Source organism: Thalia democratica, chromosome 3, assembly GCF_965202585.1.
Source record: "Thalia democratica chromosome 3, ktThaDemo2.hap1.1, whole genome shotgun sequence".
Taxonomy (NCBI): domain Eukaryota; kingdom Metazoa; phylum Chordata; class Thaliacea; order Salpida; family Salpidae; genus Thalia; species Thalia democratica.
In genome coordinates, this window is record NC_139167.1 from 3888317 (window position 1) to 4032495 (window position 144179).

A 144179-nucleotide genomic window follows, 5' to 3' on the forward strand; every position below is an offset into this window, starting at 1 on the left:
CAATCTTTCAATTTAGAATTAAATTCCTATTTCTTTTCAACAAAACAAAGTACTATTAAAAATTAAGCAACACATATTGAGACGATTTAGTAAATTATTTCAACGATTTAGTGCAGCAATCAACAAAATAGTCTGAACTACGCATTTCTTCATTAAAAGAAGTTACATAGAGACTTTTATAAAATTATTTTAGAACATACTAGAATGTCAGAATTCAAACAAGTTACAAAAGTTCATGAATAAAATTTATTCTTGTTTAAATATCAATCGGATATACACATCCTGACTTTTAGAGTTAGGTTCTGTACATTTGTGCAACCGTTTGGTATTTCATTAATTTTTTATCAATTGTTTTTGTCGCTTTGCCAAAGCATATTTGATCCAATTTAAATAAACATTATTGGAATTAAGGTAACAATTGTAAAAAAAATAAAAAAATTAAGTGCATTGACTAACCACTAAATTTAAAGTCCAAAGCACATTAGGAATACAAACTAAATAAATATCTATCAAAAATATTGAAAATTTTTTTATTATTTAAAGATGAAAGCCGCTGCTAATAAAATCAAATTATAAAATGAACCAAAATCTACATATTATATCAATGGTTTATAATGGTTTGTTTACGTGGTAATAATTATTTTAAAAAAGTTTAAAAATGGAGCACTAATTAAGTGCAGTTAATTAGTTTTTAAAAAGAATTAGGAAAAATATAAGTCTACTGTATTCTAAGGATTAAATATTACGTTTTGATAGCTGCAATGTAAGAAATATAATGAGTATTGCAGCGGTTAAAGACTATTATCTACTTTTTTTAAGATATTCTATAATTTCTACAATTAATATACATTTTTTTAAGTATAGAGACCAGTTTGGCTAATTTAGGGCGAATTTATATAAAATACAACTTTTTAAGAATAATAATATCAGTATCTATGAAACTTGAAATAATACACTTAATAAAATTTAGTTATCGTATTTAGTATGGTCGTTTCATTTAAAATTATCATTATAAAATCTTAAGTTCTTAAAACGAAAATGTATACAGTACAATAAGTGAAAAGTAGAGGTAGATGTTTTTAAACATTTTGAACCCGTCATTAACTAGAACTTAAATCTAATTTTCTTTCTTTTAGCTAATGGTAAATTATATTTAGAGATTAAATAAGACATATTATATAATTAACTTAAGTATAAAAGTTAAGTGCCGAAAACTTATTAGTTTGCTTTTTTTTTTCAAAATATGATGTATATAGAGTAAAACAAATTTACATTTATCATGAAAATTTAAAAGTTTTCAAAATTTAAAATTGCTAAAGCGGTTTCTCACGATTAATAATAGATGCTTTTTTAAAAGTTTCTTGATATCTTTTTAAAGTTATTGTTTTACAGGTTTCCAAAATTACAAATACTTAAGATTATTTAGCGATAATTAAATATGAAACATAAGCATAAGTTACTTGATAAATTTATCTATTTTTAAAACTTTTAATAAAATTGCTTTGTCTTGTAAAACTGTAGTATAGGTTTTAATTTATAATGAAGAAAAAACTCATGACTTTTATAGAAATTTAGAGGTGCAAAAAAACACTGAGAATAAAGTCAATAGACTTCAAGCTGGCTTTACTGTAATGAATAAAAAGTAAATATGTTGCGTATAATAATTGTCTGAATAAATAGTTGATTAAAGGAAACAAAAAAACTTGATGTAGTTTTTATAAACTTCTGCTCCTAGTTATATTTAATTTAATTATAATTAATTTATTACTCTATTTAAAGATATTTTTTCAGTACTTATTTTGTTTTTACTTACGTTATTTCAACTGTTCATAACAAAGTAAATTTAAATAAAAATTTTTTAAACTAAAGTACTAACTTAAGTCGCAATTAAAACATTTTGTATATTATGTATATTTAATTGAAGGGTGTAAAGAAGATTACCTGGGCGAGATTTAATTGACCTCGGACTTGTTATACAAATAAACATGTCTGTTTAATTGTTAGTTACTTTTTTGCTCTAGGACTAAGTAGGAATTTATTAATGATGTGAAATCAATAAGTTCAATCGACGTAAAATACTTTTGCTGTTTGTTATATGACATAACGGTTTTAATTTCTAGGTTATACCTATAAATCAGGCTTTTTTACTTAAAATAACAAAAGTATTTAATTTCTCCTAGTGCTTGTTTGAATTCCATTATCTTAATAGGCCTATGCAAGTTGTATAACAATTTGTAAAAGTTAGTAAAATGAAACTTAAATCTAACCTACTATAAATGTTAATACACTAGTCTGCAATAATACAACATTTACAACAGACTTACAATGCAGTTTTCTGACCGTAATATAAAAGTTTTTGTATCTGAATACTATTGTAAAGGTTTACTTTTTTAAATTTGCTTATGTTAAAATTATTTTAGTCACGTGAATATATTATAAGATCCAACTTAGATATAGTTATAAGTGCTTACTTTAAAATCATACGAAAAATAGTTCAAAATATTATAAAGTAAACAATTTAGTGAATTGTATATTATTAACGAAAAACGTCTGTTAAAGTAGAATGAAAGAACAAAAATATATGAAATAATAAAAATAAAATTAAATTAATTGTAGAATGAAATATCAGAAAGTAAGGTGATAAAAATAAATTAAACCTATGTTATGCTAATACTAAAATAAAAGATTATATCATAAATGTTTTTTACGTAACACAATGAAATCATAATGTAATTAAAAAACTAATAAAAAAAACTTTAAGAATTTTATTAAGACTAGTTTGTTTTAGAATGAAATCTAGATTAAAAAATAAAATAAACAAGTAAAATGGGTTAGAAATGATCAGGTTAGAAGTGATCGGGTTAGAAATGATCGGATTAGAAATGATCAGGTTAAGTCGGGTTAGAAATAATCGGGTTAGAAATGATCTTGCTTGAAATGATCGGGTTAGAAGTGATCGAGTTAGAAGTGATTGAGTTAGAAGTGATCGGGTTATAAGTGATCGGGTTAGAAGTGTTCGGGTTAGAAGTGATCGGGTTAGAAGTGATCGGGTTAGAAGTGATCGGGTTAGAAGTGATCGGGTTAGAAATGATCGGGTTAGAAGTGATCGGGTTAGAAGTGATCGGGTTAGAAGTGATCGGGTTAAAAGTGATCGGGTTAGAAGTGATCGGGTTAGAAGTGAACGGGTTAGAAATGATCGCGGGTTAGAAATGATCGGCTCCCATTTTTACTAACTTCAGTATTATTCGAAAATGTGGTTTAAAATTGAGCATCTCTGTATATTGATGTGCGTAGAAATAAATTTAAAACACACAGAAAACATATAAAAAAGTTATGTCAAACAAAAAACATTTGTGCTATTTTAACTCTTAGAAAGAATGTAAACAGCTTCAGGGCTGCCAAAGGTTTTTAAAAAGCTTTTTCCAGGTTTTCTAAATTTATTCCATGTTTTTAAAAGTGCAAGTTTTTTAGTCTATTTTTAGTATAGAATTAAGTTTAAAGTAAAAAAACTGTCTAAAATAGTATAGCAAATTAAAAAGATACTGTTAGGCGACTTTAAAAGTGTTTTTTAATAAATAAAATTGTTGAGAACAAAAAAACGTATTATATGATGGATCTTTTGTGTACAGTCGAAGTTTTATTACTTTACATGTAAAAATTGTTTAAAACTTAAAGTTTTTTCCAAAAATTCTCAAGCTCCAGATTTTTTAGCCTAAATTGTCAAACTTGAAGTTTTTCCAAATTCAAGGTTTTTCGGCAACAATGATTGTTCACATTTATATGTAAAAAATACTTAAAATTATTTTTCCAATTATAGCAGCTGCAAGACTTAAAACTTAACATATATCATAATTAAAACCTAAGCTGTGAATTGAACGAAACATACATCATAAGTTTACTTTGCCACTTTTCAAAGCAAAAAATCCTGCCTGACTTATCAAAAAATTATCGTTACATTTAAAACAGTTTAAGTCAAAAACTGAAAAATGGCCAAACTTGCCTGATATTCGAAAGGTTTATAAACTATCCTGACTTATTCTGAGTGTGTGACAATATTAAGATGTTTATTTGCTTAAATTTAAACAATTTTGATTAATAATACACAGACTCAAAAAATTCATCGTTCCTAAATCTAGTTTGTATTCAATAGGTATTTCAAAAAAAGATCACCTGTGTAAATAAGTGCGCAATGAAATGCAAAGAAACTACAATTATTTTATTTTATAATGTATAATGTTTTTAATTTTTTAGTATAAATAGCACGTTTTGAACCATTGCTTTTGAATAATTTAAGTAATAATTTTTGGTTTTGTTAAGTTTTAGTTTTTTTACACAATACTTTTTATTACTGTTAATCATAATCTTTCTTGATTTTAAACAAGTACTGACGAGGTCTTTAACCAAAACTTAGTTTATTTAAAGAAGTATTGAAAATTAAATTGTTTTTTAGTTAAGTGGTGAGTATAAAAAAACATTTGATCTTGTTTTTGTATATCTAAGATACGAAATAGAAATTATTATTTAAAATTAATTTAAAATAAAACTTAAACGTTTATGTATTTTAAAACATTATTTTTTTTCATTCTACAAATCTTGGTTGAGATCATAGAACAAAACTTAAAAACAACATAAACAATTAAAACTTGAAAAATCATCGTTAAATTTTTATTTATGAAATATTAGAACACCTCACAATATTTACATAATATTTTTTTTTTAATAATTATTTACAAAGAAATATTTAAGTTTCATTTAAGTGTTTTGAGTTCAGCATTTAATCTTCAAACACAGAATACTTAATAAGCGTCCGTATGTTTTAAATGTAATATATTTGGTTGTAGTTTTGTTGATAAAAAAGTCAATTTGGAACTTGTAATCTCTCAATTCATAATTTTTTTAAACTTTGTAGTAGTTTAGATATTAAAAGCTCATAAACCAAAAACCAATTTTTTATACTACAGTAACCTCTCGGATCTTTACGCACTCGTGACGTTACGCACTCTCGTTTAGTTACGCATTTCAGAATTCTATAAAAATCAAAAAATAAAAATTTTAATTTTTTTTAATATTACACAAATTAGGTTTAATGTATATTTTTAAATTAAAGTATGTTTTTGAATGCTAACACACCTCTCTATATCTTAAGACTTTGTAAATTTATGTTCCTTGACTAATTGATAAACATTTAGTTATACCTCAGTATATCAGAAATTTCGTAACAATAAGAGATTAAATCAAAATTTTGAAATAAACATGACTGTGTTTAATAATGAAAGTATAATGAAATAATGAGAGTTTAAAACACAAAGAAATTGTAAAGCAGTCTTGCTCTATATATTAAAAAACACCATTTTATAATTGTAAAGAAATGCTTAATTATAAATTGAATTTGCTAAGTAGAAAAGAATATAAATGTCATATATAAATAAAGATAATTTCTACTTATTATTAAAATAGTAAAACTATTTCTACTCGTATTATTATTTTATAGAAATTCAAATCCTTTTTTTTTAATATATGTATAGTTTTATCTGTTGTTTTCATATTTAAAACTAAAGTAAACAAATAGTTAAAAGTGGGAACGTGCCCAGTCTGCTTTTAAATAGAAGCAATATTAAAAAACAGCCATTATAGTTAGTATATTTGACACCTCTCGTTTCTTTACGATCTCTCATATCTTTACGCACTTTTTCTGTGGACACAATGTGCGTAAATAAGCGAGAGGTTACTGTAAATACTTTTATATTTGTCGTCATTTTTCTGCGTGTAAAATTTTTTTTAAGGTAAACTTAGCTATAAATCTCATTTTCGTAAAATTAATAAAAGTTTAATATGTAAACAAAGTAATTTCTTGTAATAAAGTAATTTTTTAAGCGAACAAACGTTATTTTATTTTTAGTGTTTATTTAATTTTTTAGTAAAATACAGCAAGCTTTGAACCATTCCTTTTGATTATTTTAAGTAGTTATTTTTTTTCTGTTTAAGTTCTTAGTTTTTTTTACATACTGCTTTTCACCACTATTAATCATAATCTTTCTAGATTTTAAACAAGTACTGACGAGGTCTTTGATCAAAGCTTAGTTTATATATAAAAGTCTTGAAAATTAAATTATATTTTAGGTAAGTTAAACTTGTGTGGTAATTATGGAAGAAATATTTGCTTTGTTTTGAATTTATTAAATCGCGAAATAGAAATAATAGAAATTACTTATTTATAAGTAAATTTTAATAAAATTAAAACGTTTATGTATTTTAAAATATATATTTTTTTCTCATTATACAAACCTTGGTTGAGGTTACAAAGAACAAAACTTAAAAGAAATATAAACAAGGAAAACTTGAAAAATAATTGATAAATCTTTATTTACAAAATATTAGAACCTTATAGAAAAACAATATTTACCTAATAATTTTTATTATTCATTCCATACCAAAAAATCTTTAAGTAAAATTAAATTTATTTAAAATTGAAAGACTAAAAAATTAAATTGTTCTAAAGTTAGCAAAACATTATTAAGTATTTTTCCTTCAACTCTTTATTTATATTTTGTAAAATAAATTAAAAAAAAACCTTTGAGCCGAAGTCGAATCAGCGACCTATGGATTTCTAACGTCTGCAACAGTCAACCGCTTTACCAACTGAGCTATCGAAGGATCTGTTGATTATACTACTTATTGCGTTTATAAAGTAAACTGTTACATCATATTCAACAAAATAATAAAATGCCTTCTATGACATTTACAGCTCTGTCTTTTTGTTGTGATAAAATATTAAAAGTACAATAGTTTTATATTGTAGAATTACTGACTTATTATATTTCTTAAAATAATTTTAACGTATAAACTTTAAATAAAACTAGTTTTATTTATTAAAACAGTAATATTAGTAATATTAAAACATATTTATTACAATTTTTGCACATAATTTTAAGTACTTTGCACACTTTTTAGTTTATAACAAAAATAATTAAATCACAATGATAGAATGAAAACCATTAGTTTTTTAAAAACATATAGCTTTAGATAGTAAATTTAATTAAAATATGGTCAAAAAAGCCGTGATGTTATATTAGTTTATATACAATAATTTATAATTTTAAGGAAAAAGAATTTAATTTTCAAGACTTTTATGAAGTAATTTATATGCAAATTCGCTTGACTGTTTAGTGACGTTTTAATTAGTTATCTACTGGATCCAGTATCCGGCCGGATAATGCCTTTTATAATCAGACCCAGCTGTGTCCTAACTTTATGGATCACTAGTATTAGTAGTTTAAAAATAATTTTGTATAACCGTGTTGTAACGGTTTTTTAAAAATGGCTGTTTACTCGTTATCGTACTCCGGTGCATTTATACGTTCTTGGGCTGATTATATATACCCACATGGAACACTTTTTCACAAAATTTGTTTAGTGACGTCACTAAACACTTTTGGCGGCATCTTTGTTATAAGAGAGAGATTAAACTGTTTTTAAATAAAGCAGAAAAAACTGTATAATACACTAAAATGTTTTTGAAATGTTTTTATTTTTTATATTTATTAGATACAGACTACATTTCACTTTTTGAATAATAATGAAGTAAACCAATTGAACTTCGAACTTTGAATACTTGATAAAAGTTTGTAATTTTTAACTTAAATTTATTTAGCTGTAGTTTTGTTCTTAAAAAGGAAAATTAGAACTAGTAACCTCTTTAGTATTTTTATAATTTAAGCTTTAATTAAACTCTGTAGTAGTTTAGTTATTCAGGTCTTTATAAACCCGAAACTAATTCGTTTTTCGATAATAACTTTTATTTTTTGATATTATTTTTCGGCGCGTAATATTTTGTTAAAAAGATAAACTTAACTATAGAATTTTTTCTGAAAGATTAATGTAAATTTAATCTGTAATCAAACTAATATATTTTAATATTTTGTTTTGTTGAAACTAGATTTATTTTATTTTTAGTGTTTATTTTATTTTATTTAGTGTAATACAGCAAGCTTTGAACCATTGCTTTTAAATAATTTAAGTAACAATTTTTGTTTTTTTAAGTTTCTAGTTTTATTTAAATACTATTTCTATGACTGTTAATTATATCTCATAGATTTAACACAAGTACTGACAAGGTTTTTAACGGAAACTTAGTTTATTTATAAATGTATTAAAAATTAAACTACTTTTTAGGTGAGTGGTGAGCATAAAAAAATTGCTTTGTTTTGTTTATTTGAAATACGAAATAATTTTACTTATTTATAATTAAATTAAAATAGAATTTAAACGTTTATGTTTTTTTAAATATTTTTTTTTTCATTCTACAAATCTTGGTTGAGGTCACATCGCAAAAACTTAAAAACAACATAAACAATAAAAACTTGACAAATCATCGTTAAATTTTTATTTATAAAATATTAGAACTTCTCACAATATTTACATGAAATATTTTATTATTAATTCTTTACAAAGAAATATCTAAGTTTTATTTAAGTGTTTTAAGTTCACCAATTGAGTTTAAAACACTGAATACTTAGTAAGCGTCCATATTTTTTAACTGTAATATTTTTGGTTGTAGTTTTGTTGTTAAAAAGTAAAATGTGAACTTGTAATCTCTTAATTCATAATTTTTTTAAACTTTGTAATAGTTTAAATATTAAAGGTTCATAAACCAGAAACTAATTTTTTATACTAAATACTTTCATATTTGTCGTCATTTTTCTGCGTGTAAAATTTTTTTTAAGGTAAACTTAGCTATAAATCTTATTTTGGAAAAGTTCATAATAATTTTAAATATTTTCAAACTAATTTCTTGTAATAAAATGATGTTTTAAGCAAAATAATTATATATTAATTCTAGTACTTTGTAGTATAACACAGCAAGCTTTTGAATAGTTTAAGTCATGTTTGAAGGGTTAACATAAAAAAATATTGTCTTGTTTATATAAAATAAAAAACAGTAACTAGTTTTTTATTATTTAAGTAAATTTAAATTTAAACATGATTGCATGACCAAAATAAATTATTTATTTTCTATGTAGGAGGTTTTGTTTTCAGCTTTAGCTACTAAGATGTGAGTATAAATTTTAAGTAGTTATAATTTTACTAAAATATTAAATTTATTTTTTGTTTTACTAGTTTTTATTTTACATTTTAGTAAGAAGAAATTTTATCTGCAAGTACAAACTACATCTTAACTACCTCTAAAGATATTCATATACACTAAAAAACAGTTTGTAAACACTAAGCTAGACATCAATAAAAAAAGTCAACTTAGTGACAAAATCTCACTGAGAAACACTTTTAGCTCGCTAACAACTTTTGAAAAGCCATAAAAATACTGCGTTTTTATATCAAATATTCTTAAGTCTACTCTTAGTTTATTTTCAATACCCATAACAAACTGTTTTAATAAAATTTAGTGTTTTATGATCGAAATATTTATTTATAGTATTATTTATTTTATATTGTAATTATCTAAAATTTTGTAATAAAATAAAAATTCTTTATGCAAAGAACAGAATATTGACTCACAAAAATTGTTATTTATAGAGCTTAAGTTACTCATAAAAAGATGTATTTTATATCCACAATCAACTTTTAATGACTATGTTATCGAAACAATCACATCATGATTCTACAAACATGTTTCCTCTTGAGAGCGCTTTGGGTAAAACTTGGTAAGACAAGTTTGGAGTGACAAGCTTGTAAAAGGGTGATTTTTTTTTTATTCTGCGATTAAATAAATTAGTTTTGGAAATTTCCATCTGCAAGAAATAAAACTAAATAAGCAAAAACAATATGTACTTGGAATGATTATAAACGGTATCTTTGTATATTCTGTCAAAAAATCAGTTTAGTTCCGATACATTCAAAATCAAGGTATTTTGTCAATTTTTACCTAGTATCATAATTATAAATGCTACCATGTTAGTATTTTGTGTTTTATTTGAATACCTTTGCTATTCTTATGTATTTTAATATACTTGTCAAATGTTTTTTTAAATTTTTGAATTTTTTAAACATTATTCAATAATATTTTCGACGAACTTTTGTAATTTTATAAAAATATTATTTTAAGTAAAGATAACGATTGTGATTATCTGTAGTTTATCATGAATATTTTTTGTTTTAAATAGCAGCTTTATTATTACAAAATATAAACAATTTTTCCCATTGTGTTTTGTTAGGTTTATTTTTCCTTGTATATTTATAATTCCCACCCAAATTTATTTTATTTGATTATCATTTATTTTTTTTTACTTTATTTGAGTATTTTTTAATTATTTTTATTTATTTTATTTTGTTATACTATTTTCTTAAAACATTACTGTCAGTCAAGAAGACGTTCTAGGAAGTTTATTTTGAGCATAAAATTTTCTGCAAAAAACATTAGTATTTTTTTAAACGTTTATATTTTATTATATAACCTACATAGTTTGTAAAAGAGGAAGAGCATTTAAAACTTACTTTTTTTAATTATATTTGCTTGAATTTTTTGAAATGTTTCAATAGTACAACTGCTTAGATGATATATGATTTTTCATATTACAAAATAAAATATTTTTAAAAGTATAAAACTTAAAAGACACTTAAAATTCTTAAAAGAAATAAGGAAGCAATCTAATTAGAGAATAATATAAAATTAGTTATCTTATTCTTTTTAATAATATGTAAATAGTTTTCACTGATTTTGTTAAAGCTCAACCGATTTGCTTGAGTAGGTTTTTAACTTTTTAATATAAAATAGGGTAAGCATTACAGCAGTTCAATCAACAATCATAGAAACTGATTGAATATTCAAGTTATTTTATAAAACAAATATTTTTCTACGTTTATTTCAAAAAGTTTTATTAGAAAACGTCTTTACGACGAAAGAATTTTTTATATTGATTGTACTACATGATGCAATCTTTTATGTTTGTTAGACATAAATTATACATTTACTAATGATATGACGTCTTAATAAAAAAAGAAAGCTTTTAAATGTCATAACAGTTAGTTTTATTAAATATTAAAACAGCTATATTGTTTACATATCTATGAATAGAGAATGATAGTAAACAACGTTTACTAAATATTTCCACTAAAATGAAATATAAACTCAAGAACAAAATGAAAAAATTTAGCGAGATTATAATAATCATCTTTTTTTATTACAACAAGCTGTTCTATGTGACGCTTGAAGCTGTTACTGACGTCAGTGTGTTTTTCGCAGAATAAAAATTTCACGTAAATCAAATGTATCCCGACCAAGTTGTGCTGCTAACAACACCTTGAGTGCACCAGTTGATAAGTTGAAGTCGAATTTTGAAGCTGTCGTAAGACGGTTGTACAAAAACGTTGTCTGGTTTGTATACTAAGTAATTTAAAAAATAAAGTTCATCTGTAACAAAATATGCATTTTTGTTGTATTTTAAATGACCGCCAGGGGGCGTTAGACGATTTTTTATCAAATAACACTATAAAACTATAACAATGTTTGTTATAATGCTCATTAGGCACTACGCGCACTACGCGCAGCTCGATATGTTGTTCGTTGTTTTTGGCTCAGTTAGCCATAAGATTGTGCAAAAAAGAACACTAGTTTTAAGAACTTAAGACACTGATTGAATTTAAGAACTTTGTTATGATTGTCATTTTATAAGAACTTTATCTTTATTTGTATAACTGTATTTTAATGTGCTCAGTTAAGCCATAAGACCGTGCGAGAAGCACAAAATTGATTATAAGAACTTTTTATTAAATTTGTTTATAAGATCTTGATGTTTATTTGCAATATCGTATTATATTGTGCTTAGTTTAGCCATCGTTACGCATGAAGCACGATATATATTAAGACTGTATTATTAGTAGTATTTTTAGTAAGACTTATTTTGTGTTTAAGATTGTGTCATCCAGACACTTTAAGAACATTATTAAGACATTTTAATTTGTAGCATTTCGTGTTTACTTGTTATGTTTATGTTCGCAGTTTTATTCTACTGATAAATTGGCTGCTTTATTATTTCTACTTCCTAATTTTCACATTAACATCACGTTTTCAATAAACTCACTTCATTAAAGAAATTATATATATTAAGTTTACTACATACTTATTAATTACTAAGTTAAACCTAATGGGTAAGGTAAATTCAGTAAAAACCTTGAGAGCTAAACGCGCTAAGCGTTTAGCACAAAAAAGGGGACTTCCCCCAATTAAAGGTAGTTCCTACCTCAGCCCCTGGAGGACTACACACCATGAAAGTTTCCAAAAAAAATATTTTAAAAATGTTTAGACAGAATAGATGTTTAACTAAAAATAAAAAACAATAATGAAAATTAATTGTGTAAGGTTATTTTGTAAAGGTAGTATTAAAAACTAAAATAAAAGTTTCAGGATTTAAAGTTATCATCAAGTTGTACATTTATAAAAAATACAAACTATATATATTTTTTAACTAGCTGAATGTATAAACCTTTTTTTATTAACGCTTAAAAGTATTAATAATTGCTCTAATTTCAAGCATTTTTATATGAGGGCATAGAGTTTAAGCTTAAAAAAATTGTAAAACGTGAATAAATAAAACTTGAGTTTGAGTTAAAAAACTTTTGAGAACTATTTTATTATGACAAATAATGACATTTACTTTAGGATAAGCAATGTTTTTTTATACAATTTGCTCTTTAAAATAAAGGAAAAATTAAATTTTATGTAATGGTTTCATATAACCAAATGTACTTACTTCTTGAGATGGTTTTTTATTTCTTTTTCCTTTATTACTAACTGTTTTGTTTTTAACTTAAAAACATTTACACTTGATTTAGAATTTCAACTTATGAAAATATTAAGGTAACGGTTTATTAAGTCTACAAATAAGGATTAATATATCAATATTAATCATAAAGAATGACAAAATTTTCAGAGTGTATGACTTAAAAGCTATGGTAATATTTAGCGATTGTAAAACGTTAAAGCTTAAGCTAATTTGTAAATGATATGTAGGTTAAATATTAAGTTATTTTTGTTTAGTAAGCAAGAATTAGAGATGAATTTTAGAAGTTTGTATTATATCAAGATAGTTTGATAGGAATTCAACTTTATTATACAAATCTAATTTTCTTATTAAAATTATATACATATATAAACTTTATATACATACTTGAAAATAAGAGTTTTTTATCATATAACAAATGCAAGTAAATTTATAAAGTATACAATTGTAAGAAAAAAACTTTAAAAACTAATAAGTTTTTACTTACTTTTATAGTCAATTAATAATTTATTGACAAAATTGCAACCTTACTAACCCGGTTTCACCTATTGAACATAATAAGTTATTAATTAATTTCACTTAAAAATATCTATAAATTACTTAACTACTAATTTATGTCTGATTAGTACTGATTAGTCTAATTAGTGCCAATTAATTTGATTATTTTTTTCTATATATATCAGTGTGCTTCATTTTTATTGCTACCTAGACTTTGAAGATCCTTTTTTAGGTGAAACCGGGTTAGTAAGGTTAGAATTTTGTCAATAAATTGTTAATTAATTTGGCTCTCTATTTCAAGATTGAGTACTATTTCTCATTTGGTTTCCAAATTATACTTTTATAGTTATAGACTTATAAACTGTATAAAGTTAAAATCGTGCTTATTTCAAGTGTTTTTAAAATATTAGAAACTAAAAAAGATTTAATACACGCATATTGCAAAAATGAACAATTGAAATCTTCAACAAACCATTAATTGACCTCTAGATCAAAACAGTCAAACTAGATGCAGGTGTTTATGACGTCGTGATGATCAAAAGTTTTATAAACGCAATAAAGTTAGTCCTATAAGCGCCTTCGATAGCTCAGTTGGTAGAGCGGTGGACTGTAGCTCTATTTAGCAATCTATAAGTGGCTGGTTCGCCTCCGGCTCAAAGGACCTTTTATGAAAATTTTTCTTTATGAAAGTACAAAACCAAGTGTTTTAAACTGGATAAGTATTTGAAAAGCTTGAATAAATGGAAATCTACTGTAAACAAAAGAGTAAAACAAAGGATAGTCGACAGTTTAAGAAACCGAAGCTGATAAAGAACTGATAATCAAAATTAAAACAATTTTTATTTACTTTGGTTTTATTCATTGTCTTTTGTTTTATTTATCACAGTGTTTACAATTGTATAAGAAAAAAAAAATTAAAATATGGTTTTACTGAAGTTTTTCTGTACATAACTATTACTATTGTTTTTATATTTCTAGTCGCATTACGCATAGCTGATTTCTGTTCTATTGTAAAAGTCTAAAAACTTTAAAAGTATATTAACAATTTATTTCAATTTTTACAAAATTGCCTGGGAAATACTCAATATGTATAAGCTAAATGTTTAAATAACTGGTATTTGTTCTTATTTCATAATAAACAAGTATTTCCGCAATTAAGTATATTGTATTTTAGTTGTGGTCATTAAGTATTTCAATTACGTATTTACTTACACTCATTATGTTTAATTTTGGTTTAGTTTTAATTTCCTCATTTTATCTATAACGAAATTGATTTCATAAAGTTTGTAGTTATGCAGTTTAAAGCTGATTTTTTTTGCATATTTCTAAATACAAATTATTATATATGGTCGTTTTTTTTTTAGTTTTTAGTTGGTTTTTTTGTTAGTTGTTAGTTCAAGCTTTTATTTCATTAATTAAGCAAGTAGTTTTTAATATCGAATAAATGCAGCAAAAAATTGTGCTATTTAAATTCTAAAGTGTTTTGCTTAACTGAATTAAATTATGTTTTAATTTAATAGACGAAAAGCTTAATTTTATTAAACTTTATGGTTAAAAATATTACAATATTAAAATTTTATTTATTTTTAATATTTTTTTTTTTCATTTTATAAACTATCTTTATAGAAAATACTCAGAGTTACTAAAACAAAAAAACGTTTTTATAATGTATATATTTAAAAAAAACCCTAATTTTAGATAAGCTAATACTATCAAACTATCTACAAATCAGTCAAAGTTTTTAGAAAATAATTAAAGTCTTAATATATTTCTTGTAATTATATTGTTAGCTATCATTCATATACTTGAAAAACTTTTATGTCTGAATACTCTTTTATAAATGACACTAATTTTAAGTTTTTCAGAAACTTTAAATTAATTAAATTAAATGCTTGCGATCATTTTGTTGCAAGCTATTTGCTTACATGTAGCTCTGAGTCAACAAACAATTCATAAAATATCTCAAATAACCCAAAACATTTCCACTGTATTCAATATAGGTGAGGTTTTATTTTCAAAGGTTTATTTTAATATTTATTTACACCTTGTTATTCTATTTAGCAGTTAGTTTTGCTAGTTTTACTATAGGCCAGGGTTTACCCAGCTCATTTACATAAATAAACTACATTTGAAGTACAGTACACATTTTTAATATATCCGCCCTTTACTATTTAGTTACCTGTTTTGTTTTTGCTACCTTACAAGTTAATGCCCCCCTAGCGGCAAAGTCTATATAGGGGCAGTATTAGGCTAACGTTAAAAAAAATCAAACTTTAGCGATTTTAAAGTCTAAAAATTTGATATTAATTATAACTTTTACAACAATTTGGTTAAATTGGGAACAAAATAATTAAAATGATTTTTATTTAAAAAAATTCAATGCAATAAGTTATTGACGTCATTCTAACGATTTCAGATAACATTGCTACAACATTGTCGGAGGAAAATTCACAACATGTTGCGGTCGATTCACACATTTTGGTTATTGTTGGAGTAATTACGATTATTGTGATTGTCATCATTTGTGTTCTATGCTACTATTGCGGAGGGTTATTGTAACATCATAAAAACTATTTGAATACTCTGTTAAAATTTAGACGTATTTTAGTATTGAACACATATCTGTTGTTTTAACAAAAGTAATTTTGTTTCAATCTATAATAAAACTTGTTATAAACACATAAAATCTTTATGAAAATTAATCTAAAAATAAAGTCAAAACTTGATAGTCAAAAAAAATTTAGCCTTAGATAAAAATAGGTATATATAAAATATAAACATTTTCCAAATTTTACTTCGTAAGATAATTATAAAAAAATAAATTTTTACAGCCATTTAAGTAGGCAACGGGAGTATCGTAAGAAACCTAAAGATAAAGAGCCTTTTACTTTGGAAGGAAAATCTTTTATCAGGTCTGAAACAAATGCAAAGAGAAGTAACAACACAGAAAATCCAAACGAAGAAAATGCATACGAGATTGTAGACATCAGCTAAAAATAAATTGAAATAAGAAAAAACCTTGGAATATCTATTTTATATTAAAAGCTCAACATAAAGTTATAGAAGTTAAAAAAACTAAAAATTTGTTATGGCTTATTAACTTTACACTGTTAGTGATATTGTTAGCTTCTCCAAGTTATAAGAATTTCTCATATTTTTGTTAAGGCAAGTGTAAATTGAATATTTTACAATTTTTAAATTAATTAAATATTAAAAATTAGATAGTATATTCTAGTTTGCTACTTTTTCAAAGCTGTGCTGTTTCTAGTGTACAAACTTTAGTTTTGTACATGCTATTTATAATTAAATTTCCTTCAAAACATTTATGTTATAGCCTATCTTTCGTTTTTTAAATGTTGTATTTTATATATGAAATATATTAAAAACATTAATTGATTTTTATTCGTATAAAAAAGCTAATATTGCAACGTTATTTTTGTATACAAAAATTGAAAACTAACATTAAACTTGTTGGACCGATGGAGTTAAGTTTATTTTAAATAAAATGTTGATATGACTCATTAAAGATAATAAGACTAATTTTAAAATCAGATACTTACTTGTTTTTATTAAAGTGCACTATTTTAAATAATAGTTTTTATGGTATAGTCTTTAAATAATTTTTAAATTACAATCAAAATCTAGGATTTTAAAAATGTGTTAAGTTAGTTAATTACAACAGCTTAGTTGATTAGTTAAGTTGTCTGGTAGTTTTATTGTATAGAAACTAAAAACTTTATTATTTAAACATTTGCCTGAACTGTTTTAACTCAACTTTAATAGCACCACTGTTTTCGAAACAGCTGAAATTATTTTTTTATTATATGTAAATATAGATATCTTAACTAAAAATGTCCTTCGAGCCGGAGTCGAACCAGCGACCTATGGATTTCTAACATTCAGCTACAGTCCACCGCTCTACCAACTGAGCTATCGAAGGCGCTGAGAGAATGCTTATTATTGCGCTTATAAACTACTCAATATTTTATGACGTCATATTGGCTTTATGGCTTTCCTGTTTATATTCTCTAACTGTCTATAAAAATTAACTTACCTATATTATTTAAATTGCTATTTTTGTTTTATTTTGTAAACACTTAGCATATCTATATATACTGTAACATTAAAACACTTTTGTGGTTCAAATTAAAGATTAAATTAGTTTAAATATTTCATTTAAAAAGTGTTAAATAATTTGTTTTAGCTAAAATTAACTTTGTGAATTTATCATTTTTATAAAAAATTCAACTTATAGCTTAGATAAGTTTATAATCAATGGCTATTGTATAAAACAAAACTTTTTAGTAAAAAAAAATCTTCAATTAAATATAATTTTTTATTAATTTGTTTACGAAGTTTAATTACATTAGAAAAAAGTCGGCTTTAAAAAAAAAACTTGCATATTATTTCGTTATTTGTGTTTATTATAAACATAATACATAAAATATATTAATTAGCATTTAAGATAAAATTTGATTAGAAGCATTTATAAATAAAATACGTAGAATTTAAAGTATACAGTTGTTCAAATTACTGAAGTACTTAAGTTTTATATAAATTTGAGAAGTTTTAAATTTCTTCAACTGAAAAAAAATATTTGAGTTATGTTATTTATATACCTTTTTTAAGCAATCAATTAAATTTAACTTTTTAGTCTAGTATAATTTTCTGGTACTCATTTTGTTTAAAAAAAAATCAGAATAATTTTTTTTAAAGCTTATATTTATTAAACATCTTATATAGGGTTAAGCCTTAAACAAATAATTGATTACAGCTTAAAAAAAAACAGCATAAAGTTTATTTTAAGTTTGACTTGATTACAATCTAGTCGTAATGTATCAGTAAATGATTTTCAAATGAAAAGTATTGAAGTTTTATTAATGTATCATAAACTAGTTCAGACATTTAAATATTTATTTAAAAGTTGTAAATGTTTTGTTTAATTTTATGCATTTATTTAAATATATATGAAAGCACTTATCTATTGGATCCAGAATTTTATGTGATACTAAAAGAGTCTTTAAACTTCATTTAGTTACTTTTAAGCAGGCTAAAATTATACTTTAAAAAGTATTTAAATATTTAATCTTTAAGTTTTAAAGTAATCAAGAAAGTACTAAAAATAAAGTTATAAGAAGATACTACTACTTATATAATCATTGTAAAATTTTAAGTTATTTATTATTTCCCAAAAACTTGAATACAAAAGTTATTACACAACTAAGGTTTTGATTTTAGAAAGTTTTTTTGTCTAAAAATTAATATGTTTTAGGTTTTTTTCTTGTTTTTTAAATTTAGTTTTTAGTAAAATTTGTTGTATCTACTGTAAAAACAAAGGTAATATATAAACAAACTTGGATATTGTAAGTTATTAAAAACAGTTCATAAAAAAAAAAATAACAATAAAAAAACAAACAAATACTTTTTATTGTCTTTTATTTCAGATATTAAAAAGTTAAGCTAAAGCTATCTTTAGAGACCATAGATTCAAAAACTATTTCTAAAAACAGTTTAAATATAATTATTTAGATTTTTAATACAAACTTTAAAAAGATGTAATTCATACAAGCTTACAATATAGCAAAAATTACTTGTTTCCAAGAGAAAGCAATTTATTGATTTTCTAAATACAATAGATTACTTTAAACTAATTTTGAAATCCAACTACAAAACCTCGTAAATACTTATAAGTTCTTTTGAAAGGTTGTTCTACAAAACTTCAAATTTGAATGCACTGTTTTTTTTTTTTTTCAAAAAAAAAAATTAAAGTTATTTATATAAAATAAATTCAGACATACGAAAAACCTTTGAACTAGTGTTAAATTTTACGGAATAAAAAAATTCCTACAAAATAAAGGACACTGTACTATAAATAAAATGTTATATATGTTGATAAATTAAGACAGCCAAATTAAAGACAATTGCAAAATATTGTACGTATTTTACAAAAAAAATGTATGTATCAAAAGCTTACTTGTGTCCAAAACTTAAATAACTAGTTAGCTTTTTTTACAATTTAGTTATCATACATATGCTTGAACTAGTTTAAGATTTCATATAGCTCCTTAAAGTAAAATAAATAATCTCCTTATAACCATATGCTTTATTGAATTTGTTATTGTTCTCATTTGTATTGCTTAAAGGTTTGTATTACAAAAACATACTAAGACATTGATCAAATATTAGCATAAATGTAACAATTGTTTGCTTGAAACTAATAAAAACTAATTTAGCAAATATGGATTATTTTGAAGTATTGAAAACTTACTCAAAAATACAACAGTTTAAAGTTCGTATTATTTACTAATCTATCTATATGTAAAAATTTATAATTATAATATGATAAAGTAGTGTAGACAGATGAAGTCTGAAAAATTAAATCAAACACATTTAAAAATAATTTTATTTAAGCTATTTAAGCTACTTCTTAAATAAAACCCTTATGTTTGTACTGAACAAAAATATAATATTCTTTTTATCTCAACAGTTTATCAATAAATTTCTACTCGCTAAGTTTTTAAATTTAAATCAAAGTATAATAATAAGTACAACTTTAACTCATCTCTAATTGAAATCTTATTTAATATAAGTTTTATAAAGTTCATAGCTTGTAAATACTTTTAGTCTAGTAAAATTTAATGAAACAAACTAGTGATATTCATTTTTTTATAACGAGATAATTTGAGATTTTTATTTATTTTAAACTTTAATGTTTATCTTATTTGAAAAAATAAAATCAAATTTACAAACAAGACTTGATTTTGACTTTAAAAAACTAAAAATATTTTTCAAATAAAGGTTCTTAATTAAATTTAATGATTATTAAAAATGGTTGTTTCTAAAATTCATCTAGAAATTTAATCGTTGGCTTATAATAAAAAACCTTAAATCAGATTACGACTACAATATATAATAGTTTTAAACTTTGAAATATATCAAATTGTTTTGGTTTTTGATTAAACTAAACGATTAAGCTGAAATAAAACACACACTTTAAATTTTAAAACACAATACTAAATACACACAAACAACTTTCTGCTAAAAGTTTAAGTACAAATAGTTAATATATTAAGTGCTTAAATAGTAATAGTTTGTATTGTGTGTTTGTTATATATTTCTAAGCTAGTTTTTTAAGCAATATTTTGTGGTCAGAACAAATCAAATTGTTATTGTATGTTATAAAAAGGTCAACTATAGCTTTAATGTAAAGGTCATAAATAAATCTAAACAATGTGGATGAATTTATTTAAGTATTTACTATTAAAAAACAAAACAAACAATGCGTTTGGTATAAGTAGAATTTAAAATTTTCAAAAGTATAAAACAAATAAACTATTTATACTAAAACAAAAATACAGGATGATCAAAAATTTAAAAACTTCGATTAATATAAAATGTTTTATAACCGTTTTTCTTTAGTATTTAGCATAAAGTAATATGAGCTTAAACATGATAAAGAATGAGAAAAGAACATATGTAAAAACTCATTAATTTTTCATATTAAGCTTTAGTTAGATATAATACTTTTTAGGACCAATTTATCACAGAAAGCTTTACAATTTGTTAAACAAAGTATTAAAAGTAACTACTTATAACAAAGTAGTTTAGAAAAATAAGTTTATAGAATATAGAACTAAAGTACGTAACAATTTTTAAAATAAAGTTTGTAAAACTTCAATAAACAAGAAATTTTTAAAGCTCACTAATATTTAAAACTTATTGATTTAAAACATAAAACAGCAAAAAATATTTTGCGTAACCTAAAATATACTGAAAATAATTAAAAATTGTTTGATAAATCCGACTTTTAATACAAGTCAAAAACATGTGGAATGAAGGCTCATTAATATTTAAAGTTTATTGATTGGTTCAAAAACCTCGTCACGCTTTAGTACACACAAGCGTTTTTGACGACAACTTTTTTCTTCTCTCATATTTTTGGTGTGCTGCATAAATTTTATGTGGCTTTTTTGTTTGTTTTGCTATGAAATGCTTGTGCTAGTATGCTGTGTTTTGTTTCAAGTTTATTGAGGTTTGGCAGTTTTTTATTGCAGTTTATAGTGATTGCTTTTTTAATAAAAGGATAGTTTTGTTTCATTTTGAGGTCTTTAAAGTTTTTTTATTAGAAACAAATTTTGTTTTTAATTGATTATTTAAAAATTCAGTTGTTTTAGTTTTTTGTTTTGTTTGAGTTTAGTTTTGCAAATTTTCAAGTGTAGCTTGAATTTTTATGAAAATTTTTTTGCTAGCCAAATATTCTATCTAATCCAAATTTAACACACATTTTTTGTTTAAAAACTTTTGTTTACTACTATTTATGTATAATTTTTTCTGTGCTTGTTTTTTTTTGTTTTGAGTCCATTCAAATTTCAGCTTAAAAGTAGTTTAATTTTTTATTTCAAAAGCATTCAATCTAACAAAAGTATTTCATATTACTAAACATTTTCTGCACTTTTTTTATTTATTCATCATTCTTAATTTAAAAATTTATTGAAAATTAATAAGTGTTTATACTTCATGATTTAAATATAAGGTTTTGTTTCAAATGGATTATAGCTTTGTTGAACTAGTAGTTTTTAGTTTTGTCTTAAAAATTGTACAATGTAGTTTTTCAGTTTAAAAACATTTTACACATTTAACTTGAAATGTTTTAATTATGTATGGTGAAAAAAAAGCTCTCTTAGCTTGATTGAATTTGAATTGATTAAAACATTTATTTATAGGTACTCTAAACTTTCGTTTAAAAATTTTGTAAGTTACAAAGTTTTGTTTAAGATTTTTTTAAACTTTTTTATCCTACACCTGCTTAAGTAATTAATTTATTATAATCTATTTAGTATGCTATTATTAAATTATTACTAGTTTATGTGTTCTTAGCTTAAAATATATAAAGATAGGCTTTATTTTTTTTTTGTTGGTTGATGTTTATATTATATGTCGGAACTTTTAGTTTAAGTGTATAAATTTTCTTACTTATTCTTGAACTAAATCTAAATCTAAATTTCTTTTTTTTCTAATTTTTAGAAATTTGTAGCATTTACTTAACTTGAACTAAATTAATCATTGTTCCTATTAATCATAACTTGTTAAATACACTATAGTGCAAAATTTCATAGCTTTAAATAAAAATTTGTTTTGTAATATAATTAATTTGCATCCAACAACTTAAAGGTTTATGTATTTGATTAACTTTTTTTGTTTTGGTTGGTAATTTTTTGTATTAAAATAATTTTTTTGCACAAAACAAACTGTTTAAACCTTAAGTTTATATATTATTAGTAAATACTAAACTCAAAACCTAAGTTTGTTTACATTTTTACATTTGTTAGCAATTTTACATGTTTTTGACCTCATAATATTGAAGCTTAAAGTTTTGTGCATTTATTTTTTACTTAATAATTTATGTAGAAATTTATTACGTTCTATTACGTTGAATTACATGTTTTTAGTGTAATTTATTAGTAAGTTAATTTGTGTCAAGTCATAAAAGTATTAATAATTAAGTTATTTTTATTTTCATACTTTTGTTTTTATTGTAAAATACTATTTGTTAATGAAACTTTTGCATTGAATGATTTTTGTTAAGCATTATTATTTCATTGATAAAATAATAATGAATTAAATTTATATTGAGGTAATTTTTTAAATTGTATTTTTTAAAGATTTCTGTATAAATTTTTTGAACTGTAAATATACACTTAAAAAAATTACTTAAAAGCTTTTTAATTCTACTTAATTTGTTTTTATTAGCAATTAAATGATTTTTCATTATTACAGTGTTGCATTAAATTGTAGACTATAAGTTACTTTAAAGACTTTAGTTTTATTTTTATTCATCAGTAAACTAACTAATTCAGTGTAATCATTTATGTATAATTAATTTTTGCACTAATAGCGGGTAAAGTAAATCAAATTATATTTTCATTTGCACTTTTAAACCTTAAAAAATTATTCCAAAAACTGTTTTAATAGAAAACTGATGCTTTAAAAATTGACTTTGTTATTATTGTTATTAAGATTATTATGCAAGTTGTTTAGGAAAAATTCATTGAATCGTTTTTCACAGCTTTTTTAACTATTACGTCACAACATGAGTTTCTTCAACCGTTCAAATCGTCGTCTTTCGAGGGAAAGTACCCAAACGGGGATCATGGGGTCAATATACGGATCGGAAGCAGGGAACGGTAGTGATGCTGGTTCGATTATTTCATCAAGGACGCTGCCTCCACTGATGAGGGGGATAAGGAGCCCTCGACATAGCGTGAGTTTTTAGTATTGTTTTAGGGGAATTCTTTTGTTTTTATTTTAGGGTATTTTATATCGAGTAGGAAACTAGTATTTTTGATAAAGGGGGATAAACAGTCCTTGACATAGCGTGAGTTTGCTTTGTTTTAGTTTAGGGTACTTTATGTGTAGTAAGTTTTAGGAGAAGTGTGACTTTTAACTCAACATGAAATCTTAAGTTTAGTAGGATATTACCTCTGTAGAACAGCAGTTCTTAACCTTTTGTTTCATGATTTACCCAGTTTTGGAAAGTAGTTACCAGATTTACCTCCCATAAACAAAATACTTAACTTGTGAACTTTAAGAAGCTTATTCAGTATAAAAACCGTATAGTTTTAAGAGAAACAAAACAGTCAAATAATAACTTATATTTTAAAAAGGTAACTGATAAGGATAAATTTAAACAACTTGTAATAAAGTAAATTTACCCCCTAAAACAATGAAATTTACCCCATGTTAAGATTCGCTGCCATTAAAGGACATCGATTTTTAAAATTTTTTGGGTGCTTTATACTATATCCAGTAGGAAATTTCTTCAGTTGTTGAGGGATTTTAGTACTCAAAGAAATGTAATTTGCTTTAATTAAGAATATTTTATATTTGATAAGTTAAAGAGTCCTGCTAATTTTAGCTAGACAAATATTTTATGTTTGATGAGATTGATTAGAATTTTGGGTAGTTTTATGTACAGTAAGTATTTTTTAGCCTAAAGTATATTTGTTTTGTGCCTACATTAATAACTTATACTACCTCTGAACCTAAATTAGACCGGTAGTGCTGTGGTGACTTGAACGTTTTATGAAAAGTTATTTCATTTATGATAGAGTGGAAGACTACCACCTCTATCATTAAATATTCTTAAGGCGATTGTTTTTTATTGAATTTAGCGGGTTTTAGACTTGATAAGCAGTTAAACATCTCTGACAGAGAAGGAGTGTAGTTTTTTAAGTGGGTTTTATAAAGTATTGTTTTTTTGTTAGTATATGCAGTTAATTAAACTTTTAAGTTGTTAAACATACCTAACATTAAGTGCTTTAAAACAAAATTAAGTGCTAAAGTGATTTAAAACAAATTAAAAAAATCTTTTGTCATGAACAATGAAATTTAAACTAAAACAGAGTTTTTAAATGTCTGACTAAAATAAAATAACAAAATATCTTTTTTACTTGTTTAAGTAATCAACAACTTAAGTGTTAGTGTTAAATATAATAGTTTAAAATATTTTGAAATCCCTTTTTGTGAACACTAGCCTAAATTACTAATTAAAAATCTTTAATATATCCTAAATCATCTTTTTTTAATGAAAACGTTATCGTAATTTTGTGTTCAACATAATAAATGACAATTATCATTATTAGCAGATTAGCAGATCGGTTCTTGTGTTTAATATTTTTTTTACTAAAATAATTTAACTATCTTATGATTTTAAATAATTAATGATTTTTTACAGATTAGCAGATCGGTTCTTGGCGACCCTCGAATGGGTTCCGGAGTGACTTTGAGCCCTTTTTCTTTTAAAAGGTTTGTTTTTATTTGAAAATTCCTATTTCTTCATGTTTTAGTGTCATTTTTGCGCATTTTCCATAAAAATGTTTTTTATATAATTACTTTATATTGTTAGTTATTATGTTTTAGTGTGTATTAAAACCAATTAAATTTTATTTTTTTTTTTCTTTCATTTGATATATATGATATTGTTTTTGTTTTCAAACGTTTACTAACTATTTAACAAAAAAGATGTCATATAATTAACTTTGTGGTGTGACGTTTTACGGTGCAATTTTTCAATTGAAATGTTTGTTCGCATAATCATAACAAACTACTTTACTTGTTGTATTAGTACCAGTATAAATGTATTTGTAAAAATTTTTTAATTTTTTGTTTAAACATACTAATTGTTTTTTAAACCGTAGTAATTACTTGCTTCAAAAACTCAAACAAAAGCTTTTAAGTTTTACTTTATTGTGGTTTGAGATGAACTAAGTTTATTTTTAAAGTTTTTAATACTTTCTAATTATTCTTTTTGATTAATACTAATAACTTTTATTCTATCTTAAATGACATTTACTAAGTTTAGGTATGTAATACTTATTTTGTTGTTTTGCTATTTTATTTTAAGTAATGTGCATTTAAACGTTAATTTTAAAAATCTGTAACAATTATATAATTGCTCTTTAACATTTGTATCATGTTTCTACCAAAAAACGTGATTTCCATTTATCACTGTACTATTAAGCTTAACTGTTCTGTGCAGTGTAAAGGCTAAATTTATAAAGTTTAAAAATTTACAATTTAGTAATATATAACTGAAATTGAAACTAGATTGTCTTAAAATAGTTACTTATCAGTATACAAGAAATCATAAAAATTTAACGTATGTTTGTCATAAACATAACATTTTAAACATAACACTTTTAATATAACTAAGTTGCCCTATTTATTCATAAATAATGTTTTTACTTTAATACAAATAAACTTTTAAACCAAAAAGAGCAATGTTTAAACAGTTTTGTACAACTGAAAATTGTCTGATTTATATTTTTTTAATTTAACAAAGCCAAGATATTCTGCGTTTTAAAACAATATACTTTATATAAAAATATAAAGAGACTTTATTTGTAATCCATTATTTACATATGTTACTATTTGAGTAGTTTCAATGTAACATTTTTTCTACGTAGACATAATTTAGACTGCATATAGCTTACGTTTTATAGCTAAGTAAAGTTTAAAAATAATATTTATAATAAAATAATTGTTATACGTAAAAATATGATTTACCTTTTTACACACAAACTTCAGACTCTACAAAACTGTCTGTATACTTTTAGTATAGTGTTGACTACAGTTTGTTAAACAATTTAGCTCATTTTTTTACAGAAAAACTTTAAACTGTAAATAACTTATTTCTAAAACACTTAAACTTATAGTTCTAATTAGCTTTTAATAAATATTTATTTTTACATTTTACTTACAGACAAGTTAGCAGAGACAGCCTACACAACGAACATATAACAACAGGTTTAATTTAATTTTATTGTTTTATTTATCACTAAGTACTAAAGTACGCACTAACTTATATAATCGTTTAAACATTGAAGTTTTTAAAACAACTTTGTGTTTAATTTTATAAAACTTTCCATCACATGCTAAGTAAGTAAACTAGAATTTTTCTAAATATTTAATTTCAATATTAATGAGGTCTTCATTATTTTAATATATGAACTTTCAGACCACAAAGAAATTTAGGCAACTTTGCATTTATTTTCATAAAAAACCCATAACCTTTAGTTTCATACTTACTAAATTCTAAACAAATATACTAAAAATTTTTTTCAAATACTAGTAAGGTGTTTATTATTTTAAAAAATCTAGTAATGTTTACTGATATTATGATAAATTTATCAACCTCTAATTCAGACCACAAAGAAATAGATTTGGACTAGAGTTTTTCTAAATATTTAATTTAAATATTAGTAAGGTCTTCATTATTTAAACTTATAAACTTTCAGACCACAAAGAAATAGATTTGGACGAGCTGGACGGAGACTCCGATCTTTCCGACCTCTCCCCATCTGAAGATGAAGAACCACTAGGTGGAGTGAAAGATTCACCACTAGAGGGGAGCAGTGAGACGCCTGGTGATCGCATGCACGAGTGGCTGCAGCAGTCATCCAATAAGAAGTCTCCATTAAAGAAACCCGTCGTTCAGCCAATAAAACACAAGATCATTCAGATGAGGTACTTAAATTAGTTATTATATATTGTAATTTATTGTATGATGTATGTGTATTCATCCAAAAATAATCTTCCGCTGAAAAAGCCTGTTCAGCTTATAAAACAAAAAATCATACAGATATAGATTGATTTTGTTGTATTGGTGATTACAAAGTGTTGTTTTGTAAAAAAAGTAAAAAGTTTTCTGTTCACAGAAGAATGCATACAAAAACTAATCAATTAAATTAACTATTATCTATAAATGTTTCTTTTTATTTGCAATTTTCATGTACAGAAATTTAATCAACCAATAGGAAGTGTCAGTAAACCTATTCTACTTGTAAAAAAAACGATACAGACGAATTAGACATTAAAACTTTTTGAATTTATTCTTTTAAGACTTTATTTTACAAACTAAGTTTCGGTCAAAGATTTACATACGTAAATAAAATAAAAACTTTATTTTAAATTGTTTAATATGCTTTCAATATTTGTATTTGACTCTTTCATAAAATATACTTATATGTTCATGCACTTTAAAAACATCACAAGAAATATAAGAAAGCTAAAACAAGTTTTTGATCGAGCACAAGGCTACAAAAAAACAGTAATAAGTTCTTTAACTTTCTGAAAAGGCAAAAAAAAAGCTAGTTTTATTCTTAAAATTTTATTTTACCTTTGACATACATTATTTTAATCAGTACTAAATTAACAGTTTAAATACATTATTGTAAAACAACTAGTTTACTTGTTAAGTTTTAACAAATAAAATTCATTGACTAAACAAGTAAACTATTTTTTTAAATGTTTATTATAACACTAAGTTTAGTTTAAGTTTATGACTATTTTAAGTAATTTTATTATTAAGTTTTTGTTTTTTCTAATAAGGAATTGTTTTACCTAATTAAAATAAATCACAAATACCAAAGCTACTAAATTGAATTTTTTCTCGTTTTCATAGCTATTAAGTCATTTAATTCATGAAAACAAGTTAAATTTCTCAATCAAGTTTTTAACAGACATAACTTTTTTTATCAACACATAACTTATTACTTTTTTAATATTTTAAACCCCTGAATAGAAAACATTTCTGTTTTGTTTTGTTTTTTTGTTTTTATAACTTGAAGTTGATTTATTATAGACGTGTTATGTGAATTATTAAACTTCATAAATAAACATTGTGAAATTTAATAAGTCTCTATCATATGATCATTTATTTTCCATATAAAAACAAAGCTTTGTTTTCATTTTCATATATATATATATATATATATATATATGTGTGGGATGATATAAACTGAAAATATTTTGCTTGAGTTTTACATACAGCATTTAGAAAAACGTTTATTTTGTCATAAAAAAACAAATTAATGATTCATTTCATTTATTTTGTTTTTGCAGAAGCATTGTGTTAGAATAAATTGAGTTTGTTTAGACTTGATTAGTTTCAGTTGCTATTGATATAGTTATTCTTATTAATTTTATTTTCAAGGGTTTACTTTAAGTTTTTGAATTATCAAAGTTAAGTAAAGACTAAATTTATGTTTCAAATCAGTTTAGCTTAAAATTAAAGCTCTGTCAAACTTTTCTAAACATAAATTCTTTTAAACTGCTAATGAAGGTTATTTAAAATAAATTTTAAAATGTATACTTTTTTACTGCATTTTATTAAGCAGTCTTTTTTTATAGGAAAAATATCTTAATATTTAGTTAAGTATAAACTTTTAATTTCAATTATTTCAAGCTCTATAGATTATATAAAATGTTGGAATATATTATTTGTTATTCAGTAATATTTTTACTTGTTCGATTTCTCTTCGGTTTTGTTAAAACCTATCTCCAGTTAGTTTAGTCAGAGATGTGATTAAATGACATTATCATGTATGATACTTTAAAAATTTAAACATATTTGTTGAATAAAATAAAGATTAATTTTACTACAGCTTGAACCACATAATAAAAATTTTTGAATTTTTTTTTAGCATTGTTGTTATCTTTTTAATTACTAAATTACCTCAACTAAATATTACTTCCCAGAGTTTATTATGTTTTCAGTTAAATACTTTTTGCTAAAAGTAAACCTATTTGAACTAGCTCTTTCGTTATTTGTTTTTTATTTAATTTCAAAACTTTTTATTAGCAATTTTTGTTACACAGTTTAAGATACTTCGTACTTTTATTAACAAAGTCGTTTTTATTTTCTATACATTAAAAAAAGAAAAAAAAAAGTTTTAAGTTTGTATACTTTTCTAACCTTAACTTTAAACAGATCTGTATTAAATGACAATTTTTCAGAAATTTATACGAATTTTGAAGAAAAAATAATAAAATAAAAAAAACTTTTTTCAAATTTTTTAAACTTTATAGCCTACAAATCTTTTCCTAGCCTTATTTTATGAAAATATTCACTTTAATAAAACAAATAACTAGCATTAAGTATTTAAAGGAAACGTTTTTTCGAACTGTTGTTGTCATATTTAAGAGATGTTGTATAAACAACTATTTAATCATTTTGTTTTTTAGGAAAAGTCCAACAAAAAGAGGACCCATGCCAAAAGCTCCATTTACATTTGATGACATTAGAGATGTTGTAAAGCATGATGTTAGTTAATATAACAAATATATTTATTTGTTTGTATAAACTAAACAGATAATTTTAATTTCAACTTTTACGACATTAGAGATCTAGTTAAATATGAGGTGAGTTCAATAAAATTAATTAAAAAATTTTAAGGACAAAAATATGCATTAGTATAACTAAATTTAAAATAAATTTACTATTATTTGTTTTAAGTTGAATACATCGAAACACTTTTTACCATGATTAGATTATACTACAATTTATATAAAAAAATAACGCGTTAGTTTAAATTTGATTAAAGTAGAAAATAATAGTTATTTAATTATTGGAATATCTTTTAATAATATAGTTACAAAGTATAAGTATCTAAAGAATAATAAACATTTTTCTATTGCTAAAGTTAGTAGAAAAAATCTAAAGAGTATGTTAGTATAAATTTTAACCTCATAACGATATAAAAAGGCAATTTGTTAAACTTTTAAAAGAACATGACTTCAAATACAAAAGTTACGAAAGTATAAAGAATTAGCTTATTAATACAAGTTATTTTAATAAAGTTTGTTATTATTTTTTTACAGGAAGGTATGGAAGAAGTCTTGACACCTTTACCGACGCCTAACGGTAAGTTTTGTTTTCTGTAAATTTTTTTTTTATAAAAAGATAAAAAATAACTCTTTTAAGAAGTTTTCACATTTTAAAATTTTTCCGTCGACTCTTGTATTTTATTAGCTTATAATTCTAAATATTTATTTTGAATAATCTTTTATAAAAAAGTTTAAAAATAGACTTTTGTTCAGTTTAACAATTTATATAATTAGCTTTTTTTTACGACAAATTAAAAAAACTAATTGTAAACTCTTTTATGTAAAAAAGGTTTTTGTTCGGAATTTACCTAAAGCTTGTTTTTATTTAGACACAGAAGAAAAGCCTGTTGAAATAGAAGAAAAAAAAGAAACTGAAACTATTTTGCCTGGTGTAACTAATAAAGAAACTAGTTTGTTTATTGTTTTTTTTTTAACTTTTTTGTACTTTGTTTTAATATCATTTACTATTCGAAATACACACAAATCCTGCTTATTTAGTACAAGTACTTGATCTCTAATATTCACTTTTGAACGTTTAACAAAGCTTTTAATTTTTATTATTGTTTAATTTACTAATTTATTTGCTAGTACATAGTAAAATTACAAGCCACTAGACAGCTTACCTAAAGATCTAAAGTTTAAAACATAAAAACCCTTTATACTTATTTTTATTTGTATAAGTTATAGGTTGAATTATGCAATTATATAACCAAAAGAACAGCAAGTATATTTTACTAATAATTTTCTATATCAAAAGTTATAATATATTCATTTAGCATTATGCCCACATCTTAAAGTTTTTGGTTATAAATTATTAATATTCTTACTAAATTTCAGCTTTTGATGAATTAAACACAAACGAAAATCAGCAAAAAGAAAAAGAATCAAAAAAAGTTCAACTTGGAGTAAAAACTGTTCAATTCGACCATAATAACTCAGATTTTTTTGGTTTGTTTATTATATACAAATACATCTCATTTTTAATTATTTGTTTATCATATCATCTGTCAAACTTCATGTTTTGTGGTATATTAGAGCAAAGTTATTTCAGCAAAACAAAAGTACTTCAGTGTAGATATGTTTAATTAAGGTTTTAAATTCTTGTAGAACGAAATGCTAGATTAAAGTAAATGTATTTTGTTTTTAACTATAAGATACACCAGTTTTTGAAAAAAATAAACTTCAAAATACACTTTAAAAAAATTATCTGCAAAACTAATCATTAGTTTCGTATTTTCTGAATTTTTTTTTTGCAAAATGCATTTGACTTTGAAATTATTGATTAATTTTTTTTTACGTATTTTTGTCTTGTTCATTTTTTATTAAATTTATTTTACAAAATAGTGTTATGGAAAAGCGCAATTATAATTACATAGAATATAACTATATTAAATATAATTTTTTTTATACTATTTGACCAAAAGAAATTGTGCTTTGTTGTTTGTTATTCAAATTATAGTTTAAGTTGGTTTTTTTTTCCTTCAAATAATAAATAGAAGTCTTCAAAAGGACGAAAATAAAAAAATATACAAAACAGCTTAACTTAACTTTATATTTATTTTGTGTTTAAAAAGAAAAAAAAAGTTGATAAAATAGTTTAAAAACATTACAATAAAAAAAAAACATACAGTTTTTTATTTAACTAGAATTTAGATAATATTGGTAAAAATATTTACACTTAATTTTATTATCATTATTACTAATTTAGACGATAGCGAATCAGAACTACCACAATACCTGGATGAGCTAGAAAACAAATCTGAAGGTTTAGGAGAAAATAAATCTGAAAATATGTCTTCAGGAGAAAGTTATAAATCGGACGAATCAAGTACGTCAGACGTTTACGTCATTAACAAAACGTCATCAGCAGAGAAAGAAGCGGCTGATAAAACTCCGGGAAGTATGAAGTCAGGAGAAAGTGACAATTCAAATATATCATCAGCTGAGAAAGAAGTTCCTAAAAATTTACCAGAAGATCTGAGTTCAGGAAAGACTACTGAGAAAACTCCTGAAATTATCAGTTTATCTTCGGGAGAAAGTTGTAAGAGTGACGTTTCAAATACGTCATCAGTAAAAATTCATGAAAATAAGTCATCAGAAGAAATTCCTGAGAAAGTTCCTGAAGAAATGTCTTCAGGAGAAAGCTACAGATCAGATGAATCTAACACGTCAGAATGTTACGTCATAAACGTGGAAGATAAAATAGAAGAAGTCGACGAAAATGAAGGTTGGTTTTTTCAAGTTGTTTTTTTCGTTGCTACTAAATACCTAAATAACACGTTATGCTTTTTTGTATTGAAGATAAATAGACAATAAGTTAGACCAAGTTTACTTTTAATTTATTTACAATTTATAACTGTACTTTATAAGCTGTATAAATTATCTAGATCTTCAGGATTACACTTGGAATTTTCTTTAGGATATTTTTTTCTACAAATTTATTTTATCAGCTTAAAATCATCTTTAAGTATTACGTAAAAAATTAAGATTTATAGGTTAAACTTTTTCGGATTTTTTCACTAACGATAATTAATAAAACTTACTAGTAGTCATAGTATAAATATTATGAAATATCTCATCAATATAAATACTTCTGTATTAAGTTTAATTTTGGAAAATTACTAAAATTACGTTCAAATTTTAATCAGTAAACACATTTATAGAAGATAATAATGAAAACAACTTTGATTCAATTGAAAGCTATAAAAGCGACGAATCTGCAACTTCTGGCCACTATAGCGTGGTTGGCGCTAAAGAAACGGATGAAATTTCAATCAATTTGAACAGCGTGAAAGAAATTATAGTTGAAAATGCACCTTTTGAAATAAAAGAAGGTTAGATAATTAGGTGTTTATAATTTTTATTAGTATTAAAGTTTTAAAATGATTAGTTTTACAACAATAATTTTATTACCAAATAATATTTTTTTCCAGTTTCATAATTTTAAGAAAAACAAACACAAAATGTTCTAAAGAAACTTAAAGTAATATTAACTTCTAAATATAAACTTCTACAAGAACTATGACTAGTAGTTTAGTAACCTTTACTATCAAATTTGACGTAAGTTAGTAAAGTGGTAAGTTTTCCTACATAAACGAAGTTTAAACATTAAATTTTTCATAACTAATTAGTTTATGTGTTTTTTGTATTAAACCTTTTATAACTTCTACATTTTAAAAATTAAATTACTTGTTTAAAATCTCGATTTTAAACCTTAACTACAAGTTTATAAGACTAATCACTTTAGCAAAGTTCAATAGAATAGTTATTTTTGTTTCTAGCTACACGATTTTCAAGTAGCTCGTATAAGTTCGTGCTATTAAAACGTTTAACTTTTCATTAAATTATAAAAATTGCTGAATTAAAAAACTCAATTAAAAATTTCCAATTTTCTGTTTTTTTTTTTTTTTGTTGTAGTTATAGAAAACTAAACGGTGCAATAATAAAAGTGCGCAGTTTTCTTGTTTTTTGTTTTAAACTAACAAAACAATTTTTTTTAGCTAAAAAAAACAAGACAATATGTGTTGTTTATGAAAATATTTCTAACCATACACGTTTTTATGTATTATGGTATTTTTTTATATGGTATTTGTTATAAAATCTTAAATATTGTTTAACTTTTAATATTTTTATGTTTAGAACCAACTGAAGATAGTAATGGAGCCGTTCAAATTCATATTGAAAATGTTGAAGATGAAATAAAAGAACCAGAAATAATTCAAGCAGGTATAAGTTTGTATATTGAATTTTTTGATTATAAAAAGTTTCAACATTAGTTTAATCAAATTTTATTTCTAAGCTATCAAAAACTTGAAATTTTAAATATTTGTGATTGTTTTTAAAAAATATTTTTATATTAAATACTTCAAATTAGCATTAATAAGGTTGTAATAACAAATCAACTTTTAATTAAAAACTACGTATTTCTAAGAAAAAAAAATCTTATGAATTATTTTTTTTTATTCTGTTTTATAGTTTATGAAATATTGTTAAACACGAAAGAATTACATTTTATTAGCAAAACATTAACTTAGACTATTAAAAATATATAATAAATTTATGATATACAACGACTACTTAACAATTATATGTTTGATTACAATGAAAAATATATGAACTGTTAAAACCCACTGTAAAAATTTTGTTTTTAAATACTCAAGAAGTTTACCTTTTTGTTTAAAATTTATTTATATGTTTTCAACCACTACTAAACCAAAAAGAACTGCATGATGTAAAAAAATTTAGAAGAATTTGTTTTTTAACTTTTACATATATTTATACTACTTAAAAGTGTATGAACCACTATTATACACCAAGAAACTATTGATATTTAAAATAATACTTTATAAAATTTAATAATTATTGAATCATACAAAATCATATTGTTTTACAGTTTATGAACCACAACTACACACTAAAGAATTGCTTGATGTTGAAAAGAGATCAGAAGCTTGGTCTGTTGAAAATCACGTGGATGACCTTGAATCTGTTGACAACTTTACTGAGGAAACTGAAGGTACTTGATTATACATTTGAAAAGTTGCTGTTTGATGTATAGTACAAAATATTGTGTAAAATTATGTTGATAATTCAAACCTGTTGAAAATTTTGCTTATGAGAAATACTAAGAATATATTTTGAAATTAAATTAAGAATATGTTTGATTTATTTAAAGAAAATTAAGTAAAATAGGACATTGAAGTTTGACTTACTTTGGTAGTATTAGTTATATAGTCAAAATTTATGTAACTTGAGATTTGAATAGTTATAAATTATTAATAATAAATTTTTGGTTTTCGTAACGAAATTATTAATTCAATTGCAGCATTTTAACGTTCTTCTAACTAAATAAATTTAATTAGTTTTTCAGACTAGTTTATAAAACTTCCTCATACAATTTCAATTTGAATATTTTTAGATACTGATACAAGCACCAAAGATCAGCTCTCCGAGATGAAAGAAGATTTATCAGCTCAAGAAGAGGATATAAAAGACACATCAATTAGTAATTTATCAGTAGATAAAGACACATCAATTAGTACAAACTCCTCTGAAGCGAATGCAGAAATTTGCAACCAAATTGTCGAATCGATTGTTTCGGAAAGCGAACAAATTGTGAAAGAAAAATCTCTTCAACATGGTGATGGTAAGTTGATTAAACTGTTTTATTTATTTGAAAAAAATAAACTGTTTTACTTTGAGTCAGAGTTTATTAGCTTTATGTTTTATAATGTTTTAAAAATAAAATTTAGTAATTATAAAAACTTAATTACAACTGATGACTGTGAAAAATTGTACTATAAATTTATATAATTTTTTTTTAAATAGTGTATTTGGTTTTATCTCCCTAAACTAAAGTTAAGCTTAAGACCAAAAGTCAGCATGTTATTGTGATTATTAAACAAAAATTACAGACTTTACAATTCATTTGACAACATAAGGTGAATATAACAAAAAATTAAGTAAAACGGTTAAATGAAGCTGTTATAAGTTTTTGTTTTTTTATAAATGTTACAACTGTTTAAAATACTTCTCTACAACTTGTTTAAAATTATAACCCACTTTGCAAAATAAAAATAAAAATACATTGTAACATATAACAAAATAGTTTTAATTTACAACTCAGTAGTAACTCGAGCAGAAAAAATTTAAAACATATATAAAACTTCTTTTTTTTCATATGATCAAGTGCAGAATACAAAAAACTAATTAGTAGTCACAATAATGCTATACATTCATATCAATAAATTAATTTTCAACTAAGAGAGACAAATTTCCTTTTATAGAATTAAAAAATTTGAAAATTTTGATGTCCTAATAGTTTATATACGCAAAAGTCACTATTATTTTTTACTTATATAAATGATATTACATATAATTCTGTATACCTACTCCTCAAACTTTATTTTAATTGAGAAGTCCTATTTAATTCTAAATGTTTGTTCTTTAAAATTTTACAGTCAAAGAAGTAGAAGCGGTTTCAAAAGTTGGTAATCCAGAAGAAAACATTTCAGAGGTGCAGCAACCAGAAAAACCTGAAACAATCGCAGAGAATTTTGTAACGGAAGTTGAAGCAGAACCCGAGCAAAGTGAAATACCTCGAAGTTTCACCAATAGTTTTGTAAGCTCAGGAATCGAAAAACCTGAAACCAAGTCATCAGAGGCCAAAAAATCAGAAACATCTGAAGCCTCAGAAATTTCTCGGAAGTTTAAAAACAATTTCTCAGATAAAAACTTTACCGACAATTTCGCAAATTCAACGATGCGTGACGTTTCCGATGTGACGTCATATGTGACGTGTGATGACGTGTCGGCCATCAAAAGTGACGTCACAAACTTTAACTACTCTTCATCCACTGAAACCATCGTAAGTCCGTCAAAATGTAAAAATATATCTCAAAGTAGGGAAAGTCCCAGCGAGGAGAATTTTGTAACGAAAATTCCCGAAGTCGAGAGTCCGACTTCTGAATGTTCAGAGATTCAAAATTCGAATTCTGAAAGTTTCAAGACCGCATATAGTTCATGTTTGTTTATTTTTTACTTTTAATAATTTTTGCCAACAAATTAATATTAAAAATCGAGGAAGCTAAAATTTTTTTATACTTTATAAATCTATGTATTTACGTTTAAGTTTTAATATTTGTTTTGCATTTGGAAAAAGTTTTTTTTTTCAATTTTATTACTTACTTAACTTCATTGTAATGTTAACAAGCTCTTAAAAATAAAAGCAAACTAACTAAACATTACAACAGTTTCGAATAAAGACAATTCATTGGCTGCTGATCCATTAAATGAAAACGCTTTATCTTTAGAACAATCAAACGTAAATTCTTTAGCTTCAAATAGCAGTACACCTATTGCCCTGACTCCTGAAGGTGACTGTATTGTTTTCTTGTTACTTTAGTTGTGTAAGTAAACTTGTATTTTGTAGCTTTGTTTTGTTTTTTACTTTTTTTTTTGTTTGCTTAAAAAATTGTTTCATTGTTTGATATTTGTAATAATAACTCCATAAAATATCCTAATACCTAGGATCGGTATTTTCTTCTACTATATTTTATTACAAAAGTAATTAATCGGCTTTAATATTTTACAAAATCTACTTCAAATTGGTCAACTAGTTATTTTTCACTGTTAAATATCACTAAATTAACGACTAGTATATACAACGTTAGGAGTACTTTTGACATAAAATTTTTCTAAGCTTATTTACGATATGTAAAACAGTAGTTGAAAATAAATATTTATAAAGCTATTCATTTTGTTATCAGTTACAGGTTTATGATTTATATTTAAAATCTATTTATTTACAGAACCCTGTACAAGCAATTTTAATAAAGAAGATTCAGCAAATTCAATTATTTGTGACGACAATAGCACCTCGAACTTAATTCCAAAAACCAAAGGTTCGTTTCATATTGTTAGATTAGCCTATTGTAAGCAGTTAAGTTCTTTTTTTTGTAAAACTTAATAGTATAGAAAAAGTATATATACAAAAAAGAGAACTTTGGAATTTTTTAAAAGAATGTCGTTTTAAAGTTATCTAAAACTGAACTAATAGTTTTGAAAGAGACAGAAATAAAATCTAAACTGTGATTAAGTTAATATTATTTCATTTAGAAAAACCAAATGTAAAACACTTCTAAGCTTTTGAATTCTTTAATCGTTAGTTTTAGAATTATTCATATTATTTTATTGTAATTCTATGTCATCATTTATATTATGATTTTAACATCTTTTCCAAATTTATAAAATATTTTTAGATGAAGTAAAGAATACATCTGGTACAGTTCGATTAAGAATAAAAAGTTAGCTTGTTATCTTATTTTATTTGTGAAATGTTTAAAATATTTCTGTTTTTCTTATTGTATTTTTACTGTATTTTACTTATTGTATTGCCCATGTTAAAATATAAAATAGCTTGTTATTTTATTTTGTTTGTTTTATTCTTAAAAATTTCTGTTTCTTAAAGAATTTTCTGAAAGAAAAAAATTGACAGTTTTTGTCTAAGGCTAGTTGTTAGTTTACTATGCTAATTTTTTAGAATAAAGTAATATACTATTTTGTTTACTTAGTAACTTAAGTAACATTAAACACTGATAGTTTTAGATATGTTAACTTTTAATTAATTTATAAAATGAAACCAATATTAACTAATTTTGTAAATCGAAAGAGTCTAAAACTTAATAAAATACATAAAAAACTTGAATATTTTTTCAGAAGTTCTCTTATTTTTTTTACTAAATTAATTGTTAATTACAGTACCCAAACCGAATCACGCTGCCATCGATGAAAGTCCTATTTTAGAAAAAGAAAAAGTTTGTTTTTATTTTTATGAATTTTTTAACATTTTGTTTTTTTGTTGTATAATATTTTTATTTTAGTCTGCATGGTTTTTGTTTTTAATCTTTATATATTAAGTACAGTCAGTGCCACTAACATAACAATGTAAAAATGTACAAAAAATGTATTATTAAGTACATGTATTAATAATAAAACATTTTAAACTTTAGTTTAAAACAAAGTGTTATAATTCTTCTTTAATCATTTATTAGCATAAATGTACTAATTTGGATAAAATGTAGTTTACTTTTAATTTAGTTCTTTTAGCTGTAGAAATATTAATTTGTCATCTAAAATACTTTAAAGCATTTTAGCATAAAAGAAAGCAACTTTTGTCTAAAATAATATTTTTAGTAAAGACAACCAAGTAGTTTTCACATAAAAAAAGACTTTTTGTTTTTACTTTAGAAAAGTTGTCTAAAAAGGTGTCACATTTGACGAAGTAAAACTTTTTTGCTAACAAATAAAAGTTTTAACTTTAATAGCTAAAACTGACAAAAACTATAATTTAATACATATTTCAAGCTCTAGCTCTTAGTCAAATAAAAAGTCAAATTTAATTTATCAACTACAAAACCTTCCACATACTTTTAAAACGTTTTATTTAAAGAAATAAAACGTTTTATTTACTTTTTTTTTATAAAAACTTTTAATTTTTTTATGTTTCATGTACTTTTTTATAATTTAGTTTCATTTTTAAAAACAATATAATTTACTTTGTTTTAGAGTGGAAAATTTGGCATGGATATTTTACTGTTCTGCTTTCTAATTGTTGCTATTTTAATTGCTGTTACCAAGGTTATTTACAGCATTTAAAGAGAGGTAAATGTAAACTAAATTAAAGTTATTGTCTATAAAATTAGTGAAAAATAATTTAACGTTACAAATAAATTTTAAGCGTTTTCTAAATTGAAACAGCAAACTTTTAAACAAAACTTTTTTTTTATCTACACGAAAGAAAAAAATTAAAGTAATCAATCATTTTAGGGCTAAACTACTAAAACTAGCTCTACTCTGAAAAACACATATAACTATTGACAAAAATAAATGTCAAGTATTTTATTTAATTAAGTACTATTTTGTCTTTATAAAGCCTTTATAATAATGCTTTCAACAATTAAAAGTAAAGAAAAGTTGATTGAAGCAAAATATAAAACTGGTATATTTAACAAGTTATTTTAAAAATATTTTTAGTTTGTTAATTTATTTATGATATAAAACAAATATTCAATGAAATTATAGTGTTTTCTTAACAAAATTACAAATAAGTAATTATTTAAATTGATTTACAGTTGAGGTGGTAAACACTACATTCGAAATAAAAAGTAGAATTAAAAGTAGTAGAAATACTAAGTAGAAAAAAATTAAAAGTAATTACTGTCTAAGCGTTGTAGCTTGTTATTTAACTAAACTGAAACAAATACTTATAGAAAAATTAGTTTGCTCTTATACTTTTATTTTACTTAAAAAATCCTGAGAAATAATTTACTTTTTAAACTTAAATATTAAAAATAGCTACGTAGGAAGTATAAAGACTTATTTATATAGTGAGTGTAACCGTTTCGATTTATTACGAAAATATAACTTGCTTTAAAATACAATCAAACTTAAAATTTTACTGGTATTTTATGTTGCATGCCGTAGTAATAACAAAAGTTAACTCAAAAATTATTTGTATTCGAACACTTCTAAGATCCAGTAACATAAATTGTCATATTTTTGTTTAAGCTACTATTTTAAATGCGTACATTATTTAAAAATTTGATATATATATGTAAAAATTAGCTGCATAAAAATTGTAATATTTAATAGTAGTAACTTTAAAAAGACTATTTTTAAGCACCTTTATGTAAGATGCTATTTGTTTTAAGAGTCTGTAATGTTTAAGACTTATTTAGGATTTTTATTGTATGTATAAACTATTTGCTTAATCAAGATGTATAAGTGTTAATGAATCGAAGTAATTTAAATTGTGTTGTACAAAATAAAATTACCTATGTACTTAAACTTAATACCACTTTTTACGTCAATCAATAACCATTTAAAAACTGCGATGTTTTAGAATTTTATAGGATTTTTTTCTATACAAGCTATTGGTATACCAAGATGTATAAATAATCATGAATGGAAGTATTTTGAATTGTTTTGTATAAAAGAAAGTTACCTATATAATCAAACTTAATAGCAATCTTAAATAAGTAAAAAACTTAACTTACAATAAGTACTAATATATCTTTTTATTTTTGATATTTTATTTTATTTCAGGATTCCATTGAAAACCGAAATTTCAGGCCATTCAACAGACTTATGCAAAGAAGCCTGCAGAAAGGACTTAACTGTTGCAATATTATTTAATTACTTAATTCTGTTTTTAAAAAACTACTTTGTTACTAAATTGATAACTTTTTATGCAATTTTTCTTCATGTTGATGTGTAATATTACTTTTTTTTCATATAAGTTTGAAAACTGTGCTCTTTTACATTTTTGATTTTTTGTTATATGTTTTAAACCCATAACCACGTAGTTTTACATTTAGAAGTAATCAAACGGAGTTAAAGCCAAAAACTTTCTATTTTTCGATGTTACTTTTGTACTAAAGTTGTGTTAAATTTAATATTCTAAAGTGCATAAAAAAATCAAATCTTTAAACAAATATTTTATCTTAATTTAAAATTCAAGCATTTTGTATTATGTTTATAAAAACTTTTATTTTCAAATTTATGTTCTGTATTGCGTTGAATCATCATTGCCGAAATATTTTGTTAACTTCTTTATTAATTTCTCTGTTTATATGTTAAAATTTTGTTGTTTTTTTCATTCTGAGTTAACTTATTTATTCTTTATTAGATAATCAGATCTTCACGTTCGTAAACTTAAATTTGGATATAAAAAGTAAGTGCTTCTACTTAATATGAAATACTGTTTAAACTTTATTTTAAAGATATTTACCAATGTTAATTGTTAAGATTTCCAAGAAATTTTTTTTTTCAATAAAGATAGTTTATTTTGTTTTTGTGCAGTTTGTTATTTTTAAAAGTTTTACAAAAAAGTCGATTAGATGGTAAAAATTAATATTATAAAATTTACAAAAGCTTATTTAGCTTATAAATACTACCAAACGCTATAAGTTTTTATATAACATTAAAATTGTCCGTGCTCTTAAATAGTTATTTAAAGAAGCTATAAAAAAACTGAAAAAAAATTATATTTACAAAATGAATGAATTAATCTTAAAAATTCTTTTTTAAACTAAAAATTTTGGATCACAATTAATTCCAAATCTTTAAAATGTTACTAAAATCCAGTAAGTCGAGTTTCTAAAATTAAGTATTAATCTTACTATATTTCATTTAGTTAAATGTTTAATATTTTAGTGTTCGCAGAGTAATTTTTTAAGTTTAAAGTAATGTCAGTTTGTTTCTAACTTTAACAACCAATATCGAAATACTTATGAACCAAATATAATATACTGGTTTAAGTAAATTGTAAATAAGTACTATGTTTAAGAGTTATAGCTTGGTAAAGAAATATTTAAAATTTTTAATTTTTGTCCTTTTTTTTACCATTAAACATTAGAGACAAAATTTGAGTAGTTAGCTACCTTATTAAAAGATACAAATCTTACCATTAATAAAAAAAGTACTGTTTTTTTACTTGTTTTAGCTTTACAATCTCAAGAAGTTACTAAAATATTTTCAAATTAAAAAACTTCATAGTAAAAAATTTTAAATTTGGTTTAAATTTTAAGTTAAACCACGAAATACTATTTTAAAAATAATTATAAATCTAAAACAATTTAATAATAACAAAAAAACAGAAAGTGTTACAGGAAAGCTTTGCAAGCTTTAATATTAATACTTTAGTGCTAAAAATTATACAAATTCAGTAAAATTTATGATTAGAGTTTAAAATTATAGATGATCACTCAGAAAACGTAAAGTATACTGCTAACAATTCAAAATGTTTTTAAATTAAATAAGTTGTTAATAAGTTAAACAAAGAAATTAATTTAAGAAGGGTTCACGTATTAAAATAATTAAAATTAAAAGACATGTAGAAATTCTGACAATAACTGATTTTTTACGCGTACGGATTTTCGGACTTTGATTATGTAATTTTTAATATTATAATTGCAAGCCATACAAAAGTTGTAGTTAAGTTTACAAAATTAAAAGTATATATATGTAGAAAAACATGTTGTTCAAGTTTTAAATATTGAATAAAGGTTAATTAGTTTTTGAAATTCACAATAAAAAGAATATAACTTGTTAAATTGCTAGAAGTATACCATAGGAACTTGAAACAACAACTAAACACAGCTAATGAAAAAGCAAAATAAAAACAAAGAAAAAGAATCGTTATCAAAATTTCAAAATTTAAGCATTTAGTAGGTACTTTGTTAAGTAGACAGTACAAATTATTAAATCTATGCTACCAACTTAAATAGGCTAAATTTGGATTAATAACACCAACTTTAACAGTAGTTAGATTGCTTATTAATATTACTTAATTAATTACAATTAACTGTTTATTGAACCATAAAATAGGCGCTCAAAAAGTTCGGTCTAAGGACCTGGTGTACGAAAAAAACCTTTTAGTTATTTACTTGTACACCACGGTACCACACAACATATAATGTGGTTAGTTTACAATTACACTTTAAAGTAAATGATATCCTCGAAAAGTATACTCTGAAAAAACATTGTTATTAAAATCATAAAAAAACCTAAAAGATTTAAAATGCTCAAAACTTTATATAAATAATCTTAATAAAAAAAAAGTTTGGACCAGGGGCTTTAAAACTAATTTTCATAATAACACCCCCTTTTTAATTCAATATTCTAATTTTTTCATAATATTAGCATTTTTCTCATAATAAAACTTGTATACTAATTAATAAATAATTAAAAAATCAAAAAAGTTTAGTCTTCAAAGATAATTTATATAGTCCTTTGCAAAGTTTTGTATTTTCGAAAACAAGTTATAGAATTTTATATAAGTGCATAAATGTAATAAAATAAAAAATAAAACATATCCTCGAAAAGTATACTCTGATAAAATATTGTTTTGAAAGTCGTAAAATAACCTAAAAGGTTTAAAATGCTCATAGCTTTATATTTATTTTCTATACTTAAAAAAAACACAATTAAGTTTAGACCAGGGTCTCTAAAATCCATTTTCATAATAACGCCCCCTTTTCAAAATGTTATAACAAAAAAGTAACAAGCCTCTAAACATGTAAAAAATAAAGTTATTAAAAAACTAAAGATGAAAAAAAATGAGACCTTTTGGTTAAATCTTAAAGTAGTAAACGCATATTTTTTCGATGAGAAAAATTTTAAAGAAACTTGCTTTTTATTAATTATACATACCTGTCATTTACGACTTTTATAAATAGTTACTTGAAAATTGTTATTTAAAAGCATTATAAGTAGAAAGTTTTGATAAAAACGAAATTGTTAGTGATTTAAATAAGATTGTTTTTTCATAAACCGAAGCTTGAACACTTAGTACCGAATCAAGCAAAAACAGTAAATTTTTAAAAAAATTGGTTATAGTTTTTAGCGAAATATGTTTTGTTATACTTAAAAAAAGTCTTTTATCGTGTGTACAAAAAATTTAATAGATATAGAAATACAATTAGGCAGATAAATGTTTTAGTCTTTTAATAAAGTCTTAGGCTACTTGTTAAGGAATTTTGAATATAATATATAAATAAGTACAGTTGATTTGTATAAAAAGTTTTTTCTTTTAAAAAATGTTACCTTATATTAAGTGAATCTAAAAAAAATGTTTTATAGTGCCTATTCTTAGTCGTATTATGTTTAAAAGCTTAATACAAACTATAAAATTTTTAGTTGTATGTACCTAGCGCATTCAAAAATATTTTGCTTGTACAAACATGAGTATTTGCTCAAATATCTTAATGTACAAACAATTCCTAAATACTTTGAAAACGTTCAATGAACAATTTAAGAATATATCTTTAATATATATGTATACTGCTTTAAAGTATGTTTATGATTTATAACATAGCATGAATAGAATATTTCTACAACCTGTTTCATTATTTTGAAAAAGTTTAATAGCACTTAGTAAGTGTGCTGAATGTTACAAAAGAAATTATATTTAAAGCTAGAGAAAATGCTTTTTCTCTTGTTGAAAAAAGAAAAAAATTAAAACTATATTACAACTGAGAACATTATTAATAGTTTATTTAAACCATTCTAATGTGTACAAAAAGTAATGTGCTATTATATTTTGATACTTGTTTTTGTAAACTTAAAATGCTTAATTGTTATGTATATTTAATAAAAGTAGAGTTAATCAAAGTTTCACATAAGAACTAAAAATATAAACATTGATTTAGTGTATTTTTTATTTTGAAACTTTTTTGTAAGTACTAATAAAGAAATTGTTTACAACTATTTGTGGGAACGGGTCTAAATTGCGCGAAGACAAAATTGCACGAGGTTACTAAATTGCTTGTGGGGACTAAATTGCACGAGAACAAAATTTCACAAGTGTACAAAATTGCACGAAGATACTTTTGCACGAAGTCTAGTTTGCACGCAGGCACAAAATTGCACGAGGGGACAAAATTGCACGAAGAATAATTTGCACGGAAGCTCAATTTTGCACGAGTTACAATTTTGCACGGAAGGTCAATTTTGCACGACAGACAGTTTTGCACCGAGGGTCAATTTTGCACAAATAGTAATAACTTAAAATAACTAAAAAAAAATATATATAAACCTTTATATTTTATAAAAAAAAAATAAGCATGTGTTAGTTTAGTTAATTTTAAGTTATTTAGGTTTATATTAGTTTTATTCATTTTTTAATTTATTTAGCTTTTTTTAAATTGAAACTAAATTATTGTGCTTAAAAACTTACAAAAAATTTAAAAAGTTTTTAATAAAAATAAAAATAAGTTTTAATAAAAATATCCCTTATTAAAGAATAAACATGTATTGATGTAAACTTAAATTAAATAAAAATTATATAAACTTTAATATAAAATAAAACAAGATTAAAAATAACATAAAAAAATTATATTTACATGGGTAGGTGTTAAAATTGCACGAGCGTACAAAATTGCACGAGGGGACAAAATTGCACGAAGATACTTTTGCACAGAAAAAAACGAGCATGCAAAACAGTGAATCAATTAAAAAAATTTAGAAAGGAGAAAATCCGTCTGATGAAATTTTTATTGTGCATTGTGTAAAAAATACTGTTACGGCTGTGTACTTCCATAAATTATACTTAAAATTGTTTTTTTTTTTTAAACCTTTTAAACATAATTTATCTATCATTATTTTCTACTTGTCTAAACTTTATCTTAGTTGCATTACTATTTGCACGCGTTTTGCTCTAAATATATCTTAAGTTTCTCCTGCTCTGTTTTTTCTCTTTATCTAACCCAGACTTGCGCAAAAGCACTTTTTTAGAAGAAAAAAGAGATACAAGCTTTTGACTAAAACAAGACAAACAAAATAATACAACAGCTTGAATAACTTAATTTCTATTTTTTACAAAAAAAACTATTCGTATAAACAAAACTCTTTTTGGTAGTAATATTTTAATAACGGTTAGAATCTAGTTTTATAATCTAGTTTTATTTATATTTTTATAAATGAATTTTTGATTGATTTATGTTTATTATTTAAATTGTTAATTTTGAATTTTTTAATTAGTAGTATTTCTTTTAAACTTTTTTAATTATTAAATTCATTTATTTTAACTTTTTTTAATAATTTTATTAACTTTTGTTTCGGACTTTTATTTTATGTATTTATTATTAAATTTATTAATTTTTATAATTCTTATTTATTTTTGATTTTTTCAAAATTTATTTACTATTTAGTTATTTGGTTTTTTAAATTCTGACTTCTTTATTATTTACTTTAATCTATTTAACATTTAATATTTATTTTTTTGTGAGAAATAACTTTTTTTAACTTAAAAATATCATTTTTTATTTTTCTATTTACTAAAATTTTTTTTTATTAACTTATTTTTATTTATTTAATATTTATTTACTTATTTTATTTTTAATTGTTTTTTTTTAATTTTTACTTAATATTTTTTACTTATTTTTTTTATTTTTTTAATATTAAATAGTTTTTTTTCGTATTTTTCTATTATTTAGTTATATATTTTTTTTATTTCTGTTTTTTTTAAATATATTGTATACATTTTTTCGTGCAAAAGAGTTTTCTCGTGCAATTTTGTCCCTTCGTGCAAAAATGTCTACGCGCAATTTTGACCCGTCCCTGGGTAAGAAACAAAACTCGTGTAAAATTGACCCTCCGTGCTAAATTGTTACTCGTGCAAAAATGACCCTTCGTGCATAAGTGTCTGCGTGCATCATTGTCTGCTCGTGCAAAAACGTACCCTCGTGCAAAAGTGTCTTCGTGCAAAAGTGAACTTTCGTGCAATTTTGTCTACGTGCAAGTTTATCTTCGTGCAATTTTGTGCTCTCGTGCAAATTAGTCTTCGTGCAAAAGTATCTTCGTGCAATTTTGTGTTTTCGTGCAATTTTGTACGCTCGCGCAATTTAGACAGCTACCCACTATTTGTCCCTAAGAAACAACACAGTCTATTTATTTTTCACAATCAATCGATTAGCTTTAACGACTAAAATTTATCTATTTAGAATTTTTCTATTATCACTTTTTGTTTTCTTAGTAATAGTACAACATAAACATTTTGTTAATACTAAGTTGTTTGCAACTTAATAACTTTAATTTAAACTAATAATTAAAATTGTATACTTAAATCAAAACAAGTAGATATTCGGTTTGAAAATTAGTCTTATTATCTTAAATGAGATACATCAGCATTTTATTTAAAATAAATTTATCATTATTAGACAAACAAGTTGAATGGTAGTTTTCAATTTTTATGTTCAAAAACAACCTTGCAATATTTAGCTTTTTTATACGCATAAAAACAATTAATGTTTTTTTATATTGTATACATAAAATATAACACTTAAAAAGGAAAGATAGGGTATAACATAAGATTTTTGAAGGAAGTTTTATTTAAAATAGGATGAAAAAATTAAAGTTAGTACACAAAAAATAGCAAAGCTTTGAAAAGTAGCAAACTAGAGTATACTAGCTAATTTTTATATTTAATCAATTAAAATATTGTAAATATTCAATTTTACACTTGCCTTAACAATAAAAAAACAGTAGAGTTTGTTATATTTTTGAAAGGGTTAAATCACAAGAAACTAATAATACCAATGTTAGTGTAAATTATGCCGTGTCAAATTTTTTGAGTTTATTAAACTTCATATTAAACTACCAGTTTACAACAACTTGTTCAAACGTTTCCTTATTTCAATTTAATTTAACTGACATCTACAATCTCATAAGCCATTTCTTCATCGCTATTCTCTGTGATGTTACTTCTCTTTGCATTTGTTTCAGACCTGATAAAAGATTTTCCTTCCAAAGTAAAAGGCTCTTTATCTTTAGGTTTCTTACGGTACTCCCGTTGCCTTCTTAAATGGCTGTAAAAATTTACATTTTTATAATTATCTTACGAAGTAAAATTTGGAAAATGTTTATATTTTATATATACCTATTTTTATCTAAGGCTAAATTTTTTTAGACTATCAAGTTTTGACTTTATTTTTAAATTAATTTTCATAAAAATTTTATGTGTTTATAACAAGTTTTATTACAAATAGAAACGAAATTAATTTTGTTAAAATAACAGATATGTCTAAAACACGTCTAAAATTTTATAGAGTGTTCAAATAGTTTTTATGATGTTACAATAACCCTCCGCAATAGTAGCATAGAATACAAACGATGACAATCACAATAATCGTAATTACTCCAACAATAACCAAAATGTGTGTATCGACTGCAACATTTTGTAAATTTCCTTCCGACAATGTTGTAGCAATGTTTTCTGAAATTATTAAAATGACGTCAATAACTTAATACAAAAAACTTCAAAAAATAAAAATCCTTCTAGTTATTTTGTTCCCAATTTAACCAAATTGTTGTAAAAGTTATAATTAATATCAAATTTTTAGACTTTACAATAGCCAAAGTTTTTTTTTTACTGCAGGGTCATTAAAATGGGCAATACCACCACTATAGAATTTTGGCAACCACGGGGCATTAACTTGTAAGGCGACAAAAAATAAAATAGTTAACTAAATAGTAAAGGGCGGCTATCTTGAAAATTGTAACTGTATTTTAAATGTCTTTCGTTTATGTAAATGAATTTGGTAAACCCTGGCCTTGGGCAAAACTAGCAAAACTAATTTCTAATTAGAATTATATTATATGCAAGTTTTATACAAGTTCTAACTAAATATTAAAATAAAAACTTTAAAATAAAACCTCACCTATATTGGATACAGTGGAAATGTTTTTGGTCGTTTGAGTCAATTTATGAATTTTTTGTTGACTTAGAGCTACAGATAAGCAAAAAGCTTGTAGCAAAATGATCACAAGCATTTTATTTAATTATTTCTAAGTTTTTGAAATTTTTTAAATGCGTTAACAATTATAAAAGATTATATTAAATTTTTTTATTTTAAATATATAAATAAAAGCTAACAATATAGTTACAACAATTAAGTTAAGAGTAAACTTAATTTTAAAACATTTGACTGTTTATTTTAGTAGACAGTCTAATAATAAATGATTATTAAAAGTTAGGTTGTTTAAAAAATTTTAATCATAAAAACGTTTTTAATTTGAACTACCTTAAAATATTTTCAATCAAAATAGTTACTAAAACATTTTTTTAAGTATATAGATAGATTGTTCACATTGTAAATTTTTTAACCAAAAAGTTAAATAAACAAAGCTTTTCGTCTGTTAAAATAAAACATAAATTAATTCAATTAAACAAAACACTTTTAAATTTTAAACAACACAATTAATTACTTCGTTTATTTAGTGATTTAAATATTTTATTTGATAAAAAAATAACAAAGTAAAAGCTTGAACTAAAAACTAAAAGAAAATCCAACTAAAAAATTAAAAGTAAAAAAACAACCAGGTTTTTTTTTCTAAATATGCAGATAAGTGCAAACGTTTACTCCAAAATCTAAAACTACAAACTTAAAAAAAAATCCTTAAAAATAAAATAAGGAAATTAAGAATTTACCAAAATTAAACATAATCAGTATAATTAAATACGTAAATGAAATACTTAATGACTATAAACAAAACACAATATACTTAATTGCGGAAATATTTGTTAATTATAAAATTAAAAAGAACAATTACCATTTATTTAAACATTTAGCTTATATATACTGAGTATTTCCCGTGCAATTTTGTAAAAATTGAAATAAAATTGAATCTATACTTTTAAAGTTTTTAAACTTTTACAATAGAACAGAAATCAGCTATGCGTAATGCAACCAGAAGTATAAAAACAAAAGTAATAGTTATTTACAGAAAAACTGCAGTAGAACCATATATTTTTGCAGTTTATTGTTTAAATTTATAATTAATAATTGTGAACACAGTGATGCAATGATTAGAACAAAAAAACAATACCAAAGTAATTAAAAATGATTTAATTTTGATTCTCCATTCTTTATCTGCTTCGGTTTCTTAAACTATCGTCTTTCCCTTTATCTTTACTCTTTTGTTTATAGTAAATTTCAATTCACACAAGCTTTTCAAATACTTATTCAGTTTAAAACACTTGGTTTTGTACTTTCATAGAGAAAAAACTTTCATAAAATGTCCTTCGAGCCGGAGTCGAACCAGCGACCTATGGATTTCTAACTTTCAGTTACAGTCCACCGCTCTACCAACTGAGCTATCTTAACCAATTTTTTTAGTTCAAACATTTAAAATCAACTTTATTTTTAAAATTACTACGCATATAAACTAGACAACGTTTTGTGAATCTGTCTTACAAAGATCTCAAACTTCGATTTGGACTTATCAACTAGTGCATCAAATTTAGTCGAATATCTTTTAAATATCAAAATAGAAACAAACTATGTAAAAGCTCTTTAGTCTTACACTTTTTTTTCTTTTTCATTTAAAATAAATGTTCTCATCTCTCTTATTACAAAGCTACTGCCAAATGCATTTAGTGACGTCACGAAGTAAATTTTGTGAAAAAGTGATTCTTGTCAGCGAATATATTCAGCCCGAGAACTTATAATTGCCATCGCAAAATTGCTGTATCATTATTATTTAAAAATCGTTACAACACGGTTATACAAAATTTATTCGAAAGTATTATATTATAGATTAACTGTATCCATAAACTCAGGATGTTGCTGGATCTGTTCAAAAATATTAATAATTAATATATTATTTTTATTGAAAATATTAATACTACTGCACAATGAAGCATATATGTACAATACTAATACAGTACCAAGGTTTCTATCAACATAATTTAATTGAATCTAGTATCTTGGTTGTATTCATTATTTGGCGTCGCGTGGTCTTTTTGTTAGGGGGTGCTGCAGATTGACATTATAAAATTAGAGATTATTGATATGTTATTATTATTGAAAATACTAATATTACTGCACAATGAAGTATATATGTACAAAAACTAATACAATATCACGGATTCTGTCAACACATTTTTTTAAATAAGCTATCTTGTTCTATACATTTTTAACAAACTAATGGTTTTTATTTTTTCATAGTCATTTAGTTTATATTGTGGTACTAAAAATTGTGCTTTGATAAGTACTTAAAAATTATGTGCACAAAAAAAAAATAATTTTTAAATTTTACTTAGTTAAACTTGATTTTTAAAAATGATATAATAAAATTGTTTTAACAACAATAGTAAGCTCATAGTTTTATGATATTTAACTGTTGTACTTTTAATAGTTTTTAACAACAAAAAAAAACAAAAAGTTTTAAATGAAATATTAAAAACATATTATTATCCGATTACTATGACGTCATACTACACTTGATAAACACATTAATTAGCATTTCATCAGTTCCGTAGATAGCTCAGTTGGTAGAGCGGTAGACTGTAACGAATATTAGAAATCCATAGGTCGCTGTTATATTCCGGCTCGAAGAACTTTTTTTGAAATTGAATTCACAACGTGTTAATGTAATTTACATCGAAAAGCACCTAACATTTTTTTGATAACTTAAAAATAGTTTGTCTTTAAAATATTTCAATTTAAATCTAACTTAAATATTTTTAGGTAGTGAATTAATAATAAAAAAATATTATGTGAATATTGTGAAATGTTTTAGTTTTTGAGGAAAAACTCAAGCAGGGAAATTTTGAGCAAGAGCAAATTGATCAAGATCAACTTAAACAGGGGCAACTCGAGCAGGAACAACTAAAACAGGAAAAACTCGAGCAGGAGCAACTAGAGCAGAAAATACTCGAGCTGGGGCAGCCTCGTTTTATAAGTTACTTGGTTGATATTTTTTTTTTAATATTAATTAGACAAGTCATAAAATTAAGTTAGTAAGTTTATAGTTGTGCAAATACAGAAACTTACATGGACATAAATAAAAATAAAAGTAGCTATAGTTTTAAGAAAGGGTGATAATTTACATGGGTATAAGATACGTTTTTAGATTTTATTTTTTAATATTATATATATTGATTAATCAAACACATATGTTCAATTTTTTTTTCTAAGAAATTTCCTCTTTCCTATATTACCTTTATGATTTAAATCTCAATGTTCCAAACTAGGCGGTTTGTTAATTTGACAATGTCAATTTGCAGCACCCCCTAACAAAAAAACCACTTAACGCCACTGTTGTGCTGTAATATTAGTAGTTGTAATATAATAATGCATTAATTAATGTTTATTAATATTTTTGATCAAGTACTTTTTGTATAACCGTGTTGTAACGGTTGTTAAATAATGTCGCCTGTGCCGGTAGATTGGATTTTCAAGATTGCAGCATTGGGATCTTGGGCTGAATATATTTGCTTACGTGTAACATTTTTTGACAAATTTTTCTTAGTGACGTCACTAAACGCATTTGGCGGTAGCTTTATTATATGAGAGAAGAGAATTTTTTTTAAACAGAATAGAATAAAATATATAGGAGACTAAAAACAATTTTTACAATGTTTGAATTATTTTTCGAACTTTGTAGCTTTGTTATTTAAGAGATAAAAAAAAATTGATAAAAGAGAAGAAAATGCATAATAGACTATTTTAAAAAGTTTAATTCATTTTCAAAATTTATTAAATATTTGAAAAGGTTTTCATTTTATTAATTAAATAAAATAAACAATAGTGTGATAGACTTCAAACATGTTTTTAGGAATCTAATTTGATTTTATTCTTACTTTAGAAAACTTCAAAATAAAAAGTCAGAAATAAGCAAAAAAAGAATAAAATGATTCAAAATTTTTTTTCTCTAAAGTTTGTTACCAATGTATTTTTATACAAAGTACATTTTAAACATACGCATGTATATAGTACCAAACGGAACAATCAAATTTTATATTAATTTTTTTTTTAATCTACATACTATATTTTATATGTAAAACTAAATAGTTGATTAAATTTACATACTGAAATTGAAACACTGAACACTGAATAAAAGTTTGTATGTTTTAACTTAAATTTGTATGTTTGTAGCTTTGAAGAAAAAAATGAAAACTCGAACTGGTAACCTCTTAATTCATGCTTTTAATCAATTTCTGTAGTAGTTTAGATATTAAAGTCTTTTCAAACCATAAACTAATTTGTTTTGTACTAAATACTTTTACTTTTGTCATAATTTCTCTGATTGTGATATTTTATTAAAAAAATAAATTCAATCACAAATTTATTTATAAAAAATTGACAAAAATCTAAAATGTAGTAAAACTAGTTTTTTAGTTAATTTTTTTTATAATACTTTCTAATTTTAACTTCAGCATTTGTTTATTTAATTTTTTGTATAACACAGCCAGCTTTAAACTATTCTTTTTGAATATTTTAGGTAGATTAAAATTGGGTAGTAAATATAAATAAAATTATACGTTTTGTTTAAATGTTTTTAAAATCAAAACAGAAATTAGTTTTCTATAAATAGTTTGAAAAAAAATTAGAGATATTTGAATATCCTAAGGATTTATTTATTTTTAAAGGGTTTTGTTTTCAACCACTTAATCAAAGTCTTCATTATAAGAAATAAAAATTTTACTAAATGTTTGCAAAAGTTTGAAATTTGTTTGTTTGCATTCAGTATCTGTTTGTGTGTTTTTTAGATAATTTTTTTTATTTAAAATAATACCAACATTAATATATGGAATTAAAATATATTGAATGAAAACAATACCATTATAAATATTTTCTTATGAACTTATGCTTTAAAATTTTTTCAAACATGATAGCTAACTTATAAAGAAACAAAAGTTCTATTATTAAAGCTATAGTTATATTAATTTCTTAAACATTAAACCCATTTCGATTAAAATTAATAAAGATTAAGTTTTAGTTTAAAAATTACAACTTTTTTTAACGACTGTGTACGAACTATATTATGTAAAGTTACTATAAATGTTGTCAATTTAGCTTTAAAAAATTAAAATGAGTACCAAAATTTTAACGACTATCGTGTTTAAACTCTACTAACTAAACAAACTTCAAATACTATGTAAGTATACTAACATAACACATTATAACTTAAAAACCAAAAATTAAAACATTAAATTTCATCAATATTAATTTAAACAACGGCCAAATGTTAATGTAAAAGTGTCAAAAGTTTAATTTTAATATTTCATATTATACACAACGTTTAAGACCACAGTAACAAATTTGGCTCTGAGTACATAGATGAAAACTACTGAGGCGTAACATTATAAATTAAAATAAACAAATGTTAGTAAATGTACTTAAAAAAGTTTTCTTCATGCATTTTAGAAATCTTTGTTAGGGTTAAATTAAAATCTGGAAACACCACAAAGAATTAAAACTAAAAAAGTGTAAAAATTCATTATCAAAAATTTAACAAGAAATATTTAAGTTTAGTTAAACTAGGGTCAAATAAAAAGAGTTTAAAAACGAATTTTCTTCAATATTTTCATTTGAAAATTTGTTTAACTTTTTTTAAATTTTATTACAAAAAAATTCCTTCGAGCCGGAGTTCAACCAGCGACCAATGTGTTTTTATTATTCATCTACAGTCCACTGCTATAAAAACTGAGCTATCGAAGGAAGTGAATGTTAAATAATTATAATAATAAATATTGCGTTTATAAAGTGTGACATGATGTCATAATCATAAAAATAACAAAACGTTTACATCTTTTTGTTGTTTGTGGTAGTAAAATATTAAAACTACAAAAGTCATCAAAATTACTAACTTGTTATTATTCTTAAAACAATTTTAGTAAACCAATTTGAAATAAAACAAGTCTAAGTAGTTTTTTAGCTTACTACTTAGTTTTTGGTATTTTGTAATTGCTTAAAAACTTAAAGATAAAGTTTATAAACACTGTTAAAAGAGTGATTTAAGTCAGTTTGAAACTGTTAAAAGCAGCTTAAATACTTTCTTAATAAAAAAGTCTATACCCAATAGATTCGTGCTTTCATATAGATTTATATAAAAGTATAAAACTAAATAAAAGATTTTCAACTTTTTAATAAATATTTAAGCTTCTCAACTAAATTTATAAAGCATTAACGAAATTATAAGTTTGTTTTCTAAAAATCATACACTAATATGTACGATTTTAATCAAGTCCAAATTTAAAAAAGTTTTATGTTACATTTTTTAATCTTTAACTTCATATGAATTATTTTATATCTAAAATTGAATGTTGGTGTAAACTTTAAATATAAAAAGTTGGTTTTGAGTTTTTTTATTTAAAACAAAATTACTAAAAAAAAATAATCAAATTAAAAAATTTAATTAAATTGACCACTTACAGGTATATAATTTACGTTACTCAAATATTTTTTATCTTTTAAAGTTCAAAAAAATTAAAACTCCTTAAGTTTATATAATACTAAAATAGGTATACTATCAAAATCCACCCGCGTTCAAAATCCACCCGATCAAAATCCACCCGCGTTCAAAATCCACCCGATCAAAATCCACCCGGTTCAAAATCCACCGGATCAAAATCTACCAGAGTCAAAATCCACCATATCAAAATCCTTCCGAGTCAAAATCTACCCGATCAAAACAACCCGAGTCAAAATCCACCCGATCAAAATCAACCCGGTTCAAAATCCATCCGATCAAAATCAACCCGATCAAAATCCACCCGAGTTAAAATCCACCCGATTAAAATCCACCCGGTTCAAAATCCACCCGATCAAAATCAACCCGACTCAAAATCCACCCGTTTCAAAATCCACCCGATCAAAATCCACCCGATCAAAATCCACCCGGTTCAATATCCACCCGATCGAAATCCACCCGATCATAATCCACCCGTTTTAAAATCCACCCGATCAAAATCCACCCGGTTCATAATCCACCCGATCAAAATCAACCCGACTCTAAATCCACCCGTTTCAAAATCCACCCGATCAAAATCCACCCGGTTTAAAATCCACCCGATCAAAATCAACCCGAGTCAAAATCCACCCAATCAAAATCCACCCGAGTCAAAATCCACCCGATCAAAATGCACCCGAGTCAAAATCCACCCGATCAAAATTCATCCGAGTTAAAATCAACCCGAGTCAAAATCCTACCGACACAAAATCAACCAAAGTCAAAATCCAACCGAATCGAAACAAGCACTTTGTTTATTAATTTCTTTTTAAATCAAGTATTATTTAAACAAATCTCACCACTCTAAAGTACCAATCTTAAACAAGTTTTATTTAAAAAACACTTATAAAATCTTGTATTTTTGTCCCTTATAAATTGACCTAAGAATATAAAAACTGTACTACAGTTTGAACTCATTTTGTGAGGTTTTTTGAGTTGTTATTTGGTATTTTGCTTATTATAAGGAATTTTTACAAAAATATTTTTGATTTTTTGATTACTGAATATAATTTTGAATAGCTACAGCCGGCAAGCAGCTTTTAAAGGAACTGATGTTTTTGATATAAGTATAACTATAAGAGCTAATAAAAGTTAAACAACGTCAGGATAAATAAATTAAAGTTTTATTATACAAATATGACTATGTTAAAACTTTTAGAAAACTAAAGGATGTGCCAGAAAAAATAATATTGTATTATCTCAATCACAATTACACGACAATCAATTATAATTTACTGTTTCTAGGTATAAAATTTAATAATTTAGAACTTTTAAGTAATTTTTAAACAAATACGTCACACTATATAATTTTTATAAAAACTGAGTATTACAAGTGAAAGTTACCATTTATACTACAAATTAATCCATTTAATTTAGGGGTCAGCAAACTGCGGCCCTCGAAGTGTAAATATGTAGCCCTCGAGCATGTAAATTTGGTCCGCTAAACAAAACAAAATTTAAATTGAAATTTTCAAAAAAATAAAAAGAAATTATAATAGTTTGTTCTTAAGTTCCTGAATATCATTTAAAAACAATTTATGATGATTAAGCCTTAGATGTGAAAAAAGACGGATAGTAAATCTAGAAGTTTTTCTTTAAAGCTTAGACTTTACTTTTCCTTTTAAACAACAAAAGTTTACATACTTGGATAAATTACTTATATAATATTGCAAAGTTTTTTTAATTGGCAATTTTACATGTTTTTAACTTTTAAAAACACGGTGACTGGGTTGAAGTTACTGTTGTACTTTTTTTGTTTCAAAAAGTTGCAACCCGAAAAACTTTAGATAGATTATTAAGGTATTTTAAGGTTTTAAAAGAAAAACTTACACTGTTTAAAATGAAAGTATTAATATTTGTTTATATTTTAACTAGTTTAACAAAATCACTAAAATTTTAAATACGTGATATGCTGTGCATTAAATAAAAAAAGATTTTTTTTAACTACTAAAAAGAAAATACAAATAAAATAATAGAAATTGATTATAAAAAGTGTACATAATGATCTACACCTGTTTTTTAAGCTTAGTTTTTTTCAGATTTCACTAAGAGTTGCTTGTAAATGACAACCTGAAATGGCTATCAACAAAATGCAAAAGACTGAAAGAAAGATAAAAAACAACACTTTATGAAACCGAACCAGAAGAGGAAATGGATATCAAATTTTATTAATTGTATTATTACATCACTGTGTTGTTGTGTACCGTGTTGTTTTTTGAAACACAAAACGTTTCATAGATTGCTTTCTTAATTATTAAACAGATAAGTGGTCATGAAAATTAAAAATTTGTTATTTAATTTAAATAACCTTGTAAATAATGATAGAAATAATAATATGACACAAGTTTTAAAAAAAAATAGTTTTCGACTTTAGAAAAAAATATACATTTTAAATATGCCAGGCCTGATCCCTATAAGTAGATAAACGTGGCTAAAACAGATTAAAAACAAAAATTGAATAAAACAATGGCTCGCGGAAAAAATTGAAACATGAAATTTGGCCCGAGATAAACAATTGTCTGCCGACTCTGATTAAATCCAACTGCATCTTCGTTACTTTTAATTACAAAAAAGTAAAAGGCAAACGTTTAAAATTCATTTAGTTTGTGTTTTTTTTAATATAATTTTTTTATGTGAAAGGTCTTAACAAGATATTTATCTATAAAAGTATTTTTTTTAGTCTTAGCTATAAAATTAATTAATTGTTAATTAAATGACAACTTTGGCGAAAGCCAGTAGAAATAGTTCAGAAAATCTTGTGCCGTGAGGCAAGCTCTGTTTTACATAAAGGTTTGATTATACCTATTCAATCATCAAACCACAAACACTTGTTAGACTCAGATCGGGTCTCAGTCTACCAAGTGCTTGTGGTCTGATGATCTAATTGGTATGATCATCACTTTATGTTAATTATTATTGTAAGTTTGTTGTCATACGAAGGACCCAGGCATCAAAACCTAGGCACTTATACTTTAATTAGTTTCTTTGTGAACTTTATTTGGAATAAAATAAGCTAAGCTTATTTAAAACTTAAAGTTTGATTTTGAAAAAAATAAAGTTGTTATTAATTAGACATGAAGTTTTTAAATGTATTTTTATACCATTTTTAGAAACTATAGTAAAAAAAAAAATTTTGTAAAATTTTTAGAACATACAAATACACACTCTTTTGTGTCATGTCGTGTTTATCTATTACTGAAATCTTCAAGATCTTAACGTTTTACATATATAAAAATTTAATAATTTTTTAAGCTGTTTTAATCTTTAGAAATTATGGTCATGTTAGTTAGACAATGCTTCTAAGCTTTTAATAAAGTTGTAATAACTTACCAAAGTTTTACACTACTTGATATTAATTTATTTGTTATAACAATAGTTGTCTTTACCGTTTAAATTGTTATAACCAATATAAAATTTTGTTTAATTTTAATATTGTTTCATTTTTAGTTAAATTACTTAAAATATCTTAAGTTTTAACAAATGGACTTTTTTTATATGAAGATTATATTTAAAAAAAATAGTGGTAAATAATAACATTTCCATTTCTATGAATTAAAAAATATCAATTAACAATATAGTATTGAACAGTAAATAATAATTTATCTTACTTAATTACAATTTCTATGCAACTTTATATTAATAAAAAAACATAAAACGTTTACAACTAATTAATTAAAAACATGCAGTTATAGCTTTTAACTTAAATTGTCGGAAATTAATTCAAGAAAACTTATCGCATGTAAATTAAAAGTTTTAGATTAGAAAATTTTAAATTTAAAATTTAAACGTTAACCAAAAGAGATTAAATTTTATAAAACCACTCAATTAATCATTTTCAAAACTGGCCTTAACGTATTAATAAAATTAATAATACGATTGTTTAAGTTGATACAGTCTGGTACAAAAATTCATAAAAATAACTTATACTTGAATTTAAACTCTCTTGTCTCAAATACATACTTTTTTTAATGAACATATGTAAAAATAGAACATTTTAATAATAAATTAAAAATGTTATAAGTTTTTTTTTCGTAATATTTGTTATAAATATTGTGTCATTTCTAAAAAACTCAACTTATTTGTTTACTACTACAATTCTAAAGTATATAATTTCCCTAGCTCAAGTCTAACTACTAACTTTTTTAGTTGCAATTTACAAGCTATTTGAGCAAACTCAATGAATTGTAGAGTCGATATTTGTTTTATGTAATGGACTTTAGAATTCATAGAAAAATGTTTAGCTTTTTAATCTGTACTATTAGTTAAAAACTAGCAAACTAAGTTGTTATCTAATTAAAAATAACTTATAACTTTAGTTACTTTAGACGAAACAACTTTTATTTTTTTTCAAAAATAGATGGTTTATAAAAAAAACATATAATAAAATTAAATTCAAATAACTTAAACACTTTGAAAAAAATATAATAGCAGCTAAAATTATTGTATAAATTAAAAAAAATAACTAAAAAATATTTGTAACAAAAATTAGATAGAAAACAATAAAATTGTTTTAAAACAGTTATTGATTTCTTACATATTCCTCATTTATATTTTTAGTAAATTAGTTTTCGTATTTTTATATTAAAATTTATGTTATGTTTTTAAAAATTACTAATAAAAGAAACGTCAATAAGTTGTTTACTAAACGACAAATAAAAGCGCTCAAAATATTTGGTCCTAAGTCCTCTTGCACGAACATACCTTAAAGTTATCGAGTCGCACACCAAAAATATCTTTTAACGTCTTTTCAACGTCGAAAACAATAATTTTTAAAATATAATTAATAGGTGATAGTTTTACCAAATTTAACAAAGAATTTTTATTTTATTATCACGTAGCATTTCATATAATTCTTTATCTAGATTTTATTTTTTATAAACACTGTTAGTTGAAATTTTTTATATAATAAAATATTGTATGTAATACTATTTTGAAATTTAAGTAAAGCACAAAACACAAAACATTTTACATCAAAAAAAAAAGCTCAAAAATTTTAGATTAATATTTTATTTTTCTTTTTGTAACTTTTTATTAACATTTTCATAAATTTACATTATTTGGTATTTAATTTTTGTAATTTTCTTTAGTTTAATAAGAGTTATTAAAGATTCTTCTAATTTATAAACTTCTATAGCTTTGATATTTTAATTTACTATGAGTTATCCTTAGTAAATATTTTTATTTAATTATGATTGACTTTGGGAAATTAAATAAGAAGGAAGTTTAAATGGATTAAAACTGAGCATAATTTTTATTTTATTTTTTTTTAACTTCTTTTTTTAAAAGTAACACAAACACTACTAACATTAATAAATTATAAACATTTTAAATACTTGTAAAGCTACTATGAATAATTTGTTTAATGCTGTTTAATTTATATTGTTTAACTTGTTTTTTTAATTATTTTATTAAATAAATTAAAATTTTATTCTTTATAAATACTTACTCTTTTTTATACCAATAAGTGTTTAAACATAAAACTTTATTCAATATTACAAAATTCTATTAGAAATTAGTTCTTATTTCGAAGAAAAATAAACTCGGGTTGATTTTGATTGGGTGGATTTTGAACCGGGTTGATTTTGATTGGGTTGATTTTGATCTGGGTGGATTTTGAACTGGGTTGATTTTGATCGGGTGGATTTCGATCGGGTGGATTTTGACTCGGGTGGATTTTGACTCGGGTTGATTTTGATCGGGTTGATTTTAATCGGGTGGATTTTGAGCCGGGTTGATCTTGATCGGGTGGATTTTGAACCGGGTTGATTTTGACTCGGGTGGATTTTGATCGGGTGGATTTTGAACCGGGTTGATTTTGAACGGGTGGATTTTGACTCGGGAAGGTTTTGACTCGGGTGGATTTTGATCGGGTGGATTTTGACCCGGGTGGATTTTGATCGGGTGGATTTTGAACCGGGTAGATTTTGATCGGGTGGATTTTGACCCGGGTGGATTTTGATCGGATGGATTTTGACTCGGGTGGATTTTGATCGGGTGGATTTTGATCGGGTGGATTTTGATCGGGTGGATTTTGATCGCGGGTGGATTTTGATTGCGGGTGGATTTTGAACGTGTCCCCTAAAATAAGTACTTTGTTTTTATTTGAATAAGTATATGTTTTAAATTCTATATATTTTTTAGCATAATTCGAACCATTATTTAGCAATAAAAGTCTTATGAACAAATAGACAAGTTTTTATTATTTCCATTTGGAAGCTAAGTTTTTCCTAGTATATAAAAATATAATTAAATTACAGCCGTGGATAAAGTAATAAAATGTTGTTTTTATATGCAGCTTAATTTATCTATAAAATTAAAAAAATTTTTTTTAGCACAATGGTTATTTAGTAAAAACACATTTAAGGTATTAAATTGATTTTTTTTTTTAAGTGATAAATTTTAAAAACTAATTTTAGCTGAAATATAAATCAACTAAGTTAAAATTAAGCCATTATGATCTATCATTTGAGTAAAAGCTTTAAAAAGATTTAATCTTTTATTTGAACTACAAAAGTTTAAATTAGAGTATATATATACCACAAAGACCACAAATCGAATTTTTTAACACACCCTAAATGTAGATTGATTAACCCCACTAAGTCTGATATAGGACGATATGTAAGGTCAAAATCGACCGTATTAACAAAGCTGTGCGTCTGAAATCCAAACTTATACAGTGTACAAACACAGACCACGTCTTAAGTTGGTATATTGGATTGGAGGAAGAGAAGTACAGCTTTTTTAAGTTCGATCTGGTCGATTATTATCTTTCTATTAATGAAGAGTTGGTGATTAAATCAATGAACTTTGCTAATAATTACATTAGCGTACCTGATGAGGACTTAAGCCTGATAAGAAATGCCTAAAAATCGTTACTCTGCGAACAAGGAGCTCTGTGGCGTAAAAAGGGAGTAAATACCACCAACTCACTTTTTGACGTAGCACAGGGATCTTACATGGGCGCAGAACTATGTGAACTTGTTGGTCTTTTGTTGTTAGACGGGTTGAAAGATATCTTTGGTTTAAATAGAGTTGGGTTATACAGAGACGATGGTCTAGCTATATTGCCTATTTCTTCTGGCTTTAAAGTTGAGAAGCTAAAAAACAAACTCATGCCTTCTTCAGATCTATGGGACTGAGAGTCACTGTGGAATCCCCACTAGTGATAACTGACTTCCTAGATGTGAAGCTCAACTTGAATAATATCTCTTTTATGCCTTACAAAAAACAAAACGCTAAAATTATGTATGTCAACAAACAATCAAGCCACCCTAAAAATGAAAACAAATTCCTAACATAATAAGTCAACGCCTAAACAAACGATCAAGCAAAGAAGAAAATTTTCTAAAGACTAAAGATGAATATGAAAAAATAATGAAAAAATGCGGATAAGATAAAAAACTTAAATTTGAAAAACCTGAGCAACAACCAAAAACAATCAAAAACATAAAAGAAAAAGAAATGTAACCTGGTACAACCCTCCTTTTAGCAATTCGGTAAAAACTAATATTGGAAGAAAATTTATAAATCTAGTCAAAAAACACTTCAATAAACAAAATCCGCTAACAAAAATTTTCAACAAACATAATATGCGAATAAGTTATTAGTGTACGCTAATTTGGAGAATATCATTAAGGCACACAAACAAAAATTTTAAATCAGGAATTCGAAGTCAATGTGGCTGCGCTGGTAACTGTAAATATAATTTGAAAGGGGGCAATTGCCGTTTAGAGAACATCGTTTACAAGGCCGCAGTTAACTCTGGCGTTGAGACGAGGTTCTATGTCGGCTTGTGCTCGACTCAGTTTAGATTCAGGTATGCCAATCATAAAAAATCTTTTAAAGGCGACATATATAAAAATGAAACTGAACTTTCGAAGTATGTTTGTGGCTTAAAGCGCAGCGACATTGACTTTGAAATATCCTGAGAAGTTATAAAAAGAGCACAGCCTATAGCGGACGGCAAAAGCCCAATACGTAGGCTGTGTCTCAAAGAAGCAACAACCGTTGTATATGCACTGAAAGACAAGAGATGCCTAAACAAAAAAAGCGAGTTTGTATCGTGTTGTAGACATATAAAAAAGTCGCTATTAAAGTTTAACAAGTTTTAATTTCATTTTAAAATAACACAAATTTGAATTTGTATCTTAATTATATCTTTAACTCTTTCAATTATCTGTCCTAATATATAGTTACTCACTGAAGTTTTATCAATTTTTGCCAGTTTATTGTTGATTGGTAAATTAATTTTATTCAAAAGCCATTTCGCATGATTTTTGATAGTTTCAAAATTACGTCATAATCTATTTATGCAAAATTTTTTTATTTTTCATTTGTGTATTTTGTTTTGTGCTTTATTTTAGACTTGTTTTGAAGCTGATTAGTGCATAGGCACGAAACTCGAGTCCTTTAAGTTATATGTTAAAATAAATCTTTATATATATACTAACCACTAAAATAAAACTACTAAATAATAACAAAAAAATAACAACAAAATAAATCCAAAAACAAGAACAAACAAAGCAAAAATAAGCTAACTTGTACAGAAGTTGTTTTTAAAATAGGCTAACTAAAATTATTCAATTTTATTTGAAACGTCAAAATGTGTTTTTTTGTGTGATTCTTTAAAAATCTTACTTTGTTCTTTATTTCGTTCTGAGGAGATGCATAAAGCAGTGAAACTAAGTAATCGATTTGAAAATTAGTTGTTTTTTATAATAAATATATATATATATATATATATGTGCTATTTATTTACGAAATAAAACAAAAATTGCATTTAAATGAAATAGAAAGGATAATTCTAATAGATAGTCAGATAATATTAACAGAAAAGCCGTAGAGCAATTATGACGTCATATTTGAATGAGCAGTTTATAAACGCAATAGTAAGCCTTCTCTCAGCACCTTCGATAGCTCAGTTGGTAGAGCGGTGGACTGTAGCAGAAAGTTAGAAATCCATAGGTCGCTGGTTCGAATCCGGCTCGAAGGACTTTTTTAAGTTATAGTTACCATAACTACAAAGTAAATTTAATTTTAGCTATTTTGAAAACAGTAGTGCTTTTAAAACTAAACTTAAACAATTCAGGCACATGTTTAAGTTTTTAGTATCCGTACAATAAAACTACCAGACAACTTAAATAATAAACTAAGCTGTTATAAATATAACTTAAAACATTCTTAAAACCTATGATTTTGTTTAAATTTAAAAGTGTTTTTTTTTTTAAAGACTAAACTGTTAAATTAAGTTATAGTTTACTAAAATCGAAACAAGAAGTTATCTGATTTGGAAGTTAGTCTTATTATCTTAAATGAGTTTAAGGTAATAAACTTAAATTTGAAAAACCTGAGCAACAACCAAAAATAATCAAAAAAATAAAAGAAAAAGAAATTTAATCTGGTACAACCCTCCTTTTAACAATTCGGTAAAAACTAATATTGGAAGAAAATTTATAGATCTAGTCAAAAAACACTTCAATAAACAAAATCCGCTAACAAAAATTTTCAACAAACATAATATGCCAATAAGTTATTCGTGTACGGCAATTGGGAGAATATCATTAAGGCACACAACCAAAAAACTTTAACGCAGGAATTCGAAGTCAATGTGGCTGCGCTGGTAACTGTAAATATAATTTGAAAGGGGGCAATTGCCGTTTAGAGAACATTGTTTACAAGGCCACAGTTAACTCTGGCGTTGAAACGAGGTTCTATGTCGGCTTGTGCTCGACTCAGTTTAGATTCAGGTATGCTAATCAGAAAAAATCTTTTAAAAGCGAAAAATATGAAATTGACACTGAACTTTCGAAGTATGTTTGTGGCTTAAAGCGCAACGGCATTGACTTTGAAATATCCTGGGAAGTTATAAAAAGAGCACAGCCTATAGCGGACGGCAATAGCCCAATACTTTGGCTGTGTCTCAAAGAAGCAACAGCCGTTGTATATGCACTTAAAAACAAGAGATGCCTAAATAAAAGAAGCGAGGATATATCGTCTTGTAGACATATACAAAAGTCGCTTTTAAAGTTTAACAAGTTTTAATTTCATCTTAAAATAACCTAAATTTAAATTTGTATCTTATTTTATTTTTATCTCTTTCAATTATTTGTCCTAAAATATAGTTACTCACTGAAGTTTTATGAATTTTTGCCAGTTCGTTGTCGATTGGTAAATTAATTTTATTCAAAAGCCGTTTCGCATGATTTTTGATAGTTTCAATATTACGTCATAATCTATTTATGCAAAATTTATTTGACTTTCATTTGTGTATTTTGTTTCGGGCTTTATTTTAAACTTGTTTTGAAGCTGATTAGTGCATAGGCACGAAACTCGAGTCCTTTGAGTTTTGTATCTTAAAATAAACCTTTATATATATATATATATATATATATATATATACTAACCACTAAAATAGAACCATTAAACAATAACAAAAAAATAACAACAAAATAAGTTTAAAAACAAGGACAAACAAAGCAAAAATAAATTAACTTGTACAGAAGTTGATTTTGAAATAGGCTAACTAAATTTATTCAATTTTAGTTAAAACGTCACAATGTATTTTTTGTGTGATTCTTTAAAAATCTTACTTTGTTCTTTATTTCATTCTGAGGAGATGCATGAAGCATCGAAACTAAGTAAACGATTTGAAAATTAGTTGTTTTTTTTTATTATAAATATATATATATATTTATAATAAAAAACTATTGAATCACTATTGTCACTATTGAATCGCCAATTTTGACGACTGACTACCTGGATGTGAAGCTCAACTTGCATGATCTCTCCTATATGCCTTATATAAAGCAAAACGCAAAAATTATGTATATAAATAAATATTCTAGCCACCCAAAAAATATTATAAACCAAATACCAAAAATAATTAATAATCGTTTAAATAAAAGATCAAGTAACGAAGAAAACTTTTTAAAGACAAAACAAGATTACGAACTAATAATGAAAAAATGCGGTTACAATGATAAACTCAATTTTGAAACAACGGAGCAAAAAAAACAAAACGACCAATAGAAGTAAAAGAAAGCGAAATATAATTTGGTATAATCCCTCATTCTGTACTTCAGTTAAAACAAACATCGGCAGAGAATTTATAAATCTAGTAAAAAAACATTTCAACAAAAATAACCCATTATCAAAGATATTTAAAAAACATAATATGCGAATCAGTTATTCATGTATGGCGAATTTGGAGAGATTAATAAGTCACATAATCAAAGGATTTTAAACAAAAGTAATTTAATCAAAAATCAGTGTAATTGCGCCGGTGGCTGCAAATACAATTTGAAGGGGGGCAATTGCCGGTCAGAGAACATGATTTACAAGGCAACAGTTAACTCTGACCTTGAAAAGAAGTTCTACATCGGCTTATGCTCCACTCAATTCAGATTTCGGTATGCCAACCATAAAAAATCCTTTAAAGGTGGTGTATACGAAAATGAAACTGAGCTTTTGAAGTATGTTTGCGGCCTTAAGCGCAAAAACATTGATTTTAAATTAACTTGGGAGGTGATAAAAAGAGCACAGCCAATAGCAGATGGTAACAACCCTGTTTGTAGGCTGTGCTTAAAAGAATCAACAGCCGTTATGTATGCGTTAAAAAAGGAAGGTTGTTTAAATAAGAGGAGCGAATTTATATCGTTTTGTCGACATATAAAAAAGCTTCTCTTAAAACACAACAAACTTTGAAGCATTTTATAGTCAATTAACTGTTGTTTTCGTTGATTTTATTTGTTTGAGTAGTTAGAAGGTAGATCGATTTTTGTACTGAATATTTGTAATGTACAATATTACGTCATACTGTTTTTCGTTTTTTTGCATAACTTTTGTATCTTTGTATAGTACAGTGCTTTTTATTTTGAATTTAACTGGCTGATGATTAAAGCTTTATGAAAAATTAAAGCTTTATGAAACATATGTTCCAGAATTTTTAAAATCGCCATTTCAATAAATTATATATATGTATATATATATGCTATGTATATACGAAATAAAACAAAAATTGCAATTTATATGAAATAGAAAGGATAATTCTAATAGATAGATAAAAATTTTTTGACAATTATAAAATAGTTTGTCTTTAAACTATTTCAATTTAAGTTTAACTTAATTTAACTTGAACATTTTTAGGTAATGAATAAATAATAAAAAATATTGTGTGAATATTGTGAAATGATTTAATTTTTTAGGAAAAACTCAAGCAGGGGAAACTTGAGCAAGAGCAAATCGATCAAGATCAACTCGAACAGGGGCAACTCGAGCAGGAACAACTAAACGAGGAAAAAACGAGCAGGAGCAACTCGAGCAGAAAAATCTCGAGCTGGGGCAGCCTCGTTTTATAAGTTAATTGGATGATATTTTTGTTTTTTAATTTTAGTTAGACTAGTCATAAAATTAAGTTAGTAAACTGCAGAAACTTACATGGACATAAATAAAAATAAAAGTAGCTACAGTTGTTAAGAAAGGGTGATAATTTACATGGGTATAAGAAACGTGTTTTGATTTAATTTTTTAATATTATATTTATTGATTAATCAAACAAATATGTTCAAATTTTTTTTGTAAGAAATTTGATCTTTCCTATATTACCTTTATGATTTAATTCTCAATGTTCCAAACTAGGAGATTTTTTAATTTGACAATGTCAATGTGCAGCACCCCCTAACAAAAAAACCACGCGACGCCACTGTTGTGCAGTAATATTAATAGTTTTAATATAATAATGTATTAGTTAATATTTATTAATATTTTTGACCAAGTACTTTTTGTATAACCGTGTTGTAACGGTTGTTAAATAATTCCGCGTGTTCCGGATCCTTGGACTATCAAGATTGCAGCATTGAGATTTTTGACTGAATATATTTGCTTACGTGTAACATTTTTTGACAAATTTTTCTTAGTGACGTCACAAAACGCATTTGGCGGTAGCTTTATTATATGAGAGAAGAGAATTTTTTTAAAAAGAATAGAATAAAATATATAGGAGACTAAAAACAATTTTTACAATGTTTGAATTATTTTTTGAACTTTGTAGCTTTGTTATTTAAGATATAAAAAAAATTGATAAAAGAGAAGAAAATGCATAATAGACTATTTAAAAAAGTTTAATTTATTTTTAGTATTTATTAAATATTTGAAAAGGTTTTCATTTTTTTATTAAATAAAATAAACAATAGTGTAATAGACTTCAAACATGTTTTTAGGAATCTAATTTGATTTTATTCTTACTTTAGAAAACTTCAAAAAAAAAGTCAGAATAATCAAAAAAAAAAAAAAAATGATTCAAATTTTTTTTCTCTAAAGTTTGTTAGCAATGTATTTTTATACAACGTACATTTTAAACATACGCATGTATATAGTACCAAACAGAACAATCAAATTTTATATTAAATTTTTTTTAATCTACATACTAAATTTTATATTTAAAACAAAATAGTTGATTTAATTTACATACTGAAATTGAAACACTGAACACTGAATAAAAGTTTGTATGTTTTAACTTAAATTTGTATGTTTTTAGCTTTGTAGAAAAAATTGAAAATTCGAACTGGTAACCTCTTAATTCATGCTTTAATTAAATTCTGTAGTAGTTTAGATATTAAAGTCTTTTTTAACCATAAACTAATTTATTTTGTACTAAATACTTTTACTTTTGTCATAATTTCTCTGATTGTAATATTTTATTGAAAAATAAATTAAATCACAAATTTATATATGAAAAGTTGACAAAAATCTAAAATGTAGTAAAACTAGTTTTTTTAGTTATTTTTTTTTAATATTTCTAATTTTAACTTCAGCATTTGTTTATTTATTTTTTGTATAATACAGCCAGGGTTGAACTATTCCTTTTGAATATTTTAGGTAGATTAAATTTGGTTGGTAAATATAAATAACGATATACGCTTTGTTTAGGCGTTTTTAAAATCAAAACAGAAATTATTTTTCTATAAATTGTTTGAAAAAAATTTAAAGATAATTGAATATCGTAAGGATTTATTTATTTTTAAAGGGTTTTGTTTTCAACCACTTAATCAAAGTCTTTATTATAAGAAATTAAAACTTTACTAAATGATTGCAAAAGTTTGAAATTTGTTTTTTTGCATTCAGTATCTGTTTGTGTGTTTTTGATAATTTTTTTTATTTAAAATAATACCAACATTAATATATGGAATTAAAATATATTGAATGAAAACAATACCATTATAAATATTTTCTTATGAACTTATGCTTTAAAAATTTTTCAAACATTATAGCTAACTTATAAAAAAGCAAAAATTTTATTATTAAAGCTATAGTTATATTAATTTCTTAAACATTAAACCCATTTCGATTAAAATTAATAAAGATTAAGTTTTAATTTAAAAATTACAACTTTTTTTAACGACTGTGTACGAACTATATTATGTAAAGTTACTATAACTGTTGTCAATTTAGCTTTAAAAAATTAAAATGAGTACCAAAATTTTAACGACTATCGTGTTTAAACTCTACTAACTAAACAAACTTCATATACTATGTAAGTATACTAACATAACACATTATAACTTAAAAACCAAAAATTAAAACATTAAATTTCATCAATATTAATTTAAACAACGGCCAAATGTTAATGTAAAAGTGTCATAAGTTTAATTTTAATATTTCATATTATACACAACGTTTAAGACCATAGTAACAAATTTGGCTCTGAGTACATAGATAAAAACTACTGAGGCGTAACATTATAAATTAAAATAAACAAATGTTAGTCAATGTACTTAAAAAAGTTTTCTTCATGCATTTTAGAAATCTTTGTTAGGGTTAAACTAAAATCAGGAAACACCACAAAGAAGTAAAACTAAAAAGTTGTAAAAAATTTTTATCAAAAGTTTAACGAGAAATATTTAAATTAAGTTCAATTAGGGTTGAAATAAAAGAGTTTAAAAACAAAATTTTTTTAATATTTTCATTTAAAATTTTTTTCAACTTGTTTTAAATTTGATTACAAAAAATGTCCTTCGCACCGGAGTTATACTGGCGACCAATGAATTTTCAATATTCATCTACAGTCCACTGCTCTACCAACTGAGCTTTCGAAGGAAAAAATATTGAATATTTTTTTTCTTTTTTAAAGTGTCACATGACGTCATAATTATCAAAATAATAAAACGTTTACATCTCTTTCTTGTTTGTGGTAGTAAAATATTAAAAGTACAAAAGTTAAATATCATCAAAATTACTAACTTGTTATTATTCTTAAAATAATTTTAGTAAATCAATTTAAAATAAAACAATTGTAAGTAGTTTTTTCTGCTTACTACTTAGTTTTTGGTATTTTCTAATTGCCTAAAAACTTAAAGATTAAGTTTATAAACACTGTTAAAAAAGTGATTTTTGACAGTTTAAATCTATTAAAAAAAGCTTAAACACTTTCTTAATATAAGATAAAATTCTATACCCAATAGATTCGTGCTTCTATATAGATTCATATAAAAGTATGAAATTAAATAAAATATTTACAACTTTTTAATAAATGTTTAAACTTCTGAACTAATTTTTTAAAGCAGTAATAAAACTATATGTTTGTTTTCTTTAAATCACTCACTGATATATACATACTTTAATTAAGTCCAAATTAAAACAACATTTATGTTATTTTTTTTAAATCTATAACTTTATATAAGTTATTTTATAAGGAAAATCGTTGAAAAAGTTGGTTCTTATTTTTTTATTTAAAACAAAATTAGCAAAAAAAAATTATCAACTTAAAAAGTTTAAATAAATTGACCACTTAGAGGTATATAAATTACGTTATTCAAATTTTTATTTTCGTTTGAAGTTAAAAAAAATTAAAACTCCCTAAGTTTATATAACACTAAAATAAGTATTTCGTTTGTTTAAATAAGTATATTTTTTAAATTCTATGTATTTTTTTAACATGTTTCTACACATTTTTTATCATAAAAGTCTTATGAACAAATAGACAAGTTTTTATTATTTCCGTTGGAAAGCTTAATTTTTTCTAATTTATATAAAAAAATAATTAAATTACAGCCGTGGATAAAGTAATAAAAAGTTGTTTTTGTATGCCGCTTAATTTATCTATTAAATTAAAAAGTTTTTTTAGCTCAATGGTTATTTATTTAGAACATGTTTAAGCTATTAAACTGATTTTTCATAAAAATGATAAATTCTCAAAGTTGATTTTAGCTAAAATTAAAATTAACTAAGTTAAAATTGAGCCATTATGATTTATCACATGTTTTCCCAAAGTGGGCGTTATCGCCCCCTTGGGGTTGATTTTAGTAATTCGGGGGGCGATAATTAGGAAGGGGGCGAAAGGGTGGGCGATAACTAGTAAGGGGGCGAAAAGGAGGCGATTTTTAAATTTTGGGCTGTCATAAAATCTTTACTTTTTATATTGCTATTTTGCTAATTGCTAATAAATATTTGACCCCAGGTAGAACTTAAACAAAAAAAAATTATTTTCTTTATGTAAAATATAGAGAAAAAAAATCAAGTACTTATGACTCCTACTTTTAAGTAAATTACATATGTTCATTCATATATTTTCTTATTTAACAATTACATAGATCATAGACGATCGGAATCCCTCTAACCATTTTATAACCTGACATGTATGTTATTTAGGATCATAAATGGTTAGTAAAAATCTATGCTATATGTTATTAAATTTCTAGATAAACTAGCAACCCTGTATACTTTTATTTTTATTGGAAATATCATGAAACGATAGTTATTTCACCTCATGATGTTTCCAATTGTTTTTTGAAAAGTCACTAAGTTAGACTAAAAAATAAAACTATACAGGGTTGCCGATTTACCTAGAAACCTGGAAAAACCTGGAATTTGACAATTTAGGAAAAAAAAAACCTAAAAAATCTAAAATTTTTAACAATTTCAACATACTATATAGTAAAACTTTGATTTAACACAAAAAAGCTATCATATAGATAAAAATATGAATCTCTTCGAGTCAGATATTTTTGAAGTAAACGACTTACAGGAAACCTTCTCAGACTTACAAACTGACCTTGAACTTTAAGTAAATTTTTCAAAGAACGATATGAAAGCTTTTGGACTCAACAAAAACTAAGGCAAAAGTATCCAATCATGTGAGAGGAATTTAGACTGTTGTTTATAGTTTTTCCTTCTAGCTATGTTGTTGAGAAAGCTTTTAGTTCAGTTATCAACATCTAGAGCAAAAGATCTAATCTAGTAATTTGTAAAGGAGACTTATTTTACTGATTGAGAATCAGATTGGAAAAACTTACAAGCAGTCATGAACCTCATCACTCACATTATATTATACTTCAGTAGCAGACATTATTTTATGAAAGTTTTTTTTATTTTATCTGATCGTTTATAACACTTCTTATTTAACCTGGTTTCTATTGTATATAAGTAGTCTTTTTGTAATAAAAATTTTATTAAGTTATTTATTCTACAACAGGTTTGCATAATGCCTAATAAATATTAATTACGGTAGACTTCCTCTTGAGTTCGCACATTTTACCCAAAAAAAAGTGCAAACTTATATTTTCTAAAATTTAACTTAAATAAAGTCTATTACTAACTAAGTATTAATAAAGCAAAAAATACATAATATTTAATAGCTTATATAGATCTTTTTTTAAATCAATGTTTGTCTTATGTTTTAGTTGATTTCATGTTTATGCATAACGTTATTGCATATAATATATTTAAATTTATCATTTTGTAAAAAAAGATGGCAATAATTTTTGAGTTTGCACTTTTTGATTTTGTTCAAAAAGAGAACTCAAGCGGAAGTCTACTGTATTTATTAAATGGTTTATGTTTTAAATCTGATAATAGTTTTATTTTTATCTGGTTAATTTTGTAGTATATATTTGTCGTTTTACATTACACTAAAAGTTTTTATAGCATAGTGATTAAAGTATTTGGTTGAAAGAAATTTATTTGACATATTTTTGTTATTACTTGTTTAATCTGTATAAATAAAAAATCTTGATAACCATTAAAGTTTTTATTTCAAAATTTATTTTTGTTTTAAAAGAGTATAGATTTGAGGTCTCTGTTTGAAATGACTTTAAATTTTTCATTTAAAAGATGCTGAAACTCAATTTTATTTTTAACTTGATTTATTATTGTTAAAAAATCTATATATTAAGGAATTTTAAACTATTAATACAACTGTTTATTATTATATCTTAACTTTTAATATATTAGCAATTAGATTGTGTTGTTTATTTTAATAGTTCAACACTAGCTTTTAGTTTTCCACTATTTTCTTCTGGTAAATTATTATAGCCTAATAACCAGAGAAAAAACTAATTTAAACAGTATTAAATAGGCCATCAAAAAGACTGCTACAGGTACAAAACAACATTTTAACCTATATAAAAGATTTTTTTAATCGATTACTTTCTGTTCACAGAATTAACTTGTAAAATTTTGATTTTATTTTTTTAATTTATATTAAGAAAAAAGAAATTGTTAAAATTAAGGTTTAGTTTCCTAAAGGTTTTTCCAAGTCAAATACTATTTAATGGTATTCTACTACAAAACATATAGTTAAAAAAGTTTGAAATTAAGTTTTTAACTTTACAACTAACTTGCTTATAATATATCTTAGTATTGAAATTAATAATTTTACTGCATTAACTGAAGCTGTTGAAGAAACCACTTTTCATGTGAGATAATCAACCAGTCGGTCAAAATTCCTTAAAACTAGATCAGAAATTATGTTTTAATATTCATTTTATTATATGTAAAATAAAATGTTTATTATTTTGTAGTTTTTTAATCTCTGGTATAGTAGTTTTAAAATTTGCCTATTTATAAAATAACTTAAGTATTTTGTGCAGCTTAAATAAATTACTTAGTATTAGCTTCTAAGTGTCCAAAAATCGTTATATGAGAGATTATTATAATGTCAGGTTTAAGTTAAGATTTCAGATGGGTAACGTACGGAAAAGATCCAATCAAATTTCGACCCGCTAAGTAACTTGAAAACTACTTATGCAAAATAAACAAAGTTTAATCTTTTGATACTTAATATTTTGAAATACGCTTTCAATTTGGTTTTCAGTTCACAATAGTATTTCCTAGATCACAATTATACTAAAACATTTATTACAATTTTGCTCGAGTTTTTTAATTTTCATATAAGTTATTTTTTTTAAATTATGCACCCCGCAGTTCAATTTTTTTAACGAGTTGAAACTAGAAAATATTTTTTAGTAAATATGAATTGCTGACTACAAACGTTTTCCACCACTACCCAAAAAGTTTTATTAGTTTCAAAACAATTCATATCTAAACAGGATTGATTACAGATTACACAAGGCTTTTTAATAATTAAGTATTTTAATACACTTTACTGGGCTTATAAGAAAACAAATGTAACTTATTTTCTCAAGCCCTGTAGACTACTTTGAACACAGCCAAAAAGTGCGTGCATAAGAAGTACCAGACTAAATTACATTTCGAACACAACTTTTTCGACTCAAAAGTTTGTACTCAAGAGAAATACTACTTTGTTAAATCGTGGGGGGCGATTATTTTTTAAATTTCTGAAAAGGGGGTGAATTAGAAAATGAGTTTAGGAAACCCTGATTTATCATTTGAGTAAAAGCTTCAAAATGATTTAATATTTTATTTGAAAAACACAGGTTTAAATTAGAGTATATATATGTATATATGCTTAGTATTTACGAAATAACACAAAATAGAAGTTTAATTAATATAGAAAGGATAATTTCTATAGATAGTTAGATAATAATAACAGGAAAGTCATAGAGCTATTATGACGTCATAGTAGAATGAGCAGTTTATAAATGCAATAATAAGCATTCTCTCAGAGCCTTCGATAGCTCAGTTGGTAGAGCGGTGGACTGTAGCTGAACGTTAGAAATCCATAGGTCGCTGGTTCGAATCCGGCTCGAAGGACATTTTTAGTTAAGATACCTATAATTACATAGGCTAAAAAAAAACATTTTAGCTCTTTCAAACCAGTGGTGCTGTTAAAGTCAAATTAAAACAAATCAGGCACATGTTTAAATAAAATAGTTTATAGTTTCTATATTATAAAACTACCAGCTAACTTGAACAATTAGCTAAGCTGTTCTAATTAATAACTTAACACATTTTTTAAATCCTAGATTTTGATTATAATTTAAAAATTATTTAAAGACTATACCACAAAAACTATTAATTAAAATAGTATACTAAATCAAACAAGTAGGTATCTGATTTAAAAACTAGTTTTATTATCTTAAATGAATTACATCAACTTTTTATTTAAAAAATTCTTAACTCAAACGGTCCAACAAGTCGAGTTGTAGTTTCCAATTTTTATTTACAAAAACAACGTTGCAATACTTATCTTTCTATACGCATAAAAATTAGTTAATGTTTTAAATATTTTATATACATAAAAAACAGCATTTACAAAAGGAAAGATAGGCTATAACATAAATTTTTTGAAGGAAATTTAATTATTAATAGCATGTACAAAATTAAAGTTTGTACACTAGAAACAGCAAAGATTTGAAAAAATTGCAAACTAGAGTAAATTAGCTAATTTAAATATTTAATCAATGTAAAAATTTTAAATATTCAATTTTACACTTGCCTTAACAAAAAACTGTGAACTTCTTATAACTTGGAGAAGCTAACAATATCACTAACAGTGTAAAATTAACAAGTTTTTGAGTTTTTTTAACTTCTATAACTTTATGTTGAGCTCTTAATACACAATAGATATTCCAAGTTTTTTTTTTTCAATTTATTTCACTGATGTCCACAATCTCGTATGCATTTTCTTCATTTGGATTTTCCGTGTTGTTACTTCTCTTTGCAATTGTTTCAGACCTGATAAAAGATTTTCCTTCTAAAGCAAAAGGCTCTTTATCTTTAGGTTTCTTACGATACTCCCGTTGCCTTCTTAAATGACTAGAAAAAAATTATTTTTATAATTATCTTGCGAAGTAAAATTTGGAAAATGTTTATATTTTATATATACCTGTTTTTATCTAAGATTATTTTTTTTTTGATTCTCAAGTTTTGGTTTTATTTTTAGATTAATTTTCATAAAAATTTTATGTGCTTATAACAAGTTTTATTATAGATAGAAATAAAATTAATTTTGTTAAAATAACAGATATGTGTTCAATTTTTAATTACGTTTAAATTTTAATAGAGTATTCAAATAGTTTTTATGATGTTACAATAACCCTCCGCAATAGTAGCATAGAACACAAATGATGACAATCACAATAATCGTAATTACTCCAACAATAACCAAAACGTGTGTATCGACTGCAACATGTTGTAAATTTTCATCCGACAAGGTTGTAGCAATGTTTTCTGAAATTGTAAAACTGACGTAAATAACTTACTGCATTAAACTTTAAAAAATAAAACTCATTCTAATTATGTTGATCCTAATTTTACTTATTTTTAAACTGCTGTAAAAGTTATTATTAATATCAGATTTTTCGACTTTACAATCGTCAAAGTTTGAAATTTTTTTTAACGTTAGCCTAATGCAGGGCAATACCGCCCTAAAATAAATTTGACCATTAGGGGCATTAACTTGTATTAATTGTTAATTGATATCTTAAAAATGGGAACTATATTTCAAATACCTTTCGTTTATGAGAATGATTTTAGTAAACCCTGGTCTAGAGTAAAACTAACAAAACTAACTGCTAATGAGAGTTAAATTTTATGCAAAAATGACAAGGTTTAAATAAATATTAAAATAAAAACTTTGAAAACATAACCTCACCTATATTGAATACAGTGGAAATGTTTTGGGTAGTTTGATATATTTTATCATTTCTTTGTTGACTAAGAGCTACAGATAAGCAAAAAGCTTGTAACAAAAGGATTATAAGCATTTTATTTAATTAATATTAAAATTCTGAAGAGTAAATAATTCAGTGTCGTTTCTAAAAGAGTATTAAAGCATAAAAATTTTTCAAGTATACGAATGATAGCTAACAATATAATTACAACAATTATATTAAGACTTTAATTATTTTCTAAAAACTTTGACTGTTTAATTTAGTAGATAGTTTTATAATATTAGGTTATCTAAATTTAGTTTGTTTAAAAATATATACATTATAAAAACGTTTTTAAGTTGTACTAACTTTTACTATTTTCTATAAAAATAGTTACTTTAATAAATAGAAAAATATTAAAAATAATGAATAAAATGTTATATAGTAGTTTTCTTTGATCATATAGTTCAATAAAATTAAGCTTTTAGTCTATTAAAATTAAACATAATTTATTTCAATTAAGCAAAACACTTTAAAATTTAAATAGCAAAATTATTTGCTTTATTTATTCAATATTATAAATTTTTCCTTAGTTATAAAATAAAAGCTTGAACTAACAACTAACAAAAAAATCCAACTAAAAAGTAAAAAAACAACCATATATAACAGTTTGTATTTAAAAATATGCAAAAAAATACAAACATATGCTTTAAATTCCAAAACTATAAACTTTATGAAATAAATTTCATTATAGATAAAACAAGGAAATTAAAACTTAACCAAAATTAAACATTATCAGTGTAAGTAAATACTTTATTGAAATATTTAATGACCACAAATAAAATACAATATACTTAAATGCGGAAATGTATATTTGTTAAAAAGTCAGAACAAATACCAGTTATTTAAACATTTAGCTTAAATTATTGAGTATTTCCCGTGCAATTTCGTAAAAATTGAAACAAAATTAAACATATATTTTTTTGAACGTTTAAACTTTTACAATAGAACAGAAATCAGCTATGCATAACGTGAATAGAAGGATAAAAACAATAGAAGTAGTTATGTACAGAAAAAACAGGTAAAACTATATTTTAATCCAGTTTGTTGTTTATTTCTTATGTTAAACACAGTGTTGCAATAATTAAAACAAAAAACAATAAACAAAATCAAAGTAAGTAAAAATAGTTTTAGCTTTGATTCTCAGTTCTTTATCTGCTTCGGTTTCTTGAACTGCCGACTCTCCTTTTTTTACTCTTTTGTTTATAGTAGATTTCCATTTATTCAAGCTTTTCAAATACTTATCCAGTTAAAAACACTTGGTTTAGCACTTTTATAAAGAAAAATTTATATAAAAAATCCTTCGAGCCGGAGTCGAACCAGCCACTTATAGATTGCTAAATTTCGGCTACAGTCCACCGCTCTACCAACTGAGCTATCGAAGGCGCTGTTAGAAAGGACTTTATTGCGTTTATAAAACTTTTGATCATCACGACGTCATAAAAACCTATATTTAGTTTAAATGTTTTAATCCTAGAGGTTAATTAATGGTTTGTTGAAGATTTTGCTTGTTCGCTTTTGCAATATGCGTGTCTTAAATCTTATTTAGTGTCTTTAAAGCACTTGAAATAAGCACGATTTTAACTTTATACAGTTTATAAGTCTATAACTATAAAAGTAAGTTAAAACTTATTAGTTTTTAATTTTGTTTTCTTAAATTTGTATACTTTATAAATATTTTTTTCAAGTATGTATATAGAGTTTATACATGTATATAATTTCAATAAAAAATTCGGTTTGTTTGATGCACTTGAATTCCTATCAAACTGTTTTATTACAATATAAACTGGCTTCTAAAATTGCTTTCCTGTTCATACTTGCTACACAAAAATAAACTTATATTTAGGCTACATATCATTTACGAATTAGTTTAAAATTTAAAGATTTACAATCGCTAAGCGTTACCATAGCTTTTAAGTCGTAGATTCTATGAACTTTTTCATTCTTTATAATTAATAATATAGATATATAAATCCTTATTTGTAGACTTGATAAACCGTTACCTTTATATTTTCATAAGTTTAAATTCTAAATCAATAGTAAACATATTTAAGTTAAGAATAAAACAAAACAGATAGTGTTATAGGAAAAAGATATAAAGAGCCATCTTAAGAAGTAAGTACATTTGGTCATATGAAGCCATTACGTAAATTTTAAGTTTTCTTTATTTTAAAATGCAAACTGTATAAGAAACATTGCTTATCATTAAGTATATGTCATTATTTGTTATAATAAAATTATTCTCAAATTCAATTTTCTTTCGAAGCTGTGTAAAAATGGCAGTTTTATTTATTAACTTTTTACAATTTATTTAAAGCTTAAACGCAATAAACACATAAAAAGATGTTTGAAAATAAAGCAATGATTAATACATTTTTTAGCGTTAATATTTAAGGTTAATACATTCAGCTAGGTAAAAATATATATATATAATTTGTACTTTTTATAAATATAATACTTGATGATAATTTTAATCCCTGAAACTTTTATTTTGTTTTTAATTACTACTTTTACGAAATAAACCTACACAACTAATTTGTCTTTAATTTTTAGTTAGATTTATTCTATCAAAACATTTTTTAAACAATTTTTTTTTTCATACATATAATATGAACTTTATTTTTCAAATTATTTCGCATATAAACTATACAACGTTTTGTATATCCGTCTTACAAAAACCTCAAAATTCGATTTCGACTCATCAACTAGTGCATTAAATTTAGTCGAATATCTTTTAAACATCAAAAAAAGAAACAAACTTTGTAAAAGCTCTTTAGTCTTACACTTTTCTTCTTTTTAATTAAAAATAAATATTCTCATCTCTCTTATTACAAAGCTACCGCCAAAAGCGTTTAGTGACGTCACGAAGTAAATTTTGTGAAAAAGTGATTCTTGTAAGCGAATATGTTCAGCCCGAGAACTTATACTTGCCATCACAGAATTGTTGTTTTATTATTATTTAAAAACCGTTACAACACGGTTAAACATCATTTATTCGAAAGTATTATATTAAGATTAACTGTATCCATAAATTCAGGATGTTACTGGATCTGTTCAAAAATATTAATAACTAATACATTATTTTTAAATCAAAATATAAATGTTACTGCACAATGAAGCATATATGAAGCACAACTAATACAATATCACGGATTATATCAAGACATATTAATTAAATACACTATTTTGTTCTATACATTTTTAACAAACTAATGGTTTTTATTTTTTCATAGTCATTTAATTTATATTGTGGTACAAAAAATTGTGCTTTGATAAGTACTTAAAAATTCTGTGCACAAAAAATACTAGTTTTCAAATTTTACTTAGTTTAACTTGTTTTTATTTAAAAATGATATAATAAAATTGTTTTAACAACAATAGTAAATCATAGTTTTATGATATTTAACTGTTGTACTTTTAATAGTTTTTAACAACAAATAAAATAAAAAGTTGTAAATGAAATATTAAAAACATATGATTATCTGATTACTATGACGTCATATTACACTTGATAAACAAATTAATTAGCATTTCTTCAGCGCATTCGATAGCTCAGTTGGTAGAGCGGTGAACTGTAACAGAAGTTAGAAATTCATAGGTCGCTGGTTCGACTCCGGCTCGAAGGACTCCTTTTGAAATTGAATTTACAACGTGTTAATGTAATTTACATCGAAAAGTACCTAAAATTTTTTTGATAACTTTAAAATAGTTTGTCTTTAAACTATTTCAATTTAAGTTTAACTTAATTTAACTTGAACATTTTTAGGTAATGAATAAATAATAAAAAATATTGTGTGAATATTGTGAAATGATTTAATTTTTTAGGAAAAACTCAAGCAGGGGAAACTTGAGCAAGAGCAAATCGATCAAGATCAACTCGAACAGGGGCAACTCGAGCAGGAACAACTAAACGAGGAAAAAACGAGCAAGAGCAACTCGAGCAGAAAAAACTCGAGCTGGGGCAGCCTCGTTCTAAAAGTTACTTGGTTGATATTTTTGTTTTTTAATTTTAGTTAGACAAGTCATAAAATTAAGTTAGTAAATTGCAGAAACTTATATGGACATAAATAAAAATAAAAGTAGCTACAGTTGTTAAGAAAGGGTGATAATTTACATTGGTATAAGAAACGTGTTTTGATTTAATTTTTTAATATTATATCTATTGATTAATCAAACAAATATGTTCAAATTTTTTTTGTAAGAAATTTGATCTTTCCTATATTACCTTTATGATTTAAATCTCAATGTTCCAAACTAGGGGATTTGTTAATTTGACAATGTCAATGTGCAGCACCCCTAACAAAAAAACCACGCGACGCAACTGTTGTGCAGTAATATTAATAGTTTTAATATAATAATGTATTAGTTAATATTTATTAATATTTTTGATCAAGTACGTTTTGTATAACCGTGTTGTAACGGTTGTTAAATAATTCCGCGTGTTCCGGATTCCTTGGACTATCAAGATTGCAGCATTAAGTTCTTGGGCTGAATATATTTGCTTACGTGAAACACTTTTTGACCAATTATTCTTAGTGACGTCACTAAACGCATTTGGCAGTAGCTTTATCATATGAGAGAAGAGAATTTTTTTTAAAAGAATAGAATATAATATATAGGAGACTAAAAACAATTTTTACAATGTTTGAATTATTTTTCGAACTTTGTAGCTTTGTTATAAGAGAGATAAGATTTTTAAATAAAAAAGAAGAAAATGCGTAGTAGATTAAAGGAGTTTTTACAAAGTTTAATTCATTTTTATTATTTATTAGACATTTGACAAGGGTTTCATTTTTTAACTAAAAATAAAATGAACAAAAGTACAATTTACTTTAAACATGTTTTTGGGAATCTTTTTTTATTTTTATTTTACTATGGAAAACATCAAAATAAAAATGAAAATAAAATGGTTTAAAAATCTTTTTGCTTTAATGTTTGTTAGCAATGTATTTTTATACAAAGTACATTTTAAACATACGTATGTCTATAGTACATAACAAAACAATCAAAAGTTTTAATTAAATTTTGTTTTTATAATCTACACAATAAATTTTAAATGTAAAACTAAATATTGATTAAATTTACATAATAAAGTTAAAACACTGAACACTGAATAAATGTTTGTATAATCTAACTTAAATTTTTTTGCTTGTAGTTTTAGTAAAAAAAAAGAAAACTCGAATTGGTAACCTTTCAATTCATGCTTTTCTTAATTTTTGTAGTAGTTAAGATATTAAAGTCTTTTTAAACCAGAAACTATAATTTTTTGTACTAAATACTTTTAATTTTGTCATAATTTCTCTGTGTGTAACATTTTGTTAAAGAAATAAATTCATTCACAAATTTATATACGAAAAGTTGACAAAAAACTAAAATGTAGTAAAACTAGTTTTATTAGTTAATTATTTTTATAATATTTTTAATTTTAACTTTAGCATTTGTTTATTAAATTTTTTGTATAATACAGCAAGCTTTGAACTATTCTTTTTAAATATTTTAGGTAGGTTAAACTTGAATGGTAAATATAAATAAAATTATACGTTTTGTTTAGGTATTTTCAAATCAAAACAGAAATAATTTTTATATAAATTAATTGAAAATAAAATTTATAGATGATTGAATATCTTAATAATTATTTATTTCTAAAGGGTATTATTTTTAATCATTTAATCTAAGTCTGCAATCAGTATCTGTTTGTGTATTTTTTGATAAATTTTCTAAATAAATAAATACTAATAATAAATATCGAAGTAATGTATACGAAATTAAAATAATATCTGTATATATATTTTAGTTAATTTAAAATTTCAAAAATTCTTAAACATTATAATTAATTTAAAAACTAATGAAAAATAATCTATTTAAGCTAAAATTATAATAATTTCTTCAACATTAAACCTAGTTCGATTTAAGTTAATTAAAATTAAGATTTAATTTAAAAACGACAACTTTTCTTTAACGCCTGTGTACAAATTATGTATCATATAAAGATATCATAAATTTTGTCAAATTAGTTATAAAATAATTAGAATGGGTAAAAAAATTTGAACGACTATCGTGTTTAAACTCTACTAGCTAAACAAACTTCATATACTATGTACTATGTAAATATACTTACATAACAGATTATAATTTAAAAAACCAAAAGTTAAAACATTAACTTTTATCATTATTAATTTAAACAACGGCCAAATGTTAAAAAATAAGTGTTATAAGTTTAACTTTAATATTTCATATTATACACAACATTTAAACCACAGTAACAAAATTGGCGATGATTACATAGATAAAAACTACTGAGGCTTAACATTTTAAAATTAAAAAAACAAACGTATGTTAGTGTATATAAGTATGTAAAAAATGTTTGTATATTACTTTCTTTATATTTTCTTCTTTCATTCTACAAATCTTGGTTGCGGTTACATAGACTAAAATATAGAAACAATACAAACAAGAAAAACTTAAAAGTTCATAGTAAAAGTTTTACTTTTAAACAATTAGAACATATCACAAAATTTACATAATACTTTTTTAATAGAATTTTCTTAACAAGAAATATTTTATTAAATTAAATTGAATTTAATTTGAATAGTTTAAAAACAAACTTTTTCTAAAGGTAATAAAACATTATTTGGCATTTTCCTTAAATACTTTATAAATACGTTGCAATTCTGATTAGAAAAAATGTCCTTCGAGCCGAAGTCGAACCAGCAACCTATGATTTCTGGCTCTCAGCTACAGTCCACCGCTCTACCAACTGAGCTATCGAAGGCGCCGTTAGCATGCTAATTAATGTGTTCATGAAGTGTAGTATGACGTCGTAATCATCAATAATTATTTTTTTTATTTTCATTTATAACTTTCTGTTTTAGTGAAAAAATTATTAAAAGTACAACAGTTAGATATCATAAAATTACTAGCTTACTATTGTTTTTAAAACAATTTTAGTAAATCAATTTGAAATAAAACAAGTTTAACTAAGTAAAGTTTTAAAATTAGTAATACAAAAACATGTAATTTTTGTATTTGTGTACAGAATTTTTGAGTACTTATTAAAGCATATATTTTAGTAACACACTATAAATTTACGACAATAATAATAGAATAAAAACCATTGGTTTACTAAATAACGAATAAAACAAGATACTGGATTCAATTAAAATATGTTTATAGAAGCCATGATATTGCAAACTCATTGTACATATATGCTACTTTGTGCAGTAGTATTAATATTTTCAATCATAATAATATATTATTAATTTTCTAATTTGACAATGTCAACCTGCAGCACCCCCTAACAAAAAGACCAGGCGACGCCACTGTTGTGCAGTAATGTTAATAGTATAGTGTAATAATGTATTAATTATTAATTACTAGTATTTTTAACCATATCTGGCTATGTCCTAACATTATGGATCCAGTTAATAAGTAATATAATATTTTCAAATAAGTTTGTATGACCGTGCTGTAACGGTTTTTAAATAACGTATTCTGCTGTGCGTGCTTGGGCGTACATTTGTCAGTTCTTGGGCTGAATATATTTGCTTACATGAAACATTTTTCACAAATTTACTTCGTGACGTCACTTAATGATTTTGGTGGTAGTTCTGTGATAAGAGAGATTAGTATTTTTTTTAGTAAAAAATAAAAAATGCATATAAGTGAGTTTAATGAATGTTGATTTTATTTTTAATATATAGTAGAAGGCATATTAATTAGAAAGAATATTCACTAGAAATATTAATTAAGTTTGAAATTAAAAAAATATATATAGAATAGATTAAAAACAATTTGAAATTTTTTTTGTTTTTTTATTTTATTTTTTTTATGGAAATTATCAAAATTAAAAATAAGAGATAAAATATATAGTAAATAGTTTCAAACGTTTTTGTACTTTAATGTTTGTATGCATTATATTTTTTTATATAAAGTAAATTTACAACAGACGTATATAATGTATATATAACTTAACATAACAATCTGAAGTATATTGTTAGTTTTTATTAAAAGAAAAACGCTCAATTTATTTGGTCAAAGGACCTGGAGCACGAAGAACCTTTTGGTTATCTAGTTGAACAACTTTTTGGATAATTTTAATGTCTTTTTCAAGAGTTGGATTCCATTTCTGTATTTTAATGTTGTGTGTAGGTATACATTAAAACATTAACATAATTTTTTAATCTACATACTAAATTTTATATAAAACAAAACAAAAACTGAACGAGACAATCTATATTTACCTTATGAACTTAAAACACTGAATACTTGATAAAGTTAGTATGTTTTAACTTTAATTTGTTTGCTTGTATTTTTGTACATTAAAAGGTAAATTTGAACAGGTAAATTCTTAAATTATGTTTAATCAATTTCTGTAAAAGTCTCCACTAGATAATAAAGTTTTTGTAAATCAGAAACTAATCTGTGTTACTCTAAATATTATATTTTTGTCATTATTTTTCTGCGTGTAATTTAATTAACTCAATTTTAATTTTAGAATTTGTTTGTTTAATTTTTCAGTATAATACAGCCAGCTTTAAACTTTTTCTTTTGAATGTTTTAGTTAATTTGAATTTGAATGGTAAATATGAAAAAAATGATTCATTAGTTTTAAGTTTTTAAACAAAACAGAACAGAAACTATTTTTATATATTTTAATTAATCTAAAATTTAAAGATTATTTCATGTTCTAAGAAGTTATTTATTTTTAAGGGTTATTGTTTTCACCCATTTAATCTAAGTGTTTATTATAAGAATTAGTATTTTCACATAAAGTTTGAAAATCTTGAATTTATTAAAACAAATGAGTTATTAATAGTTTTTTTTTATAATCAGTATCTATTTGTGAACTTGAGGTATATTTTAAATTTAACATAAAAATTGTTTAGGGAAAAATAAAATTAGGCTCCAAGTACAAATTTAGGGAAGGTGTTAAATTTGCATGAACGGACAAAATTGCTCGAAGAGTCACTTTTGCACGAAGGGACATTTTTGCATAAAGACATTTTTGAACAAGTGTAAATCTTTTATTTTTTTGTAATTGTCATTTATTTGTATTATTTATTATCATTCTTACCCATAACCCTTACCCTCGGTCAGTAACTAAATTATTGTTTTTTTTTTATTTAGAATTTTTTTTATTTATTATTTTTTTTATGTTTTTCTATCATCGTTTCAATCATTATTTTCTTATTATTACTTCCTTACCAAGAAAAATTAAGTTAAATATAATTGAATTATTTAGATGAAAAGTTTAAAAAACTAACTGTTTCTAAAATTAGCAAAACATTATCCGGTATTTTTTCCTTAAATACTCTATTAACACGTTGTAAGTCTAATTATAAAAAAAGTCCTTCGAGCCGGAGTCGAACCAGCGACCTTTGTATTTCTATCAACTGAGCTACCGAAGGTGCTGATGAAATGCTAATTTTGCGTTTATAAAGGATAGTATGACGTCATAATCATCAATAGTAATTTTTTTTTTTATTCACAACTCTTTTTTTTTGTAGTAATAAAATATTTATAGTTTAAAAGTATTAAAAATTCAATCTAGGTTAAACATGTTTTAACGTTTTTTTTTAAACTCAGGTGCGTGTAAAACTTTTATTTTATACACTTTATATAAATATTCGACTTCTCAGAATAGTTTAAATACTGTAATGTAGTTTACTAGTTGTAATTTTCTTTCCTGTTTTCTTACATTTTAAGTACTATTTATAATGATGATTTTTTAATTAGGTGTTTAAGCTTGATTAAGACTAAGTTTAAAGCTTTTTCAATATTTAATAAACTTAGTCTGGTTTGTATATTTTAGAAATTTTAGCTTTTGAAGTGGCGACCATGTAAAACACTAATTAATTACTAATAAGGTTTTTTATTAAAGTTCTCGAGAACGAATCATAAAAAAAAATTTGTTTTAGCTTTTTACAATACAAATAAGTATTAGTATTATTTAGTTAACTAATTACTGAATTTTATAAAGAATGTTTACTAATTTACACCATTTACAGTAACATGAAAAAAAGGTTAATAGTATAAAAAATGCTAAAAGTGACCCATAATTTTTTCTTAAGCTCAGTTGTTATATAGAGTTATGTTGAAAAGAAAATTACAAAAATATTAAGTTCAACTTAGTCATCTTTGATAAAATACATAGCTTATTTAGACTTAAGTTCATTAGTCAATGTAAATTTTATTCTTAAAAGAATTTATGATATAGATTTTAAATAGACATTCTATGTATATCTTAAAGTAATTTAAAATATCAGAGTAAATAAAAGTAAGCTTTCTTTACTGTGACTAAATCAAAATGTTATTGAAATGTCACTAAAACTAAAACTGCAGCCCGCAATTTATAAATTTGAAATTTGGCCTGCGAGCACCAACTGCCTGCCGACCCTTATTTTAATATAACCTTAACCAAGATTTGTAGAATGCAAGAAGAAAATATTTTTTTTTGTACACTAATTAACAATTGTTTGTTTCAGTTTAAAATGTTACGCCTCAGTAATTTTTATCTATACCCTCATCGCTACATTTGATACTGTAATCTTTATTACTTTTGTTTTTTTTTTATTTCTAAATATTTTTATTTTTAAACTAAAACAAAAAAATATTATTAAAAACTGCTTTAGGTCTATACATTTAATTCATTTTATTTCTATTCAAAAAGTGAAATGTAGCTAAATATCTAATAACAATAAAAAAAAAACAACAATCTTTGTAAAAACTGTTTTTAGTCAATTATGCATATTTCTATCTCACTTAAAAAAAAACTCTCTTGTTACAAAGCAACCTCCAAAAGGGTTAAGTGACGTCACTAATTGAATTTTGTGAAAAAATGCTTCATATAAGCGATTAAATTCATCTTAAGAATTAGTAGTAGCAATCGCATTAAAAATAGAATCGTCACAATTTATAGACCGTTTCAACACGGTTATACAAAATCTTTTTGAAAGTATTATTGATTAACTTGATCAACAATGTTAGAATACTGCCAGATATAATTAAAAATATTAGTAGTTATTAATTAATATCTTGTAATAACCAAAAATATTAATACTACTATACAATGAAGCATATATGTTCAATAACTAATACAGTACCACGGTTTCTATTAACATAATTTAATTGAATCCAGTATCTTAATTTGTACGTTTTTAACAAAATTTTTATCTTTTATTATAGTCATAAATTTATATTGTGGTTCTAAAAAAATTTGCTTTAATAAATACTAAAAATTTCTGTGAACTAATGAAAATTAATATGTATTACTATTAAAAATTTTAAAATTTTACTTAGTTAAACTTGTTTATTTCAAATTGATGTACTAAAACTTTTTAAAAACTATAACAAATTAGTAATTTTGGTAATATATAACTTTTGTACTTTTAGTATTTTAATACCACGAACAACAAAGAGTTGTAAATGATATTTTTTTAGGATTTTAACGTCATAGTTAACTTGATATACGCAATAAATAGAATACTATCAACAGCACCTTCGATAGCTCAGTTAGTAGAGCGGTGGACTGTAGCTGAATGTTAGAAATCCATAGGTCGCTGGTTCGACTCCGGCTAGAAGTTACATTTTTGTTATCAAATTTACAATATTTTAATGAAATTTATATAGAAAAATACCTTATAATAAACAAAAAGATGAATTTAAGCTCTTTCAATTAAAGTTCAATTTAGTTTAACTTACAAATATTTGCTAAGGAACTAGTAGTCATAAAACGTTCTGAGATGTTTTAAGTTTCTAGAAATAAAATTTTGATATTTTATGCTTTGATTTTTCGAAACTTAACAAAAAGGTCCAATTTTCTAGATGAAAAATTATGTTAAATTACATTTAATTCTATTAAGATATTTTAATGCAAACTCAGTTTCGTTCAAAGACCTCATCAGTGCTTATTTAAAAAAATCTAGAAAAACATGTAATTTTCATGGAATACAGTGCTTAAACTAATAAAAATAATGAAAAATAAAGACGAACTTTTACTTGTTAAACAAAATTAATTAAATTTTAATCTTACTCTTGAATGTTTGTTGAAGCTTAAATTTTACTTAAGTTTCGAAATAAAATTGATAATAAAAAATAAATAAAACAAAAATCAAAAAATAGATGTAGCAATGTTACTTTATATATAAGTTTTAATTTAAATCCTAAGTAATTAGATCTTATTTTGTTTTATACATTCTTTATATATATTCTTGCTAGAATAAATCTTGTGTAAAGGTTTTGACAACATTTAAAGTAGTTTCCAAAGTATGATGTTGTTTATATTTTTGTAAGTGCTAACAATTGTTCTTTAATACAACATGTTCATAGATTGTTATGTCTAGTTTTATAGAGTAGCCCTATGTATTTTTAATATCATTATTTTATATAGTTTAAGTTTCTTATTTAAGGTACCTATATTTAAATATTAGAATAATAACATTAGCATCGAGATAGTTTAAAATTACTTTCAAATTACAATTACTAACTTATTATAGCTCTTAAAACAACTAAAATGTATAAATTTTAATTAAAACAAGTTTAACTTAGTTAAACGCTAAAATTATTAATAAAAAAGCATACTATTTTTTTTTGTGCCCAGAATTTTTGAGTACTTATTAAGCAGATTTTTTTGTACCACAATATAAATTTATGACTATAGTAAAATGAAAACCATTAGTTTGTTAAAACCGTACAAAATAAGACACTGGAATCAATAAAATTATGTTTATAGAAACCGTGATACTGTATTAGTTATTGTGTTCATTGAGTAGTAACATTAATACTTTTAATAATAATAATATATTAATAAAAAACTACTTGTATTTCTAATTATATCTGGCAATATCTAAACACTGTGGATTCAGTTAATCAGTAATAATTTTAAAAAGATTTTATATAACCGTGTAGTAACGGTTTTTAAATAATGATAATGCAGCGATTTTGTGATTGTATTTACGAGTTCTTAGGCTGAATTTATTAGCTTAAATGAAAGAAATTTTTACAAAACTTAATTAGTGACGTCACTAAACCCTTTTGGAGGTTGCTATGTAATAAGAGAGATAAGTTTTTTTTCTTTTAAGTGAGATAAAAATATGCATAATTGACTAAAAACAGATTGTTGTTTTTTTTTTTATTAATATTAGATACTTGGCTACATTTCACTTTTTGAATAAAAATATAAAGAATTGAATGTATAAAAGGCTAGCATTTTTTTATTTATGTTTTTTTTTTCAGTTTAAAAAAAAAGAAACCGAAATAAAAAATAACAAAAATAATAAAGATCACAGTATCAAATGTGTCGATGTGGGCATAGATAAAAATTACTGAGGCGTAAAATTTTAAACTTAAACAAACAAACGTTTGTTAGTGTACATGAAAATATTTTCATCTTGCATTCTACGAATTTTGGTTAAGGTTATATTAAAACAGGGTTCGGCAGGCAGTTGGTGCTCACGGGCCGAATTTCAAATTTCCAAATTTATTGCGGGCTTCAGTTTTAGTTTTAGTGACATTTGGATAATATTTTGGTTTTATTCAAAGTAGAGAAAGTTTTACTTTTATTTACTTTGAAATTTTTAATTAGCTTTAGCCATACATAGAATGTCTATTTAAAATTTCAATCATAACTACTTATACGAATAACATTTACATTGACTAATGTACTTAAGTCTCAATAAACTACGTACTTTATCAAACACTACTAAGTTAAACTTAATATTTTTGTAATTTTACTTTCAACCTAACTCTCTATAATAACTGAGCTTAAGAAAAATTTAAGGGTCACTTTTATGCATTTTTTATACTATTAACTCTTTTTTCATGTTTCTGAAAATGCGTCTAAGTTTACGTCTAAATTAGTTAACATTCTTTACAAAGTTCAGTAATTAGTTAACTAAAAAAAACTAATACCTATTTGTATTGTAGAAAGCTAAAACAAATTTTTTATCATTATTAGTTCTCGAATACTTTAATAAAACACCTTATAGTATTTAACTAGTATTTTACATGGTTGCCACTTTAAAAGCTAAAATATCTAAAATATACAAACCAGCCTAAGTTTAATAAATATTGAAAAAAGCTTAAAACTTAGTGTTAATCAAGCACAAACACCTAATAAAAAAATCATCATTATAAAAGTACTTAAAATGTTAAAAGACAAGAAAGAAAATTACAATTAGTAAACTACATTACAGTACTTAAAACTACTCTGAGAAGTCGAAGATTTATTTAAAGTGTTTCAAATAAAAGTTTCACACACACCTGAGTTTAATAAAAATGTCTTAAACAGGTTTAACCTAGTCTGAATTTTTAAAAATTGTAATCTAGCATGTTTTTTTGGCAATTCTGTTTAAAAGAAAGTTCACAAAATAAAATATAACGAAATTTATTAACAGTAAATTAAATATATAGAAAAAAGAATTATAAGTCAGCTTCAATGGACATTTAAGTTTATTAAACATTTTTAACAAAAGTTTGAAAGTTTATTAAGCCACTTATAAAGTAGAAAAACTCATTTTTTATTGGGCACTATAGCAATTTTTTATATGCAATAAAAATTTTGCATTTAAAAAGAGTAAATGTGACGTATAAGACGAGCTATAAGCATTAAAAACCGTTATTTAGGAGTTATTGCGGGAAACGAAAAAAAAAATTGTTAAAGTCATTTCAATAAAGCCCATAATTATCTTCAGTAACTAGAGACTGGTCGAAAAAAATGTTAAGCCAAGTTATAAAGTGGCAAAATTAATTACCAAAAAGAAGATAGCGTTTAGAATTTGAATTTTTTTTAAAACTTATGTTAACGGTAGTAAAAGATTTTTGTCTATTTCTTCAATAACAACAAAAAGTCGTGTTTAATAAACGACTGAAGATTATAAAGCCGCATAAATCAAATTAGGACTTTAATCAATCCGTTTTGATGAAAGCACTGATACAACAAATATTGTTCATCTGAGAATTTTTATTAAACTTGTTTTTACTAACTTTGATATTTTTTTATAATTTCTAGATTTAGTTCCAATGCAAAGCACAGCAATAGGTAAATACAATTTAAAAGCAAAGGTGCAATGCACCAATTTAAAGTTTGTGACAATACAAAAATTATTTCTACTATTTTTAGTATAAATTAAAAAAAAGTAAAATAAAAATCTTTTAAATACAATATCAATATTAAATTTTATGATAATTGTAATAAACTGTAATTTTAAAAGTTACAGTTTATTATAATAGTGAACAAAATTTTCGATTTTAAGACTTTTATAATAATTGTGACGTAGTAATGGTACAGTTTATTGTACGATTAGCTGAATTTGAAATAATACGCTGTGAATTAATTATAGTTTTTATATAGTTAGATAAATATTTAGCTCCAATTTAGTTTGTCGAGCACTATCGATCAGAACTTTTTATATAACCTTGAATATAAACTTTTATATATACATACATGTAGTAAAATTACACAAAACATTAATATAGTTATTTAATCCACACACTAAACTTTATATAAAACAAAACAGTTCTGAATGAGACAATCTATACTAACCTTATGAACTTAAAACACTGAATACTTGATAAAGTTAATATTTTTTAACTTTAATTTGTTTGTATTTTTGTTCATTAAAAGGGAAGTTTGAACAGGTAAATTCTTAAATTATGCTTTAATCAAATTCTGTAAAAGTCTTCACTAGATATTTAAGTTTTTGTAAATCGGAAACTAATCTGTGTTACTCTAAATATTTTATTTTTGTAATCATTTTTCTGCGTGTAATTTAATTAACTTAATTTTAATTTTAGAATTTGTTTGTTTATTTTTGTAGTATAATACAGCAAGCTTTAAACTTTTTCTTTTGAATGTTTTAGGTGAGTCGAATTTGAATGTTAAATATATAAAAAATTGATTAGTTTTAAGTCTTTTAACAAAACAGAACAAAACTATTTTTATATATTTTAATTAATCTAAAATTTAAAGATTATTTCATGTTCTAAGAAGTTATTTATAAGGGGTATTGTTTTTAACCACTTAATCTAAGTGTTTATTATAAAAATTAGTATTTTCACAGAAAGTTTGAAAATTTCTTGAATTTATTTTTGTTTTTAATCAGTATCTGTTTGTGTATATTTGATAAATTTTTAATTAGATGAGTACCAACATTATAACAAGGAACTAAAAAATACTGAACTAATATTTATTGGTATAAATATTATATATGAACTTACGCTCACATTGTAGTTAAATTATAAAGTAACCATGTTTTTATTATTAAAGCTATTCTTATATTAATTAACTCAAAAATAAACCTATTTCGATAAAGATTGATGAATATTGAGTTTTAATTCAAAAACGACAACTTCTCTTTAAGAACTGTATACAGACGATTTCTTTTATCAAGTTATTATAAATGTTGTCAATTTAGCTATAAAAAACATTATAATTGGTACAAAACTTTAAACAACTGTCATGTTTAAACTTTACTAACTAAACAAAATTTATTTGCTATGTACCATGTAAGTATACTTAAACCTGATTTTGATTATAACTTAGCTTGTGTTATTTAGAAACTAATACAAAAATAAAACAATTTACAATTCTCAGGACTCTTTAAGATATAGAGGTAGATAGTTTTATATTTTTTTGATTTAATGAATTTCTTAAAATTAATAACAATGCTTTGTTTATAGTAAGGATGAATACTGATCCATTTTCTTTTGGAATCTAATTAAAACAAAACATTTTCTAGAAAAAACAACTTACACAATATATTTTTTCGTTATACAATTGTGTGATGACCATCTTTTAAGTACTTGCCAAAACTTTTAAGCAATAAAAGTAACATTTAAAATAATTAAAATTATAATGAGTCTATGTTGTAATAAATGGTGTAATAATGCATTCAAAATTATAAAAATTTAAAATAATAATATATAATAACCTAAGAAAATTTTACAATTTTAATTTGATTAATGGTCAAGTGTCAATAATTAAGTTCTTAACATTTCAGAAAAATTAAAATATTATACATAACATTTAAGACCAAGTTATCTTTGTGGAGGTGTGTGATTTGCCAAAACTACTCGGATATGACATTTTAATTTAAAAAACCAAACATTTGATTAAATGATTTCAAATATTTACTTTTTTCATTCTACAAATCTTGATTGAGGTCACCTGGACTAAAACCTAAAAACAACAAAATCAATAAAAATTTTAAAGTTCATTATCAAAGTTTTATTACTAAAATATTAGCACATCTTACAATATTTGCATAATACTTTTTTATTGTTAATTCCTTACCAATGTATATATATATATATATATAGAATTAAGTTATTTAACTTAATAAATTAAATTTTTCACACTGAGCCCACCTTGAACTATTGTCTGTTGGTAGATTAGTTTTTGCACAAGCCGTTTTGCACGATTTTTGATAGTTTCAAAATTACGTCTTAATCTATTTATGCAAAAAATTTTTTACCTTCATTAGTGATTTTGTTTTGTGCTTTATTTTAAACTTGTTTTGAAGCTAATGAGTGAGTAATCACGAAACTCGAGTTCTTTGAGTTTTGCATCTTTAAATAAACCTTTTTATATATATATATAATTTATTGAAACGGCGATTTTAAAAATTCTGGTACATATGTTTCATAAAGCTTTAAATTTTCATAAAGCTTTAATCATCAGCAAGTTAAATTTAAAATAAAAAGCACTCTACTAAACAAGGATACAAAACTTATGCAAAAAAACAAAAAACAGTATGACGTAATATTGTACATTACAAATATTCAGTAGAAAAATCGATCTACCATCTAACTAACCAAACATTTAAAATTAACGAAAACAACAGTTAATTGACTATAAAATACTTCAAAATTTGTTGTATTTTAAGAGAAGCTTTTTCATATGTCGACAAGACGATATAAATTTGCTCCTTATATTTAAACAACCTTCCTTTTTTAACGCATACATAACGGCTGTTGATTCTTTTAAGCACAGCCTACAAACAGGGTTGTTACCATCTGCTATTGGCCAGAATACCTAAAATTGCCATTTCAATAAATTTTTTAAAAGCCCTTCAAGTGGGCTCAGTAGAAAATGTTTAAGTTTGAACATTAACCTTATTATATATATATATATACATATAGATTTAAAATACACAAAATAAACTTTTGCTTGGGGCAGCTGTTTCGGCGTTTAATACGCGTCTTCAGCAAAGTTTTATTCAATGAAAAGCAAACTTGTAAGTACAGCAGTAAGATTATACAAAATTAGGTATTACGTAATAATAGATAGTTGATTTTAGACAAAATTATTAACAGAGTTTTTTAGATAAATTGCTTTCGATAATGTATGCAGCCAGTTTGTAATTCGTTTCTTTTGTTTAAAGATTCTGATTTATTAACTTTTAAAATTTCGATTTATTGCGCATTGCACAATTTACATCCGTTTTTTAAACTATATTTATTTTTCGTTCATGTCAATATTTCCAACTGTTTTTTAAAATTAACTTCGTCATTTTTTAGTTTCCAAATGTACTGCGATAAAGTTGTCGTATTTTTATGTTTTTTGTGTTTGAAGCTGTACTTGTGCTTTGTGTAGCAATTCTTGAACGACAGTCCAGTCGAGCCAACATAAAACTTGGTCTGGTTTTCAGTTACGACTGTCGCTTTATATATAATATTTTCCATTAGGCAACTTCCATTTACCGGGCATTCTTGTCTTTGCAGTCACAAATTCGCCTCTCTTTGTCCTGCGTGTCTAACACCTTTCGATTATGCCATTATAAGTTGTTTCATGTTTGGCATGCAGGAGTACGACACTTTTAGTGTCTTCCTGTTAAAAACTTTACAATATGGATGGTTTTCAGTAAATTTATTGTCCACAATCTCTAGGAAGCGCTTCCCAGCCCGTGTTACCACACTTTTGCAGAATGGAGCGTTTAAATATAAAATATTTCTTCTCCTTCTTTTCTTGTTCTTACCCTTCTCGCTTTTGTGGCTATAGGCTAACTCGTGATCGTACCCACTTTCTCTTATAGCTTCCTGGTATTGTTGGGTTGTTTCTTAAAAATACTTTGACTGCTAGAAATCTTCTGGAGGCGGTTATTTACTGCGACCGGTATGTGTTTTAACACATGCTATGGATGGTTTGACTTGCTATTCATATAAACCGTATGCGCATTTGGTTTTCTATACGGCTTATGGCTTTCATTTTAAAGATCTAAAGTAACATCTAAGAAGTCTGTTACAAACAGATTGGCTTCGATGTTGACATCAAAACCAATGTTTCTAAAGACTTTTCTTAGATTTTTGAGTTTTCTCTCCATATCTGGTCCCGGTAGAATGTCTACCACTGCTAAGCCATCATCTCAGTATAATATGTATATATGTTAAACTATATTCAATTTAAATTGAAAAACTTTGAAAACTAGCATTTTCTAAAGTTAAGAAAACATGTTTAGGTATTTTTCTATGTAAATTAAATTTAAAAAAATTCTTCGAACCGGAGTCGAACCAGCGACCTATGGATCTCAAACATTCAGCTACAGTCAACTGGTTCAATAATTACACCTTAGAGAGTGTGCAATAGTTTATACAACATGCTGATAATAATAAGACATGTTATTATAATAAACAAATAACTACTAGTCCTTTAAAAGAAAGAAATTAATATTTTTAGCTGACAAAAATTTCTTTTCCGAAAAATGTCCATCGAGCCGGAGTCGAACCAGCGACCTATGGATTGCCAAATTTTTGTTACATTCCACGGTTCTACTAACTAAGCTATCGAAGGCGATGATGAGTTGCTAATTATTGCGCTTATAAAATGAAATAAGACGTCATAATCATCAAATGATAAAATGTATTTTAGATATTATTTGTAATTTTTGATTTTTGTAGTAATAAAATATGTAAAGTACATTAGTATTGTATCATAAATGTACTGCCTTATTACAGTTCTTGAAGCATTTTTAGTAAATGAATTTGAAATAAAACAAGTTTAACTTAGTAAAACACTAGTATTAATAATAATAAAAAAAATATTAACTTTCTTTTATGCACGAAATTTTTGATTACTTATTAAAGCACAGTTTTTAGTACTATAATATAAATTAAATGACTATAATAAAATAAAACCCATTAGTTTGTTAGAAACGTAAAGAACTAAGTAGTGTATTTAATTAAAATATGTTGATAGAAGACGTGATATTTTATTAGTTATTGTACATATACGCTTCATTGTATATTAATATTTTTAATAATAATATACTAATTAATAATTACTAATATTTTTAGTCATATATAGCAATGTCCTAACATTACGGATCCAGTTAATTAGTGATATAATATTTCAAATACGTTTATATAACCGTGTTGTAACGGTTTTTAAATATTGAAAGTGCGAAACTTTACGTGGTCGGTTCTAAGAAATTTTTGGGCTGAATATATTCATTAACATGAAACATTTTTCACGAAATTTACTTCGTGACGTCACTAAAAACTTTTGGCGGTAGTTTTGTAATAAGAGAGATTATACTTTATTTTAAGTGAAACTGAAAAAAAAAAAAGACTACAGAGTTTTTAGGATATTTTTTTTTAAAATTAATTACTATGATAATTATTATAATTTGAATGAGAATTAATTATTATGACTACATTTCACTTTTTGAAAAAATATCAAATAAATAACAGATTTAATTTTTTTTTTACAAAATCTTTTTTAATTTTGATTTTGCAAGGAAACGTTTGATATCAAAACTCAGAAATAAAAGAATAAATAATAAAAATTTTCAAATTTCAAGCTGCATTATATTTAAAACGAAGTACCTTTTTTAGCATCTGCATATAGAGTATAACAGACAATCAAAAGTACATACAAAAATTATATTATTATTTTTGTAATACTGAATTTATATTCAAAACAAAACAGCTGCTTAAATTTACCAATTAAACTTAGAACATTTAATACTTGATAAGCGTTTGTATGTTTTAACTTTAATTTTTTTCATTGTAGTTTTGTTCATAAAAGGGAATTTAAACTGGTAACCTATAGTTTTATGCTTTTATTAGACTTTGTATCTAATATTAAAGTCTTTATAAATCAGTATCCTACATTTTGTCATCATTTTTCTTCGTGTAATATGTTTCAAAACAATTTAATAAACTTTAAATTGTGTTATACAAAAGTAAATAAAACTTAATATGTAAATAAACAAATTTTTTATTATAAAAAAGTTCAGTTTTTGAATTATTTAGGTAAGTTAAATTTGAGTGGTAAATATGAAAAAAAAGAAAATGGTTTTTTTTTAGTATTTTAGAATACGAAACTTAAACATGACTGCATGAAGCATGACCTAAAAAGTTATTTATTTTTAAGTAAGTGCTTTCGTTTTTGCAACTTAATAAAATTATCAAATAAAAATATTTGTCATTAAAAGTTCTAAAAATTTACACTAAGTTTTAATTAATGTAAAAAATTATACATGACCTCCTGTTGTGCAACCAGAATTATATGATACTATCGGAAAAATGCAGAGGTTATTCAAACTTCATCGAATGTAATTTTCATGACTGAGATTGTTATTTTTGCTTTCTATCTTAAGATTAAAATTTAAGCACTCAGTTTTTTGTTTTTGATAAGTTTTATTAAAAATTCCTGTATTCTATTTTAGGATTTGCCAGTCATTTTATGCCAAAAATTCTCACTAGACTAGACCCTACACACACCTCATTTTTACTTTTTTTAAACTTGCAACTTATAGGGCGAAACTGCCCAGTTACAAGGCAAGCTTCAAACTGCAAAACAAACATTTGAGCTTTAGTGAATAATCACTGAATTATCTGAAACTGAAAAGTTAGGAACTTTGATAAGTTAGTTAAGTTTTAAGATCCTCCACAAAACACTTTAATTGTATATATGTACATTTATGAATTTTTAACTTTTATAATGTTCTTTTCATGCTTATTTATAGTTTTCATAGCTTGAAATATTTAAACAAGTTTGACAATAATTTCTACACAAGTTTTTTTTTTCTTTTTTTTGAGTTTTTTGCATTTGAAACAAGTTTTAATTCTTTCACTTTTTTACTTTTGACTTTATATTGCTTGGTTAAAACTTTAAGCTATGATTTAGTTAATATATTTTTATTTACTAGTTGTAAACAATTTTTTGAAGTTTTATTATATAAGCTTTATATAAAATTGCTTGTTCGCTTAGTATTTAGCTTTTTTTTCTATTTTATTCTATTATAAGTTGTAACAAAAGTTAGATTTTTAAATTTGTATACTAAATGGTGTTTTAATAATTCTGGTTACGCAGAAAATTGTTTTGATCATTTTTATTTTTTACAATTATACTATGCATTTTGTCAAAAGATGGCTTTTATATGTTTTGTTTTACTTTGTAATCAAGTACAGGTTCCATATAGGTTTCAAGGCATTTTCTATATTTTTTTTATGTGTGTCAACCATTGTTCTAATAATACAACTCAAAGAAAGCCATCAAAGAAAGTCTCCTCGGCCATGATTAGCCACATTTGCTTTGCTATCAATACTTAAAATACATTTTATATTTAACTTTTCATTAAAAATAAAAAAACAAAGTAATTTTTTAGCTTAAGTTGTTATTGTGAAAATTTTGTGATAGATTTACCTAAATATGTACCTAAATCTTTTTAATCTTTAAATATATTTTTGTAGATACATACAGTATTTCTTTCTTTAGTTTTTTTTCATAGAGCTTAATATTTTCAATTAGATTTTGGTTTATATGAGTTTGCAACAGCTGATTGTGAGTTCAGACTGGTGACAGTGATCACATGATTGGATTGTTCATTTGTTTTTTGTTTTAGCGTTGCCGGATACTTGCTTGGGGGTTTGAGCTCCATGATTTTCCCACACATTGTGGTAGTATTTTCAAATGACGTATCACCAAGATTTTTTTTTCAGTTAAATAGATAGTTTTTTTATATTAGTTTTTTGGTTAGATTGCTGTTAATTTAAAAGGTAGAATTATAGGTGATCACAAATTGCTTGCTTTATGTTCAAAAATTGTTTATGGTTGTATAGGGAAGAGTAAGTCTGATGCTTTTCTACCATAAAAAAATATAATAAAAATTTTGTTAATAATTTAAGGTATACATACACTTTTAATTTTTAAGCTTGAGAGTTTAACTTGTTTTTAGCATTCACACTCTAAATACTTGAAAATGTATCTAGTTTGGGAGTTTTGAAAACAGTAAAAAGTATTAATTTTTATAAAAAACAAAATATAAGTGGCATTGCAAAAAGAAATATTTTTCAAAACTAATCAAATATTCCACAGTAAAATTAGTCTATCTCAGACAAGGACAGGGTTTTCCAAACTTATTTTCATAATTGCTAACTTGACAGAAATTTGTAACATGCCCACCTTTATACATATCGGATTTACTAGTTAATTACCTTTTTACTTTATTGCAACCTTACTAGTTATTGTCCTTGAGAGCCAAAATTGCCCACTTTGAGAAACCCTGTGTTATATACCCAAATTATATTATATAACCTTATGTTTTTTACATTTTATTCTTTCACCATAAAGCTAAAAGCTCCCTACAGGCTATTTTACTAAATCTAATTAATATTAGAATAAAATTCACATCTAGTAGATTAAGTTTATTTTGAATTTTTTAAAAATTCTCAAAACTAAAAAAAATATAATAAATCTAGTTCTTGATTATGTGCTAACTAATTTTACTTTATATATTACTAATTGCTATATATACTGACTTGAGAGCTTCTACAAGATTGCCAAAAAACCTGGAATTGTTGAATATTTTAAAAAAAAAACTTGGAATTTTGAACAAAAAACTGGAAAAACCGAGAATTTACTAATTTTTAATTGTTAAGTAGTAAAACTTTAATTTAACACAAAAAATCTACCTTATAGATAGATTTTTTTGTCATAGTTGAAAAACTTTATTACAAAACACATATTAAAAAAATTTTTACAGTATCTTTTCAAAGTTGTCATGCTACTTTATACAGTTTTTTACCTTAAACTTAGTTTTAGACTAAAAATAGATTCTAAATGTACCTTTAAAAATCTTAAAAAAATTTGGCAAACCTGGCTCTAGAATTCTGTATATTTTTTTAATTTGTGTTTACATAAAAGTACAACTTGTTTTTTGATGTTTGTATGAAAAAAATTTTTTAGCCAACTACTCATATTATTTAAATTTTGTAATATTTTAACAGAATTATACTACTTGGCAGAAAAATTGTAATAAATAAAACTGAACAGTACAATATTTTTTTACTTAAATGTTACAGTCAATATAATATTTGTACTGTTTAAAACTTAACATTAAAAAAATTTAATTAATTCTTAACTTAGAATAGATTAGAAGAATTCTGAAAGTTAATGTAACATTGAACAACATCGAACTACTATAATTTTTAAAAGTATACACAAAGTAAGGGTGTAGGGGGGTCCACCTTGATTTTTACAAGGTGAACTTATTTTGTAGAGTTTTATTTGACAGCTTTGAAAAATTTGAAATAATTCTTAAGATATGTGCAATCAAAGTCGGTGATCTCAATAGGTTCCTAATGAAAGGCGCAAACTAAAACTGCAAAAAAAGACAATTACGCTAAAAATCTATCTCCTCCTTTACTTTTTAAGCAATCTTCTTAAAATTTTCACAGAAAGTCTATTATTAAATTTGGAAAAGATTGAATGCATGAATTTTCATAATTTTGAAAATTAAAATTTTTATTAAAAAAGCCTTTTAATTTTTTTTCGTTTTTTTTTTCATTTAAAATTTTTACTTTCTAATATTTTCAAAATTGCATTATTCGTAGTCTTTAAAACTATAAAAGGAATATTTCTTCAAAGTTTGAGCTCTTTAGCTCAAAAAATGAAGGATAAGATAAATTTTTAGTGGTTTTTTAAATTTCTGAGTAAATTGACTAAAAAAATATTTGGTTTTTGTATAAACTTTTTATAAAAAGTGGTTTGTAATTCAAGCTTTCATGTAAGATCCAATGTTATTTTTAGTAAAAAAAATGTTGGAACTGCCCTTAAATTATATTACAACTAATACAACAAAGTTTTTTATTTATTGAAATGACTAAATTTAAGCAGTTTAAAAGAGTACAATATTCTAAGAGGCGTGAGAAAATTAAATGTTAACAAACTATTAATATTTTTAGAGTTATATAAACGACAAATTGCTAAACAATAAAGTCTTGTTATTAACTGAAATGACTTAGAAATGGGCAGTTTAGAAGAGTATAACATTCTCAGGGTCATTGGAAAAGGTAGCTATGGAGAAGTTCATCTTATTCAACACAAAAAAGAAAAGAAACAAGTTTGTACTTAGTTTTAAAATATAACTGAACATTTTCAATGCTTGTTATGCTTTTTTAGTTTTTGTTATCAAAATTTTGATATTGTAGCACATTTAAATGTGCTTTTTTATAATATTCAAAAGATTTACTCTATTTAAAGCACCAAACAACATACTATTTTAATACATAAAAGATTTCAAAAATATGTATACCAACATTTACCCAAATTTTTTTAAATGCCGCCCTTTAAAGAAATAGAAAAGTTATATTATGGCCCATTCCAATAAGATTACTCAAAAAACTACCGTTAAAAACACTTAAAACCTTTTTTTTGCTCTTTATCAACAACTCCAGAAATGTAAGTTTCAAATTATGACTCCCTTACTGCTTATGCCCCCCTTTGGCCCCTTTGCTGCACCCTGATTTAGTTGTTGTGCAATTTTACCTTATATTTTATCATCAAAATTAATAAATTAGTTGAAGTTTTAAACTGTATAAAGCATGAACAGGTCGAAATTGCACAATGGCACAAAATTGCACGAAGATACTTTTGCACAAAGACAAATTTGCATGAGGGGACAAAATTGCACAAAGTCAATTTTGCACAAAATTCATTTTTGCACAAGAGTAAAAATAAACAGAAAAAAAGACTGAAAAATAAGTTAATAAATAAACAAAAATAAAAAAAATAGTTACTGACCATAACTAAAATAGAAAAAATAACTAATAAAGATTATTATAAAAAAAACAATAAATAAAAATAAATTATTTAAAAAAAAAGCTACCAACCATGGGTAAGGGTTAGGAGTAACAGTGATAAAAAAATTAAAACAACTAATTGAAAAAAAAAAGTTGAAAAAAAAAGTTAATTAAAAAAAAGTTACTGACTGAGAGTAAGGGTTAGAAGTAACAGTGATTATGAAAAAATAATAAAAAAATTTAAAGTTGATATAAAAATAAAAGAAATAAGAACTCAAAATTGTCTGCTTGTGCAAAAGTGTCTTTGTGCAATTTTGTAGGCTCATGCAAGTTTAACAGCTACCCTTTTAAAGCATTAAGTAAATATAATTATAAATGTAATTATTAAAAAAACACACAAATAAGTTACTTATAATAAGCACTATTTTCAACAGTATGTCATCAAGAAACTGGCACTACTGAAAGCTTCAAAGCGGGAAAGGAAAGCCGCAGAGTTGGAGGCCAAGCTTCTCAGCAAGTTGCGGCATCCGAATATTGTTTCTTACAAAGATTCGTTTGAGGGGAATGACGGATTCCTTTATATTGTCATGGGGTTGGATGTTTATTCTTATTTGTATACTTTTTATCATGTATTAAGAATATTATAAAGTTGTCTCTTGCATACACTCTTTTCATTTTATTTAAGAGCATTACCGGTTGCTATATATAGTTAGACTGAAATAAATCATTTGTATTTTGATTGCTAAATGTTTATATAGTTTTTAATAAGTATATTGTTATAACTGTAATTAGTTTAATAGTTTTAGTTAGGTTATCAATTTTGTATGTACAAAGCTCTCATAAAGTTAAATTAAAAATAGTATGATACATGAAATGATAATTTTTATGTAAAAAAAGTAATTTTTTACAACTTAAACTCTGAAATAAACTATGGTGTTCATCAAATTTATTTTGACTTTGATTTATATTTGTTGTGGTGATAGCTAATTCAAACGTAAATTTCTTAGTCTTCAAATGATAATTTTAATCAAATTTTTGGTTATAAATAAAAGAAATTATTTAAGATATTATTTATTAAATACATTAAAGCTTTATTTTGCTATCAAAATTTCCTTATGTATTTTATAACAAAAAAAAAACATTCAATATCAAACTTAATTTTTTTTTTCGAAAAACTGACACCAAAATACTTTTTTTAATTATTACTTACTACTTTTTCTCAACAGATTCGCGGAAGGTGGTGATTTATACACTAAACTCAGGGAACACAGAGAGAACAAAGACTACTTGTCAGAAGTTCAGGTAGTAAGGTGGTTCATACAAATCTGCATGGCCATACAGTATCTTCACCAAAGACACATCCTTCATAGGGATCTCAAGACTCAGAATATATTCCTCACAAAGACTAAAATGATTAAAGTGAGAATTTTAATTGGTACTTTATTGAATTTAATTTTGTCTATGTAGATTTCGTTTGGAGTTAATTAATTTGTTTGTTTCTATTTGTTTATAAGTTATAAAATTTGGTTAATATCAAAATGGTATCATTATAATATTATAATACTAATTTTTAAAATATGAGTGTACTTATGTTTCAAAATAGTTGCTATGCAACCTGGTACTTTTAGAAATGCACTAAATGTATTTAGAATTTTTGTAGTTGCAAATTTTAAAAGAATTAAAATACCAAAGCCCTTATACAAAATGGTTATGTATTTTTTATTTATTATACTTTTTATATAGAAGTTGACTACTTATTTATTTTAAGTTATACTGTTTTTAAATTTTTATTTTTCAACTAATTTTGCTACAATTTTTACAATTTTTTTACCTAATCTGGGTTGTAAAAAAACCTGGAATCTTGTATAGATCTGGAATTTAACAATTAAGCCAAAAACACTAGAAAAATATGGATTTTTAAGCTATTTTCACATGTAAAGTAATAAAATTTTAATTAGATACGATAAATCTATCATAAACATAATTTCATGTATCATAACTTTTTATTATTAAAAGACACATTTACAGTAGCTTTCATATATTTTTAATGTTGTTATACTTTATAAGACTGTTTTTTAAGCTCAGATTTAATTTTAAGCCAAAATAGATAAAAAAAAATTTTATTTTTAAAACCTGGAACAAATTTAGAAAACCTGGAGAAAATTTTCTAAAAAATATTTGACAATCTTACATCATTTTTCACAAAAAAAAACTAAAAGTTGAAAATCTGTTTTGTATACATGCCATTTTTTATGCTTGTTTATGAGATACCATTTAAAAAGTACTCAAGCTAGAATTACTTGTAGGTTGGTGATCTAGGAATAGCAAAAGTTCTAGAAGGAGCCACAGATATGGCGACTACATTGATTGGTAAGTTTTACAATAAAATATATAACGTTGTATACTAGTTGTATGTAAGTTGGTATGTGATAAAATAGAAAATTATATTTTAGGAAGGTAAAAAGCCTACAGTATAGTATATACTAACTTATAATATACACTGATTGGTAAGTTTTACGGCAAAATATATAACATTGTATACTAGTATCTATGATATCCTCCTATAAAGTTATAAATATTATAAAGTTGGTATGTAATAAAACTATAAGGTGATCTTTGAGACGTGACAGCTCCTTTAAATGTAGCAACCAGTATAGCATCTGTTTTTCTTATTAACAGGTACACCATACTAATTAAGTTAATTACTGGTTGATAAAAATAATTTTCTTTTGAATATGTAGGAAATTTTTTTGTTTACTAACAGCATATAGTTATTTTTAATAATTATATTATAAACTTGAAAGAGTATTGTTTACACTTATAAAAAATATTATTTAATATGTTTTTACAGTTCTGCTTTTTGACAGGTGTGTCTTATTATACATCTCAATATTCATAGAGTACTTATCTAAAAAAATTTAAAATGATATATGTATTACTCACAACAAGTATTACTAATTTATACTTTTAATTTTACAGGAACACCATACTATATGTCCCCGGAACTTTTCAGCAACAAGCCGTACAACTACAAATCAGATGTATGGGCGCTGGGGTGCTGTGTTTTTGAAATAATGACTCTGAAGCACGCTTTCAATGCAAAAGATATGAACTCGCTTGTATACAAAATCCTGCAAAGAAAAGTTTGTTTTGCATTTATGATTTCATCAGAATTAAGTTAAAACTATTTTAATAAAATTTATCTCAGTTTACAATAAAATTTCAATTTAAAGTTTAGATCTAGACTGTTTTAAGAGATAATTAAATAACACAATAAAGTTTTTGATTTCGTAATAATTTCATAAGTTTACAAATTTTTTAAGGGCACTATAAAGTAGTGGTGATATATTAATGATACACTGGAAAACAATAAAAACACGTATGCAACCGAAAATTTCAATTTAAAGTAGTCTTATAAAAAATTTGTAATGTACTAATAAAACTAAAATATATTTCACAGATACCAAAACTTCCAGACTTATACAGTGTGGAATTATGTGAACTTATTAGATCAATGCTTCACAGTAATGCTGATAAAAGACCTTCTGTAAATAAAATATTGAGAAATCAGTTTATAAAGCATCACATACAACTTTTTCTTGAAGAAAGTAGCAAAAACAGGTAAGTGTTATATTGTTATACTAAAAAGTAAAACTTAGTCAAAAGTTATTTTAAATATGTCAAGTTACTAATTTAAAGTTAAAGTTAAACAATAATAGTAAAATAGTAAACTATATTTTTAATAATACTTGCATGTAACTAAAGTTTCGAAACTTTTACTTTTCAATTTAACATTAATTTTTGAATAAACATTGAAACATGTTTTTCAAGGTAGAAATACAAAAAAATCAAAGTTTCATGGCCTATTTTTTTAAAACAGTTTGCTTTGAATAAAGTTTCAGTTTATGAATCTTTACAGACGTAGAACTTCAAGTAAGACCTCAACGTCTAGCAACAGACCAGATTCATCCAAAAGCACACAACCATCTTCGAAAGATGCAAATAAGATAAACCAAATCACCAAAGAACCATCCAAAATAAACCAAAAAGAACCAATCAAATCAAGTTCAACTTCAAACACACCAAATACACACAGAAGATTAACAAATCAATCAAAATCATCTTCCAACACTCCAGATATACACAGAAGACACTCTAACCAAGTGAAATCTTCCGTATCCAACTCAAGCTCTCCCATTGTGCAGAGAAGAGCTTCAGATATCGTCAAGTCCAGCCACAGGTCTTCGAAATCTAACACACCTGATCTGCAGAGGAAAGCTTTTGACAATGTCAAGTCGAATGTTGGTAAACCACCTAGAGTCGTGCATAAAGAAAATGTAAACTTTATACCTCAAGTGAGTTTTACTTTTAATTTGTTGATTTATAACAATGATATAGTAGTTGAAGTATATATGATCTATTTTTACATATCAATTTTTAGTGTTGTGGTTTTTGTTGTATTTTTTATGTTTTTGTTTTTATGTTCACTTTTTTAAAACTCATCTTTGAAATTTTAGAAGTTTTTAATTTTTTAAGTAAATCTATAATTTTAAAATCAATGTTTAAATTTAAATTATAATGTGCTGAATAACAAGTTACTTAAACAAAAATATTTTTTGTTTAATGTTATGGTTCTTTAATTCTGATTGTTGCCTTTTAATTATCAATTTCATACTTAACTATTGAATTTATCGTTAAAAATATATTAAAACCTATTGCAGTACCAGTATCTTAAAGTTGTTTACTAACTATAAAACTTAAACATTGTTTATTTTAATCGTTTTAAAAATAACACAATTGTGTCAATATAAGTTTGTTTAAATAACTTAATTGAAAACTTCATTTATTATATTTTTTATCAAGCAAAACAATTTTCACTGATAAGAAAAATGAATTACATAATTTTCACTAGAAATAAAACTTACAATATAGCGATTTAATAGCGTCTTTGTCAAGTCTTAAAGCAAACAATAACTTATCAAACACATAAATTTCATTTTGCGTTATAAATTTCCCTTTGTAATTGTTTATCTGTACACACAAAAGATTGGCTTATAAAGATTTTGGAGCTTTTGTAAAAAAAAGCCTCTGTAACCTAAATACAGCTTAAATTATTTCATTGCTTTTAATTTTTTTTAACTTTTCAACTGAGTAAAGTTTGTAATATCTATTGTTTGAGTGCATATTTGCCATGTTTTTAAGTTTAAAGTTTGCTAACTCTCTAATCTTAAAAAAATAAATCGTTTTTCTCCAAAATTTGATATAACTAGATTTGTACTAAAATTTATTAATTTATTTCAAAATGTTTGTAAAATTTACAGTTTTAGATTAAAGTTTTTATCTAGATCATTTAAGCACAATTTTTATAGCTTACTGTTCATCATTGGTTAACACTAATTTTATGTAATAACTTCGTTAGTGCTTGTATTTGAAACTAAGAATCATATATATGATTTAGATTAATTAATTAGTATTTAAATAAACTTTGATAAAATTAAACCTTAATAAAATTAACAGAAAGAAATACCTCAAAAGCAATCGAAAGTCGCAGAAACAAAACCAAATGATTATGAAATAAATGAAAATAACAACAACAATGTGAAAATTGAAAAACAAACTAGACCTCTACCTTCGGTGTCAAGAAATATTCCGAGATACAATGATGCAAAGGTATTAATTATAACAAAGAATTCTTTAATATTTTCCGTTTTGTTCAAATTGTATTTATTCTATTATTTTCAAAAACCTTAATGGAAATATTTTGAACTAAGGCTCCTTTTGTATTTCAAACGTTTGTGCAAGACTATATTGTTTTGTTTTAAGATATCTTTTTGGAAAGAGTATCTAAAGCTGTTTGTAAAAAAATAAAAAGCATTTAGTTTGCAAAAATTATAGTTACATTAAATAAAATTTCATAGAACCAACCTAGGCAAAGACATAGTGATTCTTACAGTCCAATACATGAAGTAAGGAAAGAACCAAGAAAACTTCCAATGAATTACAACAATAATAATGTCAAACATGTGAGTTTACTTTTTTAAATACTTTTTAAAGTTGTTTATATCTAAAAAATATCTTGACTTTTTACTGGTCACTAGAATAGTCATTTTGTAAGTTTTTTTATTTTAATAATATTCTAAACTAACAAATTTTTTGAACCTTAACTTTTTAAAAGTCACTGTTATTTTACTTGTTTAATATGAAAGTTAAGTTTTTTAACATGTATCAAAAAATATATTTTGATAAAATCAAAGTACAAATTACTTGGTAAACTTTTAGGAAATATAAAAAAAGGTTATAAAAATAAGGAAATAAAAAAGGTTATATAAGGAAATCATAAGACAAATTAAAAGATAGTTGTTGCAGTTTTGTATAAGATACGGAAAAAAATATATAGAAATAATTTATTGAATTTTAATTTCCTTTTTTTTCTTTAAAGTTATTTATTTATCATAACTAAAAATATTTTATGTACTTTTATAATTATTGTAATAAAGTTTTTAGTTTAATTTAAATTTTATTTACCAAAGTTTATTACCTTAAATACGTTTGAATACCACTAAAATAAAAGTAAATAAATACTTATTGATAAGTAAATCTACATAAACTAAAAGTAAAACCTAAAATTAATTGTACGAAGTTGTTTAAGTTTCAATGTTTTTTGGTGTATAAAATAACCTTTTCAAAAGTTATCATAACTTTTGCAAGTCGTTTTTATTAAAATCACGTAAATCTCATGTTCTTAAACCCTAGTGAATACTTTATAGGTTTAGTCAAGTTTACTCAAGTGAATTTTAAGTTGTTTTCAAAATTGTTCACTGTAAAATTGTTTCTTTAAAGTTTTACGCTATATGACTATATAAACATAGAAGCGTGAATAAATTTGAAATTTTTGAATGATTTAAATGTCAAATTTATTCATTGCTTTACCATATTTGATATTTTGCTTAGTTTTACACTAAACTTTTAATTTTTGAAACTACTTTAATAACCGCTTTAAATATAATATTTACACTTAACTAAACTTTTTTCAATGTTACATATCACTATAAAAATTTAAGCTAAACTCGTTTACGATGAGCTAAATATAATTTTCTTTCATATTTTAGCAAATAACTCAAGCATGTTCTAACAAAAACAAATTTAAACTTAACTATTAGCACCAGTTGCCTGTTCTATATCATATCAGCAGCCCAATATATGTTAACAATGATAAAGTTATCTAAAAATCTAAAAAAAAAATATTTTTTCCAAAATATCTTGTTTGTTAAATATTTGAAATTTTAAAGGCATATGTCAAGTACAGAACAAAAAATCTACTTGTTTAGTTAAGATTGTTGCTATGCTATTTTTACATATATATATGTCAAAAGCTTTGTTATATTATACTAAATTGTTGAAAAATATTAGTAGATTAAAATTATTATACTTAATCATATTTTTTTTTTGTTAGTAGTTTTATTATTTTAAAACCTACAAGTTTTTGTCCCTAAAATAGCTTGTTTTTTGGTAAATACTTTAAATTTTTAAGGCATCTGTTAACTGTAGAACAAAAAACCTTTACATTACGGTAGCTTTTTTTATTTACTTAGAATTATCAGTGTACTATGTTTAAAGATAGTTGTCAAAAATTTTACTTTGAAGTTTTTGGTATGTATAGCTGTTTTGTTTTGTTATTTTTTTTAGAATTTACAAAATGTTTTTTGGAAAATATCAGTTAAAATTATGGATTTGAACGTAATATAGTTATAATTAACTAAATTACAAATTAAAGTATGTTTTTAATTAAATTAAACTTATTTATTTTCATAGATATTTTGTGTAAGTTTTTTTTGTCGAAGTTTATTTGAAAAAAATAAATTAAAAGTTAACATTGAACTTGAATGATACATATACTTTTATAGTAAAACAAAGTATGTAGTAAAAACTTATGGCTAATATGTAACGATGTGTCATAACTACTAAAATAAAATTTGTTCTAAATAAAAAGTAAAGCGTATTTTTATACTATATGTTTATTTTTAACTTTTTTTAGACATAATTTTAATAAAAGTTAATAAATCAAAATTAGATTTTTTGTATTTATGCTGTTTTTTAAATATTAGATGATATAATTTATCTGAGCGTAGGTGTAAAAAACAAATATAAATGTTTAAAGTTGTAAATTTTTATTTTAAAAGTACCTTCAAAAAAACAGCTTAACATTTTTCAAGTTCCTTTTATATTTTTAAGTTTAATTATTTTGAACAATACATATGGGTATTGGTCATAACAAAATATTTAGTTTTTTAAATATTACCAACAAATACAATTTACTTAATACTCTTGAATATTGGTACATGTACTTTAAAAACGAGTTGCAAATGTTATCGTACTTTTCAACAATACTTAAACTTGACTTTATTTAAATATTAATAATTATATTTAAAGTTCGTTATTTTATAAAACTTTTATTCCATTTCGTAATAATATCTTTAATGTCTTTAAAGTAAAATAAGAATTTTATTGTTACTATTATGTTTTATAGCATATTGAAATAATGATTCAAAAAGTTAATGATCATTTAAACTTGACATTACAAAATAATTTTAAATTGTCATCGTAAAAACGTTTTTTCAATTTCGCTAAAATATCGTGCTCAAAGTCAAATATTGCCGGAAGTTGAATGACGTAGTAGAATATTGTGACTTTTGTGACGTAATGTAGTTGAACTATGACGATTGTGACGTAACAAGAGAATTATTTTGCCTAATGTCAAGTTCATTTAATGTTTTTTTCCAAATTTGTTGATTTATAATATAAATTTATACTAAATACCCAAGCTTTTATTTTTAATTTTTCCACAATAATTTTAATAATAGTTATCTATTTTCATAATTTTTATAATAATTAACTTTAATTTTATTTTAGGTGGAAAATTCAAGTTCAAACAATGTTGTTACAAATCATCACAAAAATGATGCTAGAATCGTCAAAAGTGAGAAAATCAAGTTAGTTAAGAATTATTTTCTCTTAAACCTAAAATAAAATTAATATTTGTAAACAATATTTTACAAAGAAAATATAAAATTTTAGTGAAACATGTTTTAAAAAATTCATTATTAGAATTACATAGATAAAACCAAAACTTCTTTTTTTAATTATACCCTTGAATATTAAAATCTTAAGGTAAAAGTTTAATAGTTATTGCAAAAAAATGTTTAATAATGACAATAAAGCAGTTTAAAATTTTTGAATATTGATAAAGTTTCCTACCTATAAAATTTACTATATAATGAACAAAAACAGTAACCCACGGATTTTTAGTTGTTTTTTTTTTAAGTTGCAAAATTTTTATTTGTATTTAACTATCGCGGTTTCAAAAACTTTTAAAAGTGTTTGTAAAAGTATCTACTTTTTATAAGAATTTTCAGCTGTTTTGAAGTACTACTTAACTTTTACTACATTGACTTTAGGTGTTTAAAGCACTTTTATAAGTTCTTTGTAACTTATTTGAACTTTTTTAATGTTTCACCTAAACTTTTAGTCTTTATAGACATTTATAAACTAAAAAAAATAAATGCATAGTTTTGAAAAAAGTTTTTTACAAAAGCAGTAATAGTTTTTTTGAAAACTATTTTTAGTCTTAAATACACATAATGTTCATAATTTAAAAGAAGTTTCAAATTTTCTATTGTAAGTGTGATAAATCTATCATTTAAAAGATTCTATTGAAAATTTTTCAACTAAGTAGGAAGTATTTAAACATTTTTTTTCAGATCAAAAGATCCTCATTTAAATTCATCCGGGGAGAGTATGGCTTCTAATTTTTCATCAGTTTCAACTGCTTCAAAAGTAAATTTGTTTTAAATCTTTTATTTGTTAATACGTTGTATAAGTGGCTAATAAAGAAATATTTTGTGATAAAGTTTTTATCAAAAAAAACTAATTAAACTTAATTTAGTTGAAAAAACAATCTTAATGCACTTTTTTTTCGTTTTTGGACTTGGAAAGAGCATAATTGATTATAAATAAATTCTTCAAACTTAGTTTTAAGAATGTTCGCTTGTAGGGTAGTATTGAATAAGCATAAATACTGCTAAAAATCATATCTCGTATTTATCAGAATTAAATGTGTCTTTTTATATTAGCTAGTTTTCAGAATTAAAAAATAAAGATTAGGTAGAATATGGTTAGATTTTAAAACATTATATCAAAGAATTTGAAATTTATTAGATAGTAATTTTATCGTTTATGTTTAACTCTTATCAAAAGGATAAATAAAATAATCTCAAGGTTTTCTATACATAAACTAATTAAATTTTACAAAAAAAAACATTAGTTCAATAAATCATTCAATTGCAATTCTATTAGAGGTTATAAGTATCGGTTACTTATTAACTCTTGTTAAAAGATTAAGCAGAATAGCTTAAGGTTATATAACTATAAACTAAGATACTTTCAAATTATAAAAAAAGAGATAATAGATTATAATTTTCTAACTATATTTTAACTTTATACTTATATTATGTATCTTGTATATTAGCTCAAAGAAAAAGTTTAGTCCATGTTTTATAGAAAATATTTGTATTTATTTTTATTAAATTCTAAGAAACATATTTACTTTTCATTTTTATTTTTTCTTCATTCATATACATTCAAGTTACAGAGTTTTTTGAAAGTCTTAGTTGTGAAACTAAAACTTTATACATCTTATATACTTAATCAAAAAACAATTTTGATATGTATCTTATTAAAGTTATTTGTATTTTAAATTTATCTTTGCTTTGCTATAAAAAACATATCTATTAGTTATGTTATCATTCTTTTTTGTCCATTTATATATATTCAAGTTACAGATTTTTTTGCTTGAAACACTGTTGCAAAATAAAGTTAATAAATATATATATATTATTTTCTCTAGTATTTTTATATATTTAGAGAAGTGCTGCTAGGGAAAGAAGAAGACAAAAACAAAGAAACAGAATGAGCAGTTATTCAAATAATAATAAAAATAATGGTTAGTTAAATAAAATTAATAGTAATTCAAATAAAAATAAAAATAATGTTTAGTTAAAAAAAATTAATACTTATTCAAATGATAACTAAAATAATGGTTAGTTAAATAAAACTAATAGTTATTCAAATGATAATAAAAATAATGGTCAGTTAAATAAAATAAATAGTTATTCAAATAAGGGTAAAAATAATGGTTAGTTAAATAAAATAAATATTTATTAAAATGATGGTAAAAATAAAGTTAGTTAAATAAAATTAATAGTTATTCAAATGATGATAAAAATAATGGTCAGTTAAATAAAATTAATAGTTATTCAAATAATGGTAAAAATAATGGTTAGTTAAATAAAATAAATAGTTATTTAAATGATAATAAAAATAATGGTTAGTTAAATAAAATTAATAGTTATTCGAATGATAATAAAAATATTGGTTAGTTAAACAGAATGAGCAGTTATAAAATGATGGTAAAAATAATGTTAGTTAAATAAAATAAATAGTTATTTAAATGATGGTAAAAATAATGGTTAGTTAAATAAAATTAATAGTTATTCAAAAGATAATAAAAATAATGGTTAGTTAAACCGAATGAGCAGTTATTCAAATGATGGTAAAAATAATGGTTAGTTAAATAAAATTAATATTTATTCAAATGCAATAAAAATAATGGTTAGTTAAATAAAATTAATATTTATTCAAATGACAGTAGAAATAATGGTTAGTTAAATAAAATTAATAGTTATTCAAATAAGGGTAAAAATAATGGTTAGTTAAATAAAATAAATATTTATTAAAATGATGGTAAAAATAAAGTTAGTTAAATAAAATTAATAGTTATTCAAATGATGATAAAAATAATGGTCAGTTAAATAAAATTAATAGTTATTCAAATAATGGTAAAAATAATGGTTAGTTAAATAAAATAAATAGTTATTTAAATGATAATAAAAATAATGGTTAGTTAAATAAAATTAATAGTTATTCAAATGATAATAAAAATATTGGTTAGTTAAACAGAATGAGCAGTTATAAAATGATGGTAAAAATAATGTTAGTTAAATAAAATTAATAGTTTTTCAAATTATGGTAAAAATAATGGTTAGTTAAATAAAATAAACAGTAATTCAAATGATGGTAAAATTAATGGTTAGTTAAATAAAATTGATAGTTATTCAAATGATGGTAAAATAATGGTTAGTTAAATAAAATAAATATTTATTCAAATAATAATAAAAATAATGGTTAGTTTAATAAAATTAATAGTTATTCAAATGACAGTAGAAATAATGGTTAGTTAAATAAAATAAATAGTAATTCAAATGATGGTAAAATTAATGGTTAGTTAAATAAAATAAATAGTTTTCCAAATGATAATAAAAATAATGGTTAGTTAAATAAAATTAATAGTTATTCACATGATGTTAAAGGTTTGATTAGAATAACTTGTCCACTAAGTTAAGTTTTCTTTTATTTAAAAGAACTGTCATGTCAGTTTATTCTTTTGAAAATATTTATTTTTCTTTTAGGGCATAGGGGGTCCACCTTGATTTTTACAATAATTTTGAACTTTACTTACATAAAGATCTTTATTTTTACTCTTTACAAGTCAGTAAACTGAGCAATCGTTTTTAGTTAAGGCGAATCACTTTATTTCCAAAATTGTGGTAAGTTTGTGTCTTAGACTAAAAAATTTATTACAAAATATAAAATTCAATCTTTTAACATATTCTAAATTAAAGGTTTAAAAGTTAAATGTCACGAACTAATTTAAATAGTATCCTAGCCTCTTGTATAATTATTTATTCTTTTTTTTTTAACTTTTACTTAATAACAGATATACTAACTTCAAACATTAATTTTATTTCAAAAATTTTAACAATCATGTTATAATTACGTTTTCATTTTTTCACAGAAATAATTTTTTTATTTCATTTTTTTACAGAAATAATCAATCCAATATCAAATGGCTCTGGGGACAACATAAAAACATCAGAAAATAAAAAAATATCTTCAGATTTGAAAAAAGTTTCGCCAGATACTGTATTCAATAATGGTGACAATAATTATAATAAGGTATTATTTTGTTAATTTATTACAACATAAAAAAAAATTATCTAGATTCTGTATTTAATAGCGGTGATAACAATTATAATAAAGTAAATGTTTTCTTAATTTATTATAACATAAAAAAAAAACTTATCTAGATTCTGTATTTAATAGCAGTGATAACAATTATAATAAGGTAATTGTATGTAACACTTATATAGACTTAGGTTTTAGTTTTATGCATAACTTCTATTGTTTCCAAACAACTTGTACATTTCAATTAAACTTTATCTCAGTGTTTGAATCCAAATATAAAATGTTGTTTTTTAGATATTTAGAAACGAATGTATATTTATATTCTGTCACCTATGTTTAACTTACCATATGAAGTCATGTTTGTGAATTGATTATAAAATATATTTATATTCTGTTAATTTTGTTTTAAATCAACTTTCAACTTTAATTTAGATGGTATTAACTTGTAACTAAAGACTCTATAAATTCATTTATTGTTTAAATAGTTATTTTTGATATATCTTATACTATTTTTTTTATACACTAGTTTATTCATTAACTATATTCAATTATACAACAAAGAAAATATTTTTTCACAGAAAGAAAGAAAAAATAGCAACGTATCGCCAGTAAGCTCGGAAGATAATAAGTTTGTTTTATTTTTATTTAAATATTTAAGAAGTAATTTCCCCTAAATGAGTATTGTTAGATCAAGTGTTTTGTTTATGGTAGCTTCAAGTTGAAGTTAATTAAAATTTTAAAATTTATAAGTAATATAATTTTTTCAAGATGGGCTTGAAGACGACTATTAAAATGGCTCTATAAATTTTAAAAACTTATTTATTTTTGTATATCTTGACAATGTAAGTTTAAGTTTTTTATTTTAGAACTTATAAAGAGTGGGAATTTTTGACTTTGAATAATAATTAAATTATTAAATATATTTAATTGATAATTATTTAACAAAGTTTTCTACATTTAAGTTGTTTTTAAATTACCATACAAAATAACAGTTTTATTTTATTCTTTACAGAAAAGAGTCAGAATTTTTCTCATTACTTTCATCAACACTGAAGCTCGAAAAGGGGAATTCCCCTAACATGAGCCCTAATAACTCGGAAGAACTCACGAACCAAATATCAGGGATGTCGAATGACCACGTAACATCTAACCATGATCACGTGAATTCGTCAACCAATCAGAGGAGTGATGACGTGACTTTGTTGTCCAATCAGAGACAGTTATCACCGGTTGAAGAGTTGAGCGAATCAAATTTAAGCCAAAACAGAGTTGACGAAATTGAAGTTTGTGCTTAAGTATATCTTATTATGTTTTTATATAGCATATGTTTTATTTTTGGTATGTATTTTTTATATTTAATTAATTTTTTTAGTTTTTGTAAATAAAAAGAAAATGTTTTAGCAAACTAACACCAGTCAACATAAAGTTATAAATAAAACAAATAAACTTTAAAGTTTTTAAACTGATACTAATAGATTTTTTACTAAAATCATTTGAAGCTATTTAAAATAAATGCCTAATATTTAAACTTTTTTGCCTAAATTTAAACACTCAATTAAGGGTAGCATTTTAGTTTTTATTGTTATAAAATATATGAACTATAATATTTAAAACTTGTTTATCTTTTTTGTCTGGCATGCTTTTAAAGAACGAACAACTATTGTGTCTAAAGAATAACTTTTGCAATTCTCATTATAGAACTGAAAAGAGATATCATACTTTAAACTCTTTAATAGTTCTTTGTTACCCAACAAGTAATTTATAGTCCTGGAAATGACGTTAAATTGTTCTGGTGTATGACTCGATAACCGAAAGATTTTTTCGTGTATCAGGTCCTTGGACCAAATTTTTTGAGCACTTTTTTGTCGTTAAATAAACAATGTATATTATTTGATAAAATCTTCTTTTTTTTGGAACTGGTGTAACAGCTAAGCGAACATACAATTATAATTTAAATAATAAGTATTTATAGCGCTATGTAGTAAAGTTATTTGGTGTTCCAATTTATTTGTTGATTCTCCTGCTTAAACTTGTTTTGTACAGTAGTACTTGTAAAATAAAAAAACAATCAATCAGAACCAAAGTAATATAACACTTATATTTAAATGTTAGAACAGATTTATTTTCTGCTAAATATAAAAAATGTTTATCAATTTTTTCACAGAAAAACCCAAAAGGCCTTACACCAGAAGCAACTTTTACAAGAGTTAAATTTCCTGACAACTTAGTTGAAAAACCTAAAAATAAACTCATTTCACAAGGTTGTTTATATTTGTTTAATTATTTTAATTTTTTTTAATAAAACTTTTAAATCTAATTTTGTTTAAGTTTTGTTATGCAGTGTACAATTAGACTTAAACACTTTAAATAAATTTAAAAACCTAAGTTCAACTTAAAATTTAAGTATAATGATATGTACATATAAAAGTAACAAAATTTATAAAGTTAAAATAGAAGCTAAAAAAATATATATTGAAAAGTATTTTGAATGAGATTAAAAACTGTATTTATAATATTTCTATGTTTTTTATGTGTTACAGATGTAAGTTTAAACTTTTTTGTCTGAGCTTGATTTGTATTTTTATTAATTCTTAAGTAAAAAGGAGGTTTGGACACCAAATATATTGTTAGTTTTTAATTTTATACTTAAGTGTAATTAGATTGATTTTTTTTACAAAAATAAATTATTGTTTTTCTATACAACTTTTTTTTTATGTTTGTTATGTTTATTTTAATATTCTTGCTTCCTAAGTTTATTTAGTTTGTAACAAAATTTAATGTTTTATTCAATAACAAATATATTTATCAGTTTAAACAAACTTACTAAAATGGGTTATGATATAACTGTTTACATTAATTAAAAAAGACTCAACTTATTTGTACAAGTAAGTTTTATATTTGGGATTTTGTAAGTAAGTTGTAATATGTTAAATAATATAAAATAAACATCTAGTCCAACTAAATATATACAATTAAAAATACTTTAAAAGTGTTTTTGACTAAGGCCGTAGGGGGACAAGATATTTTTTTACAAAAACTAAAGGTTGACCCTTATTTTAAAACCAGAATTATAAAAATTTTTTTTTTTTTGATTCAATAACTTTGGTTGATTTTTGAGAAATTTTTTTAATTATGATAAAAATGTCTTAAAATACGACTGTTAGTAGTTTAATAAAAACTAAAAACTGAGAAAGTTTAAAAACTAAAGGATAAATACATTTTTAGTAAAATGACCTTAACTTGTTCAGTTTTTATAGCCTTATAATTACAAAAATAAGTAAAAATTATAGTTTTTGATATTAAATTGTTACATGAAAATATCAACGATTTTTTTTTAAAGCATTGATACCATAGACAGAAAACTTATTTTAGGATTTTTTTTATAACTGTAGCAGTTTTAATTGCTATAATCATGAAAAATATGTTTCAAATATCTAGCAACTGTTAATGGCTATTGTCATATAAATAATACCTTAGATAGTATGTTTAGTTTTTACAAGACATAAATACCTAAACTAAATACTTATCATAATACACCTAGAAAATATATTAAAAAGTTAGGAAAAACTTTTTTATAGAGCAGCTTTAACATCTACTGCTGGACTGATAGAGAGAATTGATTCATTTAAAATTAATTAAATATAAAGTTTGTTTAATTTTAACAAATATAACTTTTGCTTATCTCAGCACTTCTGGCTTCTAATTTGTTGAATAGTTAATATAATTGATTACGGAAAAAAAATATTAAATATAAATTTAAAGTCAATACATCTTAAACAAATTTTATTACAGCTACATTAGCATCTACTGGAAGATTGATGGACAGAATAGTCTTACTCAGGAAAGACTGCATAAAAGGTCTTGGAGTTCAATTGTTGCATAAAGCATATGAGTTGTTAGACCAAAATATTGATGAAGACATATTACAAGTATATTGAACAATTGTTTTTATTATTTTATTAGTAATTATTACAACAAAGCTTATGAATTATTAGACCAAAATATTGATGAAGACATATTACAAGTATGTTGAAATATTGTTTTTATTATTTTATTAGTAATTATTACAACAAATCATATGAATTATTAGATCAAAATATTGATGAAGATATATTACAAGTATATTGAACAATTGTTTTTATTATTTTATTAGTAATTGTTACAACAAAGCTTATGAATTGTTAGATCAAAATATTGATGAAGATATATTACAAGTATTTTGAACAATTGTTTTTATTATTTTATTAGTAATTATTACAACAAAGCATATGAATTATTAGACCAAAATATAGACGAAGATGTATTACAAGTATATTGAACAATTGTTTTTACTATTTTATTAGTAATTATTACAACAAAGCATATGAATTATTAGACCAAAATATAGACGAAAACATATTACAAGTATATTGAACAATTGTTTTTATTATTTTATTAGTAATTATTACAACAAAGCATATGAATTATTAGACCAAAATATTATTGAAGATATATTACAAGTATGTCGAACAATTGTTTTTATTATTTTATTAGTAATTATTACAACAAAGCTTATGAATTATTGGACCAAAATATTGACGAAGACATATTACAAGTATATTGAACAATTGTTTTTATTATTTTATTAGTAATTATTACAACAAAGCATATGAATTATTAGACCAAAATATTGATGAATATATATTACAAGTTTGTCGAACTATTGTTTTTATTATTTTATTAGTAATTATTACAACAAAGCATATGAATTATTAGATCAAAATATTGATGAAAATATATTACAAGTATAATAAACAATTGTTTTTATTATTTTATCAGTAATTATTACAACAAAGCATATGAATTATTAGATCAAAATATAGACGAAGATATATTACAAGTATATTGAACAATTGTTTTTATTATTTTATTAGTAATTATTACAACAAAACATATGAATTATTAGATCAAAATATTGATGAAGATATATTACAAGTATTTTGAACAATTGTTTTTATTATTTTATTAGTAATTATTACAACAAAGCATATGAATTATTAGACCAAAATATTGATGATTAAACGTATTAAAAATAAATTTTATTTATAAATTTGATGTATTTATTTTTAGGGGCAACTAATTGCCTTATTAGGAAAACCTAGATGTTTTTTATATCAATTAAAAATAAATTAGTTTAAATGTCTAAATTTAACAGTTATAAATCTCATACATTTAACTTTTTTATAAAAACTGTTTTTAATATAAATAATATTTTTAGGAACAACTAATTACCTTGTTAGGAAAACCTAGATGTTTTCTATGTAAATTATTTTTTCTTTTAAAATGTATACATTTAACAGTTTAAATCTAATACATTTAACTTTTATATAAAAACTGTTTTTGATATAAATGATATTTTTAGGAGCAACTAATCTCCTTATTAGGAAAACCTCGTTTTTACCAGTGGGCCGGAAAAATTTGGCAGTTAAAATTTTGCGAAGAGTCCATATTCGACCATTGTGGGTCTATATCAGCTATGTGAATAAAAAATAAATTATATTAAAAATAACTCTTTAAAAACAATGATATTTGCTGTATTTTTTTAATAATCCTTTGTGAACAATTAAGTTTTGATAATTTTAGTGGAAATTTTAAAAACTTTTATAAAAATTATCGGTTGTAATATGATATTATAAAGACATGTCTTTCAATAAGTTAAAATTAAAGTTTTCTCTTTATGCTTTTCAAATTTTAAATTGTATATTTTAAATAGTATGTAATAAATTGATTTTCAAAGATATTTTAAGTTTTTATGCTTATAAAGTTTTACCTCTAAAAGTCTGAATTTAATCAAAAAATTAGAACGCTTTCACTATAGTATTTTACATCTTTAAACTGTGTTGTTTTCTTTTAAAGTTTTTATGGTTTTAAAGATTTTTAAAATAGCTTTTTATTTACTCTAAATCAAATTCAAACCAAATTTTATATCAATTTTTATTTTTTTAAGAACTTTGTAATAAAACAAGTAAAAACACCCAATTAGTTTATAATAATCTTTTAGTTTGCTAAAATTTATTGTTTATAAAGCAATTAAAATATTTTTTGGCTGCTTTAGGTATAAAATAATGACAAAAATCTATTCACATTTATATTTATATGATATTTTTTTTGTACAAGTGAAAAAAACAAAAATCAAAAGTTTCTTATCTTCTGTGAATTTATTCTCATTTTCGTTAAATTTTGAACTTTTATTGTATGTAATTTTCAGATATTGTTAAATTTACATTTTTATACTTATTTTTTTACATTTATCTATTTTTACATCAATTTAAACACCAAAAAAGTACTGAAATTTAAATTTTTTGCTGCTAAATTTTATTTTTGGCTGCAATTGAAAAAAGCAAAAAGTTTTGTTCATTCCTTAAAATTTATAAATATTATCGAAAATGTAGCTGAAAATTTTATCACTGTTGTTTTTTAATTTTTATTATTAGCTGTGTGTTTTTTATAAATCAAATAAATTTTAGAATTTAAAATATTTGTTTTTTATTTTATACATTATTTGGTGTAATTTAAGGTAGTTGCATAAAATATTTTTGTTTTGGCAAGGTATAAATACTGCTGTCGATTATCTATTTTATAATAATTGATATAAAGTTCTAAATACTTAAAATTTCATTGAAATTAGAAGTACTATAAATTTTCAATTCATTCTTGTAAAACTTTACATTTAAAGGCTGGAATATTTGACTTTATTTTGAAATAACAATTTGCACAATTTCTGAGGACTCTATTTTTATCTAGAAGATGAGTTTTTATTGATTAATCTTGAAAACGTAATTAAAGCTCTTAAAAAAGTCATCTAAAGTTGTACATATGTTGTTGAAAATTAAAAATAAATACCAAGGTCTGTTTACCTAAAACTTAACTGTTAAACAAATAAAAAAATCAGTCAGAAACTCAAGAAGTTATAATGTGTATGTTACATATTTTTTGTAAAGTTTAGGTCAAAAATTTATTTTAACTTTGAGCCTTTCTCACGGCAGAAAGTTTCTGTTAAATACATATTTAGCCGATGTTTTTTTTTAATCATTAAAGAATCATTGATTGATGTTCAGAAAATAATAGTTCAATTTAGTAGTAACCGATTCAATAACACAAACCTATAAGTAAAACTTAAACAAACTTTAAGTTACATTAAAAAAATAAAACTTTTTATGAAAATATATTATTACAGAAATGCATCTTGTTATATACTATTTAGCGGAACAAAAATTATTAAATTTAAATATAGTTACCAAACTTTCTTTTGGTTTGTTAAAGTTGATAGCAATAAATTTACAATTTTTGTCAAAGTAATATTATAAAAATCCTGTTAGCCTATTAATACTTTTTTTAACAACTGATATAATGATAGTTTTTAGTACAGAAATTAAATTAAGAAAAAATTAAAACTTTTATTTACAGTTATGTATTTAAAAGAGTGTTTTATCACTAAAACTATTTTACAATAAATAAGTAACAATCATTTTTTTCATATTCTATGTGAGTAAATTGCTTTCAAATAAAGTTAGTACTTACAAGTAAGTTTTAAAACTATCAAAAAACATTTCTTAGTAGATTACTAAGAATATCATGTTTAGTAAAAAAATACTTTTGTTGTATCCGTAATAATTTAATTTTTTACAAACTTCAAAGTAACTTATAGTTCTAAACAAAAAAACATTGTTAGCATTTACATTGTAGGAAGTATACCCTTAATGCTTTATCACATTGAAACTAAATTTGCTCAATTCGGGAATTTTTGCCTAAAAACAGTTCTTTATTGAGCCAAAGTTTTTTTTTTACACAAGAAGAACCAAAAAAACTATGAAATTAAAAAACCATTAAAATAACGTCACTTTATAAAGCAATGTTTTTTAAATTTTAGTTAGAATTTTTAGCAACCTTGCTTTAAAAAGCATGATGCAATTAACAATTTTTATGCAACTACATAAAAATTTCAACCAATATTTATTAAAGTTAAATTAAATTACCTTGAATAAGTTTTTTATAAACTGTACCAATTGACCACTTTAGAGGAAAATGCATGCTAAAAAGTAGAAACTAATCAATTTATTTAAAAAACCACTATGGACTAGCTTTATTTTTATATTGTATAGTTGTTATTACTTCTCACAAAATATAAAAAGCTTAGCGTAAGAACTTTAACATTATAAAAATTTGTCAGGTTTAATTTGTTTATCTTGCTAAGACATTAAACTGTATCCTTGGTGCATGACTCAATAACCGATAGGATTTTGTTTTTTCGTACACCAGGTCCTTAGACCAAACTTTTTTCTTTAATTTTTCGTGGTTCAGTAAATTTTATAATTATCCTTGGCATTTCTTTGTAAAGTAAGTAAATTGTATACAGAAAACTGTTTTATTTTAAAACATCACATTTTAAATAAAAATAAAAATGTTAATTAACAAATGTTTTTAGTAGTATCTAAGTTTTATTAACTTACGTTTGTTTTTATTAAAATTATGTCATCTTAAATATTTTTCATAAACATTCAGAAGTTAGCATAAATACTACCTTGTTGGAATGTTTAAAAGTTGTTTCAGTTCAATAAAATTTAGAAAATTAAAAAAATTGGCTTTAATTAAAGTTTAATGAAACAATTTATTTTACTAAATTATACTTTTCTAAACCAACTTTTTTAACGATTTTATGACATTTTTGAGTTTTTTAAAATGTATCTAATCTTTAATATCTTATATTTTGAACTAAACTAACTTCGCTTTGAAAACTTTTATTAATTTAAAAACATACAACTGTTTTAAACTACTGTTTATTAATCAATAGTTGTTACTTTAAAACTATAGAAGTGCGACATTTAACAACTAATTGCTAGTTTTTATATGTGAAAGGTTAAGAGATCTTCGAATCATTAACATTTAAAACTTTTTTACTAAAGTAATAAAACTTGATGCATATTTATTAATGTTCTTTTAAAACGAGTTGCCTCGATTGAACCAGGGACCTTCAGATCTTCAGTCTGAGCTATCGAGGCTTGTGATTAATTGAATATATAAGTGTTATAAAGTTATTTATATATGCAACTTTAGAGGTAGCTTATTTGTTTCAAAAATGGCAAAAATTTAAATAAATTTATTTAGTTAATTGATTATCTAAAATTAAGTTTGTACTAAGAACGATAAAATTATATTTATTGTAAAATATACTTGCTACAATGATTAAAGTTTGAAAATAAATATAGACTATTTTTTTTACAGACATCATTATTACACAAAAATTAATAATTGTACAACTTAACTTGATTACTCAAACTAAGCTTAAATATAACCTTTTTCAACTTGAGTTTTTGTAATTTTTTAAGCTGTAGTAGGAATTTTTTTATGTACTAGTTTGAACTAATTTAACATAAAAAAAGCATTCAAGACTAGTTTTACAAAAAATATTTGCTCTTAATTTTTAAACTTTTAAACAAAAAAATGATAGTTAAAAGCTTTTACAAACAAACTGGGTCGCAAATTTATTTTATAATTTTAGATAATGTTAATAAAGATTGTAAAATGAATCTGTTTAAGTTCATAGGTCCTAAAAACTAAAATTGAAGAATTTTAATTAAAATCATTAAAACTCAATAACCTATTTCATTTTGACACATCTTGTCAATTCTTTATTAAGGTAGCTTAAAAATTAAAAGTTTGATATAAAACTCAAAAGATAGTTTAAACCAAAATAAATTATATACATTAAACCACCAACAAAATGTTTTTTTTTTCTATTTGGCTATTAATTTTCTTATTTTTTGTTTCTTTTTTTTTTTTTTTGAGAAGCTAACCCATTGGTTCATAAACTTGATCATATATTCTATTTTTTTGTTCATTTACTTCTTCATAATCCTGTGCTGAGTTTTTGATATCAACATTGATATTTTCATATTTTGGTTGATAAACTTCATCATAAACATTTAAGTTCCTTTCTTGTTCATTATCAAAGTCGTTCTGTGAAGATCTCAAAGAACTTTCTTGTTCATTAACAGTTTTATTTTTCGAATGTTTTAGGTTGTCTTTTTTTATTTCTTTCAACTCAATACCTTTGTCTTTGTTCGATTTAAAGAATTTGTCATCTAATCTGTAAGGTTGCTGACTTTCATAAATATTTTCCCTTCTAACGTGGAGATATCTGTAAAATATAAATTTAACGAAAATGATCTAAATATACTGTAAATAGATCATTTTCGTTAAATTTAAAACTTAAAAATATTTTCATTTATTTTAAACTTAAACTAAAAATGTTTTAAAAATATCTATATTAAGACAAATTCTAATAGAAAAGAAGACATAAAAATTTAATTATATTTTCATTTTTGAACTGAAGTGTTGAGATATAAACAAGCCATTTAAAAAATCATACCTAGAACATTTTATTAAATATGTTTTCAAACTAACCGTCTAAGAAGTTTAATGAAAATTCCAATTGCTATAATAGAAGATATAGCAATAATAATTTAAATGAACAAATTGTTGCTGTTTGAAGTTTCTGAATTTGTTGTAGTTTTGTTTGGAAAAGTTGTAAAACTACTTTCTGATAAAGTTAACACATTGTTAGATTTTGTAACAGCCTCAAACGTTGAAGATTTGATACGAATTTTAGTGGACTCAGTTCTATTAAGTTTTTTAAGCTCGTTTGAAGTAATGTTGTCGTTTGATTCTGTAGTACTTATTGGAAAAGTTGATGAAGTGCTTGATTTTGAATTCATGTTTGTTAATATTGTTGTAGCATGGTTTACTTTTTTATTATTAAATGGTAAAGTTGCACTAAAATTTGACTCTGAAAAGTTTTTTGGTAAATTAATTTTAGTATTTCTTGAAGAGGTTTTTGGTTTTCTAGTTTTGTTTTTTAAAGTCATATTTTTTGCAACTTTTTTTGATTTTTGATTATTAATTTTACTTTTTGTCGTAGCTTGGTTATGTGTATTTGTTGTGTAAAAAGTTGTTGCTGAGTTTGTTTTAAATGTATTTCTTGAAAAACTTTTAGGGGTAGTAGTAATGTTTTTTCGATTTGTACTGTCTTTATCAGTTGCTGTGTTTTTGTACCTTGGAGTTTTTGTTTCAGTTGAAACATTTGTAGTTGGTACAGTCTCACTGCATTTTCTACAAAAATATTTCTCTCTACGTTTAGACCTTTTGTATAAATAAGGGTGTTTGGGTTCCATTTACTTTAATCCTGAAATGTTTAAAAGCTTTTATTAAAACTAAATCGACTATTTCATTTATTTAATTACTGTCAAAATACAAACAGAAACTCACTGTTTCTGTAGTTTAAACATTCCACACATTGTCTTCTCAACGGCTTGGAAGTTTCTTCAGTCGCTGCAGTTGTCTTAAATTCAGAATCTGTATTTAGTTTTGTTTTGTCACATGTTTTTAGAACAGTTTTTGTTTTAAGTTGAAAGTTAAAAAAAAAAGATTATTTGAATATTTCCGTTTCGTAACTATCTTCTTTATCTTTATTAAAACTTTTTTTATGAACGTGACTAGTTTATTTTAAGAGAACATATATTGAAATTCTTTTAGAAAACTAACTTTAATTCAAAATATAAACAAAATAGTATAAACTATCAATCACACTCATATGCTGCAGTTTTCAGGTAAGAAATAGTTTAGCTTGTGTTAGAAAAAATTAATCTGTGTTGGAGTTTTCAAAAATACAAAAATTGTAACTGTATGATGATTCGTAATAATTATAGTACATTACTGTTTGTTTTAAGTTGTTTTTTAATTTAATTTTGAGGTGTTTGTACATTATACACATTTAAATTAAATTATAAAGTTGTTTGTTTTTAATAGTTTAGTGTTTTACTGGTATTGTTAGTATATTACATACTTTCAAACTACTCTTAGTTTTTATAAATACTACCTTATAAATGCTACCCATATATCACTTAAACAATAATACTTATCTTTTGTGTGTTTTAAATAAAGTACACTATGCTTTCTGAATGTTTAAATTAAGTTTAAATTGAGTCAAAGAGAAGCTCATAGTGAAATTGAAAAATATAAGTAACATAGAATAAATTAAAAGTTCTACTTAACAAAACAAAACTTACATTTATACCTATTTGAAGAAGCTTTAGGACTAAATGTTGCAGGAACATGATAAGAAGATGAAATATTTTCATTTGAGTTTGTAGTTGTTCTAGCTTGAGTTTTGTGAGTAGCTTGAGTGGCTATTTGGAGGTATGCCGTTGATTCATCAAAACTTTCATAAATTTCAGGATAAAAATTCCGACTAAACTGAAGATAACTTTGACCTAAACTCAAGCAAAAAACTTGAAATATTATTAATACAAGCATCATTTGTTTAAATAGAACTGTCTTAAAATACAGCGTTAGTAATATAAACTTAAGTTTTATTTTAAAATAAGAAATTATAAGCAAGCCTTATTTAAACTTGTAGAATAGACAGTACAAATATTTTTTGATGTCAATAAAAGTATAAAAGTTAGTGTTCAATATTTTTTTTTATAATTTTTTTTTTAACTATTTTAATGGCTAGCTAAAATTTTAATCTAGCATGATAAGTTTTTTTTTATAGCCAAATACATTTATTAAAAAAAAAAGAAACTATAGAGTTTATTTTGACTTAAATTTAGATAGTGTCTTAAAAATTTGTAATGCAAAAAATGTACAAAGAAATCATCATAAAAAGTAATTATTAAACTTCTACGACAAAAGATTAGAAAAATCTTAAATATATTTAATATGGAACATTTAATTTTTAAATTATTGAATAGTTTACTGTATTTATAACAATTTGATACCAAATTGTAATCGAATTAAAATTAAAATGAATATGTTTATGTTTGAACACCAAAGAAACGTTTTAATTTTATTTTAGTTTATTAGTTACAGTTTTTCAGTCTTATTCTTGAATACTTTCAGCTTCTGATTTATAAACTGGATCGTATGTTCTATTTGTTTTTTCAATGACTTCTTCATAAACCTGTACTGAGTTTTTGATATCACCATTGATATTTTCATATTTCGGTTCACAAACTTCGTCATAAATAATTTTATCTTTTGAAGGAGAAACACTTTTTTGTTTGTTAACAGTTTCGTTATTCGAACCTTTTAGGGTGACGTTTTTAAACTCATTTAACTCAACACCTTTGTCTTTATTCGATTTAAAAAATTTGTTATCGAGTCTGTAAGGCTGTTGATTTTCATAAATATTTTCCCTTCTTACGTGTAGATATCTGTAGTTTGTTTTTAACAAATAGAATTTTTAAAAATACAATTTTAAAAGTAATTTTTAGTCAATAAAAATACACTTTGTTGTCAAACTCTTTTCTGTTGAAAACAGATTAAAATATTACTAAAACATAAGTTTAAAATTACAAAGTTTAAAAGTTTAAAACTTAAAAAAAAAGGTAACAATTTTTTTATAATTTTCAAATATTTCTTCTTCTAAAATATAACTAAGATTTCCAAAACTAAGACAAAACTTTAATAAATTTAAAACTGATACTTACGACGAGTAGTTGTATAGAATTCAATAAATTATTTTCAAACTAACCTTCTTAGAAGTTTGATTAATACTCCAATAGCAATTATTGAAGATACACCAATGATAATATGAATAAACAAATTGTTGCTGCTGCTAGAAGTTTCTAAATTATTTGTACTTTTATTTGGAGAAGTTGTAAAGCTATTTTCTGATAAAGTTAACACATTGTTTGATTTCGTGACAGTCTCAAATTTTGAAGATTTAGAATTATTTTTAATGAATCCAGTTATATCTAAATTTTTGAGTTTGTTATTGAGTAATACTTTTTGTTAATACTTTAAGTTTAATGCTTGATAGTGTAGTTTGTATTAACAAAACTGCAACAGTTATTTTCGATTTTATAACCTTTTTAGTTGTTGAAGTAATTTTTGGTATGGTAGTTGTAGTAGTATTTTTTAAAGATTAAGATTTTACACTTTTTCGTACTTCACCAAATAAATAATAATGTTACTATTTATAACATACACACCCTTAGCATTTAATGTATATTAAGTTTATGCAACTATTAATCGTTTGCAACATTAATCTAATTAATGTATATTAAAAACATACAGATTTGGTCAGAAACATTACAAGTGTTAGTGGTAGATTTTAAAGTTACACAACTTTCTTTGGAGTTCCTTTTAGTTGCAACATTTAGACTGGTCTTTGTAACTAAATTAATTTTACTCAATAAAGAGCCAGTTTTTATCTCTTATTAAATTTCAGTACGGTTTTGTTACTAAAAGCAGCAAGTTTTAAAATTTCAACTTACTTCTGTTTTTGTAAGTAACATTTTCCTTAGCAGCTGCATAAATGAAGGTTGTTGTTGATTTGTTATCAAGTATGGGATAAAAACTTGAGGAGTATTGGATGTCATCACTTCCTGAATACTCAAGATCTAATGGTGGAATGTGGTTTCTCTCAGAATAACTTGAGTTTGGAAACCCCTGGCTTTCAGTTACGGTGAAACAAAAAAGTAGTGAAGAATGAATATAAGCATCTTAGTTTATATTGTCTGAAAATGAAATGTTTAGTTGTGAAAACAAGCTTACTTAAACTAAAAAAATTAAAAATACGCCATCAATTTAAAATGTTTATTTTTTAATATTTGTAAGGTAAAACGTTATAATTTTATTGTTCATCATCGTAAAAAGAGTTTTGCATTAACAAAAAAAACATTTTTTTTAAAATCTCGCTTATTTTATTAAAAATTTTAGCCTTGCTTTTTATAAGCGTTAAAAGTTTCTTTAAAACTTTGTTTCTTTAGTAAACAACGCAAATTTTTTTTACTAAAACCTATCTAACTTGTAATTAAAAATTTTAACCAAAAGTTCTAAATATATTATTTATCAAAAAAAAGATAAAATATACACTTGTAATTAGATATTTTGTCTCGTTATAAATAAAAATTAAAAAAATAACTTAAACTAGCATCTTAAAAACAAAAAGAAGATACTAAAAGCTACCAACTTCGACAAAAAACTGAATACAAAAAAGCAGTATACTTAAAAATTTAAGAAGTACAGCTTTGAAAAATAATGAAAATATTTTCTCACTGCTACAAGATTTTGCTATATACATAAAACAAATTAACTACTTTCAAAAATGACAGCATATTTAATTCTTATGAGTTTAATTAGGTTTAAATAAGGAAATTGTTATTACTATTTAGTTAGATTTTGTGTTTATACAACTTAATTAACTTTGTTTTGTATTTTATTCATATTCAATAAAAGTTTAAAATGACTTTTAAAGTATTACAGTAACGATTAGAAATTTAGTATGTAGATAATTTTAAAGTTCTAAACACTCAAAAAATAAAGATTAAGTAGCTTTTAAATTTTCAAAAATACTAGAGAAATAATTATGTATACAGGAAGATAACTACAAAGTTTTGTTTTATTGTCATTTGCCTGCTTACGTTTGTAAGTTGCTTTAAATTTATTGAAAAATAAAAATAGTAAACTTTTAATAAAATTATTATATATATAACAAACAGAGTATGGAAAAATTCCTACTACTAATATTAATTTGTAATTAAGTTAATTGATAAATACAGTTTCTGTTTACAATCCTGTGTAAAATTTGAGTAACACAGAACCAAAAAAAAATTAGGTTTCATATTCAATATGCAATGCAATAAAGTTGTCCGAAAAGTTTTCGTACTTTAACAGAAAGTTTTGCGTTCTATATTCATTTAAATTGTTCACTTTTTACATCTATGATAAGCATAACAAATAATAAAATTTAAAAAAGCGTATAATCAAACTCAACTAAAACCTTTTTAAATGTTTTAAACTTAAATAATTTACTTTATTAACCGAGTTTACTAGTTGTAATTCATCTATTCTTTAGATAAAATTTTGCTTATAAAACTTATCTAGGCTATTTTAACTAATTGATACTATGTTATGTCTACTTTTTTATTTTTGAAATATTTTTTTTATGGGAAATTCGGTATAAATGACAAGCTTTTTTCTCCACCTGGGTTATTTATTTGAAATTAATACATGAAAAGCTAATATTACTTTATAGCATTTTTTCGTATTGCAAAAAAAATATTTTTGTTAATTTTTACTAATTGAAGCTTGTACGTTTGAAAACAAACAAAAAAAAATCTTTATGGCTAGTTTAAGTTAGCTTACGAAGTCACACTGCAAGTTAATATCGAAAAAGGGAATTACCCTTTTTTATTTGACGCAATATAGCGCATGTTGTAAAGTTTATAAACCTAATAACTAGGTTAGTGACAGATCCTTCGATAGCTCAGTTGGTAGAGCGGTGGACTGTAGCTGATGTTGGAAATCCATAGGTCGCTGGTTCGACTCCGGATCGAAGGAAATTTATAATGAAAATATTTTAAAATTGTGTTTAGCTACCATTTATCATAATTTTATAGATTATAATCAGTTTTTACTATTCTTGAAAATTTAAGAGATACTGAATATTTAAATATGAAAACATAGGTCTTCATTTTAATTGTATTTTCAAATATAAACATTTAGAAACTTTTACTATTTTTTTTCTATTTTCACATAAATTTCTAAGCACAAATTAATGCTTTAGTTAGCTTAAAAGTTTGAAAACATGTTTTAGTTTCAATTGTTATTAACTAAGCTAAAATAATAGTCTTCATTTTAGTTGTAATTCAAGATATAAACTTAGAATAAAAATTACTATTTTCTTTTATTTTCACAAAATTTTTTAAGCACAAATTAATGCTTTAGTGAGCATAAAAGTTTTTTTAGATGCAAGAAAGCTTGAAAATATATTTTAGTTTTAATTTTTATTAACTTAAGCTATGAGGGTTGTAGTGCATTTTTGTTGCAGTTATTTCTTATGTTTAGGTTTATTTACATACAATAGAACTTACTATAACTTTTAAAGCTCTGCACAGTAATTAACTAGTAGAGAGTTTAACGTTTTTTATTTGAAATAAAATAGTTCTATGTACACTATTTGACTTATTTTACAATTTATTACCTTTATTGCTACTTGAATTTGATTGATAACAATTAATTGTTTTTAAAAGTAGAAAATACTATTCAACGAATAGTTTAAAAATTAAAGACAAAATAAAGTTCATTTACAATTAACTTAAAAGTAATTTTAATACTTATCTAGTTTTCTGCGAATATAATAATAGTTTCTATATACACTAATGTGCAACTTTAGAAATCTTGCTTAAGACTAATTTTATAAAGGAACTTTTTATTTGATTTTTATACCTAAAATCAGTGGTTTTAAAAGTTTAAGGACAACATAGCCTCTTTTTTTTAATGTGTTGTATCCAAGAAACCATTCAAAAAATTATTAAGTAGAACTAAAGTTTGTGATTTGTTAAGTTAAAACTGAACCAATAAATCGAACTACTTGTATTTTAAATCAAATATATACTGTCCAATTCTAACGATTAGCCCTTATAATTATGTTTACATATTGTATAAAGTTGTTTGCTTTTTTTTATATAATCAAAATACTAACTCCTAAAATTAAACATTTAAACCTTAAGTTCTAATAAGAAACTTAAACTTAAGTCTAATGAAAAACTATTCCTAAGTTTATTTCAAAACTATATGTTAACTCGTAAAAGCACTGTTTAAAAATTAGAAATGTTTTTACAAAAAATACTATTTTTATTTTAAGAAACAAATCATCATTGTTTATTGTAGCAAAGTAAATAAGTTTCATAAAAACCATTAGATGCATAAAAGTAAATATTCTTTTATAATAATACTAAAATAGAAATTATAGTGTAACAGCGATACCAAATAAAATAATAAACAATTTTATAATATAATGTAAAAATTGTTAAATACAACAACGTAAAATTGTAATTTTACTTTCTCTGTAGAAATTTTTGCACTCTATTTAAAACTAACTATAGTATTTGATAATATTATTTCTAAACAGATAATAGTATTTTAGCGATATTAAAGAAAATAATAAATAAAGAATATAATGTTGCTGAAACTCGTTGTACAAACAACAGAATGCTACTTTAATTTTTTATTGTAGAAATATCTCGCTTTTTACTTGGAACTTTTTAGTCCAAATCTTCTACTGCGTCATCAGTTGGTGCTGAAGTTTTGATGACGTCATCAGTTGGCGCTGAACTTTTGATGACGTCATCACTTTCTGTTGAGCTTTTGATGACGTCACTTGTACCTTGTTTTGGTTGGTCAACTTTCTCATATGCATCACTTTCTTTTTGATCAACTATGACGTGAGATTCAGAATCGTTTGCAGAGTTTTTCGTGACGTCACTGTCATTTTTTTGATCTCGGTCAACCTTTTCTTTGGGTTCAGCAGTTGTTGCGTTTGCAGGGTTATATTTTTTGGGACTTTCATTTTCAGTATCTTCAGAGCTTTCTTCTATGTTAACAGTGTCTTCTTCAGTGCCTATGATGACAGTTTCATTAGATATTTCTTTTGTTAGACAACTTTCTTCATCAACAAGAGTTTTTTCAATTTTTGCAGCTTTAGAACTTTCATTAACTTTGTTACTTTTAGGATCTTCTGAAACTGATTCGTATGCTACACTGATTTTTTCAACTTTAGCAGTTTTGTAAGTTTCGTTAGACATTTCTTTTGTTTGAGAATTTTCTTCAGTAGCCGGTTTTTCTTTTCCAGCAAGTTTAGAATCTGCATTTTCGGTAACACTACTATTTTGAGGGTTTTCTGAAACTGTTTCGTAAATATGGTTTCTCTCTTGTGGGGTGCCAACTTCATTAACTTCGATAACCCTGTCTTGAGACATTGAATCTTCATCATTGAGTCTTGGGTTCTCGCTTTCACAAACACTTTCCTTTCTTTTATGAATATGTCTGTAATTTTAGTTTTAATCGTATTTGTATGTTTTTAAAACAAAACAGTAAAAAGTTTTCAAGTGTGTTATATAGATTGTTTTTTTATTAACTTTGGTAAACTATAGTTTATAAAGCATTATGTGTTCATTAAAACACATAAATGAATTGTAATAATTTATGTTTTGTTCTTAAATAATTTTGATAACAATAAATAAGGTAAGTTTTATGATTTTCTTAAATTTTTAAACAGAGAAAGAAAAACGTCAAAATGCTTAAGTAGTACATACCACACCTAAATATTTAAACCATTTAAAATATTAATTATTTTGAAACATTCCTTAATCAAAGTAACCTGGTTACTAGTAGTGCCATTAAAACTCCAACAACTATGACTGAGAAAACAGCTACTGTGACGTAAATAAACAATTTCTGATTTGTCGGGTCCGCGTTTTTCAAAATTGACTTTTCGTTTGTAAAAACTTTATTTTCTGAAAAAATATTAAACTTTTATTAAAACCTAATTTTATACAAACAAACAGTTTTAACTGTTTTTAGTAATTTTTGTTTGGTCCAAGTTATTATACTGTTTTCTGAGTATTTTATACTTTTTTGCGATTTTTAAAGTTTTTTATATTGTTTTCCTGCATATTATCATTAGTACTATAAATAGATTATAAACATTAATACCTACTTATAAAGAATTTTTTTGAGGTAAAACATTTCATTTACTAAAAGTTAGTTAGGTTTAGATTTGGAAAATTAAACATTAATACAAAGCAATTATTAAAAATCTCTGTTTAAATATGTTAACTAAATGATATTGAGTTTATAAAGCTTACTAACCTTTGTTTTCATTCAAAGCTATTTTAGGTTTGTGAAGTTTAAGAGAATCAGATTCATTAGAAACGATAGGCACTACAGTTGTGAAAGTCTTATTTTTAATTGTAGTTGTAGTAAGTTTATAAATGTAAAATGGTTTATTCTTGAAACATGTTAAATTTTAATTATCTAACTTTTTTAATCAAAGTATTATTAATAGTTGTACTAATATTATTAGTAATATTAAATTTGAATCATAAGCTTTACTTTGTAAAAGTTTAGCTTAGTTATGTCTATGTTTTTTGTTTTTTTGAAGCTTAGTAATAACTATGATAAGTTAAAAACTTGTACAAAAATTAGAAAAAAACTGATTAAAAATTTAAGTTTATATTTGTGCTTGTTTGAATATATAACTAGTAGTAATTAAAGATTTTAAAGTAGGACTATTATAGGAAATTGTACCTGTTTTTGTACTTGAAATAGATTCCGTAGTCAAAAAAACTTGAGTGCCAGTTGTTGTATTTAACAAAGCTGGGTCAAAACCACTTCCAAAGTTATTAGTAGAATGTTTTTGACTTTGTGCTAAAGACAAACAAAAAACTTGTAGCAGAATCAACCGAATCATGATTTATGAGGAATAAAACTAAATCTGTCTGAAAAAACATAGTTGTGTAACTATAAAAAAAAAGTGTAAAAGTAAACTTTCAAAAAAACGTTTGTTTTTAAGTTAAAGTTAAAATATCTTTACAAAACTGAAAAACTGTACAAGAAGTATACTGTTTTAATTTTAATTTTTTTAGTAAAACTTCAAGTAAAAAATCTTTTATAAAATGGTAAATTTATGTTTAAAACTTTTTAATTGTATGTTATATGAATCTTATGCCAATTTTAACTAATATTTTGTTTATAAATACACAATAAAATAAATTTAGTTAAAACTTTATAGAACTAAAAAGCTTGAACGTCTGATCAAAAAAAAAACTGCAAGTATTTTATAAAAACAAAGTAAACAAAAATATACATTCATTTTTAATTATAGCTGAATGATAAACGAGCTAATATTCTTTACTGCATAACAACTTTTGTATAAGTGTAAGGAACTTAAATATGATACAAAATTATATGTTTAACGGTATAACTAGATTGCATAATTAATTTAAAATAAATATTCATTTGATAAGTAGTAAGTTTTAAACATTATAGTTCCGCCTATTTTTTAAATTAAATATTACATAACTGTCTATATTTTAATGTTAAAAAGAACAAATTAAATGTTAAAAGTAAAACGTTAGTTGTTCCACCCAAGTTGTAGTGATTGATGTAAGACAAAACTAAAAGCAAAGCGCTTACTGTGAATCTTAGATAATTTTTTTAGTCTGAAGTTTTACAGCAACAGTTTAACAGATGTTTTGAAAAGAAAACTTTTTTCTTAAATAAAGCAACAATTATTAGGCTAGGAAGAAAACTATGCTTTACTACTGTAACTAAACTATTTTGAAACAAAACTATACAATTAAACTTCAACTACCAGTTTTTAATTTAATTTATCTTCAAACATACATCTATTTCGAAAATATAAAAAAAGAAAAGTGTACTACAAGTACTATAAATATTAAAAAAAAAACTGTAACAAAACACTAAACTTTATTTACAATTTTTTTCAAAATATTTCCTTATATAACAAGCTTTTACCAACTAAAGCATAAAATTCATTGCATAAGCTTCTTTGTATAATTAAGCATTAATTAATAAATACATAATTTTATTCTTAAAAACACGGAAATACAACTGTGACTTTAAAATACTAGAATATTCAGAAGTTTATGCTCTGTAACTACTAGCTTTATAGATTTTTTTTGTATTCGTTATTTTTGTTTTTGATATTTGTTTCTGTTTAGATACATTGCAGATAGTCTAAAGCAGAATGTATTACATTAAACATTCAAAAACTTTAACATAATTATACATCTTTATTAAAGAAGTCTTTTGTATATTTAGATTTTAGTTTAAATTTATATATATATGGCTTAAACTTAAAAGTTAGTTTTATTTTGAATTTTAAAATGTGTACTTGTACGTAAGATTTATCATCAGATTGCATTATCAGCAGTCAGCACATTATATATTTTTAGGCAAACATTGTCTTAACTTAAAGGATACCTTTTTTTGTTTTCTTTTAGCTTGTAAAGTTTTAGCAACATTTACATACACTTATAAAACTATTTAGTTAAGGTTGATTATTTTACTTGTGCTTTTAAATGCTTATTTAAATAGATATTTTAAACAAGTTACACTTTTTTGTATTCTTTTAATTTATATTTAAAGCAGTATTTATAAACATTATAACTCACAACAAATACAGATAAAGATGATTATTTTATTTGTGATTTTAAATACTTATATTGCTGCAGCTCAGAATAGTAATGGTAAGTTTAATTATTATTATCTAAAACTAACTAATTATGAAATCAAAAACATAGTTTTACACAAGACTGTATTCCTAAATTTAGATTCTATATTCTAATAGTAGAATCTAAGTTGCTACTATACAAACTGCTATTTTTACTTAAAAATGTTTTATGGTACTGTAAATTACACTACGTTTAACTTTCAACAAATTTGTATAAAAACAAGGTGAAACTGAGCCAATGATTTATACAAACTATAAGATATGTAACTATTAAACTTTTTTTATAAAAAAGTATAGTTACCGATTAAGGACAAATGTAATAAAAATTATAAAACTTACTTAGTTTTGTTATGATCAAAAAACAAACCCAGAACACAGACCATTTTAAAATAAAAAAGTTTTAAATATTTTTTATTGAACTTTTTCGAAATTGTTTCATCGTTTAGCATTAATAAAATACAATTTTGTTTTGTAAAACAGCAACAAAAAAAAATTTAAACACTTAGCTTAGAAGTAGTTTAGAACTTATATACTTATTTAAAAGATTTAACAATATTTAATACTTAAACAAACAGATACATCTAACACCAGTGGAAATTCTACAGACAAAAACATTTTCATTTACACAACAATTGCACTAGCAGCAATTATTTTCATTGGTATTTTGACCAAACTTGTCAGAAGGTTAGTTAAAAATAAACATTTTAATATAAGACTACAATATTAAATTTATGGTTTAAACAAGTTTAGTTAGAAATTAAATAACTATAAACTTTGCTTTTGTAATTTGCTTATTAAAAGATTCCAACTTTTATTTTGTTATTATTTTTATAATATTATAATGATTTTATCTAATTTGAAAGCTTTTTTATTCAAACTTAAGTGGAAATTATTCATTCAACTTAGCAAGATTAAGACGATAGATGCCACTATTTTTTTTTTAAATTTATTAGATTGTGTTTACCTTTCCATGTATAAGCACTACCAGTTGACTTTATTTTTAATGTCAACTTGCTTTACAGCCATATCGTAAACATAAATAAAAAATACTTTTATGCTAATTGTATAAATTTAGTGAGACGTTATTATCAATTTAATCTTTTTTTTTTTTTTCAGATATTGTAGGGTGAGAAAAGAAAAGTTTTATGAAAATCAGCAACCCTACAGATTGGATAATCAAAAATTTAAAATATTTAATACATTACCCACAAAAAATACTGTAGCAATGATAAAAGAAAAAGTTCTGTATAATATGGAAGTTAATAACGGTGTTAAAGAAGAAAGTATAAATGAAATTTATATTGAACCTGAACCATCTAATGTTAGTTTTTTAATCGGACTTTTAAAACGCCTGTTTACGAAATTGTTTCAAATCTGCAAATATAGTGTATTTTTCAACTCATATACTGATAAAAATAAAATGGGAGTAGTTTTTTTTTTTACTTTTAGCTTAGTTAGTTCAAAAATAAAACTCTGAACGATGTTCTATTTAAGTATTATAAAAATACTTTTGTAGTTAATCTAACACTTTTAAGCATTTACTGTTACCGTTAAACTTGAAAAGAAAAAATTAAAATTTAATAAATGATTAGACCACTTAAAATGTTTTTTAGATCCACGGTCGAAATGAAAGAGAGTATGATTATGTTGATGTAGGACCAATTGCATATACTGTTAGTTTTTATTATGACTAACACAGTAAAAACAAAAAATTAAAGTTTATTTTGAATTACGAAAACAAAGCTGACTTTCTTAACTCGATATGAATTTTTTTTTACTTTATCAATGTTTGTTTTAATACAATGGTATCAATGAAAAATAAATAAAGCATAGGGTAGAAATACTTTTGTTTTCTTACCGAGAAGAATAAAAACTTATCCTCAAAACTTTAAACTTGACATAATCCAGAAAACCAATAAGTTTATAAATTTAATAAAAATATTGATAAGGTAATTTTGAACCAACTTAAAGTTTTGATAGAACTAATTATCATTAATAAATTTTAAATAAAAGTAAATGATTGAACAACTTTATACTTAATTGGATAAATAAAATCTTTCTAGAGCCAAGATAAAACTGATAGAAGAGCAGATTATATTGATTTAGAAAAACCTGTTAGTTTTATTTAAGAATACTTCTTTCAGTTTTTAACTTGAACAAATTTAAGTAAAACTATTGATAAATTATTTAAATTTGTTCTACTGTTAAGTTCTGACGAAAAGTAGTGTAATACGTATAAACTATCACAGAAAAACCTGAGAGAGTGTTTTATTTATTTGTTTTGCATTAACTATTGATAAAATCAATTTAAATTAAGTTTATATATCTAAAGCATTTTTTAACAGTATAAAGTTTAAAATATTAACTAATAAGTTGAAATTGTAATTAATTCAGTTATAATGTTTTTAGAACCTAAATCAGAATAGAAAAGACTCAGAATATAACTATGTTGATTTAGGACCAGTTATTGGTAAGTTACTAGTTTGTTTTGTTTACAAGTACTAAAAATATGCCAAGATTAATAAAATACGTTTTTTAGTTCTTAAAAAAAAAACTGTTTACTAATTTTATGTATATACTTAGTTAGAACCTTAATAAAAAAATATAGTAATAATCATTTCTATAAAACCTTATTTAGAAATTACATTTTATAAAACAAAGGAATATAAAGTCAAGTAATGTATGTGCTTGTAACTATTACTACGTCATATTGTAAAGTTTAAGTATGTATTTGCCTCAAGATGTTTACAAAGTTTAAAAAAAAAAGGAAAGTTTTAAATACATCTATTTTACCTAAATTTAACATTCTTAATAAGTGTACTAAATTACTACTAATAGATTTTAAAAAAATTAAGCTTATGAATTTAGTAATTCCTATTGCTTTAAGTTTTACCTAGTATTTTTTATTATTTTATATTAGAATTATTTAAAAAAAAAATAGCTTCTATGTATAAGACATTTTTACGCTGTGACTTTAAATTAAATCTTTTATAAAACTTGTACTATTTTTCGTTTTGTTTCATTTGGCTGTAAAATGTTTAAAGTTTTTAAGCCGCTCAAACTTAATGTAAAATAGTTATAAAACAACGTTGACACTTTTAAAATTTTTAAAGGAGCATAAAATTTAATTGAAATGAAAAAATCAAGTTTTTAATATGTAATTTACATTTACACATTTTTTTGAGTAAAAGTAAGAGCTGATTTGTTTATCAAGCCAAATATTGTTTAAAAGCCTAAACAGTAAAACTTTACGCAAACAAACTTTTTTATGTTTTTGTTTTATTTCAATTTTAAATATCATATAACGTTAACAGAAGACAAAATCACGCCCGTAGTTACTGGCAACTTTCGCAAAGACAATAACAAGCACGTGATCTTCCTAAAACCCGGGAAAAATAAGCGGGAAATTAGCGGGAACTACGAAAATGTCGTTTTTGTACATCAGCCGTAATATGAAAGATTTTTTGAACCATATCATATAAATTTTTTATGATATTTTTAAAATATGAACCTTATAAGCTAAACATTATGTTAATATTAATTAATTTGCTGTTACAGCTTTTTTATTTTTATTACCATATAATTACGCCTTTTTTAAAAACATTAATATAAGTGCATCAAAGTTATTTAACGATATGTATATTCTTCAAAATTTTAAGGTTAATCAAACTGGAAGAATGTTTTGTAATTGTTTAAACGATCATTAAATCGTCAAGGTTTTTGATCGTTAAATATACTGCTTAGAATATAATTGTACTTTTAATAATGAAAAATAAGAGCTGATAAATATTGTTTAAACATTATTACATCACAATAAATATGTTATTCATGTGTAGACTTTATGTATAACGAATGCGCTAAAACTTAATTACTTAACAAATAAATTATTCACTTTTGTAGTACACTTTTCCGATATCCTGTGACGTAATAATGTGTATACCATGTTAGAGACAACAATATATTTGAAAAAGCTTGTTGCATAACAATTTGCATTACTAGTTTTAAGCTTTATTGAAATTAGAAGCATAAAAGTTATGTTTACTTTTGCATATTTTGCAACATCTAAAACAGAAAACAACATTAAATTACAAGTTAAGTTTGATTATTTACCATAGTTTATTTCTGTAATGTATTTAATTGTATTATAAACACTACAATGGCAAATTTAATGCGTGCCTCGATAGCTTAAAATGCTGTTTAAACAAATTTAACTTGAATGACTCTTATGCAAATAAAACTCAAGCTTTTAGTGTTTATAAACGTCACAATGACAACTTGGATGTGTGCCTCGATAGCTTAGTCGGGAGAACATCAGACTGAAGATCTGAAGGTCCCTGAATTAATCCCGGATCGAGTCATTTTTTTTATTATTTTATAAATAAAATAATGAGTTTTAAATAGTAAGTAATGAAATGGTACAAAAAACTATATATAGAACGTTCAAAAAAGATATAATTCAATACTATAAAAGTATTAAAAATTTAGTGTTACTTTAAATATGCTAAAAAATTATTTAGTATAATTCTTAAATTCATTTTGACACGCTTAAGCTGTTCATTTTGATAATCTAAAATTAGAAAATCTTGAAAGTATACACAACTAAAGTTTGAATTATAACGATTAACGATTAAAAAAAAAGAAAACAAACTTACGCTGCTGATATTATCTTTCAAATTTCATTTACTTTCTTACAAGCCTTTTCATTTGAGCCCTGGTTTTAAAAACTTAGTAAAGAAAATAGAAATGTTGTGTTTTGAAACACTGCTTTGAGCTTTCTTTACTGTAGTGATTTTGTAAACAAAAAGTTGCTGTTGTATAATTTTAGTCTGTTTAAGTTCTGCACATTTTTGTTTGTAAATGTCCTAAAGGTTTGTCAAAGCTGTATAAAGGTTAGTTGTAGTTATAGCAGTTAAAAGTGTTAATATTTTATAGAAATAGTTTTTTTAAATTATTAATACATATGTTGTTGTAGCAAAGCTTTTATAAAATAGATTTTGAGTTCACTTTTTTTGTAGTGATCATATTGTTGTATTGGTTATACAATTTTATAACTTTAATATACATACAATATTAAATTTAAGTTACACAATTTTTCTACACCTTATGAAAATTTACTAAATCACATACCACTTAGGGTTTATTTTATAAAATATATTGTAATTGTTTATTTTTGCTTTTTATTAATCTTTTTATTATTAATTTTATTTAAAGTAGATTTTAAGTCACTTGCTAAGCAAATTTAAAGAATATGTTGCTCTTAAACAGTGTGTGCTATATTTTTTTAATTAATTTCATTAAATATTTCTGGACAAGACGTTAAAAGGTATCCGTGGTGTGCGACTTGATTACCGAAAGGCTCTTTGTGCATCAGGTCCAACGACCAAATATTTTGAGCTTATTTATTTTGTGGTTAATAAACAATTGTATGTAGTAAAAGAGTCACATACAGTT

The 144179-nt window shown here is 23.8% G+C and overlaps 2 protein-coding genes and 7 non-coding genes across 9 annotated transcripts; 6 read left to right on the plus strand and 3 right to left on the minus strand.

The window, feature by feature from the left end:
- Positions 1–17086: 17086 nt before the first annotated feature.
- On the minus strand, positions 17087–17172 carry Trnay-gua (transfer RNA tyrosine (anticodon GUA)). Its single transcript is given in 2 exon segments — positions 17087–17122; positions 17136–17172. It is a non-coding gene; the product is annotated as a tRNA-Tyr (tRNA).
- Positions 17173–23303: 6131 nt separating this feature from the next.
- LOC145831512 (uncharacterized) lies at positions 23304–41253 on the plus strand. The gene is made up of 20 exons (XM_082938790.1): positions 23304–23493; positions 24967–25037; positions 26494–26537; positions 27029–27257; positions 29757–29835; positions 30393–30435; positions 30728–30808; positions 31236–31346; positions 32107–32625; positions 33062–33232; positions 34038–34124; positions 34792–34914; positions 35317–35544; positions 36359–36922; positions 37151–37273; positions 37709–37801; positions 38159–38203; positions 38658–38713; positions 39465–39560; positions 41004–41253. The coding sequence occupies exons 1-19, from the start codon at positions 23323–23325 to the stop codon at positions 39552–39554; spliced, it is 2928 nt and encodes a 975-aa protein (XP_082794916.1). The 5' UTR covers positions 23304–23322; the 3' UTR covers positions 39555–39560; positions 41004–41253.
- Positions 41254–50475: 9222 nt separating this feature from the next.
- On the minus strand, positions 50476–50563 carry Trnay-gua (transfer RNA tyrosine (anticodon GUA)). Its single transcript is given in 2 exon segments — positions 50476–50513; positions 50527–50563. It is a non-coding gene; the product is annotated as a tRNA-Tyr (tRNA).
- A 14037-nt stretch (positions 50564–64600) lies between these two features.
- Trnay-gua (transfer RNA tyrosine (anticodon GUA)) lies at positions 64601–64686 on the plus strand. Its single transcript is given in 2 exon segments — positions 64601–64637; positions 64651–64686. It is a non-coding gene; the product is annotated as a tRNA-Tyr (tRNA).
- A 10869-nt stretch (positions 64687–75555) lies between these two features.
- On the plus strand, positions 75556–75641 carry Trnay-gua (transfer RNA tyrosine (anticodon GUA)). The gene is given in 2 exon segments: positions 75556–75592; positions 75606–75641. It is a non-coding gene; the product is annotated as a tRNA-Tyr (tRNA).
- A 3200-nt stretch (positions 75642–78841) lies between these two features.
- Positions 78842–78927, minus strand: Trnay-gua (transfer RNA tyrosine (anticodon GUA)). Its single transcript is given in 2 exon segments — positions 78842–78877; positions 78891–78927. It is a non-coding gene; the product is annotated as a tRNA-Tyr (tRNA).
- A 2156-nt stretch (positions 78928–81083) lies between these two features.
- On the plus strand, positions 81084–81168 carry Trnay-gua (transfer RNA tyrosine (anticodon GUA)). Its single transcript is given in 2 exon segments — positions 81084–81120; positions 81133–81168. It is a non-coding gene; the product is annotated as a tRNA-Tyr (tRNA).
- A 21564-nt stretch (positions 81169–102732) lies between these two features.
- LOC145831462 (uncharacterized) lies at positions 102733–122287 on the plus strand. The gene is made up of 18 exons (XM_082938732.1): positions 102733–102885; positions 103999–104156; positions 104791–104983; positions 105871–105934; positions 106544–106707; positions 107025–107185; positions 107484–107919; positions 109082–109234; positions 109483–109587; positions 112475–112554; positions 113323–113398; positions 114485–114563; positions 116505–116635; positions 117223–117272; positions 117657–117927; positions 118809–118905; positions 120437–120573; positions 122046–122287. Exons 1-18 carry the CDS (start codon positions 102790–102792, stop codon positions 122163–122165), a joined length of 2571 nt encoding a protein of 856 aa, XP_082794858.1. The 5' UTR covers positions 102733–102789; the 3' UTR covers positions 122166–122287.
- Positions 122288–132945: 10658 nt separating this feature from the next.
- Trnay-gua (transfer RNA tyrosine (anticodon GUA)) lies at positions 132946–133030 on the plus strand. Its single transcript is given in 2 exon segments — positions 132946–132982; positions 132995–133030. It is a non-coding gene; the product is annotated as a tRNA-Tyr (tRNA).
- The last annotated feature ends 11149 nt before the right edge of the window (positions 133031–144179 follow it).

Coding starts and splice junctions, on each gene's coding strand:
- LOC145831512 (XM_082938790.1), top strand. CDS start 23,323: ATGAGTTTCTTCAACCGTTCAAATCGTCGTCTTTCGAGGGAAAGTACC. Junction 35,545..36,358: donor ATCTCTTCAACATGGTGATG/GTAAGTTGATTA, acceptor AAAATTTTACAG/TCAAAGAAGTAGAAGCGGTT. Junction 37,274..37,708: donor TATTGCCCTGACTCCTGAAG/GTGACTGTATTG, acceptor ATTTATTTACAG/AACCCTGTACAAGCAATTTT.
- LOC145831462 (XM_082938732.1), top strand. CDS start 102,790: ATGGGCAGTTTAGAAGAGTATAACATTCTCAGGGTCATTGGAAAAGGT. Junction 114,564..116,504: donor AAATAATAATAAAAATAATG/GTTAGTTAAATA, acceptor ATTTTTTTACAG/AAATAATCAATCCAATATCA. Junction 117,928..118,808: donor ACAGAGTTGACGAAATTGAA/GTTTGTGCTTAA, acceptor ATTTTTTCACAG/AAAAACCCAAAAGGCCTTAC.